Source organism: Platichthys flesus, chromosome 21, assembly GCF_949316205.1.
Source record: "Platichthys flesus chromosome 21, fPlaFle2.1, whole genome shotgun sequence".
Taxonomy (NCBI): domain Eukaryota; kingdom Metazoa; phylum Chordata; class Actinopteri; order Pleuronectiformes; family Pleuronectidae; genus Platichthys; species Platichthys flesus.
This window is the reverse complement of record NC_084965.1, coordinates 5,068,909-5,213,087: the sequence shown is the minus strand read 5'-3', so window position 1 is coordinate 5,213,087 and position 144,179 is coordinate 5,068,909. Positions and strand designations below refer to the sequence as shown.

At 42.7% G+C, this 144,179-nt stretch overlaps 7 protein-coding genes across 8 annotated transcripts in view; 5 read left to right on the top strand and 2 right to left on the bottom strand.

Moving 5' to 3' along the window:
- The first annotated feature begins 12,323 nt into the window (after positions 1–12,323).
- On the top strand, positions 12,324–14,443 carry sox17 (SRY-box transcription factor 17). The gene is made up of 2 exons (XM_062380126.1): positions 12,324–12,844; positions 13,196–14,443. The coding sequence occupies exons 1-2, from the start codon at positions 12,547–12,549 to the stop codon at positions 14,083–14,085; spliced, it is 1,188 nt and encodes a 395-aa protein (XP_062236110.1). The 5' UTR covers positions 12,324–12,546; the 3' UTR covers positions 14,086–14,443.
- A 14,266-nt stretch (positions 14,444–28,709) lies between these two features.
- On the top strand, positions 28,710–37,382 carry LOC133933044 (oxygen-regulated protein 1-like). Its single transcript, XM_062379998.1, has 3 exons — positions 28,710–29,351; positions 29,815–29,971; positions 30,396–37,382. The coding sequence occupies exons 1-3, from the start codon at positions 28,710–28,712 to the stop codon at positions 36,566–36,568; spliced, it is 6,972 nt and encodes a 2,323-aa protein (XP_062235982.1). The 3' UTR covers positions 36,569–37,382.
- Positions 37,383–38,434: 1,052 nt separating this feature from the next.
- On the bottom strand, positions 38,435–50,847 carry LOC133932596 (talin-B-like). 2 transcript variants are annotated; one of them, XM_062379347.1, is made up of 10 exons: positions 50,487–50,847; positions 43,189–50,155; positions 42,989–43,088; positions 42,697–42,754; positions 42,497–42,605; positions 42,200–42,331; positions 40,829–40,918; positions 40,457–40,600; positions 40,055–40,239; positions 38,435–39,958 (listed from the first exon to the last, which is right to left on the bottom strand). In XM_062379347.1, exons 2-10 carry the CDS (start codon positions 50,152–50,154, stop codon positions 39,790–39,792), a joined length of 7,953 nt encoding a protein of 2,650 aa, XP_062235331.1. In that variant the 5' UTR covers position 50,155; positions 50,487–50,847; the 3' UTR covers positions 38,435–39,789. The 2 variants fall into 2 exon arrangements, with proteins under 2 accessions (XP_062235331.1, XP_062235332.1); XM_062379348.1 differs by having other exon boundaries at positions 42,497–42,602.
- Positions 50,848–52,389: 1,542 nt separating this feature from the next.
- On the bottom strand, positions 52,390–66,961 carry vps41 (VPS41 subunit of HOPS complex). The gene is made up of 28 exons (XM_062379815.1): positions 66,766–66,961; positions 66,340–66,378; positions 63,106–63,213; positions 61,600–61,677; positions 60,614–60,688; positions 59,562–59,624; positions 58,972–59,037; positions 57,376–57,495; positions 57,150–57,296; positions 56,989–57,055; positions 56,614–56,711; positions 56,176–56,305; positions 55,926–56,041; positions 55,711–55,829; positions 55,500–55,581; positions 55,241–55,333; positions 55,006–55,133; positions 54,753–54,897; positions 54,608–54,649; positions 54,476–54,526; positions 54,237–54,374; positions 54,086–54,140; positions 53,862–54,002; positions 53,625–53,761; positions 53,147–53,246; positions 53,020–53,064; positions 52,853–52,932; positions 52,390–52,734 (listed from the first exon to the last, which is right to left on the bottom strand). Exons 1-28 carry the CDS (start codon positions 66,781–66,783, stop codon positions 52,654–52,656), a joined length of 2,562 nt encoding a protein of 853 aa, XP_062235799.1. The 5' UTR covers positions 66,784–66,961; the 3' UTR covers positions 52,390–52,653.
- A 6,645-nt stretch (positions 66,962–73,606) lies between these two features.
- LOC133933043 (POU domain, class 6, transcription factor 2-like) lies at positions 73,607–92,556 on the top strand. Its single transcript, XM_062379997.1, has 4 exons — positions 73,607–73,780; positions 87,298–87,395; positions 91,438–91,657; positions 92,552–92,556. Exons 1-4 carry the CDS (start codon positions 73,609–73,611, stop codon positions 92,554–92,556), a joined length of 495 nt encoding a protein of 164 aa, XP_062235981.1. The 5' UTR covers positions 73,607–73,608.
- Positions 92,557–106,387: 13,831 nt separating this feature from the next.
- Positions 106,388–134,830, top strand: LOC133932892 (POU domain, class 6, transcription factor 2-like). Its single transcript, XM_062379770.1, has 6 exons — positions 106,388–106,591; positions 118,378–118,524; positions 123,225–123,434; positions 125,194–125,347; positions 128,690–128,858; positions 133,324–134,830. The coding sequence occupies exons 1-6, from the start codon at positions 106,439–106,441 to the stop codon at positions 133,829–133,831; spliced, it is 1,341 nt and encodes a 446-aa protein (XP_062235754.1). The 5' UTR covers positions 106,388–106,438; the 3' UTR covers positions 133,832–134,830.
- An 8,518-nt stretch (positions 134,831–143,348) lies between these two features.
- otulina (OTU deubiquitinase with linear linkage specificity a) overlaps positions 143,349–144,179 on the top strand; it is a 1,979-nt gene continuing 1,148 nt past the window's right edge. Inside the window, exons 1-2 of the mRNA XM_062379121.1 lie at positions 143,349–143,699; positions 143,787–143,908. Coding sequence (XP_062235105.1) covers positions 143,454–143,699; positions 143,787–143,908 — 368 coding nt within the window. The 5' untranslated portion in view covers positions 143,349–143,453. The remainder of the gene's footprint in view (positions 143,700–143,786; positions 143,909–144,179) is intronic.

The following is a 144,179-nucleotide window of genomic DNA, read 5'->3' as shown; positions in this document are numbered from 1 at the left end:
AAAAAGTTGTTTGTTTTTAGTGTATGTGCAGCTTTTTCAAAGTTGTCAATAATTCCAGTTTTCAGGTAATTCTTGTGTAAAAGTACAAAGTTTCCCAGTGAACTGTGACGGAGAAGAAGTATTAATCATCTGAGTACTAGCGCCTCAAAACTGTGATTGAGTGAACGTACTCAGGTTCTTTGCACCTCAGGAATACGCTGACGGTTTTTCGATGGTGTTGACATCATCACATCAGGTCGTGTCTGAGCGGTGCAGACCAAAAGTGAGAAGTTCTCTCAGATGGTCGTCACCTCTGGCATGAGACACAGTAAAATATTCTAATGTCAGATCCTCTTTTCATTGCTTCCTCTTCCCTCGGCCGCGCACTTTCCCAGGCAGAGGACCCGCAAGAGCAATCTGCAGGGATCAGGAATGACAAGGCAGTCCGGCCTCCCATTGTATGTGAGCGTTTACTCAGCATGGGAGAGCAAGGACAGTGAGGCTACAGGAATACAATAGGCTCATATTTATTTACTGCTTAGTGGCAGCCAGGGACACCCCCCCACTTCTCTTCCAATAGCCGATAGCAGCTTTACAGTAATAGACCTCTAATAAAGACCTCAGAGGGCAAGTGGAGGCTAGACTCCCTGACTCTGTCCCGGGAAGAAGAATTTAGAAAAATGCCATTTCAAACCCTTGGTGAAGATTTATTTCTCTATTGCATCATTAAAGCAAAAGTTTCTCTGCAATATCTCTATATGAGTCACAACTTCATGCTACCGAAGCTTTTTCTTGAATCGCATTCATTAAAGTGAATTGAAGTGTGAGATTTCAAATTAATTCATTAAGCAAAGTTCAGTGTGTCTCTTAGTTTGTGAGGATGTACTTTGTGTGTGCAAACATTGTATAAGAAGCAAAATGCAGCTTTTATTTTGTATTTTAGGAGGAAGCTGGTCTTCTCTGTCCTTACGACTTTGTGGGGGGTAAAAGAAGCATATCATTTATTTATTGTGGTGTTTAAATGAATAACAACAAAACAAACAGGTACAGGGCGACTGGCTTCCTCATGATAGTGTGACATGGTTCTTATTACAACTCTTAACAAGCTTGTTTGTAGTGCAGCGTGATGAAACTCTCAATAAGATATCTCCCTTTTTAAAACCCTTTTAGTTAAATACCACTTTGGAGTTTGGTTATTTTGATAGCTTATCTAAGAAAATAAAAACGTGGAATTTAAAATACTTCTGTTTTTATCTACTTTTACGATGATGTTTGCCTCATAAATGGAGCCTCTTCTGCATAATTGTGCATCCGAAACAAATACACACATTTATAACTGAAACATGAACACACAAACATGATTAATACAAAGATTATAATCAAATTTGTATTCTCTGTTATATTTGTCAGACACATTTGTCCAAACAGCTCTTGAGATGTGGACATGTTGAGCAGAGAAGCCAGTCTGGTTTATGGATAGTACCTCCGAGCTCCAGCAGAGGGCTCTATCTGTTGTGCAGTCAGTCCAAATGGGACAGGGTTCATAAAGCATCTGTAAAACACATAAGAGAAGAAACCCTGCAGGTCTGCGACACAGGAAGACATAAATAAACTTTGATTCAGGTGTTATGTCACATTGATATGAGTGTATTTGCTTTAAAGCTGCACGTGCACATGTGACCCCTGCGGTCAAAGGTCAAACCTCACAGTTTATTTGCAGCTGATCGTTTGTTTTCAAAAGACGTGACATGGGCTTGAGCGTCATTCACACTTGTGTCCTCCCTGTGTTTTCATCCGACTGAAATAAGAGAAAATGACTGGAGTTCGAACGAACCGGCGGCGACTCCATCTGACCTACATGACCGAGCGCCGGAGCCGCGAAAAAAATTAATTTTCCGAGAGGCATTATGAGCGTGTGAGTTATTGGTCGCCTTGATGCCTTGTGGGTGTAATTGTGAGAGCAGGGCTGAGGTTGAGTGGCTTTGATGCCTCGTCCGTCCGCTCCTCCAATCCCTGGAGTTTCAGAGATTAACTCAGACACTGGATTAAAATCTGAAAATAGAGAAATCCTTTTTAGATGAACAGATTGATTAAAAAGGGGGAGTTCTCCAAACGGTTGGAAGTCGACCCCGGGGCTGAGTCGTGAACGGTTGTTTTAAAGCAGACTGTTTCATACTAACAGCTGAGCTCGTGTCGGAACTGACGGCCAATGAGGTGCTTTTATTTTCCCTCTTGTTAACATTGAACGAAAGTCGGATTTCATGAACGGTTGTACTTTAATAAATATAGTTGATAACAAAGAATTGCACACAGAGGAGTATGAAAGTCCGCCAAGGCCCAACAGTCCCCTTAAATTCAATCAAACTGCACTTCTAGTTCTTAAAGTATTCCTTAAAATATTCACTTTTCATGAATTATTCTCAGGGGGATTCTGTAAAATTGTTGAAAAGTGCCTGATTTTGCAACAATGAAGAACTAAAAATAAAACATTCCTTGATCTACCCCCTGAAAATTCAATGGGCTCTTAACTGACTCATGCACGTATCCTTCCAACAAGTTTCGTGGAAATCCATTGACTTGTTTCTGTGTAATTTTGCTCACAAATATACAAACCAACAACCATCCAACAGACAGGGATGAAATCAGCTTGTTATTGGCTGGGGGGGGATAACTTAAAATCTGTGTTTGAATGTAAAAATATGCATAAAAAGTGCTTAGTTGCATTTAGGTGATTTTTTGCACGTGCAAGAAATTATTCATGATCCTCCCCCTTATTGCAACAAATCACAACAGTAAATAAATGGTCACTGAAGACAAGACAACACAATCATGATGCACACTCACAAAAAAAATCTGGTGCATGCACGAGAGTCGTACCGCATGCGACCTTGTGCACTATCCAGTTTCACAAACCCTGAGTGAAACCTCGGTGTCATTTAGTTCAAGTGTTCAACTGGTGCAGCAGAGATCTGATCGGAGCAGCAGTTGCACGTGTTTCTTCTCGGCCGTCTGCAAACAGACAAAAGCCCTGCGCTCGATAGCGTCATGATTGTGTCGCCTGTTTGATTGCGGGAAGCAGGTGTATGCTAGTGTGGCCTTTCAGAGCATATTTAGCCATCTGCTCACTTCCCCTCTGGACCCCAGGTTCCCTCTGCATTTCCCAGCAGCGCTATAACCCCCCTCCCCCTCCACCTGTCTGCATACATAGAGCACAGAGCTGCCTGCACAGAGCAATAACCTCCATATTCTCTAGATTTGGTGGATTTTCTTACTTTTAAATACATGTTTGCTCTGCTCTACATCTCCTGTTGCCCTCCTCCTCTGTCTCCACAGCTCAGCTCTCTCCTTCCAGACCCTGAGCTCTCTTCCTTCCTGCCCCTCTCACAGCTTCCTGCTCCGGCTCTTATCACTCCAGAAAACGTGACACGGTCTCGGCCCAGTCAGACCAACACTATAGCCTATGTGGTCCCTCTTTTTCCTTGGCCTTAAATGGAAGTATCCTGGCCCCGCTGGGATCTAGGTGCCTGCTTGGGGGGGGCCGAGAGGATATCAAAGAGGGCCCCTGTCACCCACCTGGGCCAAATCTGTTAATGGACTTATTTATTATAAACAATATAACAACTACTTCACAGCCTCCAGAGGAACAATCAATCTGAAGTGGCCAGGCGTGTTTTTATTTATGTATTTATTTATCTGGGAGGAAGCGGTGGGCACACTGGGACAATATCTTTCTCCTCTGAGGGGTTTTCCTCCAAGCTCAGGAAATCGTCCGCTTTGATTTACTCTGTAAATCCGAGCTTTGCAAAGCGACAGGAGATCGGGTGAGGTTCAAGCAGAGGCGTCAAACTGAGTTGACCTTTGACTTATATTCATCTTTAGCTTCTCAACACTTTTAGATGGAGGATTATTGTTATTATTTTCATTATTATTTTATTATTTTCAGAATGAAATGGAAACGTCGGGAAAAGAAGTTGAACTAAATCAGAGGATTTTGTTTTTTCGCAAATTTAGTCCAAATGTCGAGAAAAAAGATAAAAAAAATTGGGAATAAAGTTGGAATGCCAAATAATAAGGATAAAAATGAGAATAAAGTATTTGGTATTATAATTCTAAATGTCGAGAAAAAAAAGTTTAAACATCGAGAATAAAGTCAAATTAAGTCAGGGGAGGATTTTTTGGTACGTCAGAAATGAAGTTGAAAAGTTAGGAAAGATTTGTTTTGTACTTAAACATTTAAACTTTATTTTCAAATTGTAAAATGGAAAATCTCCCTCTCCTTATTCTCTTATTCCCGGATCCAGACTCTTCTGCTCTTTAACCTCATGAATCTTCCTTGGTCAGATTTTTGTTTTTGCAGATTTCCATCACAGCGATGCATCTTGAGTAACTTCATGTGCGGGCCGTATTTATTGTTGTTCTATGACACTGCTGCCAGATACAGGTCTGCTGAGGCATGATAGAGCCCATGTTATTGTAAGGCCATAAGGCCATCTGATAAGGCCCCAGCTCAACAGCCTGCAGCGATAACACATGTTTTGGATGGTGCGGAGCCAAAAGAGCCCAACCTGCCGCTGCAGCAGGTTACTGCAGAGTTCAGCGTCTGCACCGCGGCCACTGATCAGAATATGTTGATGCCATTTTTCAGCTGCACATAGCGTCCTCCCGGGTCTCCATTGTTTCCCACACTGCAACATGTCAGCGTAGGTAGCAGGCTTTTGTGTGGATGCAGTTAGTGATGATATCAGGAGGGGGGGACTTTCCCCTGAGTTTCCTGATATGAGCTTTTCCCATGTTATCATATAGGAATAAACACGGGAGGGATGCTGGTCATAGGAATAATCACGGGAGGGATGCTGGTCATGTGACTCTGTTTGCTGAAATGGGATTGGAAGCTGGGAATCTAATCGAGAGAATCAAAACCACTATTGTTCTGATATAATCATATCTCTGCAAAGTTTTTAAAGCAAATGCAATTTCATACTTGGGAAATATATGCTTTCTTTGACTATTTTTGCTTTCTTGCCATTATTAGACAATAAGTTAATACCTCTCTCATGTCTGTGCTCTGCTAACTATGGTGCGAGAGGAGATGATTATCTTAGCTTAGCTTAGCTGAAAGACTGGAAACAAAGGGAAACAGTTAGCCTGGCTTTGTTCAGAGTGAAACATACTTATCGGTAGTTCACCAGTATTGATTTGTACACAAACTGAATATGTAGTAAGGAGAATGGCACATGCAAGTATCAATATTCTTATCTAACTCCCTGAAAGAAAGGGAATACCCACGTTTCCCGAACTATCCCTTTAAAGCGATGCTGCAGTGAATGAAAGCCTCGGTGTCGTTACAATCCTCAGGTAAAGCAAAGATATTGATGGTCCAGACCATTGTGTGTAAATGAACCGGGGAGATAATCTCCATCAGGAGGTTCAGTCAAACACAGGAACTCCTTGAAGTGGAAGATAGGCCGGATCCGTGAGATAATGTATTGATAAAAGAATCTCCTGGAGCACGTTTCACTCCGAGTCACAGGAGCCAGAAGGTTTGCTCTTATTTTTGGAACATGTTAATATCATTGCTCACTTTTAATTGTCACACAGAAAATTTCAAAAAAAAGGTGAAAGCAACGGTTTCACACCTGAGATTGATGTTCCCTCCACCTGACACCACTGTTCACGTGACACTGATGGGTTTAATTCACTGGGACCGTGATGGGGATGAGCCTCAAGCTTGTTCTGCCTTTTTATCCCGAAGAAAAAAAAAAAAGAGAAAATGTGAATACGGGTGAAGCTGGGCCGGTTTTTCCTCTCAGTGCTACTTGTTTCTGAACTGCGTTGGTGTAAAGGGAACAACGTACGGAGGAAGCACTCACACACTCAGTGCATTTCCTCCATAAAACCACAGCCGTGTGAAAACAACACAACGTGCATTCCTCAGTCCTGTCTCTCACTTGAGCACAACAGTGTCTGCCGAGCGTTGTCGTCCGCACATTTCTGCTCGTTGGATATTTGGACCGTGATGTGACAGCGACATCACATAAAGTTGTGTTACGCAGCGTAAAGACCAAAGTAGAAGAGGGAAAACAGAGTTTTTAACCCGCAGGCCGTCAAAGCAGAAGTTGCAGCACCTAGAGGAAGTTCCAGAAAATGAGTTTGGAGTATTTGTTCTGCAAGAGTAAAAATAAAGATCCCCAAAGATCCCAAATGTTATTTGTGTGCACCACAGCTCAGGATGGGTTTCCCTGATCTTTCCCTCTTATCTCTGCGGCTGCCTCGCTCACCTCTATTGATCCAGATTCTTGCTCGGTGCACTGATCACACACGCTGGTATTGATCAGCGCCGCTCGTCCCGGGCCGACATGGCGTCCCGTTGGCACCCTCGGGGGGTATCTGCGTTTTGTTCTGCCGTGACACTTTAGCGCCTCGACAAGGCAAAGGCCACACATGAAAGGACTGGACGTGTTTAAGCAAGCGAAGGATCAATTCACACCCTGACTGTCATTCACAAAGGCCTCACTGTCTCGCCCCTTGTTTCTAAAATTCTAGTCTGGACCGTTTGATTAGTAATTAACTCCGTTTTCGTCCCGAAGGCATCAGATATGGATTTCGAAGTCTAGCTCTTCGGATTTCCATTTACTCGTGAGGGAAAGAGTGTTAATCTCTTCAACCTGCATCATCATCGCGTTGCAAAACAGATTGGATGAACTGAGGGACTTCTTTGAGTGGAGGGTTCATCTGTGGGTCAAGTTTCGAGAGTGGTATTTATGCTGCTGTCAGGAAAACAATAATGCAGCTTGGGCATAATCGTTCAGTTGTGTTTTCAGCACAGTTCCTTATTTTACCAAACAAAGCCGTTAGTAAGTAGGTTAGTATGACGTAGTGTTTAGTATGCAGACTGGTTATTGTTCAGGAGAGTAAATTCATCCCTATAAAATTTAAAAATATGGCTGATTATATTAGTACAGTTCATTTTATGATTTGTTCTCTTAAAAAAAAGAGTAAAAAGATATTTCGGGCTCACACTCATATGTCAAGGACAAGAAAAGAAAAAAAAACAGACCCAAAAATAGACAATTCTTATCAGTTTGAGAATGGTCATTGCACCACTGGAAACAATGCCACGGCGAGATGGGAGCTGAGCTTGACCCTAATAACGCGACTGGTCTGTCAGGGAACCTGGAGAACAGGAAGTGGCCCGTACCTCTGTCTTCATGGATAAAGTCATAAAAATGATAAACACGGGTCTCAGTTAGCCTCCGTCAGGACAATGCGCCGCTCGGATTAGGGTCGGGCGAAGTAGAAGTGAAGAGATGAAAGTCTGCTCCCCGTTGTGTCTGACCTCCCTGTTGGTTTCACTGAGGAAACCCGGGTTTCCCCTCCCCCCCGCTCACTAATGGTGATTCATCAGTTAATCAAGATGTTGTATTTATAGGGATTTTACTTTAATGATTTGTTGAACTAAAACAGGAGGAGTATTCTAACTTACACATTAGTAAACAACGCTAATGACAATTTTTACCTAAATTGGAAATGGTTGACCTTGAATAATCTGTAAATTCTTTTTCATTGTTAAGAAATGTATAGTATAATAATCTTCAATACTTTGAAACCAATATTCCTGACATTTACATTTTTTATTGCAGTATCCAAGTTGACCCATTGAAACTCCAGCACCCTGGATGTTCTCAGGAAAGAGACTTTGATTATTTTACTTGATGCTTCCGTTTTATTGTTGGCTGACCCGTGGCGGCGTGCGAACCCAGAGGTCACCGCAGCTCGTGGTGAAATGTTTCCAAACATCCTCAAGCTAGCTTGACTAAAGGCATATTTAAGATTTGTCTTGGACTTCAGTTTAATAAAACAGACAGCGACTGAGGGCGAGCCGAGGAGATAAGGAGGATGCGCTCTTCTCCAAACTGAGCAGCAGATACAAACAAGAAACGGTTTTATCACCGGGGGGCATCTTCACGAAGCAGGGGGGCAGGATGATGAGGGCGAAGATATCAACTCAAACAGCCAATAAATACCACTGGGTTGAGCAGATTCCCACCTGATTCCCAGCAGATCTCCAACAGATTAATGGCTCCAGAACAATGAGACCAGACAGTTTCCTCTGGTGCTTCACTTGGCGGAGGCAGACGACATCTCGGGGCTGTACCCTCTCCACAGAGCTGGGCTTTCTCACAAATTACACATACATTTAATTTCTGCACTATCATTTTCTATTTTGTGTCACCGGCAAGAATTTCAAGTCCCCAATTTTGCGCGACCAAAAGAGTCTAGCACGTTGACTCGGGGGAAAAAACACGACCGAGCGTAGACTCTCACATCCTTTTTGTGAATGATTTAACCGACTTAACCTGTGGATGATCTCTCATATCTGCAATCCCCCGCATGGGGAGATTTTCAGGATACGGAAGCTCAACGACCAAAACCACATCTTTAAATGTGACACATTATCATTGATATGTCCTGGAGAATGGTCCTCTGGCTTCGGCTGTCGGTGTCTGACTGACAGCCGACGGTGGATCAGAGATTCCATGAGTGACAGCATTAGCGCTGAACCTTCTCATCTTCAGGGAAAGGTGTGATTTCTATTTACAGAAGATGTTTCTTTCTCCTCTCTCCTCTTCTGCACACCTGTAATGTTCTCCCCACTTGAAACTCCTCGTTCTCCTCACGAGCCCCCCCCCCTTCCTCAAACACCTCTCCAGAGCAGGTGTTAGAGGAAGTCATAGTCTAATCAGACAGTCTAAACAATCACTATCTCACCGCTGATAACTACAGATGTCTATAAACTGAGAGGCATCCCATTTATTCTCTAGCTCTAACACAGCTACAATAGCTCACAGTGCAGACGACAAAAGAAATATTGTGTGGATTTGATGTAGGGTGGCATCGGTGGGGGTGGCATTTATTAGGTGGACAAACCTAACAAAATTAGTGTAGATTGTTATTCCTGTAGGGTTGGAGACCCCATGTTATCAAAGCTAATCGATAGTTTTGTATATTATTTCATAATATATCACTTGATGCTGTTTTCCCTTAGACAAGATAGTTTTAGCATCTGGTTTACACACCCACAACTTTACTTTTTTGAGGGATACTTATTTCTCTCTTGATGAATGATGTCACAGACGATTGCTTTCAACCAAAAAAGTGTCTGATAATCAATAAAATACAACGAAGCATCAGTCAGACAAAGGTAGAAGATATCGATGAAGATTCTGCACATTAAAGAACCAGATATTTTCTTCAAGCACATTGTACATTAATCAGCTGACCAGAAATATGGTTTCATATGAAATCTCTAGCACCAAAGTTGCCAAAAAGTCAATTAATGCAGTTTAAAAGTTTGAGTTATACATAAGTACCATCAAAGCTTTACACTCGAGCAGAGTCAAGCAGGAGCAGTCGGTCAAGGTTTGATTAGATCACAACTTTGCCCATAAAGCGTCAGAGAGCCAATCACGATCTCCCAAAGCCCAGAGTGACATCATTAAGTTTCTTGCTTTAGGTGATCAAAAGTCCAAAACCAATAGAGATTCTATTTTCAAAGAGATTTCAAAGAGCAGTGAGTATCTGGTTTTTTTCCTTTCCTCCCAGTTGCTTAATCTGATAGAGAGAGAGAGAGAGAGAGAGAGAGATCTGGAGAAAAGGGCGGAATACCAAAAAAACATGTACTGCTAATTAGCTGGGTATTGTTCAAACTCACAACTCTGCCTTTCTGTGGCTTTGTCCACTTTGGGCCATGTGCGGCTTGAGCAGCTCGGGGGATCAGCGCAGAGTGCTAACATATATATACCTTCCGTCCCTGTGATTTAAACCAACACCGCTGCCTGGCTGCTCGGCACAAAGGAGCCAGCAAACACATTGTGCAATTCCCAAGAAAGCCACCCACAGACAAGACTGGCGACCAGCAGCTCCACTGCGCTTCAGAACTGGCCTGGAAGGCGGACAGTTTGTGCTGCTGCGCCAAGGACAGGAAGTGCTTGCAGAGGGACAGGAAGTGCTCACCGCGGCAGTAGCCGAAGCTGGAACTGAGATAATGCCATTGTGTAAGCAAGCCAAGTGACCTCTCCCTGAGCGTAGAGTCCAGAGGCTGGCGTCGGGAGCCCTGGCCCCCACCCAGCCCCAGACTCCCCAGGCACGGGGTGGGGGACTTGGTGGAGGGACAGGGGGGGAGGAATGGAAGGCGGCGGTGGAGGGGAGGGGGGTGTACGAGGCGTGTCACCTCCCTTCTCCTGTCCTTTTGGCTGACTCTGAACCTCACCTTGTAGAGGAAATGTGGCTACGACTCCAGACTTTATGACTTCTCCCATCAAAAGACAGGATTTTTCACTCCCACGCAGCGAGAGAGAGCGAGGGAGAGAGGCGTCCAGGGCACACTCACACCCACGCCCATGTCAACACACGCAGTCACACAGACACACAACACGCACAGCCTCCCTCTCTCTCTCTCTCTCTCGATGCAGGGTCGAAGGGGGGAAAACCCTATCAGGTCATCAGCGGTAAAATAGACGATGACAGTGTTATGGCCCAGATCCTGTCCCATGCCGAGTTTGGCTGGTCCTCCATCCAAAACACCCTCCCTCCAAGCCCCAGGGGGTCACCTAGTGTGCCCTGGAGTCTGTGCTGGTGTCTGCACAGGGGCACGAAAAGGTTGCGTAAGCATCTCTCATATTTCTGTCAGCCCCTTTTGACGAGTCCGAGGGCCCGCCGACCACAACGAGATGGGAACGGTCCGAGAAAAGATGGAGCTGACAGGTCGAGGCCTGCTGGCTCTGATAAGGACGCCTGCAGGCCGGTAAGGGCCATGTTTGGATTTCTGGCCACAAACAGGGGCTTCACTTCTCTGCTACATAAACACATTGAGTGTGTGTTCGAGGTGCCACAGGTTGCTTTAACCTTTTACCTCGTGTCACCGTGCCGGTCTGAAGCAGCTGCTCCGATAACAAGGAAACACATTCTCACTCACTTCTGTTGGTCACACGTGTGCGACACAAGAGCTGATGCGGTTTACAGTTGACGACTGGCTCATGTCATCTGCACATATTCAACATAGTATTAATCTGAAATCCAAAAGTTTCTCCTAAAGCTCTGTGTGAATCTTCAAATCCTCAAGTCTTGGGGAGGAGTATCTTTGCGGAACACTTCTTCTTTGTGCAGATTTATTCTGTTTTATCTTTTTGAACTCACACAAAATAGGATTCATTGTGTTTTAGCTCTGTTGTGTTTGCATCTGAACTTGTTTACACTGAGGGTCAGAGAGAAACTGCACTTCTATGTTCTTATAGAGATAAGATAAAATTGACTTTGATTTTGACTTTAATCTTGAAAAAGTAGACATTGAACTGAATAGCATCAAATATTTAAATGATTTAATAACTGGGAAGTAAACCCTTAAACACTTAGTTTAAATATTTAGTTTTTGATTATTCCCATTGAATGAAAATGAGAATAGACAAGGATATTTGGGGTTTCTTTGTATCAGTTAATGTGATAAGAAAAATGGTATTAAGAGTATTTAACGCCTTTCATTTAATCAATCAGCTGTTTATTTGATTCATTAACATCCCAGACCGACGTCTACGAGGCTGAACAGTGTATCAGCATCGGGAGAAACCACGATGACATTTGGACGTCACGGCCTGAGACAACAGTATCACAACATCGGTTGACATCCATTAAATAACTATGGGATGGTTGTTTATTTAAGCTTTCTCCTTTCTTGTTGATTTCCCCCTTTAGAAGATTAAAATCTGCCCAATTGACGCCTTTTGTGCAGCTCGTTAAGCTCCAGTCAAAGAACGTCTCAATGCGGCCGTGCGTAAAAGTTGCACGCGTGAACCTGATATTCAAGATCCGAACACAGTCGTCCGCCCCAATACACACGCGCGTGATGGAGTGTATTGATGTCTGAGCATCGTTAACAGTCTAATGCAGGAGTGAGAATTAAAACTGGACGGGAAGCGGCGGTCTAAATAAACGTTATTGTGGATTACAGAGGGAATCGGTTTCACCTATTTACGCACGAGAAGCACAGAACACACGGTGCCATTTAAAAAAAAACTTCCACGTGCATTAAAGCTTCCTCATATCAAGTCTTCATTTACTTGCTGTAAAACTTATTCGTGCACATGTTTTAAAAACTCATCGTGGAGAGTTTTGCCTTATTTCTCGGCGTCCTGTCCTCCAGGGGCTCTTCTGTCTCCAAACAAGGATCGCAGCTCGGAGGCGGGGAACTCTCAACTTTTTTACACCTCTGTAGTAGCGGGCACACCCCCCCACGCGGTGATTGGCTGCCCGTGAGTTTATAGCACACCAACCTCCACGCTCAGCGCTATGTAGTCTCTATCCTTCGGTTCCTAGGCAGCTCTTGGAAGTGGCCCGTGGATGCGACGCGTTGTTTTTCCACCCGCAGCTTGAAAGACAGAAAACACTTGTCTCCATAAGTTTTTTTTCTCCTCTTCCTCCTCCTCTTCATCAGCGTGTGCTCGGTGTACACTGCCGTCGCCTCTGTGCTGCGCGCTGCCCGGTGGCTCCTCGAACCCTCCCAGCTGGACAGAGATGAGCAGTCCCGATGCGGGTTACGCCAGCGACGATCAGACCCAGGCAAGGTGTGCGATGTCAGTCATGATGCCGGGAATGGGACACTGTCAGTGGGCCGACCCCCTCAGTCCTCTCGGGGACGCCAAGGTGAAGAGCGAGCCGTGCGCGTCCGGCTCCGGCAGCCAGAACCGCGGCAAGACCGAGCCGCGGATCCGACGGCCCATGAACGCGTTCATGGTCTGGGCGAAGGATGAGCGCAAGAGGCTGGCGCAGCAGAACCCGGACCTGCACAACGCAGAGCTGAGCAAAATGTTGGGTGAGTCATTTCATATTGTTTTCAGTCCTCCTTGTGTCGCTCTCTGCATCATAGATCTACACAGGTTATTGTTGCGTCACGTGTTTTTCTGTCCAAAGCTGCTTCTGATTTTCAGAGGCTTGTTTTTAAGTTTTTAAATTGCATGGAGCTTTAATCTCGTTCTACGTAAACAACAGTGCGTTTCCAATCACTGGAAGCAGGTGAAAAGTTACAGTGCCTGAGTTGAGCTTAACCTCAAAAAACCTGTCACTGTCCCCTCAAATGGCAACGAGCTATTTTAGTGTGCATCACCAGGCTGTGCACTCTCTCTGCTGACATATCACTGATGTGCACTCTCCTCTTGACCTGCAGGGAAATCATGGAAAGCCCTTCCTGTCACAGAAAAGCAGCCCTTTGTGGAGGAGGCCGAGCGGCTGCGGGTTCAGCACATGCAGGATCACCCCAACTACAAGTACAGGCCCCGGCGGCGGAAGCAGGTGAAGAGGATTAAGAGGCTGGACCCGGGCTTTCTGGTCCACGGCGTGGGCGACCACCAGGCCGGGGGGATGCCCGGCGACGGCAGGGTGTGTGTGGACAGTCTGGGCCTGGGCTACCACGAGCACGGCTTCCAGCTTCCTCCACAGCAGCTCAGTCACTACCGGGAGGCCCTCGGGGGGCCCTCTTATGACAACTACAGCCTCCCCACACCTGACACCTCTCCTCTGGACGCCGTGGAGTCAGACTCCATGTTCTTCCCTCAACACTCACAAGAGGACTGCCACATGATACCTGCCTACGCTTACCACTCCCAGGCGGCAGAGTACCAGCACCAGGAGGCCCACTCCAACCACCACAGCAACTCCGTCCTGCACCGACACTCGGCCTCGGCCCCAGAGCAGCCGGCCTCTCTCCCCCCTTCCTACATGGGATGCCCCAACCCTCTGGCCATGTATTACACCCAGCACTGCAGTCCCAGCCACGCGAAACGGCATCCTGGGGGGGCAGGACAGCTCTCCCCTCCTCCTGACTCTCACCCCCACTCGGCAGACAGCGTGGAGCAGATGCACCACTCGGAGCTGCTGGCCGAGGTGGACCGCAGCGAGTTCGAGCAGTATTTGAGTTCCTCCTCAGCGCGTGCGGACATGACAGGCCTGGCCTATGTGCCGCATGAGGCTGGCATGCAGGGGCCTGAGAGCCTCATATCATCGGTGCTGTCAGACGCCAGCACAGCTGTGTATTACTGTAGCTACAACAACTCCTAACCTCCCGGCCGGCCTGTTCCCTACTGCACGGACACATGATCTGACCTCAAATCTCTGCAGCTAAATTTGAACAAACTTGTTTTTTTATTTTATTTTTAATTTCCTTTTTTTCCACTGCGGACAGAGATGCCCATGAGATTATGAAATGCAGTTTTGTAGAAGACTTTGTACTGTATCTGTGTAAAGACAGTTAATAAAGCCATAAACTATTTTAACACTGGTTTCAATTTCCTCTCCTGAAGGGACATGAACTCACTTTGCGATAACAACTATTGTACAGTCGCTATTTGAAACTTTGTGTATATACTGAAGGTGTTTTTATACTTTTTTGCACTTTTGAGTAAATAAATGTTTTGAAAAGAAACTCTCTCTCTCTTGTATTTATTGTTGGGTTTGAACTTTGATGAAACTTTCTACTTCCTCACGCAGAGACATCTAGGGCAACACAATCACTTTATTTTAAGGTCAATTTAAGTTTTATTCTCTAAATCAAAGGTTCTGTCATCCAGACGACACACAGGGATTTAACAATGAACAAAATGAAAATGCTTCAACACAATTTCACTTTCCAAAGGGTTTTTCCCCGTGGCACGACACTGCCGCTCCTCCCGCGCTGGTTCTGTGTAACACGGCTCTGCCTCTGTTTGTTTTTCCCACTTCCACATGGAGTCGGATGGGCCCCCCCCCCCCGGCAGCACCGGTTGCTCACCTGGAAGCAGGGCAGCGCAGGGCCGCGACCCGAGCTTCCTGGCCCAGACAGAATGGAGGTAATCTCCCTCGTCGGCGTTACACACTCCGCGCCTTGTTTTCGCAGCATGGGAGCGCAGTTTATGCTCTGGACATCCTGTCTGTTAATGGGTTCGTCTCTTCTGATTAATGACAGGGGGCCGTTAGAACTCATTAGGGTTACTACACCTCCATTAAACAATGGTGACACTTGATTTTTGAGTCTTTTCACAGCTGACCGTGCAGCTTATATGCACAACAACACAACAATGACCTCAGGTTTATTCACTTCTGCGGCTCTGGTATATTTAACCAGTGATACTGGACGGCCTCTCGCTCGGACATTAATCAAAGTTATCAGATGAAAGTCTTTAAGAGACCAAACCTTGAGGATAACTCCTGGTATTTATAGCTGGAAGAGAGTTCCATTTTATAAATAGAGAGTTCCCCTGTTTTAGAAGGAAGAGGTTCTTCTCCGAGGGGTCAATCACCGTGACCCCCACAATCCATTTTTAGCTCTTCAGAGGAAACATGTTCCAGAGGTGTATATATTTATGCGCTTTGTTCACGCTGGATGTTTTGGAAATATTCTCTTATGCTCGAGAAGCGGAGGTCGGACCACAAGGCAAATATTTCTGGTTCTTCCCACGGTTTTTATAGCGACGTCAGCTCGTTCTGCAATAAAAAGAAAATTACTGCATTGTCTCATTGAAGCCCCACAGCTGTTGTTTTTTTCACTTCACCTCACATTTCTCTGCGTTTTTTACTCCAAACAAACACGTCTGATTCGTGTTTGTCTTATTTCCTCCTCGCTCCGGCTCATTCCCCTTCGGGCCGTGCAGCAGAATCCACTGTAATTGGTGTGAATGTGTTTAAATTCAGTCTGCACCTGAGAGGAAGGTTTATCCTCCCAGTTGTTGAGGCTAATGGATGCATAACAACAGGCCCAGGCCCCCGAGGCATCAGCCGAGTGGGATCGGGGGTCAACCTGTGCAGACGAGGCAGACCCCCCCATGTCAGCCGTGATATTATCTCCGTGCACTAATTGATCAGGGATAATTGATGAGGAAGAGCTCACTCGAGTGGGTTTGGCATTTTAAAGTTTGTGTCAGAGACAAAGGAAGGTGTTAAAAAAATCTGAATGAATTATGCTGTAGATATTAATATGAGAATCTTCCTGATGAGGGAGGGAAATGATAACGGTCGTGTTCTGTTGCTGCTGAATTAAATTAATTAAAATGATGCCTCAAATAGAAGCAGAATATCTAGAGACAAGATTTACCACCCGGTTTTTAGTATGAACGCAGCTCGGCTTCATGTCTGGCAATTAAGAATTACAATTAATAAATATTAAAAATAAAAAGGACAGTTTCAAAGAACCATGTATAAAATTCTCATGTTTGATGTGTAAGAAACTATATAATTTAGCATTTCTGAACTCACACATTATATGTAAATGTAAACCTAAAGTGTTCTTCTTTCAGTGTTATTGCTAATCTCATATTTCATATACATATATACCCAGTACAGTACAATATGTTCTGTATATGGTAGTTTGGTCATAAGTCGTTTGTGATGTGTTCAAAAAATGTTTTATTTGTATACATTCATGCCAGATTCTAAACCTAGTGTTAACATCTACAAAGTATATATTGTATATTGTAATATTCAACAAAGTAGGTTATAATCGTTTCATACCCAAAAAAATATAATATACAGTACAATGAGCACTTTAAAAAAAATATGACTTACATATTTTCCCTGTGTACTGTTTCAGCTCTAATGTGGAAACGAACATCTCTGTAATTAATTAAACAGGATTTAACTTTTTCAATGTATTCATAACACATTCAGGAAGTTTCAGGCATTAAGCAGCAGCACGAAGATGTTTCCAGGTAAAAGCAAGAAATTTAGTCAGAGCAGAGAGTTCACAGCTCAGAGCTCAGGAAGTCAGGGCTTTCAGGGTGTGTGTGTCTGTGTGTGTGTGTATGTGTGTGTGTGTCCTGGGGCCTCGCTGCCAGCAGTCTGCAGAGAGCCACTCAGAGATTACAGCAGGGCCGCCGGCTACATTAACACAGCAGCACTTAATCGTGGCACTGCCCTAATCTCATCTCAGGTAGCTGCTGCCTTTCACAAACACACGGGCGGAGTCAATTCATCCATCGATGAATAAATACACCAGAGGAGCTGAATGTGACCAAGATGCAAACGCAGCTCAGTTCAAGGATTATCTGTCGTCATGATGTCAAGTTATCTCTGGTTTAAATGTCCTTTCCAGCCTGAACACACAGTGAACATGCAGGTAACACACTTCTTACACATCTTTATTTATTTTTCTTATTTCTTCTTTCTAAAGCAACAGGGAGAGCAAATAAAAATATGTTTATTATGCAGGTAAGTTATGGAAATTGCTGTGAATACATTTTCTCAAAAGGAAAAATAAACCAAACATTCACCAGCTTCAGTTGCTTGCGTTTGTTTTGAAAAACAAGCAAATGGACATTCTTCTGTCGGTCGGACAAACAAGATTAATTGATCAACTGCAGGAAAACAAATCAATAATGATAATAGTGGTTAATTGCAGGTAAAAGCCTGTTATCAGAAACCTTTCAGCTGTTAGAACAGAAAGCACAAACAACGATTATCATGCATCCTTTGAAATAATGTCAACAACAAACAAAACTGACGGGCAAATGACCAGACTTCGTGTCAAGTCAATCAAAACAACACACACATGCACATAGAACAACCTTCGGAATCTGCATCACACAGACACACACACACACACACACACACGAGTAACATGAGTGAGTCGAGGTAAAGATTCCCTCGTCCAGTTTCAGAGGGACAGAGACAGAGAGGCTGCGAGGGCCCAAACTGATTAAGTCATTGATAGTAGATTGCAAATACAGCATGTGGGACAGCTGCAGGAGAGGGTGTGTTCCCTGACTAAAGCAGGCCTGGTTGCTCATAATCCCGGGCATATGCTGTCCCTCTCTGGCCTGATCGCTTTTATGGTCTCTGCCTGTCACACCAAGCGTCCAGTTGTGCTCCCACTATATATAGTTCCACGGTTCCAGTCCATCGCCAGTCGGTGCTGTGACTCAAAAGTCTATTTTTCCTCCGATTCCGGTGTCGCTGCAGTCGCACACGTCACGGTTATAAACAGTGATGGTTGATAAATCGAACAGGTAGAGACCTACGCTCTGTGCCAGGGAATCAGGTGCTGTGTCAAAATTCACAGGATTATTCACAAAAGGCTTTTATCTGCCAACGTGCAGCATCGCCAGAAGGTGCCACACGACTTTACAGCTTTGCCCTGGTACACCTATATTTCCGCTTATAGTCTTTCTTTGAAGGACTCTATCATGTGGTGCAGGAGAACATTTTGTTTTATTTGACATTCTGGTCAGGATGTTCAGTTTTAAAATAAACAACGGCATGTTGCTTTGCTTTATAACGTCACCAGGCAAGAAAACTACTTCTCTCTGATGGTTTCCAAATAAAATCTGCCTCGAGAAGATTTCTTTCCATAACACAAATTAAAGAATGAATCAGGAACAGACACATGAGCAATGACAAGTCAAATCCTCTTTAGTCTCATTTCAAACAATCAACAGAGACAATTTAAACTGTCCTGTATCTAAAGGTAATGGTATTAGAAAGAAAGTAATATAATAAATACATATAATTTAAACTTGAAGCTATTTAAGTGGAAAAGTAAAGTTTACAAATGTGGAATAGTTGAATTCGTGTTCAAAACAGGATTAAAAAGCGACTTTATGTTGAATAAAAGTGTAAAATTAGACGCTTGTGTGATAAAGCAGCTGCAGCAAAAGTGAGCACAATACACCAGGACCAAAATGGTAATTTGGTGCCAGATGACATTTTTCAAGCTGGCCGGCACATTTGTTTCACACTCAGGAATTGACTCAGGGAGCTGAATCAACTCCCGGCCGCTCCTGATCAGCTCAGCTCTCTCCCCGTTCTTTTGTTTGAATCCCCTCGTGGCATTCAGGACAATTTTTAGCTCGTGTCCAGGCGGGCAGTGAGTACGAGATGACTACATCAGCAGTCAGTTTCCTCCCCGCTCTGTTTTTCTTTGTGAGGCGAAAAGGTGTTGGCAGAGAACAGCCCCACTTTGCACTCTTTAGGTCCCGTGTCCTCTTGTTACATGATTCCCCCCCCCCCGTCGGGTCAACTGGACGCTCTTAGGAAACATGTAGAGGAAGGTGAGCAATGCTGTTCAATCAGGACAACGTGTGACTAACCTCACTCCACTGATGAGGAAAGTGGGTTTATGGGCATTAGCAGAGAAAAATGGAAAGTAGCAGCGTTTTGTCCAATTTGAAGGAAAAAGCAACTTGTGTCCCAGATGTGTGACTTTATTTTCAGTTTATTTATTTCTTCTCATGTGGGTAAAGACAGTGGAACAGCTCAACACATTAGAAACCATATAAATAATAATGTGAGGGCTAAACCAAACCTGTAACACCTGGAGGCCACAGAGAAATACAAGAAAACTATTAGTGAGAGCGGAGAAAAGTGTAAGTGTGCAAGGAAAATTACTTGTGTATATTAATTGTTAACTAATCTACTGGATCGTTAGTTATTAACAGAAATCACTTGAGATTGTGAGCTTGCATGACTGACGGCTGAAATAGTTCCGATACAGCAGCTAAAGTGGAAAAACTTTTGAAAAGTGTTGAATAAATACTTGAAATAGATAAACTGCTGAACTCAGCTAAACATTGTAAAATAGGTGTCGACAGAAATATCTCCCCTGAATGAATAAATAGTTTAAAGCCATAACAATGCCAGTGATGAGTTACACGACTTGACATTTTGATGAAAAGGATCAAACTCTGCGATGGTTAATGGAGGGAGTCGCAGCTCAAGAGATAAATGCGGACCATTGTCTGTGCGTGTTTTTTTCCTTGTGTGGATCTTTGAATCTTCCACAGAGCACCTGTCCTCACTTCCTGGTTCCGATGACTCCTGTTTGCTCCATCCATGAAAGATTGGCTGGGAACATCCTCTGTCCGAGAGGAAGCCCATGCTCTGTGAAATTCACACCACGGCCACCGCTTTGGGAATCACCGGTGAGGACTTCCTAAAAAATAGAAATACATAAAAATATGGTCTATATAAAGGGGAGAGGGGTCAGGGTGTCGCGACCCGGGTCAGCCGCCTTTGTTGTCTCATTGTGTTTGTGTGAACGAGGGTCTGTGTTTGTGTGCGAGCAGCCGACACATTCTGATGTAATTTACACTCACAATGTTCTTCATGTTTATGGGTTTTTCCAAAATAGTAGTTTCACCACATTTGTGTAAAGTTAAAATCAAAATAAGTCATAATTTAGTGGATGCACGTGTGTGTGGGAGATTTGTAAGACTGACCTATTGGTGTTTATTCAATAAAGCCAACTGTATGTGTTTCAACACAATAATAAGTTGAATATAAATAACTCAAGTAGCCTAAGTAAATGTTTATATCTGTGGCATCTTCAGCTCTTTGAATATATCTAAAAACTAAAAGAGACATCCTCCAAAAATGATGCCGTGAAAAGTTGAATTTCCGCCCAGTGTCTAGACATTGTTTGTTATTTTTCTTTTTCATTATCACAATCCGTCTGAGGGCTGTCTCTCACACAGGAAGAGTATTTGTGTTCATGTTATTGGATTATGAACTTCAGACAACTATCAAACACGTTGCCACTGAAACAGCAAACAGTTGACTTCCAGTTCCCCAAAAGCTGCCGGCGTGTTCCTCCCTCTGCGGGCTGTGTCTCCTCCGGGCCGGGCCTCGTCTGACCTGTCAGCTCAGTCAGCCACACGTCACCCAGAGAAATGTAAAGTGTATAGTAAAGGGTGAGAAGATGATTTGAATCGTGTTGAGAAAAATCGGTTGTACTGCCAGTTGTTGCCACCAGGGGTCAGCTGTGCACAGGACTACATGGAGCTCCCTGTCAAATTAAGAGATAATCCCACATAATTTAAAAACACAGAGAAAGTTTTAATAGCAGAAAATAAATAACTTTTATTTCATTACTCCCAATAATCAATAATAATAATACTGCACATGTATGTACTTAAAAAATGTGTAAAATAGTAACTAACAAGTTTATTTAGATTTAAGGACTATTTAAGGATGTGTCCTTCATTTTGTAACTATGACAGAATCAGTAATTATATAACATTGTGTAGATTTCCTGTAATTCTATATAAAACCTATAATAGCAATAATTCCTAAACAAGAACCTGCTTACTCTTGGTTAAATTTAGCTTTAATTATAACATTAACAGTTAAGAAAACAGGTTTTAGTGTATTTGAAAAACAACTGTCTCTTAATCGAGGAACATTAATACTTAATTCTGCTCTAAATACACAATTGCAGCAACAAACCTTTGAAATTAAGATAAAGAAACAACCACGGTGCCTTCATGTCGTGGAAGAGGCAGAAGTATCTAATCAGTAGCTGTGGATTAGCAGCGTGAGGTCACTGCAGAGGCCTAAGACAGTGAGAGGAGCAGGGAGCATGTGATCCTCGTCCAGGTGAGGAGCTGTGTTATCCCTCAGAGTCCTGCTGTGGTCACGCACTGCCCAAGTATTTTAAGCCCCAGATCTGCCTGTCATTATGTGTGACATCACTTCAGGTGGATCAGTGGGTACAGTGGGATGTCCACCGCTCGACTAACTGGTGGTTCAACGCTGGGCTCAAGCAAGTTCACAAGTCAGAGTTCCAAGGTGGTACTGATGGAAGGAGGCTTTGAGTCGTGGAGGCTCTGAAAGTGCAGCGGGTTCATCGTTCTGTGGTTTCTCTGGGAACAGCAGCAGCACATTGTTTTCACGGCTGCATCATAAAAATATCAACTGTCCGTTTAAGTGTCGTTGAACAGAAAAGAAGAGAGCAGAAGTGTCATGACAAACAGTAAAAATAAAAAAATAAAATTAATATACTTGCTCACCCTTAAATAGTTAAGTCAAGTGATTGATTAACGTAGTAAATCGTCTATTTATCATTTTTATTATCTTGTTTTGTTTACATACAATATTCTTGAAGGTATTTTCATTTTGTATTAATTTTATTATTATAACAATATAATATTATTATAGGCCTGTATACAGTTAAACTACATGTGATCTCAGACTACATAAGTGCGATAAACAATAATAATTATCCAAAATAAATTGTTATCCTGTGGAAAACATTGACGCTTATCATGTCTTCCTCCAGTGCCTCTGCTATATAAATGTAATATTGAACATATGCAGAGTTATTTTTGTCTTATGACACGTCTCAATCTGACATTGAGTATAACTCCAGGTTTTGTCCTGTTTCCGTAACTGCTGCAGAGGCCGTGGTCATAAAAAGTGACTGTTGAATTGTGTTTTGTTTGATTTTCTATCCACTGATTAAAATGTATGATTTCTCCTGATGACTGAGATCAGCTATTTCTGTGATATGATCACAAGTTGATCGCCCAGACCCAGTGATTTTAAATGTGTTCCTGCAATAAGAATAAGATTTGATTGGAAATTTGCTGCAAGTTACTGTAAACCCAGAGCATCACAGTTATATCATAAGAGTAGTCACTTCAGTACGGAACTCCAGACCCGGTGGTTTAGATGAGACGAAAGAAAAACACCAAACTCAACCACAACAAAGGAAACTAGAGAGAAAGACTCAAGATGAGACAAACTGAAATGAATGTATCTATATGGCTAAGGTTAGGGTTAGTCAATGTGGGCTGAATGAAGAGGTAAAACCTTGTTTACAAACTGCTTTTGAATCTTTTCGGCTTTTTCATCGATTGTTTTACGATGGAACAAAATTGAAAACCTTCAAGAGGTGAATCTGTAGCAGCTTGTTTACTCAAAACATTGAGAGAAGGTAAAGAGTCAGAATCCGTGTGCAGCACATGCACATTGTGCAGGGTCTCAGTCTGAATTGATGGAGGGGGTAACCTGCTCGTGAACCCTGAACATCAGGAACACTGATCTTTAACAGTCCTCAGAGAGAAGTCAAACAGTGGGCCACGCAGATTCACCACATCCTTTTGTTGTCGGGTTCAGAGAAAGTCAAGGCCAACTCAATAAGTCTTTATCTCGACTCTGGTGTGTGCGTGTGTTTGCGTGTGAGTGTGTATGAATACAAGAGAGAGAGGGTAGAAATAATGGCTACGTGCACATTCCCCAGTATATGCCCACTGGTGAACGGGTGTGGGTGTGTGTGTGTGTGTGTGTGTGTGTGTGTGTGTGTCCACAGTACATGTGCTGCGTGCAGCGTCTGGAAAGTCCATTTGTATGGTGGTCAGGATGCCAGTGTCTCACACAGGGAGGCCGCCTGTCTCGCCCCCTCTCCCCTGCACTCAGCTCTGTCGCTCACTGGCTGATCTTTAATCAGAGGAAGGTTGTCTGATGCGAGCACAGACGGATAAATCACTCCTCACCCGGCCTGCTATCTGGGTCGTGCGTAGCCAGGTTGTCCCGTCAGCAGACTGGCCCTCCGCCCGGACCCTCTGAAAGCTAACAGCCATGTGGGATTCCGCCCTTTGGTGAGGAGGACCCAGGCTGCCACGGCCCTCTGGAGGAAAATAGTCCACATTCTGCACATATCAGTATTTATATTGCCGCTGAGAGGCTCGCTTGTTGATGTACTGTATCCTCACAGTCTGCAGATTCATAAGTGAGCGGCTTGCCACATTACTTTTAATCTGCTGTGAGCTGTTTATGTTCGGCTGTAAATACTTTGCTAAAGTAAAACTAATCTAAAAATACTCAAGGAACAGAGTCAAATCAGGACTGAAGTAAAAGTACTTGCAGAAAATTTTACTTAAATCTTACTTACAGAAGATTATGTGAAAATGGAGTGATGTAATACGTATGAGCTACATTACAGCTGTTGGATTTAAACTTAAGTCAATATTACGTTAAAATTATTTATAGACCTTTTCACAGATTATTGTCACTCTGCTATTTATTCTATATTTATAGTGAGACCTAATTTAGCTTTGTTCTATCTTGTATCTCTAGTACCAGTATATGTTGTGTGGTTTTTATTGTTGTTGTTGTTGTTGTTGTTGTTGTATTTTAAGCTGTTCCAAAGGAATCGCCCCCAGTGGGAATAATCAAGTTGTGTGATTTTAAACTACAATACGACGTGTATTTAATATTTTATGGCTCGTTTTTTATATTTTTACTTAGATGCTTTTCTGTTTGGTAAGAAATGTATTATTATTAGTATTACTATTATAAATGATACTACTACTATAATAATATATACTAATACTAAAAAAATAATAATAGTATTAATAGCAATGATAACTTGAGTCTTCAAACAATTGGAGCAAAGATGAGCCAAAAGTATGATATAGACAATTAACATGGAAAATATAAACATAAAGTCCTCACGATCACAATCCAAAAGACATTTAGACAGAGAAATGTTCACAGTTAGTTTGTGTGTTGTTGTTCCACTTCGCTGTTTGACGTCTGTGACGGAGGAGCCACTGCACTTTAATCCAATTTTGTCCTCCCCAGGTTCCGGTAAGACTGTAAAGCTGTAAACAAAGTGAACACGTGAAACGCTTCTCAAAGTTACATAAACCAGGTGCTTTCAAACATAAACACCTCGGACCTGGAGACACACGCTGATGTTGACAAACTAGTTTAATGCATTTTGCTCAGTTTATCGAATGCGGGTGAAGTCAGGTTGTGAAGCCAAAGAGATTAACAGTCATGGAGAAGGAAAAACAAGCCAAGCATGACTAACAGGGAATCAGGGCATGGATAGAATAAAAAATAAAAATCTATGCAGGAGAAAAATGCAGTAAAGACGACAAGATAAACGTAGGAGAGGAGATATGAATAAGACGGAACCAGGCTGAATTAAAGATTAATTACCAGATTAAAGGTAAGTACGTATTTGGGTGCAGCATCTGTAAGTTGTTGTTTTTCATATTCTGGAAGAACTTTACTTTTTTTTAGGCACTATGACGCACAAAGGGTAGACGGTTTCAAAATGAGTTTACATCACACCATTGGTTATAATACCAAACATGTTTTGCATGTTTGTCATTGAAAAAAGAAACACAATAATGTGGAAACAATCCCCGGCCTCTGATAGGATAATCATCACAGAATCGTGCTGGAGGTTCTAACGCAGCCTAATTGAATAACGGTCATATCAGTGAACGAGTGGGAGTGTGGAGTGATTTACCGCACAGGGGAGCGTGCTTATCTCTCCCTCTGTCCCATGCAGGAAACACTGGGATGTCACCAGGCAGATTAAAAGCTTGGCACAGCTGATATGCAGCACTCAAAATGGACGGGGTGGGGACCTCTGACTGCTGCGCGAGGGGTTTTGGAGGAGCAGCGACGGGCGGCGGCGGCGCTGGTCGTGACCTTATGAGTCCTGTTTGGCAGGGATTCATTCAAAACCTGGGAATTCCTCTGGAAGTCAAAGAGAGGGAGGGGAGGGGGGGGGGGGACGTAGCATCACGTAACTCGAATGGAATTCAGAGTAGTAAGCACATTTCTGTCTCAAACTCTGCCAGGCCCACGTTTGCAAGTTGCTCCCGGAGGAAAAATGGAATGAACCCGGGATTCTTTGGTGTTTCTGAGAGAACAAAGACAAAAACTGTGGGTTGAAAGGAAAAGTTTCAAAGGGATCATGTTTGCAGGATCGAAAGCCCGACTTGTAATTGTGGTGAATGTTTAAAGTGGCCGTTGGACACAGTGCAGCTGTATCACTTATAATTGAATTCCTGACAGCTGCAGCGCGAGGAATGTTAACCAGTTAGCACGAGGGCCACAACGCGAGCTGCACATTGTGTTTCCGAGCGGCAACAACCGACACTTCACATGGCTCCACACCGGCGCACACTGCTGTTGTTTTTCCACGTAGCTGCTCGGTGTATTTCAGCTGACTCCTCTCGAAATGAGGCAATATGCTGGAGAGAGGTGTTTGATGGGAACACAGGCAGACGGATCTGGAGGAGCAGCTGCACAGAGGACGCGGGGCCAAATATAGAAGGGGGACAAGGGCCAAAACATATCACACATTTTTTCCCATTAACAGCATTGGTTTGAATCTAACTTGGCGCCAATTAGTTGACGTATAGGCACCGGGACTTAAAAATAGAGCATAGGCCGGGTGGCGATGTACCCGGCACGCAGAGACAGATATCTCTGTCGGGGCGGCGTGTGATTTCACATGTAATCATGTGAAGGGAAAATAACAGTATTCATATCAGCAGCTGGTTTGTTATAACCCGTGACGTGGGGGGTTATGTGACAGATGGAGCCTCCAGCATTTGTTGCTATTACCTGTCATGCTGCTTTGAGCGCCGAGCCGCGGCTTGGGCCTATTTTCAGTCCGATTCGCCGAGGGCTTGCCAGGATCCTCGCCGCTCTATCGCTCCCCGCTCAGTTTCAACATTTGCTCTGTCTCTTATCTCCTGCGGCCCGAGGCCTGGAATGAGGGGCATGCAGGCTTCGGGGGGGGCCTACCTGTTTACACTGAGGGCTTCCTCCATTGTCCAACCACCCCCCATCCTCCCACCTCCCTCAACTTCCTTTGACAGATTTTTCACATTTTTGAGCTCGACCCTGTTTTGGGGAAGAGGTCACCGGGCTCGGGCACAAGGGAGCCGACCACGGGCCCTGTGTGAATCAGTCCGATCCCGGCAGGAATTCTTTCCTACGGGGGAAACATATCGTCTCTTATCGTACACACCTGAGATATTTTTACCGCAGCAAACCAAACACAGTGCGAGTGCCACTGCTTTATCCTTTGATACCGAGCAGAAACCCGATCGCTCCTGTGTGATTCCTTCGGCGCGGGCCCCAGGTTTACTGAGGAACGAAGTCATCGCTTGTCAACTAATCCCCCCCCCCACACACACACACACACACACAAACACACACCACCCCACCCCCTACAGAAATAGACTCGTCCAGTTTTGGTGGCTGTTATGCAACTGTTGATGGTTCATGGTTAAGCATGTATACATGACCAGCTAATACCCTCAGTAATACGGTCCAACCTAATCAACTGTACTACCCATGTAAAGTTAATTGTATTTCTAGAACTCTTCCATTACCAGTGTTTTTCTATATGGGCCCATTAAAACGCTCTACTTGGTATAATAGTAATTGTACAAATGTTTATTTTTAATTTATTACCTCACTCTGTCCTGTGCTGGATGTGCTCGGAACACTCAGGGTGAATCTTGAAATCAAACCTAATTTATAACACAGCTTATGAATTTATAATATATGTGCTTCCTCTTTATTGAGATGCAGGTGAATGGATTTCCCTGAAAACAAGTTCTCTTCTTGAAGGGTCCCAGCGGGTAGAGAGCCCTTTAATCCCTATTATCCAAAGAGGTGCTCAATGAGATTACAACCCGGCACGAATAATACAGCTGGGCACCTAGTTACCATCTGCTGCCACTGCTGGAGAAAACACTGTCCTTATTTCACGTCACATAACCTGACCTGCAGGTACAATATTGTTCTCTTAATCAAAAGTGATATAAAGATACCAACCACAGTAAATTATTTAAAAGTTTTGAATTTTGGGGGTTTATTTTGCCTTCAATTTAGTTTTGATTGAGTGAAATAAAGGCTGCTGCCTTCGTTATATGTTTCCAGAGAACTCTCCTTCTAAATGTTTTTGTGAAGGTTCATCACTGGAGTTCTTCCGCCCACTGTCTCAGCTCCACAGCTACGCACCTTTGTGAGCAGGATTTCAAAGCACCGCACTTGTAGTGGAGATTAACTTTGAGCAAAGATTAAGCAAATTAACCAGGATGGTGTCGCCCGAAATAAACAGTTGCTGCGCAGTAAGCTCCACAGCAGTCATGAAGTAGAGCACGGAATAACGCTTCATGGATTCTTTCAAAACAGTTGGGAATTTCACGATGCCGACATAGGTAGGTTTGTTTTAAAAGACTGTAATTTAAAATCTGAATATCTGTCTTTGTTTAAATAGGTCCAGCCTCCAGGTTTAATGGAAAGTTGTGTTTGCTTCTGATGCAGCTTCAGAAATATAATATAAATGTCTCTTTAAAAGTTTTCTATTCATTACTATTATTTTTATCTGAATATGATAAAAACTATTGTTAGTTTACTGCCTAAAATAGTAATATAATTATATTCATATTATGTGTGATAAATAAATAATAAGGCTTCTTCGATAGCAGTAACTGATCATGATATATATAACTAAAATGGATATTACACCTAATAGAAATATCAAATTTATATATCATATGTTAATAAATATGTTATTCTTAATAAATTAGTTTTAACAAAAACTGTAATTTAGCACTTGTTTTTAAAAAGCAGTTTCAAGTTTTTTCAATGGACTAGGTTATGTGATAGGCCAAATAATACATTTTATTATATACGGCATTGAAGAGCTGCTTAATTTTTGATGAATTTAAAATTTAAAAAATAATAAGATTTGAATGTGTTATGGAATCATTCATCCTTAAAGAAATACCAGGTAGTAGCTGGTAAAAGACAATTCAGCCGATGAACACTGGCTGTACCTCTTGCTATGTGTGTTTCAGTGTTGTTAAAACCCAGGTAATCAAATAATTGAAGATTCTATTCACGTGGCAGCTTTTCCAGAAGTCAGGTCACGATGCCTGATGGCCGGAGCCAAACCAAGTAAACAACGTATGCTAACGAGATGTTTAATCTGTTTGCACATCATAAATTATATAAGTTTCCATGATACTGATGTTGTTTACGTGTGGAGATCTTTGCATAACGTGTAGATTATTTGTCCCTGAGAGCTGTTGGGCTATTTAAACATAGGAAACCTTCATATTCCTACGATTTATCAAATTCTTTACATTTCTTTCTTGCAGCAAAACTCAACGATGAACAAGACGGGACTCCGGAGGATCCCCCCTGACCAGTCGTCAGGGAGTGGCCACACCTCCGGCACCCCCCGCCACCCACGCATCAAAGACCCCATCCTTTCAAAGCGGGTTTGCTTCTACAAAAGTGGAGATCCTCAGTTCAGCGGTCTGCGCATGGTCATCAACAACCGGACCTTCAAAACCTTCGATGCACTCCTGGACAGTCTCTCTAAAAAGGTCCCCCTTCCATTTGGGGTGAGAAACATCACCACCCCTCGGGGGATTCATGCCATCTACACCTTGGACGAACTGGAGGATGGGAAGTCCTACATCTGCTCTGACAGGCGGAAGGTAACGCCCATCAACCTGGCCCTGGCCAGGAAGAAGCTGCCGCCATGGTACCACGCCAGGCCCGTTACTGCCCGCCGCCGGGTCGTGCAGCAGGCCAGGAGTTTCCCCGGCCGCAGCGCCCACAGGCAGGAGCCGGTGGTTGTGAGAACGCCAAAGAAGCTGCTGGTCTTTTGCAACGGAGACCCCACTTTGAAACGCAAGGTGGTGCTTCACAAGAGGACTTCGGCTAATTTTCAGTCCATCCTGGAATACATCTCCGAGCTGATGCAGTTCCACGTGGTGAAACTTCACACACCCGATGGCAGACGTGTGAGTGTTAAAAGCACCAAAGCCTGACATCTTATGAAGGGAGTAACGTAAAGTTGTATCAACTGAAGAAATCAAAGAAACTGGAAAGACTCACAAACAGAAACAAAGTTATCCTAGATCTAATCTGTAGACATTCCCCTGAAGTGTGTACGTTCAAATACAACTCAAATGTTTATGTCTTAGATAACTGGTGGCCTCATTACTGGTCCAGGAAGGCCCGAGTTAAACCTGGCTTGTAAATAACATCACCTGAGTAGAGAAAGTGTTAATCTTCTTTCTTCTTCTTCTTCTTTTAATCTTCATGTAAGGCTTCAGGTCAGGGAGTCTGCACTAATTTAATTTAGACTTTTCATACATACACTGCACAGTTGAAGTTATAATTTAGAGCTGGTACCATTACCTGATATAATAAAGGGGAGAAAAAAAACAATTATTTTCTGATGGTATTCTCTGTGTGTTGCAGGTTGACGGTCTTCCAGGCCTGATATTGTGCTCTGGGACGGTCGTGGCTGCCGGCAGGGAACCTTTCAAATCTGCAAACTACACCTCCCAGAAATCACCAGCCCCCACTCAGTTCTCCAACAATCGGAAGAGACAGAGAAGATCAAAGTCTTTAAACCGTAAGTTAAATAGAAGTATGAACTTTTGAATATAATGTTGTGTTGTTCTTTTAATGTCATACATTGGTTGGAGTTGAGCGTGCGTTAGTCCAGTGGGACTTCATACAGTGTGTGTGCAGTAATCTATCTCCTCTCATGGGATGAGGATTGAGAAAGTGCTGAGGTGTCGATATTATGCATAATACCATTCATGACCCACATACACTGTCTGCTTGGCTGCCGGCCATTGTTCTTTATGAGCTATGGATAGCTCTTCTCTCTTTCTAACTTTTCTTTTTATCTCTTTTTTCCTATTTCACGCTTCCTGTGGATCCTCTCCAAACAAACCTCTTCCACCCTCGCCTCAAAACTTTGGACGTTTCTACTTTGTTTTTCAACATTACCCCATATTTTATATCCTTGGTTCTTTTGAATGACTGAAAAGGTAAAAAGAAGTCCCGCTCATATCATAGTTCAAAGTCCAGGAATTTCTCCCTATCGTCTGAGAGGTACATAGTGAATCGGATCCATAACTCCATGGCAGGGAGTTCCTATGACGGCCGCCTTCCCACTAACCCCTCAAACTCCCTGGAGCTGGAGTCCGTAGCAGGAGCAGATGGAGCGGAGGGGCAGGGCTGCCTGCCGCCCGCCGATGACGACATCGAGAAGTCTTTCCGGGTGAACCAGGACGGCAGCATGACAGTTGAGATGAAGGTACGCCTGACACTCAAGGAGGAGGAAACCATCCACTGGACAACAACTCTTTCACGCTCCAATGTCACCAGTGAGCTTAATGGGAGCTGTTTACCAGAGCCTGAGGCAGACGGGGAGATCTGCTGGCATGCATCAGATCCAGTGGATTTACAAAGTGCAGCTTCCTCCATCGACAGCATCAACAAGTACAAAACCAGAGACAATAACGATGAGGATCCGCCATCTTCGAGTAATGGAGCTTTCAATAGAAGCAGCAAAGAAGAGGATAACACCAAAGTACAGACGCGCATGGTGTCAACTACCAGAGCTCGTACACCAGGATACAAGGAAATTAGACAAAAGCAAGCCTCTGTGGAGAGCGTCAAATCCGTGACGGCTGATGGTATTCAGGAAGGCATGGTCGGCTCCTACTCCTACAAGGAACAGGCGGAGAATGGAGCCATGACAGAGCAGTACTGTGTGGTCAAACAGACCAACACAAGACCGGTACCCAAACCGAGAAGACTCGGCGATGTGGACAACAGCAACATAAACAGCAGGAATATATCCTCATTCAAATCATCGGAGATCCTACAGATTGAATCCAGCAGCGAGGAGGTCAAAGAATCTGTCTTGCACATATATGAACAGCAGATGTGTCAGGATAATTTTCTTGCAAACATCTGTGCACATGATATTCCACCTCAAGGGAGGCCAGCGACTTCAGAAACAGGACAGTTCTCCAATAACGGGTTTGATCCGGAGTTCTGGAGACCTTCGACAGCATCGGAGTCCATTAGCATCTGGAAGACGGAAGACATGTCTCTAACATCGAATTTTACTTTGTCATCACTTAAGACGGCTGCGACTCAAGCAACAAATAATCAACAACAGTTGTCAAAGTCAACAAGAGGCAAAGAGAACCCCGAACAAAGGGAGCTCAACAAGGGGAAGAGGAAACCCAAGGCGGGCAAAAAACGAGCTCGGCGGCTGTTGACACCCGGGAAAAGGCAAAAACCGAATTCTTCAGGATTTACTGAGACGCGTGGGAAAGCGAAAACTTTCTCCAGCGCCGGGTTCCTCAAGAGAGTTTACGGGAATAAATCAAAATCACAGAAAAACAAGACAAAGGCTACAAAGAGAGCAACGCAAAATGGGGAAGGGAGCGTTACAACAAAGAGCTCACAATCGTCAGATGCCACGATAAAATGGAAAATTCCAAATATACCATCGCCCCCGATAGAAAATCAGAGTGAGACAGTTTCTATAGAAGCAAGCCGGCTTGATATTTCTTCTTCTGAAGTGAGCCCACCGAGGGGAACACTAACGCGGCAGACATCGGTGCACCAGGAGAAAAAGAAGGAAAACAAGCCGTGTGATATTAGCAAAAGCAAAACACTGTCCAGCTCCGGGACAAATGAATATGTACAGAAGTGGCTGGAGAAAGCTCACATTAACGCACCTTCCTGCCCAGATGAAGACGGTCTAAAATCAGAAGCACACATCAGGAATCAGGACTCAGAGTCAGGATACAATCAAATCCTCCGATCTGAACCGTTGAGAACATCTGTCAAGCTGAGGGTCAAGTGTTTTGAAAACCAATTATCAAACCCGTCGGGGGAGAAAACAGCTACTCAGCAAGAGGAGATTGCTCTTCGTAATTCCACCACTACAAGTACAAAGAACTGCACCAGTGTAGCTCAAAGGAACACAGGAGATGTAAGCCCCCTCGTGAATGGTACCTGCAGTGAAAGGAAACCAAACCCAATCAAAATCTCTTTGCAGAAAGCAACACCTTACAGTACAATCTCAATGGAGCTACTGCCGCCACCACCCCCGCCCGATGAGTTGGAAGAGCTGAACGCTGAATGTTGCATGATGGATGCGTCGTCAGCCGCCAGCAGCCCCTTGTACCGGCTCTCATCAGTGAGCAGTCAAATGTCAGATCCATTGTCCATAAGTCCCACATCTGAGAAGGCCTCGTCACCCACAGAACGCACAATGGAAACAGTTCAGGGCGACGCTCCTTCCGTGCTGAGACAATTAACAAGAGCTCCATCAGTTAAAAGAGCTCCTCTGGTCAGCAATCTGTCTCTTGAAAGGCAAATGTCTCTCAGGAAAGCATCTATGAGCCAATACACTTTGTGTGCTGAGGACACAACAGCATCAAACACTGCAGGGGGTGGTGACAACACCGTGCTGCCAAATGGCCTCTGTTCAACAGGGAGTCACCTGCCGACGGTTAAGACCCAGATATCAAACAGCAACTTTGATCTGAAAAACAGCCCATCGCCCTGTAGCTCCACATCTTCCAGTAGTTTGTCGTCCGGAGAGAGAATGTCTTCAGACAGCATGTCACTGAGTGAGACGCCGACGCCGAGGGATTCTCAACTCAACGAAACAAAACAGACAAAGACGGCTCATAAAGAAGCAGCATCTCCTAAACCACTGGTGAAAAAAGTGACAATAATAACCAGCCCATCTCAAAACAGAAAACCCCAGAGCAAGAAATTAGACTCTGCTAATAATTCTCCACAGTTATCCTCATCATTACGTGAGCAGCATTCGAACAAAACTATGTCACCAAATATCAAGAAACGTGAATCTTCCCCCGCTCATAGCCCGTCTCCAGAGAGAAGGAAGATGCTTCACAAAGCCAAGCTGCCAAAGAGGCCATCTCCATATTCTCAGTCTCTGGACCTGGTGTCCCCGCCCGTCACAAACAAGTCAAATAAGAAGAAGCTCTCCAGAAACCTTTCCACGGATAATGCATCCGAGCCTGAAAACAACACAAAAAGGAAAACGTCGTCCAGAAGGAAACGCCACCGAACATCGCAGGCAGCTGAAGAGGACGAAACACCGACCTCGCTGGAAACAAACCAGACTGAGAGAAAAAAGACAGATCAAGATAAATCTGTGACACAATCTCAGCTGCCACAGTTGAACATTACAAACCAACCAAACACCAAACATGTGCTGGAGCAGATTTGCCTCTCAATAAAATCAATCAGACAAATCACAGAGAACAAACACTCCTCCGGTGTGGAGAAATCCAACAGCCCGCCCGACTTCTCCTCTCACGTAGCCTCCACGTTTGGCTCCTCATCCAAAGCTCTCCTTGCTTTCCTGTCCATCATGACCCTAACTGAAGGGATAAATAACTCTGACAGGGACCAGATTAATGCAAACGTCTGTGCCGAGGCATTCAAAATGATCGTCTCCCTCCGAGAGATTGCCAATATCGAGGATTCCCAAAATACAAAGGCTAGTTTATGCAATTTGCGGGGGTCGACTTCACAGCAGCTCCTGCAAAGCTGGAGGGGCTTTCAGGAACTCAGCAACAAATGCAAGAGTTGCAGCTTGACTCCAAATGATTCACAAGAGCTCAGAGTAAACGTGGCTAAAAATTACTATAGCCTAGAAGAGAAGGTCATAGATCAGATCATAGACAACCTCGACATACCCAAGAAGCTCAAAGAGGAACTAATGTCTCTCTCCGCGAGTGTTGATGAAGAAAATATGTCGACCAGGTTCATAAAAGAAGCTGAACTGTCACAAAAAGAAAACAGAGATTCTAAAATGTCTCACTGCTCAGGAGAACTTAGGGAAGACGAGAAAATTAATGTCGACGTGAGGTCCATGATTAACAAATTCGCAAAAGTCAACCAGCCAAAACAATCAGAAATGCACGATATCCCTCTGAGAAAAGAATCACTGAAACATAAACCAGCAGCTAAACTTAAAGATAAGCAGCTAACTGAGGAAACGCAGCTTCACAGTCACATAGAAGGCAAAGTAAGTCAGGAGACGGCAAACGTGAACATCAGCAGCACAAAAAGCCCTGAGGCAGCGTGTAGGAAGCTGCAGGTGCAAAGTGAGGGGGGCACGAGTATCCCAGAGAGTGGACACACTACTGATGAAGAGTCAGGTGCAGGTGAGGAAGGGCGGAACGTTTCCAGTGCTAGTAAAGATGTAGAGAGCTGTAAGCAAAGTTTGTGTAGCTCAGACGTAGGTGAAGAAAATAGTTGCTTGGATGAAGAAGAGCAAACACATCCAAGCTCTAATTATTATGTAGAGCAACGTGTTAAGGAGGAGAGAGGCTCCAGTCCAGATAATAGAAACGAAAGGTTGTCAGAGGAAGAACGACCAGAGGAACCAGAGATTCAAACCCCTCGTCAGGGACTGAAAGTCAGTGTTGATGAAAGTGCAGGTAACTCAGATACAGATGATCCAACGACCTCAGAGGAAGAGCAGCTGGAGTTTGAACGCAATGAATTAAAGGCTAGAAGTGAGGAGAGTTTGTCGGGTATCGAGGAAGAGAAGGAGAGCATTGGCAAGGAGGCTCAAATTAATTATCCTCCAGATCCTGAAGTAGTTACATGTAACAAGCTACAGGCTTTGATAGGGGAAGTTGAGGAGATTAGCTCAGAGGATGAGGACCCCAAAAATGACCACAGCAGCTTGTTAAACTCTGACAGTTTAGCCGAGCGTGAGAGATTTAGTGCAGATGAGCACGGCAGCGGCGAAGAGCAAGTAGAGATGGAGCAAGCAATTACTGCACGTCAGCAAATCAGGTGCTCAAGTGAAGAGGAACTAAGCTTCTGTGAGAAAGACTCCAGCTCAGAGAAGGTAGAACATCGGGAAACTCCTGTAGCAAAGGACAGAATGCTTGTGGGAAAAGGCAAACTTGAGTCTGAGGAAATCATTTCCCAGTCTATTGCAGAGAGGATCGTCCTCCTGGAAAAGCAAGTTGCCGATGCCCAGAAGAGGAAAAGTGTGGCAGAGAGTCCTGCTCTCAAACGGGTTCCTCAAAGAAATGTCCACCTGGAGTCGGACGTTGAAGAATCACCATCAGCATCTCCCTGCACCCGATCAGCCCCTCAGTCCTCGTTGTCTTTCAGCTACGATTCCAGCGGCGTCATCACCACGGAGCCCGAGGGCAACCGGGTCAGATACATCAGGGAAATGTTCCTAGCGAAGAGCGCCACGGACAATCGGCAAGGACGCCCAAACGCATCGGATCTGTCCGAGCTAAGAGCGGACACATCGACGAGCGCCGGCTATCAGTCTCAGACTTCACTCGAGCTGTCCAGTGGGGAAGATGACTCTGCACGGAAGTCTATCACGAAAGGCTTTGTGAGGAGAACAATCGAAAGGCTCTATGGCAAGAAAGATCCCGAGGAGAAGGCAAGCGAGAGACCCCCATCTGCCCCGAAACAGAAAAAGAAGGAGCATGCAAGCATCTTCTCCCCCTTCCACTCAGCGCGGACCAAAGCCATGACTGAGTTGTCTTACTTCAATTCCACCAACGTCCTGGACTCATTGACCGAAGCGGCGGGATGCATTGCTTTCAATGCACAAGTCGGGCCTGGAGACAGTGTTCCCGATGATAATGGACCATGGGTCTTCAGAGAGAACACAATGATCCGAAAATCTGTTTCAGAGCCGGTGGCGATGAACAAAACACTCGCCAACACTCCACCGGGTGAGGAGATGTGTGAGGTCAGGGAACAGAACGCCCCGATCCCAATCGACAGCACGACGTCCGAACTGGAGGACAAGATCAAGTCCCTGTCGAGGAAGTGCACCTACTTCTCTCTGCCGCACGCCAGCGACTCAGACGCGGGTCAGGACGACGTGAGGCCGGCGAGTAAGAGCAGCGTGAGCGGTGACACCATCGCAATAGACATCTCAGAGAACGCCAAACCGCGGGGGGAGAGGAACGGCATCCTCCCCGCTGGTGGCATTACAGACTTTAGAATGACGGACAACAAAGTTCACCCGCTGCCAGAGGCTCCATCTGACGGTGAGGTCGTGGTGGTGCAGCCTGGGAGAGGTCAGGAAGCCATGAACAGGAGGCTACAGGAGCCTGATGTGTTGGACTTGCTGTATAATTTCTGTGGTGAGCACTGTCCCATCCTGTGACGACACATCGCTCAACAGGAATCAGTCACACAAGGACAGACAGCTTTTTTTTTCGGGGGTCGAATTGAAGTGTCCAATGTTAGGCTACAGTATATGTATATATATTTTTGGTGCCTACCGTTTGATGTTGCCATAACCTTGGCGTAATACACGATCATATGTCAACTCAGCTAACTACACAATGCGTCATGCATACACGAGCCAATGGATTAAGGTTTATTCATACGTGACCGTTTATGTTGAGGGCTTGTGACATGTCGGTTCATGCTCCGTGATCGGTGTAAAAATAGTCAGATGTTTAGTTATTTTTGCGGTACCGCCATGATTGTGTATTTGCCATGCGCACTCCAGAGCAGCTCTTACCTTCTTATAGGTCGCCTGTCACCAGAACAAACACCAGGAGCATTACCGTAATCTCGTTGTAAAACTATTAAAACAGATCAAGTCCCTGTGAAATGTCAGGCAACGAGGCCAATCCCCCCCCACACACACACACGTGACGCGGGTCACTCAGTGGTCGCAGATCAGGTTCAGGGCAAAATGGCGACGTTTTTCCTTACGGTTTAAAAAAAGGAACTGAAATGGAAACAGCTTGTGTGACAGTTGTAGAAAACTCTCAGTAAGTACTTTAAAAATCCTTTTGTATATCGGTCGGTGTAAAGTGTAAAGAAGATATTTATTGATTTTCACTGAGTAGCCATAGTGTATCAAGAACTCACAATAAAATCACCTTTATAGGATAAAAGGTTTTATTGTTTACAATGTGGCAGCTGTGACAATTTTGTCCTTTTTAAATTAACGTGTAAGAATAAAAGTGTGTATTTACAAATGTTGGGGTTTCTCTTTTTTTTCACTGGACTTAATTCAGTCCAAAGCCTCCGATCTGAGGATCCTGGTCGGAGCAGCAGTGGAAAGGCCAAGGTGAGCGTGGTGTTAAAGATACCTCAGGGAAGCTGGGCTCAGCGGTCGATCAGTATCAGGTCTTGGAGGACGAGTTGGGGGGGACCCTCTGTTTTCTCACTCTCTGCCTGAGGAAGTATCCATGTTGTTCTAAGGTTGTTTTGTTTCTCAGAAGTTGCCATCGAGCCGGCCCGTGTTGTGACAGGAGTGTCGAGGAATGCGCTAAGAGGGGAGTGTTTACATCTGCAACTACAAAGTGAAAACATGACAATAACACAATTCCCAAGATATACACTTGTCTCATCTCATTATCAGCAGTGTTTCTTAAGGATTACGATTTGCTTTTTTTTTAGATTAGAAATCCTTGAAATTATGATTAAATCAGCCAGCATCATATTTGACAACATGGATGCATTGCTTATTGGAATTGATGGAAATAATTCACTTTCTTCAACACTGTAAATAAGTTGTTTTCATTGATTTCTCAGTAAATTGTATGTGAATCTTGATGGAAAATTCTGACATATTTAAGGGGTTGGTATCGATGATTGAGGTCAGTTTTGTACTGATTTAAATATTAATTTAAATGTAAAGGGGATATATGCTTTTTTATTTGCTATGTTAACAAGTAAGAGTAGGAACCTGTATTTAACACCAATGTGTAACTCAAAATTGTGAAGTCTTTAGCTATAAGGTTTGTTGTAATTTAACTATCTATATTCTATAATTGTTTTAAATCATTCTGGTAATATATGTGTCACTGACACAAACATGTTTACTACAACAATGACCACTAGATGGCGCTAGTCAATGATGTTTTTATCCTAAATTAGAACAATAGAGCACATCGGCTAAGGCCTAACCGTGTCCCCATTAAACCACATTTAGAATTCACTATCCACCAAGTTCGCAGCAATTCCTTCAGTAGAACGGTTGTTTTCTTCCAAGACAGAATAAATGAGCAACAACATTTTAAACAGTTTATTATTTAAATAAATATTTACATAACAGCTTCGTATAAATCAAATTTCTGTTTCTTTTACACGACACGTCTGTCTAAAAAGTAACTGCTTAAACAAGAAGAAAAAAAAAAAAGGGATGTATTACAATGATACTGTTAATCTGTGATCTGACCTTCATCTTAACCCATCGCATCGGTCACTGAGCAAAACGTTCTCAATCATGAACCTGGGTGACATGTACCAGCACTAAAATACCATTTAAGCCTGATTCTTGCATCATCTTCCATTATATTTTTTATTAGAGTATGCATAAATCTACATGATAATTTGATATACGTATTTATTTGTTTTTATTAAGGAATAAGAGGATGATATTCTACACTAACTCAATAAAACACCAAATGCTGATTAGAGGAACATATGGCAAAAAAAAAAGAGAAAAAAAAGACAGAAATTGATAAATCATAATTGTTAAGTCACACGTTTTTTCATTCAGGCACAAACAAAGCGATAGACGGCCTCGATGAAATAAAAAAACGTCACTCTTACAGTACAGGCTACAATGCCCTGCTAAATGTGTGTGTACAGTATATGGCTCAGCTCAGAAACAGATCAGGCGAAGTGATCCAAGAAAATTGGAGCACAAGGTTTATTTAATGCCCAAGCTACAGTTCTATCCCACAACTCTTCCATCAGCTTGTTGAAATGAGTCCCGAAGATTAAAATCACCCAGTTTTAGATGATTAGTTTGAAATGTTACAAGAAATCACGAGTGTGCACGTGAAGAGACGCACGTGGAAGTGTTGCATCTGTGACCTTTAAAATGTATGGATGTTTATACTCGAGACAAAGGCAGCATCATTAAGTGTTGAGCGTTAAAAACAAAATCCTCTGTGCACAGATTACTCCAGGTGTAAAAACATATGACATAACAGAATGAAGAAAAATTATCTAAAACAACCATTTAATTTGAATGCAGTCAAACGATGCGATTCTTCTTAAGTCCCTCGGGGATGAAAGAAGAAGGAAGCAAACGGTGAAATGCTTTTTGTTTTCTATTGCTGTCAGATCATGCATGTAAACTCTTTTTAATAAAACCAATTGTTTGCTTAAAAATGTATAAAGAAAATACTCTTCTTTCAAAATACTATGCGGGGGGGGGGGGGAGAATTAAAGGGAGGATTTATAACATTTTTCAACAACACCGTGTTGTTTTCATCCTGAGATTTCAACCAATGTGTAGCTCTCCAAGGAGCAATTTACAGTTTTTATTGTGTTTTTAAATCGTTATGCAAATAAAGATGGCGTCTGACACTGTGCCGCCTCTGTTAAATCCATTGTTACCTTTCCTGGAGACGGTCATACTGTGTCAGTTTTGGGTTTGGCCGAGTTTCGTCCACTCACAAAGTTATAAACCAAAAACTGAGAAGTGCCAAAATAATTTGTGGCAAATAGTTTTCCATCAGGAGTGGGGTCGGAGAAGGCGATCTCATCTTTGCTAAGGTAGGAACCGAATATGAAGTTGTTCCTGCGCAGAAAAACAAAAAAAAGGAAGCATCGTTTTGTTTAACTTGTTTTCAGGTGATTTCAGATTAAAGTATTTGCGGTGTGTGGTCTCACTCACCTCAGGCACTCCAGCAAACGTGAAGCGACCCCCAAGCGTCTCATCATGTTGACCACCCAGATGCGGCTGATGCCACAGATCGCCGGCTCTGGCGTGATGGAGCAACACCAAGCTCTCTGACGTTCAAACATCACCTTCTCTCCCTCGGAACCCTCCGGGACGGGCTCCTCGATCACCCGGAACCCCTGAAATCACAGACACGGACATGGATAATGCTCAGTTTTACATCTAAACTAATGAGAGTGAATTATCAGTTTATCTTTAATACACAGATTATTAATTATATAATTTACAATATATGCTTAACACCATCAGGATCTAGAGCTAATATATAAGTCTGTGCATTGCAGATGATTCTATTAGTAAACATTAAAAGACCTCACAGCTTGGGCCATGCCTCACCTCTTGTATGTGCTCTGCTATGAGGCATCCAGTCACCTTCTTGTCATTGGAAATAAAGAGGAAGGTTTTGATCTGAGAGGGGCACTTGGTCTCCACCTGCTGGAAGCCGAGGTCATTGTCCACCATCTCCCTGATCTCCTCGACCTGAGGAACAAACCGCTGCTGGTTAATGACGAAATCAAAGCAGTTTCTGTCCTATTTGTTTCACACACAAATTAATAAACTTAAGCTGGTTTACCATGAACTTTTATCTAAGGGAAGTTACATCAGTCACATTTTTTTTCTGTATATACCAGACATTTTTCTGCAGAGCCACACACATCCGCCCACAACATTGACAACCAGATAAAAGTCTCCATTTTGTGAACAAACCTTCTTCAAGGCATATTTGGGATCATCTGGCAGGACGAGAATGATCTTGCCATCAGGATACTCTCCCAGAATCCTCTCTTTTTTCCATCCCTGAAAAATAAGATTAGAGAAACCGTTAAATTAAAATATCTTTGTTGATCAGCGGAGGCTTTCACATTCTGTTCTTTCATCACACACTAACTACCTGAGCATTGTAAACATTATTACATACATGCACCGAATACAGCAAATGTTTCATAAGTTTGAATTTGTCTCAGTTTGTACACTTACGTTTCACTGATTTATTGTAAATAGTCACAGGCAGTTTGCTTTGCCTTGAAAACACCAGGAAATAGACCCTGTCAGTTTAGTTTTTGTTTTAATTTCTGGACGACACAGGAGGAAATGCGTTTCTGCCTGTTTTGTTAGAAACAACACTTCATCTGGTCTTTGCAAACAGTAACGATCTACATGATCATATAAAGCAGCAAAGTGAAAGCTGATCACAAGTCGTTACTCGAGATGCATGTGGAGACACGTTTCAACTCCACATGTGAAATGATGTAGGTGAAGGTGTCAAAATGCAGAATGGTCTGTGTGGTCATCAGTGTTGCCATAGTTACTTTGAAAAAGTAACTTAGTTACTTTTCAAGTTACTTGCTTTTAAAAGTAACTAAGTTAGATTAAAGTTACTTGATTTTAAAAGTAACTAAGTTAGATTACAAGTTACTTTATTAGTTACATTCAGCAGCTGTCGAAAACACTCCCGCCGCCTAAACGTAAAAATGACAACCGGTTAAGCCAACACTCACTTTATTAGAAACCGCCGGAGCCCCCCCTAACGCGCGAACCGAGGGTTCCCACAACGGGAACTGTAGCTGAGGTGAATCGCGAGACGGAACCGACACGCGTCCAGAGTCGCTGCCGCCGACCGCCCTACCCGGTCCCCTCCAACGGCCCGCCTTCCGCAGTGCCGACGGACACCGCTCCGCGGCCCACTAGAAGGAAAGCCCCCGCACCGCAGACGAGCACCTCCCCCACCAAAAAAACGTTGAGGCTTGCCGCACACCGAGCCTCCGGCAGCGTGGTGAGGAGGGCGACAGGGCGACTGCTCCCCCAGCCGCAGGACGTGCCCAGCGGTTTAACCACAAATACCGAAATAGTAACGCAAGGTGACTTGGACAAGTAACTTTAATCTGATTACTGGTTTGGAAATAGTAACGCGTTAGATTACTCGTTACTGAAAAAAGTGGTCAGAATAGAGTAACGTGCTACTAAGTAACACGTTACCGGCATCACTGGTGGTCATACTGGTGTTTAGGCCCTGATGAGTCAACACTGAGGCCAGTAGACCAGACAGATAACAGACGTGTGATTTAGGGAAACTCTCACCACGTATTTGACAGCGCTGATGAACTGATTGTGGAAGAGTAAATGCTGAGATTCATCCTCGGGGTTGGAAGCCGAGTAGAGCATCCCACACACATTGCAGGCCACTGCTCCAAAATGCTTCTGTCCGGCATCCTGCCAGACAAGGAAACAACAGATCACTGATTGAATCTTATCACAATATATTCAAGAATACATCAAATTGTGACCAGTGCAAAGGGTGATCACTAGTTGGGTCCTGAAGGGTTTACGATGCACTTGATGACAGAGTAAACCCACCAAATGAATAAACCCACTTACAATCACAGTCTGGGTGCCATCTTTATCTGCCTCTTTCAGTTTCTTGACTTCTCTTTGCAGACAGGCATCAGAGAGTGGAGTCCCACCACCTTGTTGCTTCGCTCCTCTGCTGAGATACAAACACAACTCACATTACTTCAGGTTTCTATTGCTACAAGTAAAGAAAAAACACGTCCAAAGATTTAAGAGAAACTTCTTACTCTTGACAAGGTTCTTCCGAAGTTTTCACCGACGTCCTGGATGTTTCTGCCTTATTCTCTGGTGAATATGCAGGAAGGTAAACAGTTTTCACAGATGGGTAAAATGTAAGTACAAGCTTAACACATCAATCTTAATAATCCAGTGAGAACGGCTCAAATAATAAATACTAGGGAACAAATAAGAACGTTTCACTAGAAGATAATCCCCAAAGAGTCAGTAGTGCCTTTAGCAATGAGACAACAACATGACATAAGTTGAAATAAATCATGTGGCCTGCAAATAAATACATACCCTCAGGCTTCTGCTCACTGCGCTGTGCTCCATCAGACACTTTCCGGCTCTCCTCAGAGGAGGAGGAGGTGGAAGTTGATGAAAATGAAGCAGCTGTATCCTTTGTAAAAAAGAAGAGAGCTGGTACCTGACATCTCTACTGTACAGTATATTAAAATGTGGTTATTGTGAAACACACTACAGCAGAATTGATCACTTACTTTGCATTTGCCATCTTCCGACGATTGTGGATTTGAGGTTTTCTGAGACGTCGAAGCAGCATCAGTCTTAGAAACATCAGGTTTGGTCTCAGATGTTATCGGAAGAGCAGGTTGTGTCGTCGTCGAGGTTGACGGCTTTAACTGGGCTGCACTTCCACCAGCAGTGGACTTTAACTGGGTAGAGGCAGATAATACTGCATTCGACTGTGTTGTCGTCGTGACAGGAGACTTTATCTGAGCTTTGGCGGAGGGAACAGCTTTTGATGAATCTGCTGTAGCTGCAGCTGTGGCCTTTGACAGGGGGGTTCTGGAAGCAGCAGGTTTTGATTGTGGATTGGTGGAAGCGGCAGGTTTTAACTGGGATGTAGCTGCAACACTGGGCTTTGACTGACCTGAGATCTGTGCAGCAGGCGTGGTTTGAGCTTTGAGTTTTACCTGGTTGGCAGGTTGTGATGAAACTGTGGGCCTCGACTGAACTGCATGTCTAGCTTGAGCTGAGGGGTTTGACTGAAGGCCGGGTCGTGTTTGTTGTAAGAGCCTCAGTGCGGGGTTGGTCTTGGTCTGAGCTACTGGTAACGGGTCATCATCTAATTCAAAGTCATCAAAAGAATACTTGGGCCGGGGTCTGTATGGCTTGTACTCAATTTCAAGCTTGGATTTTTGGGCTTTCAGTCCATTGGGCATGGGAGGAGGTAGGGCTGGGAGGCTCCTCTTCCCTGCAGATCTTGTCACTTTAGGGGCCGGCCCCGGAGCAGGGGTCGTATCAGAAGCTTTAGCCGTTCTTTGCCTTGTAACTCTACGGGTTTCAGTTTTGGGAGGTTCAGCTTTAGAGGCCTCAGGTTTAGTGGGTTCAGCTTTAGTGGGTTCAGTTTTAGTGGGAGCAGATTTGGACGTTTCTGCCTTAGCGGGTGCAGATGTGGGGGTTTCTGTCTTTGTGGGTTCTTTTTTGATTGTTTTTTCTGTAGGAGTCTCCACCTTGGGAACTTCTGCCTTGGGTGTAGCAGGTTGGCTTGATGTGGCGGGACTTGTGGGAGCTGTTTTTGATGGAGTTGCTGCAGGTTGGGGGGTCGTGGCCACAGGACATGTTGAGAATGAGGAGGTGGCTGACCGGGGTGATTGCCAATCCATTTCTGAAAACATCTGGTTCGCTTGGTCAGACTTCAGTTTCTTGACTCGTGCCCAAGACATCTTTTCTCTCTGCAGTTCCACCTGTCTCAGTCTTTGATATCGTGTCAGCTTCTTTTTCTCGTGGGCTTTCAGTGGCACAGATATTTGCGTGATGAAGAAACGTCTCTTCTGAGGCTCTGCTGCAGGCTTGGCCCCAGCTGATTCAGGTATGGAGGGCTGAGCTTCAGGTGCCTGTGCAGCCGGGGTCGCTGAAGCTGAGCATCCTTCTGGTACGGCCGGAGTTGCAACGTTAATTGCATTTGGGTCCTGCATCTTAACTGGTGGAGTTTCCTTCTTGACGGCTTCTGCCCTGGCGGCTGCTGCCGTTGCAGCTAGTTTTCCCTCTTCAATCCTCTTCAGTAGCATGCTGTCTGTGGCGATGTCCTCGGCTATCTCGTGACATAGAGCTAAGAGGTTGAGCTGCTGTCTGTTTGCCGCTCTCTTTGATGCTGCAGCCTTTTGCTCTGCCAAAGCAGCGAGGCGAGCTTTGGTCCTGGCTTGTGTATTCATTTGTTGCTTCTTGGGTTTTTCTGCCTCCTGTACTAGTACGATCTCACGACCGATATCTATATCCTCTTGAATCTGCACTTCTTGTCGAACCAAAGTACCATCAGCATTCTCTATTACCACAGCATCACTGCCTTCATTAGTGCGTAGTAGAGCATGAGAGTGCGACATATCCGTCTCTGTGGTATGAACGTCCATCAGGTCACATGATGACTGCTGGGAAGGGTCAGAACTCTTTTCGTCGGTTTGCTGGGAACCATTTAAAAGAATGTCCTCTTTACCAACTAATCCATCGTCTGGATTCACCTCCTCTGAGAACGAGGAGGTCAAACCTGATTCAGCCACCGCCTGGGTGACAATATCAAAGGGAATATGACTCTCTGCGACAGATCCTAAGATCACATACCCCTCAGATGTGCTATCCGGTACCTCTGCTTCAGTGGCGGCTGTTGTCGTTGTCACCGTGACGTCTTCAGCCTCCTCAAACCCGGCGTCCTCCTGCACCTGGTCTGAAAACTGTGAGGCACTGATACACTCTGAAAAGCCGGTGTTTTGTGCTGCATCTTCTGACTGGCCATCTGTCGTGCGGATATCTGCCCTGACGGCTGCTGCCGTTGCCGCTAGTTTTTCCTCCTCAATCCTCTTCGGTAGCATGCCGTCTGTGGCGATGTCCTCGGCTATCTCGTGACATAGAGCTAAGAGGTTGAGCTGCTGTGTGTTTGTCGCGAGCTTTGATGCTGCAGCCTTTTGCTCTGCCAAAGCAGTGAGGCGAGCTTTGGTCCTGGCTTGTATATTCATTTTTTGCTTGGGTTTTTCTGCCTCCTGTATTATTGTGATGTCAGTGTCTTCCTCCGCTACTACGATCTCACGACCGATATCTATATCCTCTAGAATCTGCACTTCTTGTAGAACCAAAGTACCATCAGCATTCTCTATTACCACAGCATCACCGCCTTCATTAGTGCGTAGTAGAGCATGAGAGTTTGACATATCCGTCTCTGTGGTATTCACGTCCATCAGGTCACATGATGACTGCTGGTAAGGGTCAGAACTCTTGTCATCGGTTTGCTGGGAACCATTTAAAAGAATGTCCTCTTTACCAACTAATCCATCGTCTGGATTCATCTCCGCTGCTGCTGCTTGGCTGCCAAATACGCACATATGTTCTGTAACATTTTCCTCAGCTTCCGCTTGTGGGTCACAGATTTTGTTTTCTTCACTAGTCGACGCCTCTTCTATGACCTGCTGGCTCTCTGTTTTTTGTACATCCAGTAAAGCAACACCATGATGCCTCTCTAGCTCTGTCGAGATCTCTCTCTCGTCATTACTCTCTGGACTGCTGATGGGCTCGTACACGATCTGGTTTTCCTGAGTCTGAACCTCCGGCTGATTAAACGTCTTCATCTGCTCTTCTGATGCTTCAATTACAACATCAACGTCATGTGGCTGGTCACAAGCAAAACTGATTACTTCATTGCTTCCAGTTCCCTCGCCCTGTCCTTCAATAGGACAGACTGTTTTGTCAGCCTTATCACAATGAATAACTGCGGCCTCGCCTTTGGCCTCATTAATCATTTGCTTCCCCATTTCCTCTTGTAAGGCAGAATCTGCAGATTCCATTGATCCATTTATTACATCCATCTGTTTTTGAACTACTTTAGAACTAGACTCCTCTTTATTTTCCAAATGAGTCACAGGATGAGGTTCCTGAATTGTGTTTGATTCGTCTGCAGTGTGTTCAGTGGCTTCCTGCAGCCTAGAGTCTTGCCTCTGTGCTGTAGGTGCTGGTACAGAAATATCTTCAGGCGCTGCAGTCGTTTCCATATTCGTATGCATTTCTGGAGCATTAATGGACTTAGAAGATATCTTATCTTCATTTTCTTTATTCAAACAACTTGCAGTCTCTTTCTGAATGACCGTGTCTGTGATTAATTCACTGACCTGCTGGTAGATAGATCCTGGATCAGAAACCTCCTCTGGTGTTGCGGTTGTTTCTGTATTCATTTCCATTTGATTCTCAGCAGCACTAACACACAGGTTGATGGTCTCTTCCTTGTTTTCGTCATGCTCAGCCCAAGCAGCACCTTTTTGAAGCACAGCGTCTATGGCGAGTTCACTGACCTCCTGACCTCTCTGGTTTTGTGTCTGTGCTGCAGTTGTTGGATTAAATATCTCCCCTGGTGCTGCTGTTGGCTGCATTTCAGTTTCTTTCAGACCCTCAGTAGCACTGACATATGCTTCAATAACCTTGTTTTGGTTTTCAGTACAGTTGCTTTTGATTATCTTAAGACCTTGAATTTCAGATGTGTCTCTTGCAGGTCCAGTCACTTCTTGGCTTTTTGTATTTTCAGTTTCCACTTTAGGTGCTGTTATTAAAATCTCAGAGGTTGAGGAAACCTGCGTTTCCATTTGGACTTGATTCTCCGGTTCAGTAGCACGTTCTCCAGATATGACAGTACCATGTTCACTGGCATCCTGAATCTTCTGGTCTTGAATTTCTACTTCAGGTGATGTGTTACAAATCTCTGATCTTGCAGTCGTCTCCATATGCACTTCATTTTGGCTTTTTGGAGTTTCTATTACAACTAAGGAGGCTGGGTTTGAAATCTCGGACGTTGAAGTCGACTGTATTTCCGTTCTGATTCGATTCTCTGATGCAGCTACAGATCTAAAGTTGAAGTCATCCTCTTTTGTGACATTTTTATGATTTTCATGAATCACTGTAGATTCAACTGTAGCATGTCCACTGACTTCCTGGCTTTTAATTTCCACTGCAGGTGAGGTGTTAGATTTCTCCTCCGATGTTGAAATAATTTTTGGTATTTCAAGTGAAGGGGCTGAGTCAGAAGTCTCTGATGTCGTCTGCATTTCAATATCAACTTGACTCTCTGATGCAGCCGCGGGTGGAAAGTTTGCTTGGTTTTCATTTTGAGGAGAAGTTTGTACTTTTTGCTTCTCGTGAAATTCCTGATTCAATACTGTGGTGTGTTCACTGACCTCCTGACTTGGCTGGTTTTGTATTTGCAATGTAGATGCTGGGTTAGAAAGCTCCTCTGTCTGACTGTGCACTTCTGTTTGATTCTCTGTTGCAGCGACACATTCAGCATTAACCCTGTCGTTATCCGCTGAGCACTGACTATTTGAAACTGGATGTGAATGTACATTATCAGACATGTCTGTGGTGCGTTCACTCACCCCTGGGCTCTCCTGCCTTTTCACCTCCAGTGACGACGCTGGGATAGAAATCTCTGATGTTCTTACAGATTGCATTCCCTTTCTGTTTTGACTCTCAGGTGTACTAGCAGAGCACTTGTCGTCTTCACTTGCCAAATTTTCAGTCATTATATCTCCACGAGCCTCTGAAATTAATTTGTTGCTCTTTTGCTTTTCCTGATTTTGTATTTCCACTTGTTGGCTTTGTACTTCCATTGTTTTCACTGGATTACAAATTTCTGGCTCTGATGTCACCGAAGCCGATAAATCCATTTTGATTTGACACTGAAGTGCTGGGGCATGCTCAAAGTTCATCTCCTTTCCTTTTTCCATACTGGTAAGGTCCTTCACTTCAGCAGGTATTTCTGTAGCCTGGTCATTAACGTTGTGGTTCTCCTGGTTTTGTGTAGCCACTCTCAGAGCTGAGTCAGACGCCCCCTCTGATGTTATTTTAGTCTGCATGTCTGTGTCTGTCTGACCTTCTGGGACTGTGACAGCATCAGTGAACACTTCTCTTTGTTTTTGCTCATGCGCCGCCTCACAATCAGGTGTCAATATTTCTGTACAGCTGTCAATCATCCTGTCTGTCACGTCATGGCTCAGCTGTACCTCAACAAAAGACCCAGGACCATCAATAGACTGAGTCGACGGGAGTTCAGTTACTTTCCTTTCACTTTCTTTAAGCTTGTCGTCCGACTTTCTCACAACTTTGTCAACACCATCACAAGAATTGGTCATTTTATCTGGCACTCGGTCCGGCAGGTGAACAGACTTCGATTCCTCATTAAAAGTAACTTGAATTTTGACACTGAGATCTGTTTGACTCTCTGGATTATTATTTCCCACCAGGATCTCTTCTGGTGCAGAGTTTGAGTTTTTTGAATCCACATCTCTTTGCTCTGCGGAGACGCTGGCTGCTTCAATCACTTCCTTCATGTCATGCTCACCTTCCTCCATTTTAGATCTGATATTCAGTCCTTCAGAAACTATCTCGGGGGTCTTCTTTGTTTCAGTTTCACTGCTCACATCTGTAAGACTTTCTGATCTGCAAGCCGAGTCTGTCTTTTCATCGGCCTGGTCTTCACTTTCACAGCTTGGATTCATCTCTCCAGTAACAGAAAAAGGTGTTTCCGCTGACAGTGCTACTAGTTCATCATCTCCATCCTTTTTACTTTCAGTGGACTCAACAACAACCTTTATCTCTTTCTCCTCTGCCACAGACGTAATGCAAGATGCAGCTTGAGTAACAGAGTCCAATGCTTCTCTAGATGATGGTAGTGTTTCCTTATCTGTGAGCTTTTGGATTTCTTCACTTTTTAATTCCTCATGTTTACTTCCTTCAACTGCACAGTCAAATTTGATACTAAGATTAGCATTACCTGATACAGAGACCAAAGTTTCCTTGGACTCTGCTTGTGCCGCATTATCCAACTGCACTTGTCTCTCGGGTTCAACAGCAGCCTCTGCAGGTTCTTTTGTCGCATTCTGATTATCTTCAGCCGTGCTTTGAGTATTTGGCAAATCTGAGTATCTACCGTAACTGTGGTCCATCTGTATAAGCACTTTAGGTACAGATTCTAAGTCCTGGCATGTTTCCTGTGGGTCAGCAGACGTCTCCTCAGCCTTGCGCTTCGCTTTGACTTGGTTTGAGTATTGTTTGACGCAGCGGTCCTTGTCCTCGTCGTCCCTCTCTCTAAAGAGGTCGACCTTACTGCCATCGCTTCTCCGCTCCTCGTCTGAGTCTGTGGACGCTGTTCGTTTCAGGGAGGCTTTGGGGACCTGCGAGGGAGATTCTCCGCAGGAGGCACTTGTGGTGTTCAGGAGCTTGGCTTTTTTGACAGGCGGGTCAGAAATCGTTTTGTTGGGATCCTTCGGAGGGGAGCTCTGTTCCTCCTCTGAAGTAGACAGTTTTTTCCAAGTCCGAGGGGCTGCTGACTTTTCTAGCGTATTTCCCGTTTTAAGAGCTCTATTAATGGTGACTGGTTCAGCTTTGGATTGGAGAGCCTCCCCAGCTTCATCCAACTTCCTCATCTTGGGCTGCGGTTCATGAGGATCTGGTCCTCTCTTTGGGGCCGGCATTCTGTCAGGAAATAATATACATTAGATGAAGTAAATAAAACGCAATGAAAGCCAGAAAACAAAACAACATGCAGGGGTTATCTTAAATTTTCTCAGTTTCTATTTCCTTTCGGGTGGAGAAATAACATGTATTGCCTCAAACCATAGCATTGTGCAATAAGTACCCATGCATTTTAATACTATGAGCTGTGATGATTATCCAGATGCATCGCCAGCCCCCTGGTTTGCCCACAGAGCAACATGGCAGGCTAACGCTGAACGTAAACAGTGATAAATCGTAGTTAAACTCGGAGGCCAGCGGGTCACACAATGTACGATCCACGTTTACTCACTCATCCACCCTGTGTGTGGAGGCTCCCGCTGCTCCTCCGGCTCGGCACACGGGGCTGGCGTCGGTAGCGGCTCCGCACACGGACAGAAACTGGGGGTAGTTAAACTAGCCCGTGAAAAGCTAACGCGCTAGCCGAGCAGTGCACAGTGAAGGGGAAGCTAAAGCTAGCAGCAGCGAGCCAACTCGCAACAAATGAGCGAACCGAGACTCGCGGTTCAACTCCGCGAAAACAGCGGCCAGACCCACCGAGCGGGCGGCTTCACTCGAGCCCGGCTCCCGCACTGACCACGGGGAGGAGATGGAGACGCGAAGCCGTCCATGAAACTCACTTTAGGTGTTTTTTCTCCAACAACAGCTGTTTTGTTTTTTTCTCCCTGTGAATAAAAATTAACTGTACTTCCGGAGGGAAACAGCGGATGTGACGTAGCGGCAGCAGCAGCAGCTTCAGCAACACACACTGGAAATCAACAATGTGTTTTTAGAAATAAGATCCTTCTCTTTCACGCTCTTCATTCCTTTCTTTTTCTCTGTCTTTCAAATTTTGGTAAGAATTTGAGCATGTTAAAGCCTTCAAAAAGCCAATCAATTTGCCTGAATAATAATCCTTACAATTTCACAGTGTTGTGCAAGTTCACACCTCTCATGAACTAGTTCAAAGTTCAGTTCACACAAGTAAACATGAATAGTTCACGTTCATAGTTCAGCATTTACATTCTGAACTAGTTCATAGTTCAGTTCATTTCATAGTTTTAAGGTGGAAAGTGAGAATGAAAGACTTGTTGAAGAAAACCTTATCCATCACTACCCCTTGTCTTTACTGTCGGAATCTTTATCAGACAGTGTGTAAAAATCCCTCTCTGCTTTCTCTTGCCATCTGTATGAGATAGAGAGCTGTTGTGTTGCAGGTATGGCCTGACCCTTTAAGGAAAGGTAGTGTGTGACGTAGTGCATCTGGGTATTGTGAGAAAAGACGCTAAAAGGGTGTGTATAACGAGAATTAAATATAAACAAATTAAATTAAATTAAAAAAAGAAGCCCATTGCGCACATCCTGCCCAGAAGCCCATTGCGCACATCCTGATCAGAAGCCCAATGCGAAGGAATTGTGCGCGCAGAAAAGGTGGGATTTGAACCCAGGGCTTATAGTTAGAGAACAAACACTAGTCTACACCAACTAGGCTACACCATCTGATGCTTGCTGAGTGGAACTAGGCACCATAAGAAGATGGACAAATTATCGTGTGCGTGTGTCCGTGTCATTTTATGCTGCTTTTGATAAACACTTCAGAGAAAATATTTTTTACTTTACTACATATATTTGACAGCCTTACTTAAAAGTTACTTTTATATTTTTGGCTTAAGATACTGGATGATTTAACATACTTTAAAACCTATTGTTAGAGAATAACCCAGTTATTCAACCTTGTCTTCGGACGCCTTACAAGAATCAAAGTGAACGTGCACAACACTGCAATTTCAATAGGGCCTTACTGTCTGTCAGTTCCTGTCAGTGCTCAAGCTCTTAATATATCAACTAAATTATTTATTTTCATAGACTGAACAATAAATGTGTGTTAATTACAAAACATTAATAAAGGATCACAAAAATGTAACATATATTCTATACAAACAGGTCCAGTTGTCTAAACTTCTGATAATATGAAAGGAGCAAACCCATCACATATTTAAAAAAGAAATGCATCTGTACACAGTATTTCCCATAATGACCAGTCTCTCACAGTTTTCCAGACTGCTTAATGAAATAGTTCTTAATGTCATCAACTTATTGATAAAAACACATTTTTTTAGGATAAATATTAGACTTTGGTATAAATTCTTCATGAGTCAGGACCGACTTTAGCTGAGCTATGGGGAAACAAATATAATCATCAGACACAAACCAGACAGTTTTTATATGATTTTATTTTACAGATGTTGCAGACTTTTCAATCACCAAATCACATTAGTGAAGCAGAACAAGTGTGGCACTTTACAGGTGTTAGTTTTAAATATACAGAGACAATCGGATATAACTGTTTAGCATTTTTGCAAGTGTACAGTTCAGAGGCTTAGGGAAAGTGATATTTATTGAACAAGACAGAGAAGGGGAAAGTAACAGGGGGCAAGATTAAAGTGTCAATAATAACACTGGGAGTGCATAAATCCTCATTACTTTTTCATCTCAAGTATGCCACTTCCTGGCCCCCGCTTCTTCGCACTGCAGATGTTACAAAACTGGACGCCATGGATCTGAAACAGCAAGAGGAAGAAGAAAGAGTACAAGTACTTTGTAACATTTTTAATGGAAATATCCAGAGTTCAGTGCTTATGTGAGAGTAGCATCAGATAAAACAGCGAGACCACTTACTGTTCCTGGTGTTGGTAAACATTCTTTGTGAAACATGTGTCTGCAGTGAAACACCACCACGCTGAAGGGTTTGGCCATGTCTGAAATGTAAGTGTGAAGCATGAATAAGCAACAAATAGCTTTACCTCCATTTAAATACTTTAGATACAGCAATGTAAACCACGTACCGGATGGTAATATAGTAGCGTGACATGATTCACAAATGTTCTCCTCTGAAAAAAGAAAAACCAGCAGCATCAGATTTATGAGACAAGTTAAAAATGATTTTAAACTTCTGATGAAACATCCACCCACCATCGACCCTGACTCCTCTCATCTGCGTTCTGTGCATCTTCTGCAGCAGCGAGAGCGAGTCGGCCACAAGGATCTTCTTACATCCTTCTCTCAGCATAATCTGGGAAACACAAACAAAGGCTCGTTAATAAACAAAACAACAGTGTCTACCAGTGGTTTCTTTCTATTTTCAAAAACATATTGTTGATATATTTCATGGCACAGTTACTTTTCTTTAAAACTTTATTTTCTTTTGTATTGTTATTCTTCACCTGAGCAGAAAATAAACCAAAAGGTAATTAATCTTATCTACGAAGATTTATTGCTCCTGTTTATATTTCATTGATAACACGTAATTAATTTATTGTATGAATCAATAAACTTATTCAAGCCTCCACTGCTTCTTCCAGTACCTGTGATTATAACTGGTTTTATTTTCTCCGGATAAGGATTAGAAGTGAAAACAAATGCAAGTCCATCTCTGAGAAACATGTCTCACCTGTAGATTGTAGTCCTGAAGGATTTTCACTAGTGAATCTCTGAGGTTCGGGATCTCCATGCCCTCCTTTATGCGGTGGATGAGTAGGATGGGATCCACATGTGTACCGATGTTATTAAGGAGGCCAGTGATGAAAGCTAAAGAGAAATTATAGAACAACAATGTAGATGAAGAAAGACAGATTAAGCAGAAAACTGTGGGAGGATAAGAATAAGTCAGTAAGAGACTGTATCATACGTGGTTTGTCAATAGAGTAAGAGATTAGATCCTCCCACAGCTCGGCATCGTCCTGCTCTTTAGCGAAATCGATGGCTTTGTCCACGTCCTCCAGCTCCTCCATGATCATCTGCAGAGCGCGTCTGCAGTTCCCCATCCTGCCTGGGAGCGACATGCTCGATTAGATTCCTTTGAAACAAAACCTTTCAATTTAAGAAATGAAAGGAACACTTATTAAAACTTACTGAGCAGGAAGACGGTCTCTTCTACAAAGTTCCTCTCCTGACAAATCTCAAGAGCCTGAGGGAGAAAAACAGAAAAGAGGAGGCAACGTCATCCATGTGTCGCAGCTTGTAGGAACTCGGATGTGAAATAAGACGAGTCAGAGCGTCGTACCTTTTCAAGAGGGCAGTGGGTGCTGTCTCTCAGGAAAGGTAAGAGATTCGGTCGGTCGTACTCTGCGTACAGGCCAATCTGCCTCTCGTGGTACCTTTGGCCTTTGTGGTGGTCGCGCTTGAATGATTTATGGAGATACTGTGGAGAAAATATGAGTCAAAAACACTTTTGAATGAGTTTTGAATTCAAAATAATGTCTTGATGTGAGTATATCTGAAGTTAAACGTATCTCAACTCACCACATGCAGAAGCTCGGGCCTGTCTGCAAGTTCTTCGACCACCCTGTCCGTCTGTTATCAGAAATAAAAACATTCAGTGCACTGTTCCAATTTTATCACAATGCTCCTGAAATGATTGATGGCTGCACTTACTGATATCTTGTCTTCATTGTCTAGGAGCATGTCAACAGCTTTCTGGCAAAAGAAATTCACAAATAATATTTACACGACTGGAAACAGACCAGCACTCCATACGTCAGAGAGAAACCTGAAACTGAACATGTTTTCTGTCTTTTACCTCTTTGTCAAAGTCCATGAGAAGTACGATCTTGTCTTCTATGGATGAGAACAGGTTGTGTTTGTGGATCAGCTGGTAAACGTCTTTGTGCCTCAGTCTCAGGTAGATTTCTAAGGCTCTGTCGTACCGCTGGTCGTACGTGTACCTGCAAATACCAACAAGTCATTATAATCATAACAAAATCATAATCTTGAGTTTCACTCAGTAGATTCTGTTCAGTTGTTTGCAGGATGCACACACTGATGTGACTCACAGTTCAGCGAGTGTGGTGAGCAAGGTGCTGTTGGTGGGATCCCTCTTCAGGTGATCTGTGACGGCCTGAACGACGGCCATGTTGTTGTAAAGCTCTCCAGGCCATTCCCGGATAAGTGTCGCAAAACCCTTCAGAGGAAAGACAAGAGAATGAGTTAGTGGACATTTACAAAACCATTCATTGATTAATTCTGGATTTGTCACAGGATGACATGACCACCAAAAAGACAAAGTACCTCATAATCAGTTCGGAGGAATTCGTGCAGGATCATCTCATAGATGGCTGGTCTGAGACGCAGATCTCCTCTGGGTAGATACTGACTGATGGCCTGAAGTGGAACAGAGGTACAATATTGAAACAAGACTGATGAAGGATAAAAAAATCTTTCTACTTAGATTACATGGTTATATTAACTTTGCTGTATGAATAAAGTTATCAGTATTAAGTGTAATAATCTATACATTTATTGAACTTTGACAAAGTACTTAACCTACCTTCAGTTGACCGATGGTTTTGAACCTATAAACTTCATTTTCCCACAATTCCATGTTTTTCCCAAGAACCTTTTGACACTTCCTGCATTTAAAAAACAAATCTCTATTAGCAGAGGACATGCATCTTGCTGTAATGTCACAAACCTCATCAACATACAACTTATTTAGCATCAAAAACCTACAGTCCACCTGCAGAACATGGAACACAAACCTCGCAGCAGTGTCGTAGTCTCCTTTCTCCACTAAATGGTTTATGTAAGACATCCCGATTTTCTGAACGTCGTGTCTCTTAATGTTCTTGAAGCTGATCTCCGCAGCCATCAGTGCCTCCTGTCACAGTTCAACCAGTGATAGGACACAACATTAAACTCTGACATTACAGACCGTAACCTTTGTGCAACATTAATAAAATTGACCAGGGCAGACCTCATATTTCTTCTTTTCAAGCAGCCAATCGATATGGTCGTCCTGGTCTCGCTCTTTGGCCACAACGATATCTTTGGGACTAATGATGTAGAAGAGCGACTCTCCCTCTGCATGCTCTGTTAATGAAAATACATTTGTGTCTCGGCGTGCTGCACGTTCCAGCTGACATTTGATAGTCGATGCATAATGAAATCAGAGCGCAGTTAAAGGCTGCGTGACATTTCTCTCAGGGCAGTTTTCATAGTCTCACCGAGGCGATAGTCTCTGCACTCGTTGTCTTGGAAGTTGCGCACTGTCAACGCGTCTGAGGAGATCTCCTCACAGTTCTCAGGGAGAGGCTGGATGATGTCGAGACGAGGCCGGGCACGGAACTCCTCATCCTGCGCACACAAACACACTCTTACACACTCTTTACGAGGTTCCTCTGTGTCAAGTAAAACAACTGTATTATACTGAAATAGCATGGACAGAGAGTAAGAAATGCCCTTTAATACAATGTAATCCAGCGCAACACTTTTAATTGTGAATTTATTACTGAATTTACACATTAACAACATTGTCCCAAATATTATGAGCCTAATAAAGATTGATTTTGAGGACAGGAACTTGTATTGGACTGAATTTGAATGTAAAGGTATACCCAATTAAGTTACCCCTGAGTGTATATATAAAGAATAAGTTTCATTACCATCTGATCCGAGTTCTCCTTCACAAAGAACAGGGTGACCAGCTGATCTGCCAGAGGTGCCAGGCCACTGATGAAAAACTCTGTCTCGAATGCAGACACTGAAGGAATGAGAGACGAGAAAGCGAGAGAACGAGAAAGACAGAGAATCCAATTTACTTACATCTTATATGAAGTTGATTAAATCCATTTACAAGACAGAAGAAGAACCAGAATTTAATCCTTCCAATAAGAAGGATTTTCTTACTGGCTATAATATGATGACTTGCTTTTATGCTCCATTTTTTATTCCTATACATTTCTATTATTTGAATATGATGAAGCACTTTTTAACCTCTGGAATAGAGTTTATGATAATAGCTCCAGTGTATTTAATACCTATTTCCACATAGCGGCTGGGCAGATCTCTCATCTCAGTGGGATTTCGCTCTTTCACGACACAAATCTGTAGAAAAATTAGAAAATCACACTGATAAATCTGGTAAAGTTATAGAGCCGGTAATAACGATTGGGTAAATTAAAGCAGAAACAAAGCAAACCTTGATGGACGTCCCCCAGCCAACAATAAGAGTGGCATTGTCCTTCCAACACAGGCTGCACGGGTACATGTCAGGTCTCAGACTCACGTTATCCCGCAGCACGTTGGTGATTCGCTGTTTCGTGCCGATGTCATAGATTTTAACTCCCTGGGAGAAACCGACACATAAAACATTAACATTTCCTGATTCAGCGTTTAAATTACGATCATGAGCATTTCACACTCACCACATTGTTTGCCCAGGCAATGAGGTTGGCTCTCCACTGGATGTTAGTGATGGGGCCTTCGCCTTCATGCAGGAGCGACGTCTTCCAGCGATTCAACCAGTTTCTTTCATAGAGAAGAAGCTTCAGAGGAAGGGATGAGGAAAATATTCAGCTTCACAGTTTTCATTCAAAGGTAACAGCCATTGGGGGTGCTGTTGTTGTGTACCGCCTACAGAGGGCAGTAGATGAACAGGGTTTAACTAAGGAGGAGGGCGGCAGTAGCTGGATCTTCCGTTTAGATTTAACTTCAACTGTGAGAAACTTTCTTGCATATAAAGAAGTAAGACCCTGATCTTAATCCTTATATTCAGATCTTAATTCCACTTCAGAGCATCTAGGCACAGGTAAAATAAAGATAAATTGCTCATGAGTGAGGAGGTTTCACATTAGCTTCATATTCAGCGGTGGAGGAAGTCATTTTACAGATTCACATGGTCGACGTCATGAATGATTTCATACATCCTCCTCATTTGAATCCTAATGGTCACGGCTTCTTTACGATACCCACCATTTATTGTAGTCACAGTGGGTGGTGTAAAATAGAGAAATAAGTATTTAAACACAAATTCATTAGGTTTTCACACCTCAGATCTACTTCATCAGCTGCAGTTTAACACTTAGGCCTTTTGGCGTGCATGATGTAGGAGGACAGAGCCTAGCATTTACAATCCCTGCACTGTCCTCCTGATTCAAAAAAGCCCTCTTTAAAAAAGTGCATAATATACCAAGGAGGCCAAGGGAAGCTTGTAGAATCTCTTTAATTCAGCAGTTGGGCTATGTTAATAAACAGTTTGCTCTACAAAGAGATGATATGACAAAAGAACTGTGGAGACAAAATTGAATTTCCTTTGACAGGATGTGGCTCCCGTCGAGGCTTATTGATTTTCATCACAGGCACCTTGTGGAGGCCTTCACAACTTGGAACTGAGAGGAATCAGCGCCAATTGAAAGAAAATGGCAAAGTAACACTAACAATGGGGTTTCGTGAAAAAAAGTTGTTTTTCCTCACCCCTGTTGTATAAATGTCAGTATACTGTATTTATTGTCGGCGGTGCAAATGGTGCTGTATCAGTGCAGTTTATAGTCCAGTAATATCATGTGGTTGTAAGCAGCTGATTTACTTGCAATGGGGAAAAAATGACAAATCTAATGTCTAAAATTCGTTTCCCCTTTTTGGCTGTGACACACTTACCAGAGACAACTTTCAGGAGAGAGATCACTGTAGGCGCCCAGAAATCCTAAGACTATGTAGCCTCTTGATAATGACATCTATTTGCTGTGCTTGTGGAGCATTGCCTTTCAAACTCTGTTGAGCGAACAGCACTTTATGAAAATAGGCAGCTCTCCCAAGAGCACTCCAGCAAAGAGACAGAAAAGTAAGAGCCTTTCACACAACGGAGAAAGGCCTGCGTATTTCCTGCAGCCGAGCCAAAGTGAGAGAGCTTTGCAGGATTCGGTTTCACCCGGACACAATCACGATGAATTATTGTGGCACGAATTGGCAAAAAAAAAAACGTACGAGAAACTACACAGGTAGAAAATACTACTCAGACATACCTTGTTTCCCCCAGTGACAAACTGTTTATAGTTCGATCTGGTGAACTGAGGGTGTACAGCTACCACCTAGGAAACAAAACACAAGGGACAGATTAGACCGTCAGGAGCATTTAGATTTTTCTTTGTGGTATACTAGTGCAATGCCCATTGTAAACCTGCCTGTTTGGAGTTAGGCTGTTTGTTTGGTCTGTGGTAATGTAGGTTGCGTCTTTCTTTCTGAAATTGTAAAAGTAACCTGCAGTAATTGAGCTGGGGCAAGTAAAGACCGGCTGCAGGAGTCACTCCACAGATTGGTGTGATCGACAACGTCGCTTACGTTGATGAGTCCCAGGGGTTGTTACTACAGTGCACTGGTCGCCAGTCTATTCAAAGTTTTTTCATATAGAACCTATCACTGTGTCCAAATCGCTAAAAATTTGACACTGCACCTCCTTGGGTAATGATACACAGGCCAACTGTGAAGCCGATTAAATCAACGTTTTTTTATATATGTATTCAGCAAAAATACAGAGATTTCTGGAATCATTAGACAGCTAAATGTAACATCAACAGTTACAGGCTAATATGTGTACGCTCTCAATACAACTTACTTTGATTGGACAGTCGAAGTTCTCGTGGAAGCCCTCTCTTGTATAGAGGCCGAACACTTGAACCTGAAAAGCAGAAAACAAAAACGGCAAGCTAAGGTGAATAACTCAAAATCTCTCCTTTAATTGCTGCCTCTGCAACTATCTGAGGCCAGCGGGGGGAAACTGTTGTCAGAACAGACTTTGATTGGCTCCTTACTTCTCCGCTGGGTCACCAATTAGTGGACGAGCTGATACCTTGAACCCTGCAGGGTTTTAGAAACAGGGGTCCTAATCTTGGACTTGACCACAGCAAACTCTAATGTACCATTAGAGTATTTGACACCTCCTTTTTCTTTATCTGAGGCCCCAAAAATGAGATTTTCTTTGAGTATGGGAATAATATAAAACTGAAATCCTATCTGCGATGCACCGATGATTGAGGATTAAGTTAGATTTCAAAGGATTAACAGCCAGGTGAATTGGTTGAGGGCAAACAATTGCTGTAGCATTGATTTTAATTGTCTGCTCCACTTTTTGTGTGACAAGATCTTGTTCTTGCCACCAGCACTGAAGTGTGCGTGTGCATATGTTTGTGTGTGTGTAGGGGGCTGATATCAGAGAGCATATCTTGACTGTGAAATCCATGAAGGATGGTGGTAATGATGAGAAGAGACAAGATAACAGCAAGGTGGAGAACATGGAGAGGGTATCCATAGACGGCTGATGGCTGACTGACAGCTCAACGCATCTGAGTGCAACCCTTTCCTCTACTCTTCAAAATTGGTACAAGCTTTTTATAAGTTCGTGCATCATGAAAAAAATATGGGTTCATGAGTAGATATGGTGGAGATAAAACTGCAGGTTAATGCTGCGACAGCGAAGGAAGTGGCTTCAAGAAATTCACTAGCAAGCTCCTCAAGTTCCCCATCATTAGCATAAAGTTAGACGCTGATAAGGTGAGTTTTTATACGAATCTGGGGGCGAATTATAGAAGATGAAAAACACTGATTGGTGATTCTTTGCTTAGGGGCCCAAGGATCAGTAACCAGCGCTGATGAGCGGAGAGATCTCACCTTCCCGTCCTCGGAGCAGATGCCCACATGCTCTCCACTTTCATCCAGACTGATCTGGTTGATCTTCACTGAACTCTGCAGAGACACAATATCATGGCATCAGTTTTTTTTTCTATTTGCAAAGAGGAAGGCAAATATTCTCTGTGGCAGGCTGACATTTTACCCCACTAAATGAAATGCCAGTAAAAGTGAACGGCAAAAAAAAAGTTGTGCGTGTAATGGATGCACAGTCTCATACTTGTCAATGCACAGGGCATGGTATTAATACTAAGGAGGTTGTGAGTCCCTTTACTGCTGAGGATTTTATATTTTAGACATGCATGAAACTACAGGGCTCTTTAGATAAAAGGATCAAATGGCATAAATTACAGTAGATGTTACTTAATAACCCTGAAACTCGGTGTAGACGAAAAGTGGAAAAGTTTTCTGAAGCATAGACTGTATATAAAGACGGACGACATGACAGCTCCCCGAGAGTGAGGCCTGGTGGCAGTATAGGTCATAAACACTGCCTCCTCCATGTTAGTGGACATGAACAAGTTTAGATGTTTCTGTTGTCTGTAATTACAGGTTGTTCTTATCACAATGTAGTTTTTTATAGTTATTTGATATTATAAAAACTGGATGAAACGTCTTAATTGACTGCTGACAGTGAGTGGCGACTACTGAAGTTCATATTTCCAAAATATCTCGGTTTACTTTCTGCATAGTGGAAGGAAGTGGAGACTCGTACTCCATCTTTATATACAGTGAGTAGCACTTAAAATCAATGTGCTCAGCAGGAAAATTACAGTAAAAAGCACGAATGCAGATAGAGTTATGTATAACCCCTCCCTTGTTTTCAGCAAATGATGATTGAATTTAGATATGTATGTCAAAGTAAAAGAGTGGCACGAAATAAGATATGCAAAGTGATGACTGGTGAAAAATCTACCAAATGTATAACTTTTTATAATTAGAAAGCAAAAGAAAATCACCATACTCACAATTTCAAACTTCTGAGTGACATTTCCTTGGATGTCCAGCAGGAAGACCTTTCCAAAATGTGTACCGAGGGCAAGAAACTGGAAAGGGATAAATATAATGTAAATTAAAGCAGGAGACACTTAAAACCAATTCAAGATGTAGGAGAAATCTTGAGCTGATGAAGGCTGCGGAGGAGGATAAAAAATATTTGCTGGAGCTGGAGCGACATGAGCCGAGTGGGGATTGGGAGGGCTTGGAGGCAAAACTGTGAAATTGCAGGGGTGGAAAAGCCCTATTTATTAAAGCAGACAGTGTGAAATGGCATTTTTTTCTTCAAATTAAAGTGCTTAAACATAATAAATGCACTGTACATCTGACTTCTTCCCATGCAATGCAATCACTCCTCTGCTCTGCACACTGCCATTATTTCTACTGAGCAGCAACTGGTTTCTGTGTTTTGTGCTTCAGCAGACGTGTGTGTGCGTACAAATGTGTGTGTACGTGTGTGTCCACTGGGACAAAAAAATTATAGAAACTGGGGGCTTTTGGCATTAGATTAAGTGTGTGTTCTTCCACCCCAGCCCCTGCCCCAATGCCCTCCTCCTAATCCCCCTCCCTTCTCGACCAGCATGTGGATGTGCAGCGAGCCCACCATGCTTCAGTGCAGTCTATAATGAAATGCTTATATTTACAGGCACAGCTGAGCATGTCAGACAGAGCCCCTGCAATCTCCCCAAATAAAATAACCAAAAATAAATAAATAAAGGGTTCAACCTTGTGAGGCGGAGCGACTTTTAAAGGGATTTATCAGAATGGAATTGTTCAAATGAAATTCTGATTCAGACACTGAAAATATGAGGCAACATAAGGCAATCTGCGCTGTCGGTGGCTTAAAGGATGTGCGGCGTTTGCGGGTGGGGGGGGGGGGGGGGTGGGGGCTGGCGGGGGCTGGTGTGACCACACAGGTAGCGGGACAACAGAGGGTACACAAGCGCAGCATTCCCAGGAAGAAAGACAGTCAGATCACATTTAGACTCTCAGCAGAGTAATGTGGCACGGTTTCTGTTTTGAGGTTATAAAACAGGAAAAAAATAACAGGGGGCGGGGACCAAATCCGCAAAGTAAAAATAAATAAATGAAAATCAATATTGGTTAATAAAACATCAGGTGCGGAGGAGACATAACTGTGTATGACTGTTGCACTGCTCAGACGTGCATGTGTGCTGCCGGTGCCACCACGATTAACTATCTCGCTCAGAGTGGCCCTCTTAAAAAGATCAGCGTTCAACAGTGGGAATAAAAGAAGAAAGACAATGGTGCCAGGTGTGTCTTGATGCCCCTCCCCAAGAGGAAAAACAGGGGAAGGTGAGAAAAGAATGGGCTGCCTTCACAGATCCAACAGAGGGGAAGAAAACCAACTGTGAAGAGTACATCTCTCAATTGTGCACATAAACAACATATTTCCTCTTAAAGTGGATGGACTTGAAACTGAAATGACCTTGCAGGTGTTGAATTATAACCCGTACCTTGTCGTGGACGGTCATACAGCTGGCTGCATCCTTTTGGAGGATTTCGGTCACGCCATTGGAGAGCCTCTCGTACTTCAGCTTGGGCTCCTCCTCGCTGTCCTCCTCCTGTTTGAGAAAGCAGACTCCTCAGAGGGGCTCTCACTGTATCATTTTCGTAAAGGTATTCATTACAACAACAACAGTGTCCTCTCACAAAGGTTACGGCTCACAATGCTTTTTGAAAGCCGCAGACAGAAACCCCCCTGAAAGAGACTGAATGTCCACTTCAACTTATTTAAGTATTGAGCTCTGTGAGGGAGGTGACATGACTTCAGATGTTTCCTATAGAACTTTTACAGTTATCCTGAGCTAGTGGTGTGACAGAGTGATGTGGGTCCATGTGTAATTTTGTTTCAATGAGAACTCACAAAGTATGATAGTATTTTTTCTAATACGTTTTTTTTTTCATATCTGCAAAAACACTAAATCGATCAGGTTCTAAATATAACTTTAGTTTTTCTACAAGAAAACTTCACGAGCAACTTAAACTCCATCATCAAAACAAACATGTTTAAATGCTGAAGCAAAACAGTCAAAACAGAGCACAGGAAAAGTAAGAATACAATTATTATTATTATATGCAAAATCACACCAATTTCTTAAAATTACTTGATGTTCAATGCAATTGATTGTGTTCCTCTGTACACAATAAAAAGACGAGCATCAAATCTTAACAAAAAATATTTCACAATTCTTAAAATAAATGCCAAATAAATTTCAAATGATCACTGCTTTTAGCTCTACATCCCCTTACAGATACATACACACATTTTGCTTATACATCCATAATGTCCACGACCACTGCTGCAGCCACCGTGAAGCAAAGATTCTTCACCCAAAGAGATCAATCGTACATGTATGCTGACCTCTTCAAAGAAATTCATATCGAATGTGGGTTTATGCACAGAGACAAATTTCCATCACCTTGTGTGGAATGCAGCACAAAGTAAATTCATATTTTCCATGAAACAATTCATCTCCAGTGGAATTCAAGAATCTGGTCCTTTCATAAAACAAACTTAAGCTTTTCTCCACTGTTACACTGTTTCCAGCGTGAACCAACATTTGCGGCCAGTCACAGCCCGAATATTACCCATAATTCAGTTTATAACCAATGCTGCACAGTCTGTGGCTGCCCAGAGGGTGCATCAACTCAAAACATTGTCTGCCATTATGTGCTACTGGGTGAGAGGTGGGGGGGGGGACAATAGCGTGGAAAAAATGTTATTTTCAAAAACAATCCTTTCCCACTCAACAACGCCATATCTAGGCTATTTCCTGTGTATTCTGCTTGTGAGATTTCTGATGCGAGGGCATTGTCACGGTTTTCAAAGGCGTATCAAACAACAAAGACAAACTTCATCCCCTCAGAGAAACTACCAATTTTCTAACTTTTGCCATCTCTCTTGTAGCTGTCTTTTGTTTTGTCAACTACTGAGCTGGACTTTGTGTTGTTACCATATTTGCCATATTCTTTGCCTATTGGCATTTATGATGCGAAAGGCTGAACCAAGCCATCCAGCAACATCAAGGATAACATTCTGCTTTCAAATACATAGAGCCCACTAGTCAGAGACTTACATTCAAGATGAGAAAGGGGCTTGTTCACTTCATTATTAAGAAAATAATGTATTATGCTGTCATACACTGGTGACAAGGTGGTTGATAAATTAAAGGACAACCTGAATAAATGAGTGGACGAATAAAACCAATGCAAGTATGAGATTCAAGGGTCACTGGCCGGTTTGATTTGATGTCAATCACATGTTTTTTCGCAGTTGATTTCAACCCTAATAGGAGATTTTAGAGAAAAGTCTTATAGGTCGGTCAAATTTACTGACCAATGTTGTCCATCAGGAATATATCATTATGGCAATTAAGAGGGACTAATAAAAGATTATCATGTATAATGTCTGGAACATAATGTCGAAAAATAATTAATAAATTGTGAAAAGACACATAAAAGAATACATTCATCTGTATGATAACACATTTATTAGGTATTAAAAAGATATTTATTTCCTAACCAAGGATTTCCTTAATGCTATTAGTTCCTTTTGTAAATCAGATTATTTTGTTTCAGGGTTGCATTGAGGAAGAAAATGGGCCATATGTCTGTTTCTAGAGTATTGGTCAAGTATCCTTTTCTGCCATTAATTTGATTCACTTTACTCCAAAATTAAACCCTGTATGGTACAGTGGTCCTAAGATTAGGCCTTGAAATACAACAAAGCAAAAACCCTTCGATTTTATTACTGACAATCTGGATAATAAGCAAAGTTAGGGAAGAGCATCCTTCTGACTCTCAAGAAACCAACAATTTGACAAATCATAATCCTGCTCATTTCTTTTGTGAGGAGCAGTGTGTAGTGAGAGTGGTCGTCATTGTTTCCATCTAGTAAGACAGACCAGGTAACAGCAGCACCAGTAAGAAGAACACTACAGTATACTGCAGTATTTCTGAGTATATATTCCTCTGTTTGCAGCCACTCAGAGGACAAACACAATCCCCAAATCCCTGGTGCTTGTTTCTCTGTGAGTGTTTATGTCCTTCAGAACCTATCACATTGTGCACAGACAGAAAACAGTATACTTATATTTTTTTATTTACAGGCCTGGAATTTTATATATTTTTTACTTTTGGCTCACCCTTAACTGTTTTATGTGGAGAGTTGCAAGTGTCAGCTACATCCTGTCCCTGATATTCCATTCTACTCTCTGCTTCCTATAAAAAGACAAACTCCCCTTCCTGCCAGGCCGATGTGTAAAGCTATATTTTATTTAGCCTACTTGTGGATCTCAGACGCGCCAGCGTACTGAAGCATTTCCAAAGCTCAGTCATAATATTGATGGATCTGGGGGGCTATCTGTAATTTATGAGTGTTTGACACCTCTCAAAAACTGACAAAGATCCTTCCGGGATCCAGCCGGGTTGATAAAAGCTGGTTATGTATTACAGGCCTTTCAGCAGGCAGTGGGCTTTATTTGAGTTCAAACATCATCCATGCTTGACAGAACTATTCACACCCCCTGACATCGAGAATATGTTGCCGTTGATGCATTTATACATCGACATGCTGGTGCAACTGCATGACATTTAAGGGTGCAATATTTCATGACTCCAAAAGAACTTCTTCTTCTTCTTCTTTTTGCAGGACACAGACAGGGAAGCACAAAATGATTGTTTCTTACCTCAGACTCATCTGTGAACTCCTCACTTGGTTTTCTGCCCTGAATTAAGACACATATTAGAATTAACTTTAAACAACTGAACACCTGAAATTATTAAGTTTCAAGTTTTAACAAACATTACAGTTGTGTTACACTCGGAAGTCGGTACATTTTAATTCAATTTAAACCCCAAAAAATGGAGTAAAGGATGAGGCAGTGCTACTCATCTTTATGGAGAATACAGACATCACCTTAAATTAAAGCCCCAATAACAAGCGAGTCTCTGCTTCACATGCAATATAAACGACTGAACTGGTAGAAAAGAGTCTGAATAAAACAACAACGCAGCTGACACATCTCACAACTGGTCATTCTCATTCATCTTTGCAGCAATAGGGCTAGAAATCATCAACATCTAGCAGGCTAACGCTAGCATGCTGCTCTTACCTCCTCCACTTCCGCCATAGTTTTCTATCAAGAAGCGTCGGTTCCGATGGGAAAGCGTTAAATATGTCCGTGCGCGTGTGTAAAGTGCATGTTGCGGGTCCGTTATAACGTGTTTAGCTTCACTTCACGTTAAAAACATCCAATAAACAACACAGCGACGTTTGTTGTCGCAGCCTGCTCCCTGTCACAGGTTCGATCACGTGATTGTATCAACGCCGCGAGGCATTGTGGGTGTTGGAGTCTTTCCCGGTGGAGAGACGACGCAAACCCGACCCGTTGATTGGAGTGATGGCGCTAACTAAGAACAGGTGAGGACATTATACGCGTTTTCTACCGCTATATTTTAATTTAATTTTAACTCTTCTTCCTCGTGAGGAAGTTTTTGTTCGGTTTTAACTTTTCCACCGTTTGTTTTTTTCACAGCTGTTCGTGTTTTAGACAAACGAGTCGAAACTTTGATTTGGAAGGTTAGCTTGTTTGTTTTCTACTCTAACCCACAACCTACTTCTTCACACCAACTTTATACTACTAATAATAATAATAACTTTATTTGTAAAGCACCTTTTATATAACAAATGCAAATTCACTTCAGTACATTTATCAGGTACAGTTAATTGTGTACTTAACTTTTACTGTATTTTACATATACAAGTTGATATCACTAACTAGTAAGCATCTATAATATATTAGAACACTCACAGGGGTATTTGTGCTGCATAATGAGCAGTTTTACCATTTATGCTTTAAATACAGTGCATTTTTGCTGGTAATATTATAATTATATTTATTTAGGAAAGAAAATGACAGTTGCTTTTAAGATGTTATTGTCAAACACTGCCGACAATGAAGTGTCACTAAGGCTTGTGACAGTTTAAACTTTATTATAATATAAACTATAAGAAAACACAAAAACATCTAAATAAACATAAATAATACTTTTTTAAATGTAAAATACAAAACAAAATGCTCATATCTTCTACATTGTTTATTCTGTAAAAAAAATAGCGTTTATTTCTGTGATTATCTGTAAATAGAATCAAAGATAGTGATATGTCTGTAAAATGTTCATACTGGCTAATATTATTGTCGCCCAGAGTATTTATGCATTGTTATTATATCATATGCAGAATTGCCTCTTAAAAGGTGTTAAATGTTATATTTATTTTATATTGCTGGGTTATATGGATGCATGAACAACCGTGCAGCACTTTAATGTGGCAGCAGGTGAAATCATTTCTGACAGGGCGTCATATTAGTTGAAACTGATCATGTTATGTCTGCGAAATCCGCAAAGTTACTTGTGAAGCTGTCAGATAAATATTCACCTTTATTCTGTAAAATGGTAGATGTGTAAAATAGAAGAAACTGCTATCTTTAAATGATACAGCTCAGTATTTTAACAAACGTTTAATTTCTTTCACAGCACCTGAGCAAACAAAACACCTCTGCATTGGCTGATTACAAAATATTACATTGGTTAGAATGTCAGGGGGAAAGATCAAACCCTTAAAATCCTTTTGGTTTATTTTTCTATTTCCAGACATTCCCAAACATGGAGGCCAATGAATCCCTGTGATACTGGTGAACCCTCCCTGTCCGTCCTCGCTCTGCTGACAGCTGCTTGCCAGCGTCCAGATGAATGCCATAGGTAAGATTTGGCTCTTCTTTATTGAGATTGTCTCACACCCCCATCTTGCCTCATCCATCCTCAGGAGAATCCTAATGCACTGATACCAAGGGGGAATAATTTTTTTTTTCTTTACAATCTACTTAGCAATGATTTATTGATTGTGGCTTCCACCCTCACTGAGAATTACGGATCCTTTTTGGGAAATCAGATTTTCACACCTTTCATGAATGTGTATGTGGCGCAGGTCTCCAGAGACGGCGTGAGGGGAAACTGACTTTGAGGAGCAGTGATGTGTGAATCTCTGTGGTGTCACTCTTCTGCCAATGGTATGCCCAATGAATGGCACCGTGATTCTCCATTGCTCTCCCCGTTCCTCTCTATAGTTGTGCATTATTTATCTGTTGATAAATACATTGTGTGAGCTCGATGTTAATACGTTTTCATTCCCTTTCGAACCCTTAAAACGCACAGTTCGCTCACTCTCCTATCATAAGCATGCAGGAGACCTTCTGCGTTATGTGCATTTCATAGGAAAATAATAAAAACAACTTGCCCTCATAGGAGGAGTCAGATTAGTGCACTGAAAGCTTTGATGCTCCAGAATGTCAGCTCTGTGGATCGATCTAGCAGAAAACACACACACACACACACACCTGACCAATCAGAGGCGTCTATCTGTTGTGGACCTGCTGGGCACCGTGGTTTACAAGCTTCAAAGAGCTCCTTTTAATACACTGCTTTGATAGCACCCAGCCTTCACTGACCCACCGACCGTCCATTGGGGAGCATTTTGGCTTCAGTGGAGTAGAGAGGGATAACTGTTGATCATATTAATGAGAACGGTGAAAGAAAATCACTTCAAGTATTTATATCACTGGCCTGCTACTCCTACAGAGGGTATGCAGAAGAGTTATGTTTTCTGATGATTTTTACGTATCAAATTATACAAACTCACTAAAATTCATCTGTAAAATGGAATAAGTTTGTGTTATTGTATTTGCAGAATATATTTAATAGGAGCACACATTTCACACTTAATGTTGCATTAGAGAAATAGTCACTGAAATACATAGAAATCCTAAAATGATTTGATGGAGGAACAGTTTGGTTAATAACCCTAAGGGGGAGACAAATCATCATCTACTGTACTACGTTACCCACAATGGTCTTGGGATATTTTATTTCTTCTCACTCTAGCAATGGAAACAAATTTTCATCTGATATCAGACTGTTCCATTTGTCAGGTGTGCCGTCCTTGCATAACTCAGGTCATTACAATTGCATTACAAGGATTACTAACCCATGAGGTACCAGCAGAAAAACATCTGCTAATGACTTCATTTATATGAGTTTGAGGCTCCAGGTCACTTAGATCACTGATAATGGATTGAAAACAAGTAGGTTTATTGCATAAGACAGATGATTTATGTCTAGAAATACTTTGGAATACTTGGAATATTTGTAAGCTCATGAAGTCATGATAGCAGAAGCAAACATGTTTTGCCAGTAATACATGACATTAATGACATTAAGTCTTAAGAGTGTAGTCTGATGTTTATAAGATAGTCAGGACTATAATAACTCTGAATCTGTCTTATTGTGGTTTAGGGGTACAGGTGTGCTGTGGAGGTCGCAGCATGCAATTGGCACAGGGCAGGGAACATCCAGGACTAATGATCAGTAGCCCATCGGCTATTGTCTTAAGACGTATAAGCCTCGGTGTAGACAGCGGATATCCGGACCAAGACTCTATCTTCCATTCTCAGTACACTGTTTACAGTCTGAGTCGAACCTTTCTCCACACAAACCACAAGCTGCCAGACTTTTAGTAGGTGTATAGGTGCAGATTTTATTTCTAATTTCTACAGATATCTACACATGAATGCAGATTGCATTGCACATTGGTCAATGTTACCCACCTCTCCACATGATTTGTTCACATGCATGCGGCCAACAGATGCCTGCTCAAACGTGTTATTCACATGCAGCCTCTGTTTATAGAGATAGGTTTTAAATTGTATTTTCAAAAGTGTATTTTTTTTACAATTAGCTTTCAAGTGTACTTCAGTAGTACACAGACTTCCAAACATCTTAGTATATTGTCTGGATTTGGGGCAAAGCTACAGCATAGTAAATTCTCTGCTATCCATGTTGAATTCTACTTTAAATATCAGAGATTATTGTGAATAATGTAAAACTATTCCAACAATTATGATGAGTACTGATCATATTTTTCTTTGTAGAAGAGTCTTGAGTGTTGGAGTGGAGCGTGCCGGTTACAGGCTTGAAACCCCTCACCGTCGCAGTGGGACGGCTTTGGTAAGACCACTAGCTATTAGCATGGATATCTGATGACACTCGGGACTCTCTGCTAACCACTGATTCTCCTCCTGCCACCGGTGGTGTTTGGTGAACGGAGGGTGGATGGGGGGTGAGATCAAGTGCTTTTTCTTGTTTCTGCAACCTGTTCTCTGGAGCTATGGCCAGACTGAGTGAACAGAGAATGAACAAGACAAATCTTCTTCCCTCATGTCTGCCCCCCACACACCCGTCATATTCCCCAACTCACATTAGCGCTATAATCAGGGGTCCGAGGCCGACTTTAAAAAGTGAAGATAATCCGTTTAACAGCCACTGCTTGGATCCAGTAATCCAATATCTTATGGTAATTCTTAAAATACCCCCTTTTTATTGCCGATTTTTACAATAACATTACAGTTATCCCATTAGGTGTAATTATATTACTGCATGAGTTTAAATTAATAAACACACCCAATTTGGTGGCGTGATTGCAAATGGGCAGAGCCAGCTGTTTTGAAATGAAGTAATTAACAGCTGCATGAGATGGTGAGAGATCTGTTGCCCCCTTATCCTCGAGCCTCAGAGGCCAGGGGAAGATTAGAGCTCTGATCTCATTCCCAGCACTTGTTTGGAGTCTGTCAGGAAGAGAAATGCCAGCATTAGAGAGGTACCGCCACACTCCTGATATGATGAAATAAGGAGAAAAGGGGAAAGCAAAAAAAGATGGAGGGATGGACAGAAAGGACGATGCCCTCCTCTGAAGTGTCAGGAGCTTGTTTATTCTATTTTTCATTGTAGCTGCTGGAGCAAAGATTCCCATTTTTCCTTTATTTTTCTCCCCCCACCTCCAAACAAAAAACCACCACTCTCATTTTTTATAGGTCTTGCAAACTCTCATGCCCCAGTGAAAATTACATTGTGAAACGGGAGGAATTTCAGGGTTGCCTGTGCTCTCCGCTGTCCCTCTGAGCTTTCAAACAGTCAACAGACTGTGAAGAATAAATAATAAAACACTATTGATTATTTTGATGACTGCAAGATTCAATTAGGTATTAATTTTGCCCTCCAGTGGACCTATCAAGCAACTCAAAGGAGAGGAGGCAGGCGGTGGGGGTGGACCCAAATGCATGCAGAGTGTGGCCAGGCTCAGACAGAGGGGAAAATGTGTTTACCTCGGCGGGCAGAGAGGTGCATTGATGCGCAGTGTCCCACATTTAAGTGCTCCACAAATGAAGCCCTGATGACTAGTGACATTGTTACCGGGGATATGAGTATTGACCAGCCGGCTCCCGTTTTTAACGACAGCTTAAACTATTTCTATTGATTAACATTTTCATAGATTATCATGTGTCATATCAAGAAGGCTGATTCCTGTGATGAGCACATTAAAAAGGCCCCTCTGGGCAGGAACTCATCGACCACCCTGATAGAATCGTGTGTGTGTGGGTTTGTGTAAATGTGGGGTATTGATGGTTGCAGGGGTAAGACACCCCCTTTTTTCCTCTCTGGGCCCATATGTGCTGGTCACCCGTCCTTTGTCGAGACATATTTAGGTTGGACTTGATTCATAAATAAGGAAGAGGGCCATGGTCCCTGCTGCTGCTGTGTGTCTGTGTCTCAGAGCCCGAGGTGGGGTGAACACTGTCTGAGGAGCTCTCCAGTCACAAGACACAAGGGGGAAGAGACAGAGGGAGGGAAAGAGAGATTGAACGTGTGTGAGACGGAGAGAGAGAGCGGGAGGGAGGAGGTGACATTTCCTGTACTTGTCCTAGGAAGCAACCTCAGGCTTGAACCTGTGGTGGCCATTCAGATACATGCAGGGTGAGGAGGCTGCTTCTGGTTCAGTATAAAGCATGATGTACTAGCAGGTCTCTGCACTGTGGTGGTATGTTTTAGCTGCTGTTTGGCTGACTTCAACATTTGGACTTTCTGAAAACTATTTTTTTCTTCTCTTTTCTTCAGGAGCTTTCTTTAGGTAAGAGCAGATTTTCTTGTGGCTTTTGAGAAACTTTCCGTTTAGTGTTTAAAAAAAAAGAGCTTATTTACTGTATTTTATTCATTGTGTTCAAGTTGTAGCTCTTCTTAGAGATACAACAATTCAATTTAAACCAATAGTGTCATTTTTTGTATTTTAAATGTACACATTTTCAGAACTTTTCTGAATTTATTTTCTTCCAAGATGCTCAGACAGACGATTCTCTAATCACGTTATGTAGTTGCTGTTTTATTCTTGTTTCTAAGTGTGGAAAAAATGAAAATAATTGGGAGACAAATTTGGGAACATCAATGACTTCATCTCTTGTTTAAATCAGGCCTTAAGTTCACGTTGCATCACGCGTTGATGCAAGATGTCACCGTTAATCACACTTTGTGTCCCCAGCTATGTGAAAATTGATATAATCGCTGGTGTATATTCTTTGCTCATATCTCCCTCTTTAGATGTAGAATTAGATAGATTTGGTTTGTTTAATCGACACGCAGCCCAGGACCTCTTTGTAGACCGCTGTCAGCTTAGTGTTTGCTGGAGATGAGGCACATGTCAGGTAGTAATGAGCCCTTGGAGATGGATGTATCACCGTTTTAGGACTACAGGGTATAATGGTGAAGCCACGCGATCTGTAACAGTTCTTCACCAGGCAGCAGCCGGCAGTATCAGCGGGGTAGCACCAGCCTCAGATAAAAGAGAGAGCAGGAGAGGGAGGGAGCAGGAGAGAGAGGGAGAGTGATGAGTGAGCGATAGAGAGGAGAAGCTGGGTGTAGAGAGGGAGAGAGAGAGAGAGAGAGTGAGTGGAGACACAGAGAAGGAGCCGGTGAGGGTGAGACGCCGAATCAGATCTAACCAGCGGTGTTTTCTCTTTTTTTTACCTCCTCCCTTGTTTCCCACCTGGGCTCCCAGCTCCCTCCAGGATCCGATGATTACAGGGCAGCTGAGCAAGCCGCTGCTCTCCCTGCGCAGCAACATGAGCGCGGCAGAACTCCGGGCGGATGACAAAGCGGCCACCCCAGACAGCGAGCTGAACGACGAGCCCCTGCTCCTGCCCTCCGAGGCCACGGACAGAGAGGGCACTCCCAACAAGCTTTACGGTAAGTCAGCTTCCACCTTCCGTCCGTCCCCTGCTCCTTTGCAAAAGCTGCTAGATGAGGTCTGGCTCAGGCAATGTGAGGTGAAAGCTGAAGGCTTCCAGTGCTGGGACAGGTGTTAGCAGCATCTGACAACAAACTAAGTTTAAGTTCAGTGAGCAAGTTAGTGTCGGGCTCTTGCAGTTAGTGAAGAAATTGTATTATAAGTCGTTTTTGTATCTTAAGATGTTTTGTGCATCATCTAGAGGACTGTCTCTGTCAGATAAAAGTGTGTTGACTTTACAAGAAATAACCAAACTGCAGAAATCTTCTTTAATGAAATTCTGTACATACATATTACACTGATTTAAATACCACTTTTAATAAGTATCAGTGCATTAAGTTGGTTTGTCTTACTATGACTTTCCTTAAGATAAAACCTAAAAAAAGTTTAACTGACCTGTAAAGATACAATTGTACGTGTCAGGATAATTTATCTCAAACCCACCACCATCACCCTGCAGATTTTTGGGGAAATATGCACTAAAATAGAAATGGATACATTTGTTATATCTGCTATTTAAACATTGATAAAATTGAAAGTACGCTATTAAGATGAATAACAACTTAATTTTCTGTGAAATTAAAACCTCAACTTGACAGCAGGTTAATGTAGCATCGGCACATCACATGTAATGTTATTGTTTCTAGATTAATGTCGAGTTTTCTGTTTTTAAATATTCACTTCATTCAATTATTTTGAATCTTTTGGTTTCTTGCCTCTCAAATGATCTTCAAAATTAGCCAATTTCTACATCAGCATGCCTCATTATTTTTGCACTTTATCTCATTAACTGAGTGTTCACACTCTATTTTGGTTGTGTCTATCAAGGAGTGTGTTTACTCTTCTTATCATGAGCTGCTTCAGTCATGGACTAATTGAATCTCTGTGCCTCCTTATGAATCGATGAGCATAATGATATAAATTACCATTTAGCACATTTTCAAATTATTCACTGTAATGAGAAAGCTAATATAGCCCCAAATCTCCTGTAGTCCCAGCTTGAGACTTTAAAATAATTTAATTAAGAAATAATTACAAACCAAATATATGTGTGGTTGTATTATTAAATTGTAATATCCAGTAACAGCAGATTTTAGGGATCAGTTATTATAGAAAGATGGAAGATTTTAAATGTAATATATGAATTTTATTTTAAGGAAATTACATGCTCCCATCTTTCATTCCCTCAGCAAATTATCTTAATTTTGTTAATTTCAGGTGAAGGATTGTAAGAGGACTGTCCAGGACTGTATAAATAAATTATGCACTTTACATATTTTCATAATTTTAACTTTTTGTCAATTTTATTTATTATTATATTATTTTTATATGGATGCAAATTGCGAAGTGAAATAAATCCTTCTTCCAGGGCTTTAGATGTTGGTTTTGAATAATTTTACAAACTATTGTTACCTCTTGTGTCTGTTTTTCCATTTCAGAAATTTAAACATTGTGCGTGTGTACATGCATGCTTCAGTACATCTGTGTGTGAGAGATTTTGGCATGTAATTGATTTATTGCTGGCTATGGATTTCTACTGCTAACAGTGCATATTTATATTTTTAAAAATTATTTGAATAAGAGATGCTGATGGAATATCAGCATGTATGAATTTCTCTCTGACCCTCTCAGTGTGTTTGTGTGTGTGTGCGTGTATATATGTGTGCATTTCCTGGGAAGTGGCAGGGAGTATAGTATAATAGTGCCAATGAAAGAAAAGAGTGCCAAAGGACTCAGCTTGCCAAGCATTTGCGAACAAAATAAAAAAAAGAATTTGGAGGAGGGACAGCCAAACATTACTCTCAAACCTAATCAGCGAGAGTTCAGCTGTCTGTTAAATCCTTATTTAAAGAATAACCTGAAGCTAGAGGCCTCTAAACAAGGACTAGCTACTGCAGGATCTGTCTCAAAAGCATTGCAATTTGGTTTAATAAGCATCAAAACTCTCCCTCTTTCTTCCTCTCTGATCAGTCTCTGACGACTCCCCTGCTTCTCTATTGATTGCATCTTGCTTCTTTTTCTCCTGTGCACGTTCACTTATATACGCTTTGACTATTTATATTTGAAGACATTTTACACCTTTTGATGATGATTAATAAGCAAGTAATTTATAATTTATAAAACATATTTGTGTCACCATAAGGTAAAGTGTTTTTTCTGCCCATTTTCCACCTGCTGATGGCTCTTGTCATTCTGTATGTGACTGGACAGAGCTGCTCCAGTGAAAGTTGTGAATTCTTAAGGGGATGGTTTCGCTTTGCCTGGTGGCACAGCCCACAGCGGTAGGTTTGGTTTGGGGAACCGTTGCCAAATGACCTGTCAGAAGAGAGAGAGGCAGGGACCCATGAGGAGACATGGCTCGGTCGTGTCTTCTGCTGGGAGAGATAGGGAGGACGAGTGAGTGGGAGAAGGTTGTTTGAAGAAGAGGCTCTTAGCATCTTTTGGTACTTTTACCTGAAATTCTGACAGAATAGCCATAAGTTATGGTGATGGTGACACCTAGTTTAGGGCGATCGTGGCAGGTCTATTTAGTTTTATATTTGATTGAAGTTTGAGTAAAAGTTTAGGCGATTTTTACGCTTCTCTTAGTGGTGTTGATGGATTATATCACCCGTTGAGTCAGGTGTATGAATCCCATCCAAAACCAATTGAGTGTAAAAGATGTGGCCTGAAAGTAAAAGCTACAGTTTCCTGAAAAGATGACATTTTGAAAACAATAAGAACTAATGCATATGAGGGTATTTAACCCCTTCAATAGCTTAATCGTTTAGAAAACAAACAATTAAGCAATGATTAGATATTTAGATTATTTCAGTTAATTTTGCTTATATTTGTGTTTTGCAATCAAACTAGTTGTAGCAAGAAAGATTGTTAGTTTTGCGATTGGTTTTATGAACATGAATGACCCTGAACTGAGCCTTTAAACTAGACCTTTGATTATTCAGTGGCTTTCTTCATGTGGTTCTGTACAAAGCAGAAGCCACAATATTAAGATTGTTCCACTGTGCATGCACTGGAGTGAAAAGCAAGACCTGAAGGTTTGCATTTGATTCCTCAGATTCCGTCCGTGTCACCTTTCGCAAAATCTCTCGGACGGAATGCTCCAATGTCATGATTGACAGACGTGCTTATCACAGAGTCACAGTTAAAAGGAATGCAAATCATGTTCTGACTTAATTTGCTCCTGTAGAATTCGAGTATAACTATGTCATAATAAACGAGTGCATGTGGTTGTGTATTGACACACAAGATGCATGAATACAGTGTGTTCATAACACAGCTGCTGGAAAGCCTTCTACTTACGACAACCTCTAGCTGAGGAGTTATAGACGTTATACAGCTGTATGGTGTCTTTATTCGGGGGGGGGGGGGGATTCTTTGACAACAGGTGTGATAAATCTACCCTAGTGTATTATCTGGCAGTTGAAACCTATGTCTGACAATAAATGGTACCATTAGATGTGTCGTATATATACCGTCTGTGTTTTCATATTGAATGAACCCACAGCAACTTTTTTTGCAGGACTGAAGTATAATTTGAGCTTCAGTGCCTGAACACCGTCTACGAGTTGGTGCACGTACGAGAAGAAAGTCGGGAGACAATGACAGTAGCGGTCATGTTTGTCTACAGTAAACTGTCCACCTTCTACACCCATCACATGCTTACTGCTGTGGTGAAAGGGTCGTTCTCCTCCTAAAAGCTTGCCTGTGCAAATAGTCTTCCACTTCACCTAACAGGGGCTACAAGGCACCACAAACATCCTGCCGCCTTGTATTTATTCCCAGTAGAAGTGGACATTAGGTGGGAAAGCTGTGGTTAGTAGGGCAAGCAATTTTTTTTTCCAAGGGACGAGATGGTGTTGGAAGCGTACAGTTTCTGTCTTCTCTTCTCAAGCAAATCTCCCCCTTTCAGACATCAACAGACAAGATAATAAGACACTCAGAGCACAATTCCGTATTATATTCAGCAACCAAAGGCTCATCTCTTGTCAGTTTGCATTTACTCTTCCAAGGATGTGACGCTTCTATCATCATGCTGTCAAAGAGAGCCCGGCTGGAACGACAGGAGCACTCATTTCTTACACTTACTGTCTACATGAAATGGTCTGCACTTATACGGATCCTGCCAAAATGGTGGAACATTTTCAGAAAGGTCACCTAGAGACCCCCCCCCCTCCCCAAAAGACCAAAATGAATCTTTAATTGATTCCTGGTATCGGTGGTCATTCACAACTAGAAGTCCAACCTGAATGCGCATGTGTTGCTCACTTTCAGATTTTTTACAGGCTTATTAGGCTTCACTTAGAATGAGATCTTCCATTGGATTAGTTAAATGAATTAAAGTCAACATTTCACCGACATAGGACAGTGTTTACCATGACGAGTACTTAGACTTGAATCTTTAGAAAAGTTGCACTACATGTACTTAAATGTTTGAAAATTTTTACAAGACAGTTGTATCATCAACATCCTTATGTTTAGTATTTGTCTTATAAGTGGTCACTCAATGATTTTTCACAATGCAGAGCACTTGAGTAAAAGATATAGCTCAAAAATGAAAACTACTATTCAACAGTGGTTTCAGGAATGACTGGAGAACCCACGAAAACGTATTTTCCCCTCTTTTTTAGGCTTCAAAGTTAAAGGGAAATTCAGGTATTTTTTTAGCTGGTACCGATGTTTTTAAAATGTGGGTGTGTGCATGAATGGTGCTTAATAAACATTTGGAATCGCCGGGAGCCACGAATCGGGTGTCCACTATGTTCACCAGTAAAAGGCTCAACCTGTTAAACAGCAGCTTAGTTTACATTAATATTTACATAATCCAGTTTGACTTTGATTGACCTGGTTGGATGCTATTCATGAAAATTAAATAGTGAGAATTACAACTATTGCTTAGCCTTAATTTATCATATATTAACTACTTAATGTGTACTCAATATTATTAATATATAATGTGGGGAGGGCACAAAGCTGATGCGTTTCGTGCAGAATTCTCTTTGCACTTATTTCCACGACACACTTATGCACAGGACACACAATGAGAAACGCACACATATGGCTGGAGGCACGAGTTCTTATTATTTTTGTGTAATCAGCTTAGTGAGCTGGATACATGGTGGGACCGGCTGCTTGCTGATGCAAAGAGCCTCGTAATGTTGTGCGCTGAGGTTAAGTAATAAAGTTGCGCAAACCCAGGGCTGAATTGGCCTTGCTGAGTAAAAAGGTAGGGGATAAAGGAGAGTGAGGGGAAACAGGTCTGTCCGCAGGAGGTGGATCTCATTATGGGGATTTCTGCTGGCTGAAAAAACTTGAAAACCGGCTTAATGCATGCCTGTAAAGCAGGTGTAATACGCTGGCTAATGTGCCCACTGCGGCCCTGGTTGCGACAGCAACACAAACAGAATCACCACTTGGCATGAAGGACAGGGAGGGAACATGAGGCACACTTCATATTTTCACCAGCAGCTTAAGGTTGTCAGGTTTCACACAAGCTTTGTAATGCAGAAATGACTTTGAGCAACAAGTTCAACTTCTATGCAGCTGACAATGTCATTCCCCTCGGTTGTTTTTATATGTAGAGTTAAAAAGATGTCTTGGCTAGGACGTATTCCAAAGCAAAGCACATTACAAGTTGCGTAGGTAGACAGCTGTGGAGAAAATAAATTGAATTTCGCTATGCATTTACTTAAGTTATACACTTTCTTTAAGTTGGGAAATCATTTTCAGAAAAAAATGCGCATGTTGTGTAGTGTCCTCTCCATAACCAATATCAATAAGCCTTTCATGTAGAGCTAACAAAGAGGCATCACATCTCCTGGCACAGACACGGTTGGTGTTGTTGAGATGTAATTGAAGCTGCTGGGGTCACATTTTCGGAATAGAAATTACATTCTTGTCTTTGACTTGTGTGGCGTGAACCAGAGATGCATCCCACAGCCCTTGTGTCCTTCACAAGCCTTTATTATTTATAACACTCGCTCTTTGAGCAATGACCAGTACTAATGCATAACCTTCTGTCCTTCTGGCTGATTCGCTTCCTTTGAAACCAAAGATTGAGGCAGGAGAAGTGGGTGTATGGTGGATGAGGCAGGGGTGTGGGCGGGCGAAAGGGGGGCTGCTAGTATAGGGCAGTGGAGATCCAGGCTATCGAGAAGTTATTATGTTTTTTTCCCTTTATATCTGAGGATGTGGAATAACACTGTGATGCTTCTTTTCTCCAGAACAGAGTTATGGGCTTCAAAGCAATACTATTTCCTGACGTCCCTCCTTCCACTATTTGTCTGCTCCACCAGAATAATGTGCTGGGAGGGGAGGAGAGGGGGAGGACAGGGTGGTGTGTCTTTTAGCTACATGATTATTTGCTTGTTTCTGCCTGTACCCACTCAGTTCTGTAAATATCAGCGCTACAGTGGCATACAGTAACTACTACAGGAGTTTCTCCAGATAAGCTCATTTCTAGGTAAAGTCCGTTTAGCTCGGGTTCAGTGGGGGTGAGATACACTCTTGCACAGCCCGTATCACCTGATGTTATCCTATAGTGATTGAGCCTGTGCTGCGGCGCTGCTGTGATCCATTGTTATTATACCTCCATGACAGAAGGAGCGGGTGAGGAGGAGGGGGGGACGCAGAGGTTTTCGAGGGGCAAGGGGTAGAAAGTGGGACATAGACAGCATTAGTGCCGGATAGCCTGGGGGGCCCAGGCTGATGTGTCAGGCATGACATGTGGGTGTCTAGCCCCCCACGCATACACACTCACACATATACCGGAACATACACACTGTGTTCTGTGCTGCCCTCACACCCCACTGGCTCCTTCTAAATGTCCTGCAGTTGACCAGATGCAAAGTAAGATGGACAGATATTTAAAAAGGATGCTGTTTTAGTTTGAAGATGCAGAAATAGTGAAACACGCCCGTCACAACTTCCTGGAGCCTAAACTGACATTTTTTTTAATTTACCAAAATTGTTGAACAGTTTTAAACTAGAAATTTAGCTTTAGCTTTAGCTTTATTGCTGAATAAATGGTTTCAAAATGTTGTCTGGTAATTTTCTATTAGAAAAGAAATTGTCCCTCTGTCTTTGCAAGTCATTCAAAAATGTAAATGTTTCTACTCATCTGCAGATGATTCAATTAATACTTTCATTGTTGAACTATATATATATAATTATTTCCCAAAGTACCGGTTTCAAATGTCCTCTTTAACAGTAACAGCCCAAAGTCACAATATTTTTTACTTAATCTTATTTAAAGCTGAAAAAAAGTATTCATATTTATATATTCTTCTATTTTAACAGCTTTATGTTTATATAGAGGCAAAGTAGAGAGGTGTGCTAGAGGGAGGGAAAGGCCCTTCTTCAGCTCAGGGTTGCAGGGTGCAGACAGCAGAATCCTATTTACAGCAAATATCATTTAAGAGCAGGAACAATAGTGAACCAAGCTCCTCCTAAAAGGCTTACAACACTCTAAAAGTAGTCTTCATCCCAGCGTCCCCCTTCTCCGATGGCCATAAAAGGATGAAGAATAATTTGGATTATTATTTACCTCTTTCCACCCTGAGCTAATCAGGTTGACATTGCTTTGGGAATGAGGAGGATGCTCCGTAACAGATGTGCTCGTGTGCCAAGTGACCCAAGTCCCCCGTGAGGATGCAACACAAAGCCCTTTTCTCTCCTCCTTTCCCTCCCTCCTCCTCCTCTTCACTTCTCCACCGTCCTCTCTCCATCACACCATCTCTCCTTCTTGACCTTTGAAATGAGCATTGCCTCTTCTCACCAATTTACCTCCCTCTGGTCCCTCTTGTGCTTCTGCCGCTTCCATCTCCACTCCAGCATCAAGGGAGCGACAGGTAAGAGCTGGAGCGGAGCACTCTCATGTCAGAGAGCCTTTTGGTGAAGACCTGTGGCCACGAGTGAGAGCATAAGTGTTGGAGCACAGGGCCCTTTACTGCTTTAAGCATTTTTTTTGCATGCAGATTATTCATCCACCCATTCACCAGAACCTGTTGGGACTTACTTGTGCGGCGTGCTATTTTATGTTGTTTACATTTAAAGCCTTTCTGTGGAGACATCTATTACTGCGTGGCATCCATCTCCTCTCTGCTTGTCCTTCTTCTGTCCTTCTCTTCCTCTGCCCCTCTTAGCAATCACCTCAGAAACAGTCTGAGAAAGAACTGCTGAGGTGTAAAATCCTTTCTCTTCGCCACACTCCATGGCACCACCTTCTCTGTAATTCCTTAACTCTACAATTCCACTTTGTGCCAGAATAATGAATGACAGAGATCTTTTCCCCATCCCTTCCCTCTGAGGTCTACACCCCCGAGCAATGAGGAATCAGGCTTAATGCCGGAGGCCCGGAGAGATGATGGTGCCCTCTTCTCCCTCTTGCCCCAGTGCTGAGCTCTTAATTAAGGAAATGACAGCTCTCCGAGCAGCAGCAGTGGCCATAATGTAGCTAATAGTGTTACAGGCGGCCACTCAAAATTCGGTCTCTGGTGATTTTCTATCCCCACAAACACTATTGACCTATTCCTAGCAGCTTCTCCACCCCTGCCTCTAAACAGAGTATTACTTCCCTGTGGGTCCAGAGGGAGCCATCTAACTAAGAGCACCTGGAGTTATTGGCAGCAGATTATGCCCTGTGTTATTGTTGAGGGCTTTGGTGGGAGTAATGAAACACTGAGCTAAATCACTGGTGATTTTGACTCCCTTGCATTCTACAAGGAGTTAAGTAAATCACTATAAACCCCACACTGTATATGATAGGCTGCACACTCTGTGGACTTTATTCCAGGCTTCTTTAGATGGAGAAATGAAAGTTAGATCATCTGTCGCACCACGGGTTTGCCTCTCGCAGCTCTTTCTGCAATGCCACATAAACTTTACAAGTGGTATCAACAAAATCAATGGTCAAACAATCTGGGGCAGTTGGTTGTGTATTGATGGAATCAAAGCGTCTGTATGATGTGGAATTTTGTTTATCTGGGTCTATTCTGTTTTGCTCCACAGCGTACACAACCCCGTCCAGCATCAACACTCTTTATCAGCTACACAACACAACGCAGAAACTGTGATGAAAATAATATTGTTTAGCATGGTTTTGCACTGCAATTACCACAACCATGATAAATCCACTCAGAATGAAGAATAAGAATATAATGAACTCATACTCCTCACGTTAGTTAAACATGAAATTATTTTACAATGGATTACATTCCAACGGCAAAATGATTGACAACATCTCAATAGCAAACACATGCACTCAGCCAGACATTTTCAAAAGGACCATTATGAAAAGGGGGGGGGGTTGGCTGTTCATTCTGAAACGGCTGAATCGTTGCCAGGCCTCTCTCGCACATCTGACAACTTACATAATGCATTTCCACTAAAATAGCTTAAGTGTTAAAGCTTCTTTTATGGGCAAAAATTGATTCATATATGCATTGAGGCAAAAGCTAACACGAACACAAAGCTTTCAATAACACCCATTTTGTTCAGACTGTCAATGTAAGAAGCGGTTGCATTAGACAAGGTGGCATGCTGATTGCTTTATGAAATCCAGGCTAATTGTTTTGTGGTGCAGTCCTTGGGGCACCCTGCATTAAGAAAGACCGAATGAAGTCAAATAAATATAGCTCTTTGCCCCCCCCCCCGCCTCGATAAACACACACACACACACCCACACAAATCGCAGAGCGGCCCTCTCAGCCTTGTGTGGCATTGAAAGTCGCTCTCCAGTGGCCACTTTGTTGATCAATGAAAGAGAATTTATATAGTGGTGGATATTGGCAATATTTCCGTGACATAAGTCACTTTGAATTGCACCCTGTGCCCTGTGATACATATGATTACTTCACTTACATTGACAATTATTTCCACTGTCAGTATTCATGTCGCCGTCAGCAGGAGTTGGACTCGAGACGTGATTCATTTAATTAAACTGATCATCTTTCTTTAAGTCAGGGCCGTGGATAACGTACTAAATGTGAGTGCATTTTAAGGCTAAAGAGTGGTTTTGTTATTCCGAGTGGACATGGGATTTCAGGACACTGGTGTTGTTAGAAAAGCAATTCAATTCCTCAGAAATTCAAAAAAATGAGATAAAGCCTGAACGTCCTTGATAAATGTAAAGCTATGTTGAATGTGCGTCGCCTGTTCTTTCATCCATTTGGCCCCTGCTTTCATCTCTCCTCACATCAATGCGTCCATTCATTCCATTTTATTCATCGTGTGACCTGCGTATAATCACGGCATCCAAGGGGTTTCTTCTTACTAAAGGTCCAATCGAGATTTTATTTACCCCCCCCCCCCCCCGTGTACAGTGCTAATATTCATCTTTATATCCACTTAAGAGTCATTCACATTAGATAGGAAGATTTTCAGAGAAAGGGAAAGCAAAACATGTACAAAGACTCAAGTAATAAAAAAAGAATTGAAGATTCACTCCCTGGGCATTTCCCCTGTCAGCCATTTAATTTAGTTAAAGAAATTACACAAATCCTTTGGGTGAAGATGTGCATGTGTATTTATTTATTATTGATTTTTCCCCCTGCGATAAACGTGTTAACGTTACAGATATTTGCAAGGGGGATGAAGCTTTCTAAGTTATTGTGAAATGCTGCAATAAAAAGCATCATGGAATCGTTATTCAGTAAGTCTCCCCACAGTGTTGATCAGATAAAATACATTATTCACGACCAATATCTTAACTATAGTCATGAGCCACACTGTTTGAAGCTGTGGAGTCTTCCACTGAAGTTCAGAATCTTAAATTAGCTAATTGGCTTTGTCATGATGATAATTGGATAATCCACTGTCATAAAAGTCGCCCAGTAGCACTTCTGCCTTTATTAATATTATCTGAGTGCTGCAGCTGCATTCATTTGAGATGGTTGAAAAGTTTTTGGATGCTACAACTGAAAATCTGGAGGAGAGATAATAATTTGATCAAGATTAAAGTGAGAATTATCTGATTAGAGACAATGCCTCTAATGAAATCCGGTAAAATAATATGTGGCCTCATAAATAAATGTGAAATTATTCAGTAGATTATAATGCTTTTGTACTTTATCTGTAGCTTTATATATCGACTCAGCCGCTGTGTCTTCCCTGTATGTTCAGCTTGATCTTAATCCCACAAACTGAGTGCACAGGGTGGGGCTGTGCACTGCGTGATCCATAATGGGTGAAATAATTGGTGAAAAGAGACTGGCTTGTCAAAATATTCATTGCATTGCGCGGCTGATAAGCGAGAGGATGTGGACCTTCATCGAGAAGCAGGGCCAGCCAGCCAGAGGTAGAAACCAGCTAGAAAAGCAGGCTCCCCCTTGGGCTTTCACATCAACCATCAAATGCTTGAGGTTAATTTGTTAGGTCATGCCATTCACCAATTATTTGGATTTTATGTAAAGATGAAATGATTTTACTTGGCGGAGGCGAGTTTAAAATGTAATGCATAAATATAGTTGACAGGCAATGAGATCTTGCTGGCGAGCGCTACTCAATAGTGTGTTTTGTATGAAGCTTTTATAAAAGGGCTAGAAAACCACTGCCTGCCTTGTATGTTTAACACAGAGGAAGGAAAAAAAAAACTATTCATCTGTGAATAACGTTTCTACTCCTAATTTAAAAGCTGTGATATTCCATTTAAGAAAATGTATCTCCTAGTTGAAAAGTGATTACATCTTTTAAATCTATTGCCAACATTGTGCGTTTATTGAGGTTGTGTGGCCTTTAAACACATTTCCATGTGGTTGGCTTTACCGCCTCTTCAAAATCCTCTTTATTCAAGGTAAAAGCTGTTTCATGAAGGATACAGTACTTTGAAAGATGTTTATTTAGCTTTTTGTGAGAGTTTTGTATCACACATAAAAAGCAGCCTTGTGCTCATTCCATTAGAGCTCTGGCACCTCACCTTTTTGTAAAATGATCACAGTGATGTTTTTGAAATAAGTAGATTTTACTGTGTATTGTCTGTAAATTGGCTGAGTGACCAACAATTTACTTTGAGTCATTTCTAGTTGAAACAGGCGTTTAAAGCCTAAAGAAGAAATAGAAGCACTGAAGAAGTGTTTTTGAAGGAAACAGCTTGATTCACCACATTTTCTGCAGTTCCTCAGTTCTATGATAAATCTGTGATTCAGCAACATTTTAATATTAATGAAAATAATTAAACTTCTAAAGCTTCTGAAACTTTGTTTCAAATCTGTTAATATATTTGTGACTAAATAAATAAAAATAAAAACAAACGCACTGATCCAGTTCACCTCAATACGACTGTGTGGATGTTGTTTGTCCAGATATAATTCCAATGGCTTTGAAAAACAAGCTATCCACCCACTGATCTGATTGGTTCATGGAGGTGCATTGCATGTCATTTGCGCTTGTAGCCAGTCCGGCTGCGGGTGCATGTTTGTGCACGTGAGTCATCTTTTCATCACAGTGCAGTTAAACCAGAAACACGTGCTAGCCATGCTAACTAGCAGACAGGCGTCAAGGTTGCAAGAGTGATCAAAGCCACGAAATTTGATTCACAGGAACACAAACTGCAAATGAGTTTGGGTCAGATCCATTAGACATATTTTGAAACATGCAACAGTGATACTCTTTTATGTGAAGTAGAAATAGATGCAATTAGCTTTGTGTCAATTTGTTATTTAGAGAACAGGGTAAATAATTCCAATCAAAATTTAAGCCATGAAAATCAACTTCAGCTTTTTTAGATGGATAGATGTGATAGATTTGGACAAAAGACACCCTCGACTAACTTCCTTATTTGACTATTCTTGTTACAAGATTGACTAGTCTTTGCACTGCACAAGTCTTTGTGTCAACATTGAGACACCATGCGTTCCCGATATCATCAGGGTCAAAGGGTGAGGGTCAAAACAGGCTCTCAGACCTTTTAGAGCAGCCCGGACTCGGTGCACTGCAGAGAGATTTGGTTCGATGATATCCAAGCGTTGGTGTCCTTTATTTTCCCTGCAGCCATCAGCAGGCTTATTATCATGTCCCTGTCTGCTTTGCTCCACTCTGCCCTCATAGCAAACAGGTCTAATTGTGTCTCGTAGCTGCGGGCTCAGAAAAGAGGGGGGGTAGGAGTGGGTTTAGATGAGTGATACTCAGTGATGTAAATGGCTGAATAATATGGCCCCAGCGATTGTGGTGGAGCTCTGTCTCTCAGCAGTAATCTAAGCCATCGGGGACACGCCAGTATGCATCATCTCCCATCAATGAGCCTCTCCACTGGTTGGTAATTTGTTCAGTTCTGCAGCGGTTATTGATAAAACACTTAAATACAAATTCCCCTCCTTTCCCAACTGCCCCTCTCAACCGCGTACAGCACTTTATTGTAATATCACAGCACGGATGGTGTTGTGTGTTTATTTACTTATGCTGGCTGTGTTGATATAAGGTCTAATGTTTTTCTTCTCCTTCTCTTTCTGCTTTTCTTCGTGACTCTCTGTCGCTCTCTCAGGAGCTCGTGAAGGCTCGGTCCACTCCGATGCCAGCAGCAGTCCATCAGAGCAGAGTCAGCTGGGCCAGTCTCATCTAGGATACCCAATGGGTCCACAGGTGAGGGAGTAGATGAGCTGAACCCGAACTTTACACACTATACTTTATGACAAATGCTAATGTTATATTAAGAAGAATACACAGTTGACAATTGCTCAGCTCATCCAGTAATCAACGTTTGCACGAATAGTGATACTTTTACTCAAGTATTTACTCAAGTACTCCCGTAAAAGTTGAGTTACCAACCATTGAAAATGTAGGGAGAATATTGGCTGAAAAGATAATTGGCATAATACGATGATGTATCATTCTAAAGGCTTTTTTAAGAAGAAGCATCAGGAATGTACTGTCAAATAAAAAAGCCCTGCAAACAATTACACTTCAATAACATGAAATGATATTTATTATCACCATTATTCGACTAAACAAATCCCTAATTCAGGTATTAGCTCTAAAAAAGTGAGACTGCACCAATTGATTTTTTATTTTTCTTTACGAAATTACCATTAAGGAAGGAGAGATGGAATATGTGTTAGGCAACTGGTTCTGGGTTTTGTTCTTTAAGGTTAAAATTATAATCTCTCTCTCTTTCTCTCTGGAACCTAACTGACGTAAATCTGTTGTAGAAACAGAGAACTTAAGCCAGTGAAATCGTGTCTCAACCTTTTTTAATTGATTTCTTACCCCTGACGATGGAAATGAATGTCGTCACGAGTCATACAACTCTTTTTCTCACATGACGATCATTGCTGCACTTGATACTCAAAAAAAGCTCATGTGCAGTCAGAGTAATTCAAAAGATTGATGGCCAACTCAGATCTCTTAATCGTGGTACGTTTAGTCTGAAAGAGAGATTTTGGTGTTTTGCATGAATTTAAATAATACACTCCCTGTGTCACTCTGCTTCAAATCAAATTACTTCTGTATATTGAACCACAGTGAGTGACACATAACATGTTTCACCTTCACTAAAGGCTACAGCCACAATCCTTTGCAGCTAAAAAGTGAAATTCATTCAACATCACACATCATCTTCAGATGTAATTGAGTTGTGGCTCTAATGAGACGACAATGCAGGCCTTGTCATAACAAGCAGAGGAGCAAAGAGCCCGAGCCTGCAGCTCTGTTAATAGCTCATTCAGGCATTGTCCTATCTGATTGGATTTATTGGCCTGGTGGCTCGCCGATGGTTAATGAACATCTATCTCATTAGTGCTGCTCAATGTCAGCTCTCAACACACACTCACTCACACACACGCACACACACACATGCACGTACACACACACACAGTGTCAGGTTCCCTCCATCCTCTTTAATAAGGCCATTCTCCCTGCACATAGTGTTACTCAACGACAGTCAATCCTCATCTGGATAAATGAAAGAGGAAACATGAGAGGGAAGCTCTTCACTTCTATTGGGTCGGTTTGCAGCGTGAGAAATCCCCTGTGAAAGAGTCAATCTGCTGCAAGTGGAGATAAAGAATGAGCTTAATTAAAAGCACTTCTCTGATTACATACACCCTGGCTTGTCAAAGCCACTGTTTTGGTAACAGAAAAGAAATAAAAACAGAGGGGAAGGCATCGTGCGCAGGCAACAGTCAGAGTCTGAGCCTCAGCAGGCGGCTCTCAACAGTCACCATCTAATATATTAATGCTGTCAGTACAGTCTCTGTGAAGCTAACACTTTTCAGAAACAAAGGCGCTCCGCATGCCATACCCTATTCTCTTGTTCCCGGATCAATATGTTTTGATAGATTCTCGCTCCAGAGCCGGATATTGTTCGAACAACCATTATCCAATGGTAGTTTACCCAACATGAATCCACCTTCCTTCTGTTTCCCACTTGCAGTTAGGATGACAAAAGTCTGCTATCTGGGTGATTATGGGCAATTTCTCAGTGCCAGAGCTGCCAAGCAGATAGAATATCCTATTCTCCCCTGATGGGCAGAGAGGCTGGGTACCACATCCAGTCCTGAATGGGGCCGTTTCCCATCCAGAGCCCAACACACACCCAGTGTTTTGTGTCTGTGTGGCCCCTAGGAGACCACTTCTCAACACTCAGCTGTCAGGCCTGCCAAGCACTGTACAGCAGCTTTCCAACAGCACCTATGGAGAGGAGGAGTGAGCGCATCAGGCGAAAAGGCAGAAGGGGAACAGCTTGTAAAATCTAGATGAGTGATGTTGGCGATTCTTGGAGTGAACGCTGGTTGTGTGGCTGCAGAGTTGAGTTAATTATGTTCACGCTAAATTTATTCTAATCTCTGATTTTGATATCTGCTTGTACAGTGTTTTCTCCTCAGATAGAGATTATAATCACTCTAAAACTGGCACAACAAAAAGCCTAAAGACCAAGAGCTTGGGCGTGCTTTTAAAAAAAAATGTCCAAAGGGCTTTCTCTTGGCAGCAGCTGCCTGCTTCTCCAAAGCTGCCTGTAATGATAAATAAATCAGGGCTACATCTGATAATTGTGGAATTGTATTCTTAATGTTATTCCCTTCTATGTGAGACAGTCTTTTTGCTGTCAAGCTTGGCAATCTCATTTTGTTTGGCTCAGAGATGAAATGTATAAAGAGTGTCTTTGATTATTCGCTGTTTCGATTCAAGATCAAATTTAGTTTAAAACACAAGATTAAACATATGACACTTGTAGCCAACAAACGCGTCGCTTTTGTTATTGTCCTTTGAGGATTCTTTGAGCCCCAAAATTATTAATTCATTTATTTAAAAATTAATGCCAAATGTCCTTTTGAATGCTCTCAGAAGCTTCAGATATTGTCATTGGCTATGCACTGTTGTCGTGTATCAAAGCAAATGTTGAGAGTGACGAATTCTATACAATGTGTGTGATTGCTCCTGCCACCAACAGTCAACTCTCTGTGCTTCCTTTATTCCTTTAACAGCTGAGAAGCACAAACAGGTATTCAGTCGTCTTTCAGTGCAGATCTTTCTCCCTGAGATCTCTCCGTGCTTCGTGGCTCTAAACCCATGTGACCTCGTACCTCTTAAACTGTGATCGCATGTGTGTCGGAGTGGGTGCAGGCGTTCTGCACCATGCAGGGTTATCACAGTGACACGCCTGTCACCTAGGAGCACCAGGCTTGGGAATATGGTGGGCTCTTCGCACCAGTCAGCCTGCTCTGCACCCTGTGCAGAACTGCAGACACACCATGCAAAACAGAAGCAGATAGCTGACAATTGGAGTTAAAGGCTTGTGAACTTAAGTCACTGTGGAGGAGTCAAAACAGCACTTGCCTTGCACCGTCTAAAGGCTGCTTTACTGTGGACACAACAAACACTGACTATGTACTTTTATTGGTTTTATTCCAAACAATTCAATTCAACATTTAAAGAGTAATTTTGTCAGATTTCGCAGCATCTTCTCTCGTGTAGCACCTGTGTAAATTCCCTTTGACATGCTCCAATGCAGACATAATTTGAGAAAGGTTTCATGTGAATAAATGAAATTTAAGATGTCGCTCCTTGTGTATTCAAGGAGATTTCAGCCGTGGTACAAACACAATCCTGACTCAAAGCTCTCAATGAAATATGTGTTTGTGTACTTTCAAACTCACGTCCTTAGAAATTGCATTTGAAGAGATCTACTGTGAAAAATATCTCAGAGCGATACTTCTGATAACATATCTTTTCCTCCATGGGTGTGACTGCACCGATTCCACTATAACTAATATGAACGAATGGGTACATGAAGAGATGAGAGTGATGTGTTTTATCCCTCATCAAACGAGTAAAGTACTGGCACTTTTTTAATGCTACTGTGTATTTCAGGCACATTTCTGCGAGAAATGTTCAGCGAGATGAAACATGAATCGCTCTGCATGTCTGTGAAAGTAAAGTTCTCCCCTCTTTCACAAAGATTGGATTTGATCTCCGTCAGTGTGTTTTCACTCTCAGACTGTGACACAGCACGGAATTCAGCTGCAAACCACATTCAAACACTTATCAGACATATATTCAAGCTGTTGACTTGTTTGCTCGACTGGTGTAAAATAACATGTCTGCTGATATTTGATGATAGTGTATTCAAAAAAGAAAAACTCCTGGGATACTAAAGATGTGTCTCTGCTGTGTGTTTGTCCCATAGTCTCTCCTGGTGGCACAGCAGCTGGCGAACGCAGTAGGGGGCGTGATGTCTGGGGCAGCGCAGGGCATGAATCAGCCCATCCTCATCCCCTTCAACGCAGGTGGACACCTGGGCGGGCAGCAGGGCCTGGTCCTATCCCTGCCCACCGCCAACATCCAGAGCCTGGTGGCTGCTGCTGCTGCAGGGGGCATCATGACGCTCCCGCTCCAGAACCTGCAAGGTAAGCATGAGGGCACAGAAGACATCCAGCAACAGAAACAAACGCTAAAATAAGTATTGTGGGTCACTTTGCATACACACAGGCACTATATTTGATGTACTCAAAACAGTGGAGGGAGCAAGGGGAGCAACCTCTTCATGTTGACGTCAAGCCGATGCTAACAGTTGCATGACACACACATGAAAGTAAAACATTCATTCTTAAGTCAAGTTAGCACAGCAGCAGATATTTTGAAAATCACAGTCACATGTTGCAACCTTTTCCGGTTATTGCATGACTGACATGTTTGATTTGGTCACAAACGTTCGAATTCACACACACTACACAAGTGAGTTTACTTGGTACGCTACATGTGAGTGCACAGACTCAAGTATCAAATTGATATGTAGCGTTGAAATATCACAGGGAGAAAATGGAAGATAACAGATTCATTAAATTCATGTAAAACTGATGTTTTAACATGATAATACATTGAACCAGCACTATTATCAATAAATATAACAAATATTGAGAGTTCTACCTCCACTGTGTGACATGGAACAGATTTTTGTTTTCTCTGTAGTAAAAATGATTTACAAAGCTTCTCTGCAGGTCAGAATCCTTCAGGGGTTTGTATCCCAAAAAGCTGCTATCCTCAACTTGCCCAGAGGAACAACCATATTAATTACAGGTCAATGTTTTGCAGTGCACCGCAAAAGCACTTTATGCCTCTTTTCTGTGCTTAAGAGTGCACTGTACTTTACTTTTTTATCTCTTTTCCACCTCATCTGTCCATTCACATGGCTGTGCTTATCCCTGCCTTTTAAACTTTAATGCCCAAGTGTTCTCTTTTGATCATAGTTGTAAATGGTTTTCATTTTAATGTTTAAAACATTGTCTCTTTTATACCATTAGATTGAGGGACGGATGGGGAAACAGTCAGTCATAAATCTTGGATGAGAGCTCCACACTAATGTAAAAAGATGCCAGGCTACATGTAAAGCAGTGTGTTTTGAGGATAGAGATTACAATAATGACAGTGCAGCACAAAGTGCAGGGAAGGCTCCCTTCATGTGCGGAAATGGATAGACAGATGCCCTAAGTGATGAAATGTGGAGGTAGAAGCCTAATGGACACAAACATGCATAAATAACAGCAGCCATCGCTGTGGGCAGAGCTTTTAATAAACCGGCATCTATCTAGCGAGCCCTTCAATGTATCCGTCAGTGGTGGATGATAATGGGCCCAGCAGGCCCGTCTCACTCACACTTCAACAGATCTTCCTCCTGGTGCATGAGGGACAACCCAGAGGCTTCAGTGATCTGATGAACTGATTGACAAACACATTGTCAGGGTGTCAGAATGCCAAAACAAACACCTCTCAGTCATTCTTATTGTCCAGTGCCAAACAAAACCAACAGACAGACCGGAATCCAATGTCCTGATAAAAATCCCCATCCATGAGAGATGGTGCAAAAAAAAACTGGAGAAATGCCTCTGTGGCAGATCTTTTTTTAAGAGTGTGGACTGACAGACTGCCTGTTCGCACGTCCTCTTATCTGAAGGGGATGCATTGAAGGGACCTCCATGGAGAGAAAGTGACACAAGTCACGAGTGAAGCTAAATGTCTTGACTGTGTCCGGGCCCCTCTGGCCACACAGCGCTCCTCCACTCCCCTCTGTCTGAGTTCATCACAGCTCCTCTGAATGAGGCCTGCTGGCACAGCACCTCTGTCAGACAACTGCAACTCTGGCCTCCGCCCCCGCGTCCCCCCTCACCACCCCTCCCAGCTCCTGCGGGTCCCCTGGCCTGATTAATCACACATATAATCCAGTGCCGCGCTGTCGCCGGGGAGCAGTCGGCTCATTTCACGACCTCAGGAACAAGTGTGCTTTACAGCACTCACGCTGCTAGCTTATTAGCGTCAGATCAGACACAAGACAATTGTGCGGCTCAGTAATGAGACTCCAGGAGGAGCCCAGGCGATGGCTGTATTTAAATGTAATGAGGCGGCTAACGACCAACTAATAAGGCTGTTTGTCTTGGGGAATGGATGGTGCAGGGAGGAACTGTGTACTTTTCATGCTGGTCGTCACATATTCCTTCGACTTTTAGCCTTTGCTAGATTTTGTATATTAGTTAGTTACGTTAGGAGAATGAAATGATAACAGCATATTTGATCACATGTTCTGAGTTCTGTAAACATGCATTTGAGAGAAGGGAACCGGCTGCACTGTTGTGAGTTTGAAGAAAGCAGCTCTCTCAGACTGTGATGAATAACTATCACTGTAATGGGGCTGTGCTATACAGTTGGGGCGGTTGCTTAAATAAAACTGAGCAGCATCTTGTGGCAGACTCAGTAAACACAGGCACCAGTGTAACTGGCTATTTGTCAGAATGATTTATGCCCGCAAACAAGCAGTAAAAACAAATTCCCAATGAAACTAAACAAGGGAGAAAGTTATCTTTTGTGACAGAGTGCACACAATTCTAGCTGACTTCACAGAGGCAAAACTAGGTTGGGTCATGCCAGAGGTCTATTTGTGTGACAGCTCATATGAATAAAAAAATCACATATGATTTTCACAGTAACACTAGTTTGTGTGACTGATGAGGACAAAACAACTACAGATATATTGTAACTTGCGGCTGCAATTTTAATAGGTTTTCATTTCACATGATTGTTTAAGCAGCGTAGGATGATTACCATACTTGTAAAAGTAGCTGTAACAAAGCACTGTACATGTAATGCTCAATGGGAGGAAGCAGAACAAAGTCTTGTCTGTCTACTCCTGTTCTCTGCGTCTCACTCAAAGGTAATGCAAGAAGCTAGTTTACTGCATCTCTTTCATATTAATAAGCATATCCCATCTTATTTGCTCTCAGCAGAAGCCCTTGTAGCGCATCACATCAGAGAGTTGAGCTCTAATGGTGAGGTGAGAGCATTGTTCCTCTGTACTCGTCCGCGGGAAACACAAAACAGCACTCAGGCTTCCCGATAAAGGTCGGCATCCCACTCACCTGCGGTAATGAGACCCGGTGTCAGTGCCAATCAAAGGCATGGCTGTCGTTCTGATGAAAATACTCAGCGGTGTCGTTTCGCAGGTTTGCGCTTGTTGGTGTGATACAAATTAGGGAAATCACTCTGCTCATTACACCACCAAAGGGAGGGCTCCTGGGGGAAGAGCCAAATGTTTCCACACTAGTTAAACACATCAGGTTGCATCTCCTCTGCCTCGGCTGACTGCTGCTCCTTTAAGAGGTTAGATCACCGGGGCCGAGCCACTGACTTAACCTCTGTCTGCTGTGGGAGAGCTCCTCCGTCCCTTTACCCTTTATATTATTGAGGCTTGTTGGAGCCGCACTATTCGCTCATTGTGTGTATTTGTTGAATCGTTTTGGGATAAGACAAGCGATGGACTATTGTTTGTGAGTGCATTAAAAGAACCCAGTGTAAGAAAATGTCCTCACATCAACATCTGCCGTCTTGACACAATAGAGGCCGGCCCCATCCCTTCTCCCTCACTGCTGTTTAATTTGAAGTGCTGGCGAGCCATACGTATTCCACGTCGCCCTTTAATGATTTAACTTTGCCGTGGTTGTACGATGACTCGCAGGGGAGAGAGCCGCATTAAATAAATAACAGTGATAAAATGTAGACCTCATACATTTCAAAGCTAATGCAACTAGCGGTGCAATAGGAGCAGCTGCACACAGTCCTGGAGCGGTAATTTGATTGATTTGTTGTGACAGCAGCCAAATAATTGAGAGTGAGAGGTGCTGCTGGAGATGAAGCGCAGGCTGAGGCAGGTTCGCCAAGGCAGTCCCAGCAGATATGGCACCCGGGCTATCATCTCTTGCCATTGATATCTGCCAGTGGTTTATTGTTTGTCTTCAATAAGCAGCTTGGAAACGTGGGGTGTGGGGGGAGTGGGGGGCGTTAGTGCCTTTGTGACAGTTTGGCTACGGAAATAAGAGAAAAATCACCAATCAAAATGTACAGAGGAGCGACGAGAGGGTTGCAATCAAACACACGTATTTAAAGTCAGGCTGACGTGCAGGTTTACTGTACATGCAGGTACGAGTGCACAGACACACTCCCATGAGACCCATGATTTACATTCTGATGTCTTTTTGAAGCTGGGATGTGAGTAAATTTTACCCCCTGGTGCTTCTCACTTGTTGCAGACATGCTAATGATTTGTTCTGAATTCAAGTTACATATATTTCATAATTGAACAAAAATAACTACAAGTGATGAACACAGTGCACTGGATTGTATGGTTTTTTTTTTAAATACATGTATCCCAAGATATTTGATGTTGTCTGCCTGCTAGCGCTGTTTGTCGTAACCTGCTGACTTTTGACTCATGTTTTGTTTCTGTGGATGGTGGCGGTGTCTCTCTGGCTCAGCCATACCACAGGACAGCACGCAGCCAGAGCCTGAAATAGAACGACAGAAAAGAAAAGGAAAAAAGAAAGGAGGGGGGGGGGGGGTCTTTATGCTGGTGTGGAGTAGGACAATAATATTGTTAATCATGTGGCTGTGTCTGCTCCTCCACAGCAAACCCTGACATCTGCCCTCTCTGGTAAACACTAAGGGGGGCTTTTGGCAAACCTGCCATAAATAAAAAGCCTACATCAAGATAGTCTATCCACATTACACAATGTGTCTGTCTCCAATGTGTATGAAGAGTGTAATGCATTTACTTAAATAGATAGTGTTGGAGTGTAATATAGGAGAGGCATCGTTTTCTGAATTTGTTTGCATTCCAATATGGCAGTTTCCATAATTAGCTTCCAGTTCTGTGAATAATTAGAAACAGGATAAATTCTTTATTTTAATCCACCTGTTTCTTTATTCCCTCAGGACCTGAGCTACAACAGATTTACATCCACTTGATTTAATTAAGATGTTAAATGTAAAACATGCGTAGTATTGTGTCCATTCAACCAAATTAGAGGTTATCGTTGAAAATATGACAAACTAAAGGGCACTCAGGGGGAAAACACCTCCACCAAGGCCCAATAACCTCCTTGTGAAAACATATTTAAATTCACTACTACTGGATTTGTATATTATTCTTCATCAAATTGCAAATATTAGGGCCTTAAAATGTTTTTATCCTAACACTTCCACCTGGTTTAGTGGGAATCTGTCGAGTAATTTTAACATAATCTTACCAACTTACTGACAAACAGACTAAAACATAACCTCCTTGGTGCAGGTAATTCTGTGGGTGTATTTTTAAGCAAACCTCAAATTACACATGGATATCCTGGGAATCATCTTTGGTATTTAAGATAATTGCATATATTGATTAAGTATCCCCATAAATTATTTACAATCAATAGAGTTCATCTTTTCATTATCACATATCAACCTTTGGTTCCTTTTAAATAGAGCAGTCCACCACGAGTCTGAGGTTTTCAGTAAATGAGGCAGTATTGAGTGTGATATGAATTACAGTACATAGCAGTGTATTGTTTTCATGTTATTTCAACACTTGTAAAATGCTTCCAGTAAATGCCTTGACCACTTGGCCCCCGGAGTTGTTTTGTAGAAATTACATCTCACTTTTTTATTTTTTCCTTCCCCTTTTCGGCCAGACCGCTTCCGAAAAGATTTGCTAAAGGTCTGCTGCCATATTGCTGAGGTGCAATTCAGGAGCTTTCAGCAACAATCTGTAGTCAAGCATTTTAAATGAAAATTGATTTGTGATTTACATGGTCAGTGAGGGGAAAATGAACTTATGAAATGTTGTAAATGAAATATTAGACAAGGTGCAGTGGGAGTGAGCAGACAGAGATGGTAATCTTGTGGAACTGGAATTCCCGCCTGGCAGAACTGGGTGACATTTTACATTTATCTGTGTTCTGCATGAGTTGTAATGTTAATGGTAATTTTATGGGACTGAACTGGAATGAAAATGGTGTTATCACCGATTGCTTCAAATGCGGAATTGTGTAAAGTAGCACAGCTGCATCCTTTATTTCCTATTTCCCAGTAATGTGAGTTATTGCGTGATCTGTCGTCTGAGGTTGAATGTGTGTAAGCAGCGTGTTTTTTATCGGTGCGTTCTAGACAGAAGGTCTTATATCACGTACATTTACCACACGATGAAATACACACACTGCTGTGTTTGGATATTAGTGAAAATGCCACAGTTGTTTGTGAATGGGTCTCAGGTAGATATTTGCTTTTCATATTCTTGTATAAATACGCATTTTACAGGTACTTAAGTTGGATGTTAATGTAAAAAAGTGGCAATATTATGCCCCAATATACATAGTTAACTTGAAGCACATTACATATAGTTTATTTGCACTTTAAAACTTATAACTACCATAGGCTATGTGCAGCATCATTTTTGATTTATCCTCAATTGCAGTAAAACATTTTAATGTAAACTAACACTTTATCAATGTGAATCTATCATAGACTTAATAATACAAGCAAATCAATGTAGCATTACTCTTCGATCAATTCTACTTACACTCAGCCAGATGTTCTAATTTTGATCAATACCTTGTGCAGTGAACGTTTCCTATTCCCACTCTGGCCATGCACGACGTGTATGGATTTTCATAGAGCGAGCATGTGTGAAAGAGAAAAGAACCAAAGAAGTGAGGAGAAACAAACAAAGTGGTCGAGCAGCAGCAGCAGCAGAGAGGCTGTGGGATTCTGGGAGCCAACTTGGATTACACAGAGGTCATTTTTAAACACAGCTCTCCAGTTCCCTGTGTGTGAAACCAAAGAGTTTGTGGTGACACTTGTCAGCAGATGGTGTGGAACAAAACCCCTCACCGGTGAGGATGTCTTAGCCGCTGCTAAAAGCTATCTGTGGTTACTAATTGCTGACCAGGGCCTAATTACCCTAATTAATGGCCGTGGTATCTGGGTGCCAGATTTGTCGAGGCTTTTATCAGTATCAGTGCAGCTTAAAAGGTCCCGCAGGAGGCCTGTGGAGTGTGTAGGCCCCATGGGTGTTCTTTCTGGACTAACTGCAGACACATCACAGATGGATCCTGTGGCATCAGTACAGGATGGCATGTTTGAAGAGAGATATCTGTTACTCACACATCATAGGAAACCTCACAGAGTAAATGCCATGAAAAGGGCTCTTTTCTTTTGCTTTTCTTTTTGCACATATTCTCTACTTCTCTCTCCCAAACACACAAGTCCGTCGCCGGAATTCCACCGCCGTGATTCACGATGACAAAGTCGACTTTGTCACCTTTATTTTACAGTCTGCGGGAGGGTTTTGTTCAGTGAGCTCTCACTGTGAAATTAGCCCTGGTACTTTCATTTTCCAGCTGCAGTGAAATGGTTAAAAGACACAGATCAGCCAGTATGAAAATAGAACTGATTCAACAAAATCTGCTGCCTCCCTTTGCTTGCTCCTCAACCATCCAGCAAAAAAAAATACAAAAACATCCCCCGATACCCAGTCCCCCCCCCCACACACACACACACTTTTTCCTCATCTCTCCACTATCCCATCCTCGCCCCCTCCCCCAGCCCCGTCAGGCACCATGTCCGCATCTGAGGAAGGCTTGTAAGTTTCGAGTGCATACATTTCTTTTGATGATATATTGTCCCAGTGCGGAATTTCATTTACTTCCGCTGCCCTTTGCTGAACCTGTTGCTAGTCAGTGAGCACGATAAGCGTATAAGTAGCATGCCACTTCATTCATCATACATCGTTCTGGGCTCTCAAAAATCTCATATGCGATTCAGGAAGAAAACTACTAAACCGGCACAAAGGATCCCACCAGGATCAGCCGAGGTACCATTACACACTGTGTACAAAACACAACGCAATTGGTATGTGTTATCAAAACGTGTTGCATCTACAAAACATTAGGCTTAATTTCGTGGCGTACACGTTGTTAATGTATGGGGGGGGGGGGGGGTTATATCTCAAGTGCAGGGCTCGTGTTGTACATAATTCCATTCACATTGCATTTGGAATGCATGCATTTTGAAATCTGTTTTTTCCCTCAATCACAGTGGCTGCCCTGTGTTGTATTAAACAGCATTAATAATCACAAGAGGCTCAGTGTCACTCAGAAGTCTCCACATCACTAAGGCAGACAGTGTTGTGCTGCTGGGCATGTTGTGCTGTGTGAAAGTGCTTACACGCTCCCTCAGACAACCAAAGGGAATAATTAAAGACAGAAGATGGAGGCAGAAGAATGGAAAGCAAATCCCATTGTTTGGGGTTATTTCATCCCACTGAATTTCTTTTTCTCACTTTCTTTCGCTCTCTTCTCACATTCCCCCCAAATGCACTGTGGGTATGTGGCACGCTATCAAAAGCGTATGTAAGCGAAGCAGCGTAGAACAAAAGCCCTATGATGTCCTCCTCATACCCACATTGTCTTTTGATTATTCTACAATCATTTTATATCTGTGTAAGTTGGAGAGGAAGGGAGGCTTAATAACCTAATAATATACGATACTGTAGCTGCTCAGAAACCACAAGATGTGTTTTGCATGGTTTGAGAACACGGGTTTGCTTATTCCTCATTTGTTCTCGTTTCCCCTCACGGCGTAATTTCACCGAGCCCTCAATATCCAGCTTGTTACCAAAATAATTCACGATGAAATTCAAATTTAAGGTGAACTAGACTGTTAGGGCATCTCAACTCCACTCCATTTGTAGAGCAGTAAATGCAGCCCCTCAATCTCTCCCAGCTTTTACTGTCATTCAGAGAGCACTCAGTCATCTCCGTGCATCAGGCCCCGCAATATTGATTTTTCCACCCACTGAAACAGCCGCATGAACATAAATTTTGCATGAGGCTTTTACCCGCGGCCTCTGCTTTGGTCTGACGACACATGATGGGGCCATGAACACGCTGTAATAACCCAGTCGGTCCTCCTGAGCAGACAGACGCTTTTTCTGTTTTCGAGGAGGGGGGGCAACACCTTCTGGATTCTGAAGGACAAAAAGTGAGGGACCCCTGACTGAGCATCACAGTGTCACATGGCTTTTGATATAGCAGTGAAATTCCTCCGTGATGGCAGGGGGGGGACGCATAGAAGGGATCTCGATGCCTGAGGTTTTAGACGTGTTGTAAGAAAAGATACAGTTGAATATAGGTCACACAAATAAATAGATTTTCAATGTAGATGTTTGTTATTTCATTGGACGGTTAATTCTTCGAGCAGAGAATGAAATTAACTGGTGTAGTCTTTAGTTAAAGGGGAACTTGTGCACAGGTCACTATTAAAAAGCAGAAAAACACGTATTCAGTGAAAGTAAACTTGAGCTTATACTTTGCTTGGGGCCCCCCAGCAACTTTCTCAAGGGCCCTCAGAAATCCCAGGACCACACTTTGGAAATCAATAACCCAGCATAAGCCACAACGAGAGGGCAACGTTATCGAGTACACGGGGATTCGCTTGTATGTGTAACATCTCCATGGAGAGGATTTGATTCTTTGAAACACCTCTCTCCCTCCCGAGAGTATGAATTCTACAACACTGCTTGATATTGCCTTGCATCACAAAATGAAAGCATTATCTCTTGAATCCTACAAGTGATGTGGTTTAGTCTCTAAAATCCTGCGGCTTCGCGACTCAAGTCAAATCTTAACTCCCGATATATTAATAAATATATATAAATTCGTTCTTTTTTCCCTCCTGCAGCAGGAGAGAAACACTGATATTACTTCCTATTGCTCTGAGTCATGTTTTTATTCAGTAGGCGACTAATTTCTTTAACATTTCATTTCCCCCTTGTTTATTCCAGCTAGTGCAAAGGGAGGAACCTATTCTCTGTTACTTAAAATAAATGATCAATTGCAGGGACTCGCTGGTGAAAGGAAAGTACCAATACACTATGAGTTCAAGGTTTTATTATAAAACAAATTAGTTTTTTTTGCTTCTTCATAAACTTTACTTTAGATGTCTTTAACTATTAAAATAACTAGAGTATGTTAACAACAGATGAAATATTTAATGTTGAATTGATCAGCAGTGGTGGGAATTTATTAAGTAGATTTACTGAAATATATGCAAGATACAATATACGTGTACAAGCATGTTGAAATATATTATTATTAAATTACTTTACGTAAGAATTTACACCCCAAAAATATGATGAGCTTAGTGATATAAATATGATGAACTGTAATAGATTAAACTAACCACATATATTCAAAATATATGTAACTTATGCTACTTACATATGAATATATTAGTATGTACAATCAAACAATAAAGACAAATGTACATAGTTAAAGTAAAGTATAATACAATAAAGAGAATAAACTTTATTTGTATAGCACTTTTTCTTACCAAGGTACAAAGTGTTTCTCAAGTGGCTAAAACAATCTTTAGCATCTTTAGATAAAGGACATTTTCAATGCATGACTATAGCATGTAAATTAGTATTTTGTTATTGAAATATTCCTACTTTTACTTACGTAAAGAATCTGAGTACTTATTCCACTTATTCCGTTAATAACCTAGTTAAGTAAAAAAATTTAAATTTTTTATGAGTGATCAATTGCGTTTGTCATTCATGAAGTATATATTAAAACATATCCCCAATATATATCTTTCCTTTTATTCAATAATTATTTAAAGAAATCAATTTGAATTCTAATAACTAAAGATTGATGTTGACTGAAGTTGATCAGTGCTCGGTTACACTGACAAGCTTTACCATGTGACTCAGAGTGATGGACAGTGATAAGAGTCAAGAGTGAGCTTAAGAAGTGAGTGCAGACGCAGGGATATTATCCAGCTCATCAGTGTGCTCATACATCCTAACCCTATTCCGCAGAGTAACAAATGACCTTCCTTTGACCACCTTCATAATTACCAGATCTCACCGAGTCTAAATCTCCCTACCTCCAGTGGGGTAATTATCAGTGTGACTCACTGAAAAGGCAATTGAGACAGAGGTTTATGGACTCCCACTGTGGAACGTGAGGCAGAGCAGTAATGGGGAGCTTGTTTGTCCCCTCCACCTCTCTTGTTAAAGAATGGCAGCTGTGTTTAGACCTGAGCAGTTCCTAAAAATACAAGGTGGGTCACATTGGACAATTCAATCATCTCCTGCCCGACAGGCTCCTGTGCACTTTCTGATGAGCTCTTGATTTTCAATAGAAGAGGCAATGCACATATTTCAATGTTTACTATGAGAATTACTTCAAAAGCTGGATTCATATCTTTAAGAAAAGCAAATAGTGGATCAACGTGAAGATTTAATTCATACCCAAGCTCGATAGATCCTTTACAGGGTTGGTGATCTTGAAACAAAAAAAAAAAAAAATAATATATATATATAGCTATCTTAGGTTTATCTGAAACTTCCTAGTCCAATGCAATAATTCATGATTTGTGGCATTTTTGTAAATATTCAAGTTCATCATCTTCTTAGGAATTCCCCTTTAGGTTAGTGGTGGACACCTGCCCTGAATACACATGTACACAAACGCAAAGGATGTGTAAGATAACTCATAGGGAAAAGCTGTAAACGTAGGTGTTGTGCGCTGAGAGGAAAACAAGGAGTCAAGCTTCGAATCAGCCCCGGAGTGAAAAGTGCTGTAATAGGAGGGTTGGCAGGGACTATACTGAGATAGCGCTGGTAATGAGAGAGCAGACTGCGCCCCCACCCACCCCCCAGCCCTCTCACTTCTCAACCGCACAGGAAACAAAAATAGCATTTTGTCTGACGAATGTGCTAGCTTTGACCTAGCCTTTCGACCTCTGACAATCATCAGTCTCGCTTCGTCCTCCAGCACTTCAGAAGCCGGCACTGGGACAGTCGAGATAACAGTTGATTTCTACTGTGGCCTGAAAAGCAAAGATGCCTTGAAAGAGAGATGGCAGACCGTTTCTCAAAGCGTCGAGGTTGGAGGCCTCAGACTTCCCCGTGCTGGTGTTTCGTCCTCACGAATGATTGTTGTTAAGTGTTTAAATGCAGCACGAAATGCCACAGTTCAACTTGCATCGTCTAATTTAGCTGCACAACTTCTCGCTGTGGCTCATTCCTCATTATAAACATTAACATAGGCGAGTTGTGACAACAGTGAAAGTGGGACCGTTGCTCTTACACCCCTCAGGCGTGATGACTAAGTGGGAGCTCTGCTTGCATCGCAGGCAGAGGACGAGTGAATATGAGACACAACAAAGAGACAGTGGGAGATATAATGAGCACTATAGGATCCCCGGCACCCTTTTGCCCTCTCTCCATCATAAGTGAAGCTCCCACTCTCATCCTCGGCCCTGTGTCTGCTGGAGGAAGGAGCACAAACAATTAGCTGAGACAAGCCGTTTGGATTATGTGCTCAACCACAGCAATCAGACAGCTGTGGTTAAAAGAATGAGCTTCAAAATGCCAGTTGCCCAGTGAGAGAGTAAGGGAGGGTCAGTGGTCCTGACAGTCTTAACAAGATGACAGAATTTATAAAGCACTGCTGTTAAAGAATATAGTTACCTGCGGTGTAGCCCTTATAATAAGGCCACATGGGGCTTCTTCCATATTCCCTCTGTATTTGTTTTCTTCTGCCTCATATTCTTTTGTTGTGCCTCTTGTTCCTCTGCGTAATGGTCGGCGCTGGAGGAAATTCTCCAATCGTCTTTGATCTTCGCCTGGTTTCGATAATTTTCTGACAGAGATCTCATTTTGCTCCCCCTTTTGTTTTCTCTGTCTTTGTTCCCTGTTTTCTTTTATTCTATCTTTTAAATGGGGCTCAACATTTTGTCTCTGTGAGGTTGCAAAGGAAAAGAGCCAGTCCTGTCAGCGGCACGGCACTTGCTAGACAAGTTGCCCCAACATTTCTAGCGAGGATTGGACTCTCGCCGTTTGCACAGATGATATATAATTCATGGTGGGGGTGTGAGAGAGGTGTCAATGTGTCAGGAGGTATAGAAGAAATGTAAAAGTGTACTGTTTACTGGCCAACAGACGCTGGCTTTCTTTTTGCTGAGCTTCTTCAGCAGAGTGAGGAAAGAGGACGATGATCTGATCTTCATCAAATGTTCATTTGTGCCCGTCCCGGAGTCGCAGTGGCCACACTAATCAAAGACCTGTCTGCCCCGATGTTTTATTCATATTTTATGAGACAACCACACTTAAATTATTTAAGTGGATTGATTCTGTGTATTTACACGCTTGTCTATGCGAGAGTTTAGCTGCGTTATCAATAGATGTTTGCAAATGTTCTTTTGAACCAGTTTTGTGAATCAGTGTTCTAACTTATTTTGATATGATGCCCGGTTTTAAATCTTACATTATACATGTCAATAATAATTCAAAACAAAATGTTAGGTTATTTTTTTGTCATGGATAAAGAGACTTTTTCCATGAACAACTAATGACCAAAGCAAAAGTGTGTCTCCTGTATAATTTATTGAGTTAATATTTGAAACTTGTAATTATTTGAATATCTAGTTGGTCTTTTTCCACAATAATATGGTAAACTTATTTACCAGCTGGATTGAGACATTTTCTGCCCATTCACTGCAGATAGGTCCTACTCATTCCTATCAAAAGCCACATGTATTAACAATATATATAACCATAACCCTTGGAGGTTATCGGTACATAATGTTTATATTGTCTATTATGGGGTACTGTAGAAACATGGTGGTGCAACATGATGGTCTCTGTGAATGAAGACCAGATGTTTGTGTTGAAATAAATGGCTCATTTTAAGTTAATGTAACGAAACACAATATCACAATTATATTCCATTTTTGCCGGTAGATGCCAGTAAATCCTACACACTGGTTCTTTAGAGAGTTTTGGTTATTTGCTTTTGAGAAAACACTTCTTTCCATCATATCTGTATGGAAACTCAGTTTGGACTTTCTTCTTTTTAATCTGTGAAGGTCAGCTTAGATGTTGTTTTTCAGTAGAATTCTCCACACATCATATTACTGTTGATACCCTTGGTTTGGCATTATTGGTTATATATGTTTTTCTTTTCAGACTTTGAAACACAAAACACACTTTTTACGGATATTTCTACAATCATCTTTGATCATATTTTAAATCGACATTCTGGGTCCAGAGAAGTATCTGCATGCTGGTGTGGCTGCAGACTGTTCTGCTTCAGACTGAGTGATCACAGTTCTTTTTTACTCTTTTTGATGAGTATTAAATTTATCAGCCTTTAAATGTAGAAATTAGGTTCTAATGGTGTTCAATTATTGGAGCCAATTAGTTAATGGGTTTATTTCTGAGCTCTTGCAGTGAAGATGCAGTCTATTTCCTATGAGATTTCAAGCCATTAAACCAAAGATTCTGACATTCTCCAAGTGACAATGAAGACTTTTGGCTCCAGAGAGAGCAATTATATCAGTCAGGCTTGATAGCTTTGTCCTCCAACTAGTGAAATTAAATTCAAAGAGTCTTTCATGCAGTCCTAAAAACCCTGGAGGACCTTGTTGTGGCACCATGCAATTTACATCTATCTCTCACTAGTCACCCTATGCATCCCACACCTCCATGTGTGCTTGTGTTTCTTTCTGAGGTGTGAGCATATGCTTCAAATAATGAGAGCACTTGTCATGCTGTCAGTCCAACCTAATTTGTGTTTGTTGAACTCTATGTGAATAGTTCAGGTCTCCTGCTAAAGGAAAACACAAAACAACCTGCTGTCGTTTCATCAACAGCTACCTCATCACTCAACTCCCAACTCCAGCACCTGCAGCAGCTCCAACAGATGCAGCAGCACCACCACCAGCAGCAGCAACAGCAGCATCAGCAGCAGCAGCAGCACCATCACCAACAGACCCACTCCCACGCCCAGAGTCAACTGCCATCCCAGCATCACATGACCAACCAGCAGCAGCAGACCTCTGTCCCGTCTCCGGGCTCTACCTGCTCCTCCACCTCTGGACAGCAGCAGCACTCTCCACCACACCGACCCAACCAGTCGCCGGCACGCAGCCTCCCTTCTCCCGTCACCCCACCCATGCCTTTGTCGGTAAGTCATCATTGATAATGTCACAAACCAATAGTCTCTATCTTTTTCATACATGTCCTGAGACTTTTCATGGAATCGTCCTCACATTAATCACACATAGTGATATTCTTTTGTTTTTGAATATTAGCAAGAAGGCCTGTGGTCCTACAGGGTGTATTTTCAGCCGCTGTTTAAATACTTAAAAACAGTCTAAATGTGGTCTGGTTACTTTTGACTGATTAAATCCAACCAGTCCCCCAGTATTCATGGTGTAAATGATCCAGTACAGTGTATCACATGCATCACTTTCTGCATTTTCAAATGCAAATGGTATCCATGCCAACTATTATACGCATGTGGCTCTCAAAACGAATAAGCTACTTGGGTCCTATTCATATACATTTTTCATGGACACTGAATGAACTGTATTATGAGCAGCATGAAAAGGCCAAAGTATTACTTCCTGATGTTAAACTAATAAGGCACAAAGAAATTAGGTACTTAAAAAGATAATGCGATGCTCCACTTACAGAGTGGAGTGTGCGTCTGAATGGTGTCATTGAGGAGTGTGTGATTTTTGGCGGGTCAACCTTGAGAAAACGCCCAAGCCGAATACCCACTGCTTGATTTTGCGTCAGTTCTTGATCTTTATCAAGCCGTGTTTGAATGGAGGCCGACAGCTCTTCTGTCTATGTGCTGTTATTAGAATATGCATCTTGTTGGGAAGCCTTGATGCACTTTAGTACATCAAACCTCACGACCACGAAAAGAAGCAAGGATCCACATCCTCTGCCTGCAGATTCAGTCGACATTCTTCTCCAGCCGTAATCACTCTCTTAATCTTTGCTGCTCTTCCTCCTCATCCCCCTTTTTAGTCACCTTGTCTGTCCATCCATCTCCGCCCTTCTGTCCGTCTTGCTGTCACTGTGTGCCGATAATAACCTATTTTATATCCCTGTGGTTTCATTTCTGGTCGAGTCTGGCCAGGGTCGCCTTGCTGTCCCTGGCCACATTCATCAGCGTCAGCCCCTTATTGGGTTGTGGTGCAACCTTCTTTATGGCCAGGATGAGTTGGGCTATTTGTTTTCCCCCCATGCTGCTCTCTCCGGCCCTGTCACGGCCTAGTGAGACTCAGCAGGAAAAACAGTCTCTGGATTTAATGGGCTCCAAAGGCTAGCCGCTACATCGCACCAAACACACTGTCCACTCCAAGTGTGGACACTGACCAACATACAAATTCACACATTGAGCTTGCGTTAGGCAGAATCCATAGACTTTAGGTACAAGTCACACTACAATCCGGCTCTCCCACGTATAAGTGTTTGATTTTCCAGGAAATGTGCAAGAATTTGTGAATATCATTCTCTGACACAGGGTCATTGTAAGATTGAGACCCTGAGCTTTATATAGATGGTTGACTTCTAAAAGAGGCAGCGCAGCTGATTATGATGACAGGACAGACCTCCCTTGAGGGGGGCCTGAGGGGCCACATCGGGTATCATTAAGATATTGGCTCATCAAATGGGATTATGGAAAGTGTGTGTGTGTGCATGTGCGTGTGTATGGGTGTGGGAGAAACAGAATGGCCATAAAAGGTTTAGTTTCTCCGGGTCAATGCTGGGGTCGTCAAAAAGTGTGTCACCCAGCGAGGATCCTGCCCAAGGACAGGCCGTGGCCTCAGCAACCACTCAAGGCTGCAATAGGATTTAAACAGCGGCTCCACCTCCTGGGTCAGTGATTGGATTTTCAGTTCCATAGTCACTGAGCCCCTCATTGGTTAATTCACAGCACAAGTTTTTAATTTTGGGAAGAGGTCCAGAGTAAAGAGTTTGTCCCAAACACACGTGAAGTGTCACCATTATCTTCCTTTTGTATGTTTTAATTGAAGACAGAGAAGGGGAGTTCTGCTGGTTTCATGCTTTACCCAAAGGAACTGGTCTCTGCAGTGAAGTCAAGTCATAATTACCATTATACAATCAGCATTACACAGACAACACCCCTATTTCCTTCTGTCATTATTCAGACGTGCAGAATCAGCCAGCCATTGAAGTCTTTGCTGAAAATACAGAGCAGAGCTGCTGAGAGACAAACACTCATTATGTTCAAATTAATGTCCCATTGTAATTCTCTTCTCATGGGGAGCATGTGATATTCCTTTCAAACTAATAGTGAGGAAATCCTGAGCATTCATTACATCCCTCATGTTTTCAGTGTTTGGTGTTTTTAATTACTGAAGCAGAATTCATTAATTAATATCCCTATTAGAATACAAATCACACCACAACAGGCCGTGTCCCCTTGAGTCAACGGTCTAAACTCAGATTAGCGCGGCTAATTTCTTTTAATGGACTAACAGTGCAATACTTTTCTACCCTGCAGTCCGCACCCACTCCACTCCCCGGTATGAAGAGTACAGTGAGACACAGCCTGTAGCTGCCTGGAATAGCCACCACAGTGATGACAAATAGACGGGGGGAGATTATGAAATTTGCTTAAGTGTGTTAATGGGCTGATTGTGGGCGCCCGCTGGATTTTGCTGGAAGTTGATTGATTAGAGCTGCAGGTTTTCTCCACGCCCGGAGAGCTCAGGGATTTGACGGGGTAAAGGCGCTCGCCAAGTCTGTTACACCGGAATTGATCTTAATTAGATCTGAAAGACCTGCCACAGCAGAATGGTCGCGGCGATTAAAATGAAAAACAGGAGAAATTACTGATCAAATTAATCATAATGTCGGGCTACAGCTGTAGGTCTGGTGTAATTTGCCACTCCAGTGAGTTACATCAGCCCAGGCAGGGAGAGGAGCGGCAGTACATACTGATCTGTGGCAGCGGGAAGCTTAGGCCAGCCTATCAACCCTCTTATTCCAGTTCGTACGCCAGGACCCTCCTGACCCTGCTGCGCCATCCAGTGGAGCCCCGACATCCCCCCCCCCCCCCCCCCCCCTCTCTCTCTCCCTCTCTCTCTCTGTGGTTCTGGTCTAATTAGTCTTTTTATTGCTTTTTTTTGTTTCCTATGTTATGTCTCACTCCATCCAGCAACTCCATCTCCTACCACACGACACTGTCTCCCCGCCGTTGTAGTCATGGCTGTCTTTGTCACTAGCGTGTTGTGTGTTCACTAATAGCCTCTGACCTTGGGCCACTGTCTGTCTGGCTGGTTTTTGGCCGGCCTGGCGGAGATGCGTCCTGTCTTCCTCCTCCGTCAGACTCCTGCCGTCTGTCTGTATGTCTGTCTCTTGCTCCCCTTTGCAGCCGTCTCCTTGATCGCTGTCAGAGCCTCACACTGGGCCTGTCCACTCTCCAGCCGCACACTCATAGGGGTAATTACAGCCTAGGGGCCTGCCTCCAATCCCTGTGCTCCACAATTTACCACCAAAGCGTCCACAGACATCTCTCTTCTTCCCCACTGCACCCCGACATCACAGGACCGCAGGGCCTCAGACCCACAAGTGCTGCAATTACCTGAACCTCTCCTCTATCCTTTTCTCTCTCTCCCTCTCTCTCTCCCTTCTCTCTTTTCAATCTCTCCCTGCTGCACCCCTCTCTACCCCTTGGCTCCCTCACTATTCCTTGGCAATCAGCCTTCATTAGAAGCCTCTGGTGAAAGTCCATCGTCACCAAGGTCAGCAGCTGCCAACCACAGCGGCCTTTCAGAGGCCTGGCTGTCTGCACTCTGCATCTCTTCTCACCTCCTTGCCATCCTCCCCTCTCCTCCCTCACCTCCCTCCTCTCCCCCCTCTTGTTCCCTGCACCATCCTCTTCGAGTCTTGGGCCCCATCACTGCTGCTTTTGTCTCCAGCTGAGGCCACTTCAGACGCTCGTGTTACTGTTTTCCGCTGCAGTGCACTTTTACTTATGTCAACCGCCGTTAAAATCAGCACTGTCCAATTTGCTCCTAATGTCTCTCTCTTTATGGACGTTGGATGTCTCCCCCATTATATTAACATGTGTATTAAATGAGCCTTGCACATCGATTAATTGATTTTCCAGATCAGCTCCACGTCCATTCGATTTAGCGAAACGAGCCGCTGTCACTCTGCAGGGTATTAAATCAAAATTAAAATGACATGCTTAAATGTGGACCTGATGGCTTCTACTGTGCTTGTCAATGAAACTGTCAACGCTTACGTGGAGGGAAGAGTCCATTATCCATCCTATGTTTCATTAACCTTCTGTGGTACCTCTTTCAACTGAGAGTAACATTTTAAAATTAAGCATATTTTGAGCAACAAAGTCAAGATTATGTTAATTATTATTTGAAAATGTCACAGTCTGTTGTTCTGTAGGAATTAATTGATTTTAGTGCAGCGTCATAGCTTTTCTTCAACTGAAAATCATTGTATCATGAGGGGAGATAAGATTAACAGGAAAAATAAATCATTGTATCATGATGGGAGATAAGATTTATAGGAAAAAATATGAACTTATCAGAGGGGAGTAAACCTCTGCCAAGGCCCAACAGTCCCCTTCAATTCATCAAGCCGCACAAGTTTGCACACACCCATAAATATCAGTCCCCTAAATATGCAAGATTTATTTCATCTAGAACTATTTTTGATTCCCTGGGAACTAAGGCCATATCTTCGAATATCTAAGAAAGTCAAAAACGACCCTGATCCACCCCCTGACCTGGATCTGCATCAAAATGTATTCCCTGATCCATACTGCATCCACCAGGTTTAACGGAAAACTTGGAGATAATTAAGTCAAGATCATTCTTTATTAGTCCCATGAATGCGAAATCAAGTAGTTGAACAGGGGCGTGGGGGTGGTAGGGCTAAAATTGGGTTTCATCACCTGATCATCTCTAAAAAAAATCTCAACTGTGGCTTTGGTAAAGTGCTGTTCCTCTATCTCCAAATAAAGCAGGATATAATGAGAGCAAGACTAATCCTAAATCATTCTCACATCTGACCATTATCCAAGCTAACACCTGTTTCTAAATCACATTTTTTATAAAACCTTTAAATATGTATAAATGGTGCCAGACTGTTTAAATGGCTTCTGCTGCTGGTGATGATGATGGGGATGATGATGATGGTGGTTGTGTGGTTCAGAGCATGAACAGGCCCCTCTGCTCTCCAGCAGCTCAGCCCTGCCTCTTATTAATGCACAGGAGATCCGGCTCTTAAGAAGGCAGAAAATTGCCTTACATAACAAGCGCTCCACAATTTAGAAATACAAATGTGCACTGTTGACTGAAGCAGAAAATAAGACTGTTGCCCATCAACAGCACCACATTTCATATGAATAATTATAAAGCATGGGAGCTAGATGAGGAAAACAACCTGACCATGACAGCTCTACTACTTTTATTTACTTCAAATGAGGGATTAGGCAAAAAGAAAATCTACAGACTTAAAGACCAACGATGAGCCCTGAATTTCTAAATAAGGAGAAAGTTAAATTTATCATATTTCTGGTGAATCGTTTGGAAAACGGTGCCGGTACTTTCACTTTTAAAATTACACCTACATGCTGCTCTGCACTTACGATTTGGCTGTTCTGGTTTTCAGACATCACCAAGTTAGTATTTCCTTTGCTTTCTGAGGTCTGTGATTCTTAAAACCTTGGCCCCGTGCGCCCTTGTGGTCGGCGGAGGGCTTCCAGCTCAGGCACCCAGCAGCAAGGCACAGCTTCCTGATCAGCCCACATGCACACTTGGGGCAACACGCATTAGACGCCCACAGGGGAGCCTTCAGATGGAGAACCAAGCTAGGGCTCACCTAACAGTGGATAAGGAATAGGGTTTCTTTAATTATGAGGCAGGGCTGTGACATTGAGTTCCCCCCTTCCTCCTCCAGCAGCCTCCCAGACACTGTCTAAGTGCTCCGCTCCGCTGAGGAGGCCAGTCCCCCCGCGGGGCGCGATTCCACTGCCTGTAATTTCTGATGCCCATTAGTGACCGCAAACAGAGCACCGGGCTCACACAAGGAATACAGCTGCACAGCGCGGCCACGCTGTAAAAAGACCCTTTGGATGCAATGTTATTGCATTATGCCCTCCTCATAGACCAAGTCAAAAGTCCCATTTGTGGTCCCTGCAGAATATTATCAGAAATTCTTCCCCACAGTGTGTGTAGTTGTGGTTAGCTGAGGGTAGATTTGGTTGCTATATATTCTTCAATGAATTGAAATACTTCTTAACTCTGTTGCCCTCTGCTCTTAGGAAGAGGATTTTGCATCTTTTGTATTTTTCCCCGTTGGATGATTTTCTGAACCTTTTTCATTAGGAGTGGGAATGTATAATTGATGGTTTTGTAAGTCGACTCAACTAGAATGTAAGAACAGTGCATTTTCCTAAGTGAGCTGCCCGAGACGAGCGCCTCGGAAGTCAAATCTCGAGTAATCAATACAAATACTGACTGCAAATGTCATCAATTCATCTCTTCACTTATGCTGATTCCGCTTGTGCCCACGACGGTGTATATTTTTGAGGAAAGAGAGAGACTGTGAAGGCGAGAGACGTTGAGGGAGGTAGGGAGACAGATTTATTGATCATGGGTGACCACATGTTAGCCACAGAGCCCCTCTCTTGTGATTAATCTTGGGCTTTAGACTTGGCCAATGACACATGACAGGCCTCCCCCTCAAACTCCTCCATTTCTCTTCATTACCGGCCGTATTTTTGGACACCACAGTGCAGAGTAATCATTTACCTTTATTGTGTTTATAAAGCTGGGGCTTGGATGACCCTTCCTATATTGAATTGAGGACATCAAAAGATCACCGCACATTGATTAGAAGGATATTAAAGTCATTCAGATGCTGTATTTATATGTCAAACAACAGCAGAGTGAAAAGAGATGCCATTTCAACCCAAACGCAAACAAATGGTTTGTAGTTGGTGCAGCTGAGATAAAACTATTAAAATCAAGATATATGTTGTATTGCGTATTGAATATTTCAAGTAATTGTCCTCAAAAGGCAGAGGAGAGTCTTTGCTAATACACTAAAGTAATAATTTCTCCATTGTCTGATCTCCTGACCAGACTCTAATGATATTATTTTTCTCACAACATAGCCAGGTATACGCTTTGAAAGTCACGGCCACAGCAGCAGTAGATTTACTGTAACACCAGTTTAACACTGCTATGATTTTCAACCCAACACCAGCACGGTACAGAAATAACTGCACCAAATATGTCACATCATGAGCTGAAATGGTCAGCACTTTCCTCCCGATACTTAATCACTGAGTAGTTTCAAATTTAATACATCTGGAAACTGCTAAAAATTATAGATCATTCCTCGGGAAAAAGAAAGATTGTAAGAGGAATGTAGTAAAACTTATATTTTTACTCGCAGTGTCCCCTAAGCAGAGGAAATATCCTGCTGCTGTGATTGATGACCGAGTACCCGCTCTGAACCTCTGTGCCTCACAATTATCAACAAATGGGCTGGAGCAGATTTTATGTAATGATTAAAGCCGCTGTTAATTTCACATGAAGGTAATGAGTGGGGAGATTGACGGCCACCGTCTGACACTCCATCATCCCTTTATAGATGGTTTAAACGTTTTCACGACTCTTTTCCTCCTTCATTTGCATTTTGCCTCATTAGATATGGCCATTTCTGGGGCCGCCTGCAATATCCATTTCCTGGAGTTAATGCATTTTATTTGATCAGCCGAACCTCCCCCTGTTAACTAGCTGTCATTTCTGGCGTTTCGTGTGACATCACTCCATTAGCACCGGCACAATGCCACCTCAGCCACCTCCACGTCCACACTGGCTCCCGCCGGCCGGCCCTCCACCGGCCTTGAGCAATTGCAATGTCCAACTGTCGGCGGATGCAGCGTTATTGCGTTATTTGGCTGGGTGTTATCTGTCCCGGTTGCTCTATCCGTCTTTCACTTCCCAATATTTTCTCCTCAAGAATGGCTTTTTTGGGGGCTTTATTTTTCACAAGAGCCGGAGCAGAGGCCCAGTAGTGAGCAATAGTCAGCGCTCGGAGGTCTCAGAGTGCACGACCGCAGTGCAAGGCCCCGCTAACCGAGGGAACAGAGGTGTTTTTGAGGGCCTAATGGCATTTTGATGTTCATAAACACAGCCGATGTGAGGGAGGGGAGTCGGGGGAGAGAGCCCGTTTTGGGGTGGGAGGAGGAAAAGAGTCAACAGAGGAGTGTCAGCGGAAGGCTAGCGGAGGCCTGACAGACAGTAAACGTGTTTTTTCATGTCACAGCTGATTACATTCACTCCGGAGTGGGAAAAGAGCAGGGAGGAGATGTGGAGACGGAACGAACGGGTGAAACTTCTGTGTTGCTCCAGAAACAAGGACATTCTTCCCTGTCCAGAAACAACAGTGCTGTCTTCTGTTAATTTACACTGTCTGTTCCACTTGGACGTACTTTTTCAACCTGAAATCAGCTCCTACATCATTTCAGTCACTTTCCCTCATACGTTCAGACACGACAGCTTTCTTTGTGGATTCACATTACCAAACCAATAAATTGCTAAATCATTTTAAATGGTTGTAAATTCTCTTTCAATTATTTCTTAACTTGATATACGATAAATGTTTGATTCTGTTGTTGCATCATAGATGAAGACCCCGCTGAAGACAAATCTTCCCACCTCATGGTGTCTGTACCACTTCATCCATTTATCTTTTCTCTTTTATGTCATGTGCGCACCCAGAAGAAGAAAAAAAAAAGCAATTAAGTTTAAAACGGCCGCATGAAAAGAGCAAAACGAGAATTAACTCCAGCTAGTTTGTGTCAGACAGTTTTTAGTTTCCAGGGCTCTCTCCACGGTTTGCAGGGAAGCTATTTTTCCCTCTATTTCTGAGATTACACGGGTTGCTGCACCAGGTGACCCTCATGGTCAAACAGGCGACGGAGAGCCCGCTGGAGTTTAGATTCACACCGACCGCACTAAGAAAACCTGCACTTTTAACAATTTGCAGGCTTTTTATTTTCTGTGTTTGTTGATCCCTGTATATTTTGATATATTAAACCGTGATGGTGCGGAGCGTGAAAGCAATCGTGGTGACTTAAAGGTGACAAGATGATTTCAAACGATACGATGGAGGCTTCGGGATACTTCTGTTTAGTTTAGAATTTGTGTTTTCTCTTCGATGCTTGTGTGGACGACCAAAGTGCTTCATGCCACTGAAAATACTCGTAATGCCCTTTTCATAGCAGATGAAAAGGCTGAAACACAATGGTTAACATGCAGGGTCCACAAACTGGAAGATCACTGTTTATCTCCCCCAACACATGCAATCAGTTCAAATGCTAGGCCAGGTCTGTCATTTTGCCTCCCGCCGAGGTGGTGAGAGGAGTCACCGTGGCGGAAAATCACCTGTTTAGGTGTTGAACACAGCCTCACCTCTCCTTATTCCCGGCTCTCGATCCAACTGCTATCCATATTACCCAGTGCCAGCAGATGCAGCAATAAAGCCTGCTCTCCTTTTCACCTAGATCTACCAGAATAACATGGCATGTGAAAGGGCTATCATTAAATGAAACACAATGATAATATTTCAAATCAATCTGAGAGTTTTTTCCAGCAACCTATCACTCGCACAATGACACCGAGCGCAGCAGGTTTTCAGGGAGACTCTGGGTGAGATCCCATTATCTATGTGTTGATCTGTAGCCTCTGTTTAACTGGCCTTGTTGGCTTTTCGTTTAGTCCCCTTTCACTATCACCGCAAAAATATTATACTGTGTTTTCACCAACAGGGTTCGGACCTCAGCTGGTCCATTACTCCAGTCACAAATGAGGGGGGGAATTAACTGCTCACCATAACAATCTCTTCAGCTCTGCAATGTGTTTCATATATCTAATCATAACAGTTTAAAGCATATTTTGAGAAAATGTTTTTGTATTGTCAGAAACGTTGCAGCTTTTATGTTTTGTTGCCTTTCAGAAATCAGAAATGATTGTTTCTCGTATTTATTTGTGGATTGTTGAAGATAATAAGTGGAATAAAAACTTAAATGCTCTCAAAAACAAAAACATTTTGCATTCACTAGATCCCAAAATGGAAAACATCCGTCCGCCAAGTTTCGGTTTTTTTTGTAATCTTGCTAAAGAACAGAACAAACTCACTTGGCAAAAATACTTAGGCTTGTTAATAGGGTAGAAAATATGTTCCTTTAGTGTAAATTATATTTTATGGAATCACAACATATCACAATATGGCAAAGGTTTGCAGAATCATATTTAGAATATTGGTGTCACATGATTTTCAGAGAATTAACCAGTGTCAAATGGTTCATGTAAAGCTGGAAATGTGATTGGACAACAGAAATGCTCAGAACCATAACATGATCTTTAAAAAGGACATTTTTGTATTGTAAACAATCAGGTAACAAATATAAAGTTAGAAAAATATATTTAGAGTAATGTGGCTTAATTTTCAGAGCATGAAAACCCAAATCGTGATTGCATCTTCCCAAAGTGCAAAGAGGCTGATGAATATCAAAGTCATGATTCAAGCCTGGATGAGATTCTCCCGTCCTGTTAACCTTTGCATGTAAAGTCAGAATCAGGCTCCGGCTCTTTTTAACATGGGAAGATTTTCAAAGGACGAGCGCCGGACACATAAAAGAAGATCCCGCGATTATCGAGGAAAAACTGGATGACTTTCAGACGAGGGGGAGGCAATATCAATCACGGCCAATTTGAGGCCACCAACATGAAATATGATTTCATAAGACAAATGCAGTGTCATTCTTAATGTGCTTAACCTTTACTGTCAATGAAAAAGTATTGATTGCTCGGTGGCATTTTTTCATCATTTGATTTCAGAAAGTGTAATAATATATGGTGGTGGGCTGGGATAGAAGATGAATGGCAACAATGCTGAATTCCCTGCAGAGCACAGGAAGTGCTGAAAAGTTTATGTTTTCCGGAGAAGAATTTCTCTCTCAGCTCATCGTATAGAACATAAACTGTCTATGAAATCTTTTTTATATAAACTCTTGCTTTTAATTTCAGAAGCCTTGTTTAAAGCCGACCAGTATTAACAGCAGGGAGCAGGCAGCCTGCTTCTAAGCAGCGTTTCTATTATTCCTCTATTCTGTTGAGTAATTGGGAGGTCTCCTATCTCTTCTCTGTCTTTGATCTACTTACTCAACCTAATAAGACTTTGCTCTGCTGCACTACAACCAAATCAGCAGTGCATTTTCAGGCCCCTAATAAGTGGTTAGCTTGATTTATATGGGTAATCTTGGTGATGTGGCAGGGCTCTACAGCCTCTCCCCGATGCAAGGAGCCTCTCTTCGTAACCACAGGCCAGACCAGATGAGTCCATTACATCGGGGGGTAAAGATGGTCATTTAACCCTCCGCTCCTTCAAGAGTAACAGTGTGCTAGTGCATCATGACGCAGGAGGAATTCTTAGTCGAAGCGTATTGAAGCAGTTGACGATACAGTGATGCATCGGCCGCATTGCCGAGCTCTATTGTGAGAGCGGGATGTTGTTGGGCCGTTGCTGCGGGTGGAGAGGCTCAGCTCGGCCCGTGGGGAGCCCCGTGGGCCAGAGGAAGCACTTAGAGTGGTAAAATGGCCACTTATTCACAGCCACCCACCCGTTCTCACTGCTCCTCCCTACCCTAGATCCTCCCACTGGGTTCAGCAGCACAGACCTCCGGGAACTCTATGATGGACTGCGTAGCGCTCACTACTGGTATATACAGACCTCACAGCGTTTAGCCTATTGTGACCTTGGTAACAAAGAATACGTTAGTGTGAACCCCCCCTCCATTCAGTGTAACCAGGTTCTTTTTTTAGGAATAAGCATTACACAGTTAAGCAGATGCAGTTTTGATGAATGATTTTATTTCTCCATCTGCAGCTGAATCCTCTGGCCAGCCAGGCGGCGGTAGCAGCAGCAGCAGCAGCAGCAGCCATGGGTTCAATCGCTGGTTCTCAGGTGTTTGGCAACGCCCTGTCAAACCTGCAGGGAGCCACCGGGCAGCTGGTCACCAACGCACAAGGACAGGTGAGCCGTGTAATCTTGATAATAGATGTAAATAAAATGGAACACTATAGAAAAATAAAGAGTTACTCTGGTAAATGCTCTGTAAAATACGCTTCTGGGCCATCGATCTTGTACGAATGTGCAGCTCTACATTACAAGTGTGTATAGTATTACTGATCTTTCCTCATAGATTTCCAGTGTTGGCTCTCTGTGTTGTCTTGAAGCTGTTTGTCTATAGTCTTAGTGGCCACCCTACCATATATTAAGCTTTTTGGGAATAAACAAAGCTCCTCGTTCCCTTATCCGCATGCGCCCGACGCAGTAAAACGCTGACCTTGTCATATTCACAGGGTGGCTGCAGAATTGTTCCATCAGTAGCCAGAGGCTTGAACGATGATGCTTGTCATTGTGAGGCTCTATCTAATGAATCATCTTATCGCAGGTGCACACCGCACATATTAAAGGAAAATTGTATGAACAGTGTGCCCTTTTATGCCACTCGTGTTATTTACTTTAACCCTCGTTCTTCTTCACTTGCTCAGTCCCCAAGGCGTGAGGTTAACAAAGATACAGAGAAACTGAAGCAGGGGGGTTTCTTTTTAAATACACATGCAAAAACAGTTGATTCGGAATTTCCCACGTGACACGTAACCCACCGGAGTTAGATTACAATACCACCAGTGTAACCATGCTTCGGTGTTTAAAGCAAAGTGTTGACCGCGTTTGAGCGCTTGATGCTAAACGTCGCTAATGAGACAGTATGGACTTCCCTGGCTCACAAGGTGCCTGGAGCACTGGGGACAGATCACTGTGGATATGGAGTTGACGGGCTGCTCTGTGCTTTTGTAGTGTCTTGGCGGCTGACACTCCCTGACATAATCAGGTCACAGACACGGTCAAAGCCCTGGGCTACAGCCTTTGCTCCCCACCTCATTATTCCACAGCATTATTCAGATGGAGGACTCTGAAACATGCACTACCCTATCAGAGGGTCCTGCACCCCCCTCCCCCAAACACACAGGAGATTATACAGGCTAATACGTACCTCAAACAAGGCTGGAGGTCCAGCAAATGTGCTCTGAGAACTTTCGTCAGCACGGAGAAGCTGAGTCTTTTTCAATAGTTAACTTCCTATTTGTCAAGAAACGCTTTTATTCATTCAGGCCAGTCTTCAGTTGGAATTTACGGAACAATCTTAAGCCTTCCTGAGCTTCTCTGAGCAGAAAGTTACATTTCCTTGAATTCAACACAGGTTGTAGTGTCTTTTGACCTCCTCTACAATTGTGTCTGAAGACCTTTTCATAAGCAAGAGCTCTGGGAACCTTGAAAAGTGCCAGATTTGATGGACGTTTGGAGTTCAATGTGTTTTTAAACCTTAATTATGTTGGCCCTTTTATTCTCCAAGGAGAATCAATGAGGCTCTTTTATCCTCGCTGCCTCTACAGCAGTGATTAAGGCTGTGGATAAAAGCCAGAATATTTTCAAGTCAGTCTCACTCTTTATATTTTTGGGCATTTTTGTGAAAGTCTTCTATTCAGTACAAATTCTGCGTGTATTTATGTGTGAACCCCCTCCCCCTTCCTCCTCCTCCCAGTGTGCCATCCATCCTCTTTTTACTCCCAGCATTCCCAGCCTTTAGTAAAGGCCTTGAGCCCCTCTGGGTAAACAGTGCTGGAACTAATACAGAGAACAACAGGTAAGGGACATATGCACCGTTAACCCGCACAGCAAGTTAGCCTGTAAAGGAGGTGAAGCTGAGCCACAACACAAGCGTGCCCTGTGTATTGATGGGAGCTTCCAGCCCTTAGATCAAGTGCAACCACAGTGTAAACGGCTATTGACCTTGTAGTTGTAAATCTACTGTTAGGCTGCAGCAATTGATTATTTTATTATCAATTAAACTGTCAATGCCTTACAAGTTCCCCGGTTGCTTGTTTAGTCTGACTAGCACTAAAAAAAACAGAGATTTTATATTTAAATTAGTTTTAAAGAACAGGAAAGCAGCAAATGTTCCTATTTGTGGCAACCTATTAATGGTTATTAAGATATTAGGTGATTAATCCATATCTAGGGAAGCTGTAGATGAACTTGTCATTATTGCGCCAATCTACTGTATTTCTTTCTTCTGTATTTCAGAATTTAAATTCTCGGAAGTAAATATTTGTCATGATCTGTGTAAGCACCAATATTATGAGTCTGCTCTCAGCTGAATTCTTTGGACTTGTGTGTTGTTGAAACAACTCCAAACTATTCCAAACGTTTTCCCCTCTTGGGTCTCAATTCACTGCATGAACAGCGGAGGGAGGGAAACCGGGCAGAGATATTGCCTGGCCACCATGGCTAAAGACACAGATTGCCCTGGCTGGAGAGATGAGATGACATTTCTGCGGAAACAAGAGCAGCGTAATCTTAATGAGTTCTGCTGGGTGGAGAGAAGCACGTTACTCACTTGCCATATGAACTGGATCGGGAAGCAGACACAGGAAGTCAAATAAAGGAGAGGGAGCTGAAAAGTTGGCTGGGAAGAGGAACCTAGCCGTGACAAGATCCCGTAGGCCCACTATTTATGAGAGGGCTGCATGATAAAAGTGTACAATACTGAGAATGTGAGACTTTTGTCCGTCATTCAATTTTTCAGAAGCAGTTTTATAACAATTAGAATTAAAAAAATGCTTCTGTGTGTGACTTTAATTTGGTGTGATTTTAATTTGGAGATGGATTAAAAAGCACATAAAAAAATTTTGTTTTTTAAGGTTAAACCCTATTTCCTGAATAAACAAGATAATATCTGATCACAAACTAAATAAGCCGAGCTAAGAGTGTGTACTTTGTCCTGTTCGACACTCAACGCTGCAGACACATTCGGGGCATTACTAAAAAGTGATGCTCCATCGCACCCAACAACCAATTATGTTGAAATAAAAACTCCAGAACATTTTTTTAATGAACGAGGCCTCTGCTCCCCACACCTCAGCATCGGTGAATTCAAAACTTCCCATACGGTGATTGCAAAACAAAGTCTTCCCATCCGTCTATAAGTTAACACTCAGACAGTTGACTACACTGTCTCTCTAAACTCTTCCCTCCCAGCAGAAGAGCTCTGTGACACTGCCATGAAACATCTGCCTGAGATGGAGAAGCATTGCTTAGTGGGCCCGGGACGAGAGCTAAGCTGTCAGTTGCCTGCTCTTTTATTATGCTTATAGAACAACCACTTAGTCCAATGATGATGAATAATTGAGCGGAACAAGTTCCCTGCCACTGTGGCATGCAAAGCGGGATCAGTGGGACTCCGGAGACACGAGCGTCAGGCAGGGCAATAAAATATGTTAAGTGGCAGGAGAGCATTACAGGGAATTTGTAAAGCGAGCGCAGAGAGAGAGATAAATTATCTCTCCCCTAATGCGAAGCAACGTAAGCAAATGAGCCGTGGCAGGGATGAATTACAGATTGTCGGCCCACCTTTCTCTCACTGATCCCTCCCTATTATGTCAAAGAGACGGGGGGAGAGGGGGGGATGTGGACCACGCACTGAGACACTTAAGTGGTGGAGATGGAGACTGCAGAGCCAGAAGAGGCTCAGCTAACGCCGCGTGAAAGCTGCTTGTGGTGTGGTGCTGCTTTGGCCTCGGGATGAAATGTAAACTTTAAAAAAAAAATCACTTCTAACAGACGCATCTTTCTGCCCGTGTTGCCAAATAACAGAATTTAGAATGATGGGCGTCTCATCTGTGTTGAGCCGCTCTCTGGAGTAATGAGGCTCGGTGGAGGAGCTCTGTCAGCGGGGGGGCAGAAGTAACGGCTGCTCAGGAGCTGCCCAGAACCAGTCCCCAGATGACATTAACCTTCATCATGGTGAAGAGGCGCAAAGTCCCCCCCCAAAGCGCCACTCTTGGCCACACTCTGGCAGCCCTGAGAGCTAAAACGCTGCAGTGACACTCTGCCGCCCCCTTTGATCTGCTCTTCCTGATTACAGCGACAGAGGGGAGAGGACCGGGGGCGGAGGAGGGGTGAAGTACCCCCGGGACCCTGAGAGTTGAATTCGAAACACGGGGTCCTGTCTTACCCTCTGATGCACCTCTTTTCTCCCTCTTATTGTCTTTTTGTTCTCTCCGGCCTGTGTATGTGTTAGAGGGTGAAATGGGGGACTCTGTGTCTCAGTAGCCGCAGTCCTTCTTACCAGAGACAGACAAAGACACTCAAGCACAAACACACACACACACACACACACACACACACACACACACACACACACACACACACACACACACACACACACACACACACACACATGCTCATCCCTGGCTTGGCCCGGTGATGGATCATAGAGTCAGTGGTGTGCACCATCACACACACAGGTATTCAGCGCTGACCTTTGCAGTGTGCTCCCAGCAGTCTGCTTTGGCTTCTCTTGCTCTCTTGCCTGTAGAACCACCTCGGTGACAGATGATCAGTGAACACTTGTGCATGTTTTCTCTCCAAACCGTAATCCAGACCAATTCAAAAGCAGAGTGCTCTGATTAGCCTCATTACTCGGCAAGTGACCAGTTCACGCTTTGTTTCCGGTCACATCCAGAAGCAAGAAGGAAAAAAAAAGAACCTCTCAGCGGCAGAGATCATTAAGACTGATACCTCCAGTAGCGTTTACCCTCTCTGCTTCTTCCTCTTTTTTAAAAAAAAAACACCCAGCTGATTTCATCTCTTCTCTACCCCCTTTGTAGATAATTGGAACAATCCCACTGATGCCCAACTCTGCAGGGCCCTCCAGCCAATCAGGGGGTGGCAACCCGGCACTGCAGGTACAGCCAATTACACCTCAGCTTCTGACCAACGCTCAAGGCCAGATCATCGCCACAGTGATCGGCAATCAGATTCTGCCTGTCATCAACACCCAGGGAATCACACTGTCACCAATCAAGCCTGGACAGCAGGTAACGTCTACGCCGATGCTCACACACACACACTGACACTCACACACACACACACACACACACACACACACACACAAACACGGTGTGAAGGAAGACGTACACTTCATTATGCACTAAAACTGCTGCTGCAACAACGATGAAGAGCCGGTTTCTAAACTGTTGAATGAGAAACACACAGTGAAGTCAGACTAGTTCAGTTTATTCATAAAATATCCCAGCTCTGTCAGTCAGGTGTGTTTACGCTAAACACCCCATCTATTTCTCTCGCTTCGACACCCATAATGCTCATTTGCATCATTCCACTTGGAAAGTTTTAGCATATGTGTGTGGGTGTGTGATAGAAGGCACTTGTCAGCCAACATCTCACACTCAGTCTCAGGGTGACTGCTGTGCCCCCCCGCCCCACCCCCCAAAAAGGAAAAACAAAACCACACTTTTCATCGCACCCCTTTAAGCCCAAACACTCCTGCCTCTGTTCTTCACCTCCTTCCTCAATCAAACTCTCCAGCCTCGTGATTCGTCCTCCCTGACCTGAACCACAAGTATTTTGTTGTGATTTAAAAGGTTGTTTCATTCTCAACACTCACAGTGCCAGCTCGTACTGTAAGTGTAGAAACTCAAAACATCTTCTCCTCCCACTTTGAAGATCTATACGGCGCTCGAGTGTGGATTCACACCATGAAAATGTTATTGACTTGATAATGACGATGTCAGCGCAGAATTACAGGGTAAAAGTTCACATTGAAGGCGCGTACAGTGGCGAGTGGATGAACTCTCGGCAGATGGACACCTAATTGTGGCTCCCGAGAATCTCCAGATCATACTCTTGAATGAATTAATGCATTTGTAATAATGTTTATGCTTTTGTCTCCACTTCAAAGCCCGCGTGTACACATCGTTCCACCGGCATAATTTGCAGTTGTCAGAGCCGGCAGTCGAGAATATTTCCAGTGAAGCTAGATGATTCTCCGAGGCCTGTCAACAGTCCTGACAGTGTGTGCATCGTTGTTGACACCCCCCACCATCCAAACAAACACATGCCACTGGAGAAAATAATTAATAGCAGAAAAAGGAGAGGAGGAATCCGGCCCAGTTTATGGCAGAGACAGCTTTAAATGTGAAGACGCACCATCTTGATCTTGTAAAAGCAATTCAAATGTGCATAAAACATGAAAATACATTGTTTCCTAGCCATCAGAGCACGTAACTTGCAGTTCATGAATTATGTTTGATGCGGAGACTTGCTGTGTCCACATGTTTTCTATTTCACACCCGGGCTGCCATTATCAGCATCCTCGCGGGTCTGATGACGAGACAGATGACTCTAATTGTCCCGAGCTGCTCCTCTTTTGTAGGAGCCACAGAGAAGCGATTAGGAGGCTCATAGAGGCAGTAGAGTACTTGAGCTGAGCCAGCATCTACTTTCTCCAATCGTAAACCCACTGTGTTAGTCTATTGAGCACACTATTGACACTATATTCTGCTCTGTCAGTCTAAATACCAAGCGGCAGTAATTGACATTTATTCATCATCAGGTGCAAGGTAAATCTCATTATATTCAGCTCGTAAGTGGCTAATTTAATAGCTGGTGATTGGTTTATTAGATTTAATATTGTGGCCTAATCACCATAATGACATGATGACCATAAATTATGGTTGTTATGATGATGTGCAGAGGGAATAATGGATATTGTTCCGTACTACACGATGTCGATATGTTTCTTCAGCTCTTTGTGTTTGTGTGTTTGTGTGTGTCCAGCTGCCTCAGGCTCAGCAGAGTCAGACCGGCCCTGTATCGTCTCAGCCCAACCTGCTCCACATGCCCCACAGACAGAGTCCTCTCCACCAGGCCTCTTCCTCCTCCTCCACCTCCTCCTCTTCCTCGGCTCTCAGCGTGGGACAGCTAGTCAGCAGTAAGTGTCCAACAGAGCTCACAAAACACAGGTCTTCAAATACATGAAATAAAGAACCATGTCCCCACTGTTGATGCTATAGGACCATTATATTTATTAAGGGCTCAGGACACCTGATTTACAAAAACTTTATTTCCCTTTATGATATTTGGATGGCTGCAAAAATCTCAGAGCAAATAAAACCAAAGCGTTGGTGCCTAGAAACCACCAGTGTTTCTATACAGTAAAAAATATTTTCGGGTGAATTCTTCCTTCACTGACACTGACCAGAGATCCAACAGGGTGCAGCCACATTACTCTCGGTGCGGACAGCTTGTGACTGATCCCCACCTGCTGTGATGGTTTTACTGGTCATTTCTTTGGTTTATTAGACGATCAAAAGTGGCGTGTGTTATGTATAATGAACATAAGTTTCATTGTCACAAAGCGTGGGCCTTTGGCAGAGACATATAAATCACTGGGCCACAGCCTGTCAGCATGCAGCTACTGCCTTTAAAAACTCTGTTTTATTCAGATAAATTTCATTTGTCTGAGTCGATTCCGCTAAACTCCATGTAAACTCATTTCAAAGGCAGCTACAGTCCCACTGAATTTAATAAAAAAAACAAGTTGCCATTGATCAACGTGTTGTAGACATTGTGTTTAGTTTGTGTTTACTTGCAGCTCGGACAATATCCCATAACCCGTTTTTGAGTCTGCAAAAAATCACAGCGGCTCAGTTCAGTGGTAAATAGGATTAATGCTTTATGCTGAGTATGAGCCACATCACTTTCTCTCAATGTCACTTAGGGCAAATAAATGCAAAGAAAAATCCCATGACAGAATCAGTCGCCTGCAGAGTGGAGACGCTAAAATGTTATTAGATTCACTGGCCACAAACTAAGTGCCAGAAACGGATTTTAAATCTGTACAACTACTCTTACTGATTCTGTTTATTGATCCTGTACTGTAGCCGTTTGTTTTTATTTCCAAGAGATGAAAAAGGAACAAATTGAGGACAGAATTAAGTTTCGCTTTATTTTCTAATATGTACGTTATATAAATAACCATTCTGAAAGTACAAAACTGCAAATTAATTTATAGTCTTAATCTGCTGCTCTGATTGATTAGAAACTTTGAATAACTGAACATTTCAGGTGATGCTCTGACCCGTTCGGATTGAATTTATATAAACCTGTAACAATCAGCTGACCAATGGTTATTTTGAATCACTAACCCATGTTCATATAATTAAGTCCACCCTGTGTGTGGCCTCCAGGCTGCTGGTGTAGTAACATACCTTGTGAAATGAGATATGAAGTACTAACTGGAGTCTTTATTGACATATTGTTTGTATTTCGGCCTCACAAGCAAAAAATTTGTTGTACTAGTTGTACCGTTCACTGTCAGTTTAGTGTATTTGTTCAGATTGCGTGTGTGTGCGTGTGTGTGTGTGTGTGAGATATGAGCTTCCTCTCCGCTCCCACACAGGCTCGGAAAGACAAAAAAAATCATACTGTAGATGAACGTCTTAATCAGAGACTGGGTTGGTGAAATAAACAAGATAACTTTCATGCATCAACAATAAATCAGAAATGTCTTTTATTTCACCAGGACCGAGCTTATCGATACTTCAGACTTTAAGAATTGAGCCCGGGGGCCAGTTTAATACTTGGTCCCAGTACACATCTCTAATATAGAGAAATATATCAATATATTGTACCGAGGTTAATTATGTTTACTTTCATCTTGTTCTCCAGAATCTGTTCTGAGAATCAACTTGACGGGAATTAAACAGAGCTTGAAGTATTTTGCTCAACAGCATCTTTAGCCATTTTCACCTGGTGGGATTTGATCGGGATATGTGATCTGGATGTGGAGCACATCGTAAATGCAATCACATCACATCCGTGGTCTGAGTCGCATTTTTTATCAGTTCTTAACCTTTTCTCTCTCGTCCACATTTGTGCTGCAGAAAACGAGTTCTAAACACAACACTGATACATCATCACCTTTTACATTGAATTTGGAATCACGTATCTGGCAAACTGATGAACATAAACCCATAATAAAGTCTCTTCTAGCTCCGTGTTTGGTCTCCACCAGCTCCTCTGGGAAATAACTGACTCCGTAGCTGCCAGTGAAATGATTCTGTCCAGTTTCAGTGTTTTTAAATTCGGCCTTTAAAACCATTTAGGCACTGCTCTGTTTGTTCTGCGGGGGGGGCTTCACTCCACCATTCATTACTGCAAAATAAATTAGAGGAGGTTTAAACCTTAAATCATATTTGGGTTGGGACTTAATGTCTGAGAGAAAATATGGATCCAGAGGCTACACCAGTAGAGATCTGCTGCACCAGACAACCATTAGTCTTTCAAACCACTAAGTAAATAGCCTCCACTGGGAATGATGAAGAGATGCTCATCAATGTGGAGATGATGGGACCCGAAGCTGTGAGTGCTCATCCCTCCCATCTCAGGCGGCTTGGAGCCTCTCGTCCCTCGTCTTCCGAGTGTTCACACGTCTGGAGCACGCCGCACACGCTACACGTCACTTATGAGGCACAACGAGATGGCAGCTCCATAGATTTTTGCTTAAATACGCTTGGAAGATTCCTTTAATAATTCATTGATAATGACCAAGATGAATTATTCAGAGGCACAAACTTTGCTTTGGTAAGCAGGATGCCAGGGCACCTGACATTGATGTACAATGTGAAATCACTTTTTATTAGCAGGGAAATTCTTCAAAATGCCTCCGTGAAGTTTTTTCAGATCTGCTCAAATGCGGAGATTCACAAACAGCATGTCTTTGTATAGAAAGTGTTTGAGGGAGACTGTAGCCGGGTTTCGCTTTTTTATATGAGGCTCGCGTCTCGTTTGAAAACCTGAACCGTCTTCACCGAGGGTCAGACGGATGAAATAATGTCTTTATACTTTCTGTAATGTTTGTATCTGAGAGCTGGCTGCAGAATATATGGGCATTCATACAGAAAACTAAGACACTACGGTATCCATGTGCTCAAGATCTATCTCTCTATTGAATCAACGAGACGGGTGTCATGTGGTTTTGTCCATATGCTTTTGTGTGCCAGTAAAGATCCACATTGGCAATTCAGAGCCATGAAACACTTGCATTCATACCGCAGATATGTTCAGTCTTCAAAAACATCTCTCAGATACATAAAGTTTACAGCACAAATACAAATAATAAGTTCTGACCCAGGACCAGGACTATATTTTGTAAGCTTGTTTACAGGCGATCGTGATATGTAAGAATGTTTGCTCCATTCACTCTGAAGAATGAGGAGAGTGACGAAGGGGCAGAGGTCTAATAAAATGAGTTGTGTCTGTTGTGTCGTAGACCCACAGACCGCCCCCAGCGAGGTGGACGGGGTCAACCTGGAGGAGATCCGTGAATTCGCCAAAGCATTCAAGATCCGCCGGCTGTCGCTGGGCCTGACGCAGACCCAGGTGGGCCAAGCGCTCAGCGCCGCCGAGGGGCCGGCTTACAGTCAGTCCGCCATCTGCAGGTAAAGTCCAAACAGAGAGTGCAGCTCATTATCTCTAAACATCCCGGTTGTGTCAAGTGGAGGCGGATGCAGTTGTGTAGCCTCAGTGAGTCGTCTGGTGCTCACAGCTGCCATCTATTTTTCATCCCATGTTTTAACAGACATTATTAAGATATTAAAATACATAATTGACTATCACCGCCCTGACAAACGAAAGCTCTTACATCTTTACTTACCGTGCGTCCTCTCACCCGCCGACATGACAGCCTTGTGTTACTTATGCAAAATACATACACAAGTATTACACGAAGCACTTAAAGCATTTAATAATTACTAAGGCCCCTCGCCTCTCACTGCGCCTGAACATGAGGGAGCTTGACGGTGATGATCTGTTAATAAGATTGCCATGTTTTACTGCTGCCACGAGGACAGTTTAGTCATAAATGGTGCGTTATATATTCATGAGACAATCACACAATCAGTGTTTCATCCCCCCCGTCGTTCCACTCCACTAACATTTTGCACAGAGACACCAAATGAGCTACATTTCCCTTTCAAGGCAGAATAATTGGGCCACATCATGTCCGAATATCAATTTTTCAAGAGAACTAAAAAACAAACACTCATATTCAATGTACAAAATGGTTTTATGTGTAAAATTCACTCTAGAATTAATAAATGCTGGTTAATGTTATATTTATTTTCTAAATTTCCAATTAAATTACACATTTTAACAGCAGTTCTTTGTCGTCAACAACACAATCGGAGCCTGTTTTGCATCAAGCCTTCACCTCCATTTTCCAAAATGAAATTTAATTTTAATGTTTAATGCTCCTCACTGATGACCTGTGCTGTTTATCCGACACGGTGCTGCCACGCACTTTTAAAAATTTCATCACATCAACATCAGACGGCCGATAAAATGTGACCAGGGTTGTTTCGAGGCCCGGCCGCCTCCCACTAATGTTTAAACTCTTAAAATCACACATGAAATATTTACGGCCGGGCATAATTCAAATATTTATAATATACATTAAAAGCCATTAGCTTCAAAAAAAATAAACACTCCGTTCACTGTTATTCATGCAGTTAAGACAATTTTTTTTTGTTTGTGTAACATTGGACATGACATCCTGATGTTTTAAGTAGAGGGGCAAACTTCACATGCTTTAGTTTAGTTAACATCAAAACACAGACATGACGTTTGAAGAGAAGCGGGACGTCACAGTAGCTCAGGGGCTGCGGCTCTGAACCCAGACAGAGAACAGACACTGACAGATGCTTCCATCTTGTCTCCTTTCATTGCTCAGTATGTTTCCAGGCACTTTATTAGTTTATCAAAACAGGCACAGGCATTACACGAGGGCTTCATCAAACCAATGACGTGCCGCTCCGTCCTCCGCTCACTCGAGTTCGGCTTGTTTCCCTGATTTGAATTCAGAAACATTCCGAAGTTACTAGATTAGAATTAAAGAAGTTCGTCCAATTTATCATTTTAATTAAATGATTTAAGATAAAAAACATTATTTACTCACCTTAATGAGTCTCACTGCTTAGAATTCAGTGCAAACTCTCAGATTACTGTCCTCATTAGTTTAATCTTCAAAATGACACGTTTGACTCAGCATAAATAAACATTACCGGGATTTGAACTTAATAAAGGACCAGGAATATACAGTTGATTAAAAAGGTCTCTAAGTAAATTAAAGTATTATATTTACTTATATCACAAGTTTTGGTTGAAATTCTCAATTTTTAGATATTGCTTTACAGGAACTGAAATCAATACTTTTTCTGAAAACTCATATCGAGGAACAGAAAAATAAAAATAATTCTAAATAAAGTCAAAAATTAGCAGCTAATAATAATATTCAAGAGGAATAGGTAAATGGGACAAAGTTACCTCAGCACTTAACGCGTATTTCAACATATAAAGGTATTAAATATATGTTTGAAAAATTAATTTACTCTCTTTCAATGGATGAAATAAACAGACCTGATATTCAAAATCAGGTTACGTTATCTCATTTGCGATACATTCCATACAGTATCGCAAATCCCTACAGTATCACATTGTCAACACACAAGACACATGACTTCTCTGATGTTTGTAAAATATACTCATCATGATCTTCCTGTTAAAAGACAACCTATTGCAAACTGGTGAACAGATGTTTAGACTGATTCAAAGACGATGGGACATGTGCAGTTCATAATTTGGAGGTAAATCGGATATTGTAATTTAAAATATCACGAGTTAAAGTGAATCTGATCGTAGCTTTTAGGTCACTAATGCACCTCTCAGGTAGTTCTCTGTTTAAAACTCTGCTTCATGGCTCTGAAGCCTCGGGCAAACTGTAACTCAGCTCTGAACATGCATCTCGTCTCAGCACAGCTCCGAAGGTACTTTTAAGAAAAGACTGGAGGTGCATTCAGGGCCATTTCTCCCTTGTGCTGATGCACTAGAGGAGGGAGTGCATACCCCAGCTGAGCAGCTCTCAACTCATTTTAGTATCTGCAGTTCCTGTTGATCCATGAAATGTCCTGTCTCTGGTGACTCCTCATATTTACTAATGTATTCCCCGCAGTATGAATCTCTCCTCTTTCCACTGTTTAGAGGGGGGGGGGGGGGGGGGGTTATAAATAATCCCTGCCTGTCGACAAGCAGGGATGCACCAACGAGGTGTAGAAACAGAGGAAGTTCATGCATGCATGGGCATCTGGCAGCAGCTCACCTCGCCATTAAGAAGGTCTTGTGTGCATTGTTTGTTCCTCGGAGAGCTCTCTGCTGTCTCTCCATCAGCGCTGTCCTCTCAGGACTCACTTCACTAAAAGCATTCACACACGTCACGCTGCTGTCCGTCCCACGAACACCGTCCGTCCACTGAGGGATTCAATCTGGTCTGGAAAACAGATCTTAAACATCAACTGATTATATATCTGTTGATATACATCTTTTTTGGGGGGGTGATGCTGATACCAATATTAGGTAGTAAAACATTTCTGATAAAAAAATCTATCAGCCGATATATGTTTTAAACAATTCAGTGGTTCCTTATATGTCGTTATCAAACCCTTATGATAAAGAAATGCTTGATATTTTACAGTTGCACTGACTTTATTACAAAAAACTATGAATTAAAAGGAAACACAAATACAATCAAATATATAAAACTTCAACTAAGAACTTCTATCGTAAAATGTAAACATGTAGACTGACATCTTGTCTTTGTTTACCCGGTGAAGTAAAGGTTTTCATATCAGCCAGGGTCCAATTGATATACAAATCGTGTTTTTAAAATATATTTTCCTAGTGATTTCTCCATGATAAACTAATTAAGCATCTCTAAACATGCTGAGCAGTTAATAATTCACTTTGTGCTTTACATGGCTGCAACAGGCCCCATCATACACTGTAGGTCCTGGTGCTCATTTGGTAAATCATTAAAAAACCAACCGATCCAGTTTAATTGGATCTGGGCAAGAAGACAAACACAACCAGCGAGTAAAAACATAAACACAACTATAAGTCAATGCAGCCTCACATCTTAAATAATGCTCAAAGTACCCAAATATCATAAGTATTATTTTAATCAACTTTAAATTAAACCTAAGCTTCATTAGTTTTACATGACATAAAACGATCCTGTTCCTTTTTAAATAACAGGTTTGAGAATTGTCTTATTTTCAAATCCTAACAACAACGTCCACGTGTCTCATCCACATAAACAGCCTGAGTTCATATCGGAGGCAGAAGCTCCTGACAGAGTCGTGTTATTTCAGAAGAAGCTTCATTCTCCATTCGTACCTCAAGTCGCTAAAACGCTTTCGTGAAGTCAGAATTATGTGATGCAGCCGTGGAGTCTCAGGAACTTTCAGGATTAGAGTGTGTAAATGTATTCTTATTAAATATAAAATGAGACGTTGTTAGGGGATGAAGGAAAGTTTGAAAAATGTATTAAATGTACATTTTGATCAATAATTCATGGCTCTTTTTTGTAAATAAAAGATGGTGCCATATTTAACTGCATGCATTAGTGCATTTTTTTTATTTTTTTATCACCTGAGGGACAGAAATTGAATGTTTGACAGTAAATCCTGTGATTCTTGTTTTGTTCTTCTGTTTGTTTCATTTGGAATTACACTATTTAGTTAGATGTTGGGTATGTTTTTTTTCTTTGGTTTGACTGGACCGGACTTTTAGCCATTGGCACTATCTCCTTACTCCACTACTGCCAATTTGGGACAGAGAACCACTGGCTGGTCCAGAAAAATTAACTGACCACTGGCAGCCGTCACCTCCAGCTGCTGCAGCGGAGGTGTCTCCAGGTAGAGAACAGAGAAGGGGTTTGGCTCGGATGTGAACCTGGATGCTAGTCTCAGTCCCAGTGGCATTCTGGTTGAGGAGAAGAAAAAAAGGCAGGCAGCTTATCCCTTGTTCTGGCAGGGCACCTAAGTAAGATTCTTTTTTCTCAATTCTCCCCAGACACACCATCCTGAGAAGCCACTTTTTCCTACCACAGGAAGCCCAAGAGAACACTATAGGTAGCAGTCTGACAGGCAAACTGAACCCTGGCCTTTTATATCCTGCCAGGTTTGAGAAGTTGGACATCACCCCTAAAAGCGCCCAGAAGATTAAGCCCGTTCTGGAGCGCTGGATGGCCGAGGCTGAAGCCCGCCACAGATCCGGCATGCAGAACCTGACTGAGTTTATCGGCAGCGAGCCTTCAAAAAAACGCAAGCGGAGGACCTCTTTCACCCCGCAGGCGCTGGAGATCCTCAACAGCCACTTTGAGAAGAACACGCACCCCTCCGGACAGGAAATGACGGAAATAGCCGAGAAGCTGAACTATGATCGGGAGGTTGTGCGCGTCTGGTTCTGCAACAAGAGACAAGCGTTGAAAAACACAATAAAGCGTTTGAAATCGCCCGAACTCGGCGCGGCCGCACCAATGGACCCGCTCACCGATTCTCTAGAGGAGCTCCCGAAGTGAACCAGGCCCTCTGACACCGGGGTAAAATAAAAAAAAAATTGGAGCGGAGATGTGGCTGCCATTTAGAAACAAGAAGAGTGGGATGAACTCTCGAGAACTGAAATCTGTTCCCACTTACCTGGAGTGGACAGTGATGAGTTTGCAAACAAAAGCTATGTGTTGTCAGTGTGATTACCACAGTTGTGTAAATGACCTTGGCGAAACCAAAAAGAAGAAAAAAGAGATTAATATGTGAGAATTATGTAAAAAAAAAAAAAAAAAAACTACAGTGTGCTGTTTTCAAAGAGTTTTAGATTCTGGCCTTTACGGACCAGACTGTCGCCCAAATTTTTTGGTTCCTACCAGGAGGGATTTAATAAAGAGATCATACCAAATCAAAACACTATTTACCAAAGTCTGTTGCATCTGAGTACTAAGAATAATTTTGTAATGTAAATGTGCTCTAAATTTTTACATTTGTACTGGCAAATCTAAGCTATATGTGTGAGGTTGAGTAATACATTCTATCTTTGTCTCGCTTACTTTTTCCTTCATTGTTTGTATGTAAATATCTAAAACTACAAAAAAACAAGAAAAAAGAAAAACGCTGTCTTCAAATTGAAATCATGCCGATAAAAGTTTCTTTTTTTGGGATGAAAAAAAAAATTACCTTGGCTGTTAAACAAATTGCATAATAATGTCGTTTTTGCCTCCGATTTGTGTTTCACCTGCAGATATTTTCAGTGGAACTTTGTACGACTTTTACAGGTATTTATTAAGGATCAACACGCGATTGTTTTCCAAGGACGAAATTTAATGGACTGTCACATGACGATGAAGAGGAGGGGGGAGGGGGGAGGAGGATGAGGAAGAGGAGAAGGGTTTCGGTGTCTGTGCGGTCGACTGCAGCTTTATTGTTTTGAGCTAACGTGTCATTCTGTTGCCAAAGCCTGAAAGCCAAAGAACACATTCAGCTCAAGGACTGGGGAACGATTTTAAACGTTTTATTCATTTGTTCACATGTTCACTCCCCCCCCCCCCCCCCCCCCTTTTTTTATTTTTCTGAATTGTTATATTGTGTAAGTAAAAAGAAAAACCACACTGTCATAACAAAGAGCTGAACTGTCTGCTGTAATTCTTTTGTTATCTTGGTAAAAACAGAAAAGGAGTCGGACAAATTTTCTTTTAAGCAAATTTTCGTCTGCACGTTTCGACTCAAAACACAAGAAGATTCACAGAGAGTACCAAAATAAAAGAATTTCACTAATATCACTGCAAATATTTTCCCACAACAAACCCTTTAAATACACCAAAAAATTAAATACTAATGCTATTTTTTTCTAAATCTATTTCAACTTGCTTTTCACAAAGATTAATATTGTTTTTCTTTCTTTACGTTCTGGGTTCCTCTCCGTCGAGTGAAGATTTACAATCAGTGTTTTTAAGTGGAAAATGTGTTTGAATTAATTTCCACGAGAAGCAAATTAGTGTTTAAAACTTAACGTTATCTCTCGCAGACTATCTGGAAGATCTCATGTATTTTCTGTGGCTCATTTTCAAGGGTAGAAATTGTGTTTTTCCGTTTTAATCGACTCTCCATCGCTGCAGTGCGACACTTTTAATTTCACTCACTTTCTACTTTGTCAGAAATGTCAATAATCCAGGCGAAGGACCCCCCCCCCCCCCCCACACACACACACACACACACACACACACACACACACACACACACACAAACACACACTGACTGTCACTATAAATATTTGGCTCTTACAAAAACTCCCACGGGAGGAAAAGAAGAAACGAGGTGAATGTGGAGAATAAGTGTCACTTTTCAGAACAAGTGAACTTAATTTGAAGTGAGGTGAAATTTGATGCAATTTATTCAGAATCATGTGTCTGCTTGATATCTGTCCCTCCATGTCACATTGGTTATTTCAGTCCCTCAGTCCCCAGTGCACGGCTGTGGTCCTCGTCCCTGCCTGGAAACACACACACAAACACACACACACACACACACTTATCCAAAAACAGTAAAGACTCACTTTCTACTTTCACATCCTCAGATTTGATTTTTTTTTATCTTGATACAAGAATTAACTTCTTCAGGCGAATCCTGGGCCCAGAATTATGATGACCACCCGTCAGATGATATAAGAGGAAGCGGCAGCGGATCAGTTGTGAGGCAAAACAATAAAAAGCTGTAACCAAAACCAAAAATACAAAATAAAAGATGTATAACAAACAGACACAGAAAAGGAGTTGCGCCTTCGCTCGACTTTTCAATGCTGGACCAAAGCTCTATAGTTATGCACATTGTACAGAGAAATAAATTCACAGTGTTGACAATCTTTAAAAATCCGAGATAAAGACGAAAGAAGAAAAAAAAAGAATTGAAGAGTAGAAATGTACAGTAGCTCATCATCCAAGGTTTACCTCAGTACAGTTCATATGGGAATCAAACCGACGCCTCACGAGCAGCAGGTCCGAGGAGGAGACGGTGATTCTGCTCCGTGTCGTCAGTGTTCACCTCTTATTTATTACCACGGGACACATGATTGTTTTATTTGTGTGAAGTGCTTTCCTGAGCCACATGTGACTCTCTGCTTGTTTCTTTTATTGTTGTCTTTTTTTCTGATTGGCTGTGACACCCACCTCAGTTTTCACACATCTGTAGACCCCGTGTAGAGAAGGATGAGGAGACGTTGCTCTCGACCCAATTCAACAATTTGTTCAAATCACCTTGAGATACTTTTGTGAAATTTTACTAAACACCGACAACCTGGTTTTGACGTTTTTGTTAATAGTTGGAGAACTTGAAAACCAAAGCTGAGGAGCCTGCAGAGGTTGGTTTTTGTTGAGTTTTTTTTTTTTATAGACTGAAAACTGTACTTAATCTATAGAGCAATATCTGTTTGGTCAGTTAAGCAGCACTTTGTGTATTTCTTAAAAAAAAGCTTCAAGTCTGTCACATTGATTTGTACCATAATTAGTAATAAACAATTGTTTGACGAGTTTTGTGTCGTCTTTTCTGATGAAACCCAACACAACACAACTTCATATTTATTCAACGCTGAGTTAAAGAAGGAATTTACCTTTTTAACTTTTGTTTTTTTCATATAAAAGTTTATTATATATGTAGGACAACATGTTGGCTGTTGCAGAAGAGACACATCAAATGAAAGGAGGATGAATGTCAGCTGGGTAAAAAGACCTAAAGCTGTCCCATTTGCTGATATGGAGGAGGTGGGGCTATACCGCAGACAGCCACCAGGGTGCGATCATGGTGTTTTGGCCACTACCATAGACTATGTAAAGTTAGATGACAAGACAGCTCCACAAAAGTGAAACAAAACCATCCTGATCCCCACCTGGATGCTGGCTGCAGTTCATAAACCCTGCTTCCTCCATGTTAGTGGATGTCCCATTGTATGTCCCATCTGCTTACATGGAGGGGGCCAGGTTTATAACCTATACCTCAGCCAGCCACCAGGGGGCAATTTATTACACACAGCCTTCGAGGGAAAAAAAAACTATCTGTGTGATAGATCAATAAATGCGATTTAATCTAAACTCATGAAAAGTTGAGTTTATTTCAAAGTAGTGTGATGTCAGGTAAATGCTGATGTTGAGGTCAAAAGATCCTTTAACTCACAATAATGTCTAAAACATGGCCGACTCCTCTTTTCATCTTTTCAAGCCTCCCACGTAAATACGAGAGCGTCAGACAAAAGCCGACATGTCCTGACTTTCTCTCCTCGAGGTCATGTCGGCGGAGAGCTTCATATTTACGGTGGCATGCAGTGATTTGACCTTTGACCTCTGGCTGGTCTACAGATGAATGAAGCCGATTGGCTGTTTGATCAAAAGGCATAAAAAGAGTCTCGCGCCCGATATGCAGCAATTTATTTAGATGTCCTCGGGGTCAGTGGAGAAGAAAACGTGTCAGGTTTGCTCCTCATCAAAGCTTCATGTGTTTGTCTTCGTCCAAATAACAACAAGACAAGTGTAAAGAAGGAGAAATATATAAATAAAAGACGCGGAGAAAGCCTTTTGAAACTAAACTCAAAAGTTTGATAGAGCTTCCCTCTCCGTGATGCCTTTGAAAAAAAAAAACGGGCAGGCAGCTGAAAAGAAAGTAGTAAATAAATAAATAATAATAATAAAAAGCACAGACAACATAAATTATTAACATTAGACTGAAAACTGATGTTCCAGATGCTTTTTCGTCTTCCTTTCAGCCCCCCCCCCCCCCTTCATTTCAAAACACTGGCTGCAGTTTTTGAGTGATGATGGGTGAGGTGTGTGTGTGTGTTTGTGTTTGAGTGTGTGTGTGTACGCGCCGCTCCGCCACGTTATTTGATATTCTTTTGTTTTCCACCCCCGCGCCGTCTTCATTGTCCCTGCCATTAGTGGTGTAATTGTGCAGATGCAGCCCCTGACCCATATCTGTTTTCTAAAACTGTTTGTATTCTGCCGCTGATAAAAAAGTTTGCTTTCCATTCTCTCTCACTCTCTCTCTCTCTCTCTCTCTCTCTCTCTCTCTCTCTCTCTCTCTCTCTCTCTCTCTCCGATGGAGAGTAACAGCTCAGTTAAAAGAAATCCAAACACAGATATAAGGGCGTGAGTGTCAGAGCTTCTTTTTTTTTATCAATCATTCTTTGAAGTGAATCTCACTGAAAAGTTTTGTTCCTGTTTTTGCACAATTTAAGTTTCATGGTCTCTTTGATTGAACAGCTTAAATACTAGATGGTTGTATCACTTCAAAGTTCCCATGGGTTTTTCATTTTGTAAGTCTATGACCTAAAACGACAAGTGTACTTGGATTAGATTGGTCCCATCCACTAACAAGGAGGAGCCCGGGTTTATGACCTACACTGCCTCCAGCCAGCAGGGGGCGATCCAGATGTTTCGGCTTCACTTGGGGAGCTTCCATCTTCATATATTTAAGTTCAGTCTCTGGTCAGCACTTGTGTAACTGACAGTGAACACTTCTCAATATATTTGTCTGGAATGTTCTCACATTATTGGTTCTCCTGAGGACATGTGACCTATTTCACCAACATCGGTCACAGCGTCAGCGGCTCAACGTCAAACCGTCTTTAACCAAACCAGATTTTCCAGCAGCAGCTCAAACTGCTCCGATATGAAATCATCCAAATCTGCAGTGACAGAGATTTATTCACTCAAAGAAAACCATCAGTCTTTCATTTGCTCAGACCCACAGTTTGTCTGTGAATCATAAACTCAACCTTTGTCTTTAGATATTCAAATAAGAGGCAAAAATCCACCTCTGAACACTTATCAGCGCTATGACATCATCAGGGTCGTTTTTCCAGAGATGGCAAAGCTCCTGAAAAAACCTCAGAAGACGTTAAACTTCCTGTTTTCAGTGATTTCAAGTTTACAGTAGATTAACAGAGTGTACAAGTGTCAGAATAAGAAACTCTGTGTTAAACTGCACAATCAATTACATCTTCTTCTTTGTTCTTCACAGCACTGAGCAGAGAGGAAAGACTTTAGTTCACATCCAGTCCTTAGTGTTATCGGATGTTTCTGGTGAAAGACAATCACACGGTAGAGACATGTTTTGATCTCTGCATCTTGTTTGTACAGGAGCAGCTGAAGTCTTCTTCTTCTTCTTCTTCTTCTTCTTCTTCTTCTTCTTCTTCTTCTTCTTCTTCTTCTTCTTCTTCCTCTTCCTCTTCCTCTTTGGGTTCCTCCATCTCTCTCTGTGTTTTTCCGTCCGACAGACTCAAAGCAGAGACCGAGGCCTCCCCTAACCGTCTGACTTGTTGAAATCAAAATGCTCCCGTTCATCCTGCAGCCTCCTGAAATTGTCCCGTGCGGTGGAGAGAGAGGGAGGCCGGGTAGAAAACATTATGACATGTCGGCGCTCCAAATGGATTATGTTTCAATATCAGCCCGGACACAGAAACGCAGAGGTGGAGGGAGAGAGTGCACGTGTTGGATGCAGATGGTTTTAAATTGCTGCCTTTGTTTTCAATCAGGCATGAAGCATTCACTTTCCTTATCTTTCAGACAATGCGGCGGCGCACGGTGGGGCTGATGTTCTGGGTAAATGAACTGTCTGTACATCCCTCACCCCCCCCCCCCCGCTCCTCCGTCTCCTTGTTTTCACTTCCTGCTCAAGGTTGAGATGTTGCTACACCGACTGTGAAGCCGCTCAGCCGTCTCCCCACTTTGCTGCTCCGCACACCCAAATGCCTCTCGGGGTGCAATTACCAATCCTCACATGCAATCGGGCTCGGCCGTGCATATGATCCCTTTTGCTTTTCCACCGTTGTTTCAGGGGGTTTTCAGCGTTATTAGCAGGAACACTGTGCAAGGTGTTTGCAGGTGGAGGAGTTAATAGCCCAGTTCTTTACAGAGACACCTGTCTGACTTGAGCAGCTGATTGCATCAGCTCGTAGTCCATTTACCTTTGTAGCTTTTATTTGGGCTGTGATGTCTCTGTTCGGTTTCCCTCTCACTGTTTCTCTGCAGGATTCTGTCCTGAAAGGATCAAACAGGTGAGACGGGGAAATCTTCTCCTTCTGTTTTCCAAATAACTCAAATTGTGATTTAGATTTCTGAGATGTTTAAGATAGAAGTCAATAATTAATAATACTGAATGAATTTAATTTGAATTTGTCAAAATCCGACTTTGGCCTTTTAGTTTCCTGTAAATTTGATTATTAATATTTGTCTCGGCCTCATGCTTCTTTCAATTTTAATAATTCGTTGGATAATGACATTTACATCATTAGGACCTTAGTGAACGCGGAAAGTATGAATTTGTTTTTAATAAAGTTAAACTCTCACTTTTCATTTGCAGCATAATAGCAGCTGTCTTTTTATATTACTAATAAAACAAATGTTAAAATTCATCACCTAAATCTACTGAAATCTAAAAACTAAAAGAGCCAAAACAGATTTACAATAAACGATGCACTAATTGGTGATGGGGTGGTTTGGGGTGTCCAGGTCCCCATTGTGCCATATTCCATGTAGATACGGCCCTGCACATAAACAGCAGTACATATTGTAGCTTTAAAATCTGCAGCAATGTCCAACTTTATCTAAAACACAACATCACAACACATTTCTGCTCCAAGCACATGATTAAAGCAGAAAAAGTGGAATCACTTCTCCTCGTCCGTTAGTTTGCACGCAGAGTTTAGAAAAACCCTTCCGGCGAAGTGCAACTCTCCTGCGTCGGGGTCACCGCAGCTCTGAGAGCCGCCGGGGAAAATAACCGGCCCTGCCCTCCATCATCCTCTCATCCCGCTGACCTCTGTGTTCGCCGTGGTATATTTACAGCACATGCAGAGAGAGGGAGGTGCAGGAAGGGATGGGGTGTGGAGGGTGAAAAGAGAATGATTGCATATCTAAAGGCATCAGGAGAGCAGGTATGGATGTTAGAGCACTGACATGGTCGGACACATCTTGGCTTTCTTATTAGTGAGGACCCGTACGGACACTTTGGCCCTTTCCTTCGTGGCCGTGATGAAACCCCCTCTCGGTGCATCGGTGGAAAATGGCCAAGGGGAAATCATCGATGAGCATCACTCAAAGACAGGGAGATGTCAACAGGCCCATAATGATAGCTGATGGCCCCAGAACACTCTCCTTCTCCCTCTCAGCCTCACCTGCCCAAGTTGCACTATCCTGCAAAACATAATTAGAGGTAAAACAGAGAGCCGGAAGCTTTATCTCTGTGTATTCTATAAGCAGCTCCCTTTGTTTTTATCCATCCAGGAGTCCTCTCTCTCTCTCTTTTTCTCCTCCCCAATCTGTCTTTCTCTTCATGGATGAAAAGGAGGAGGAGGAGGAGGAGGAGGAGGAGGAGGAGGAGGAGGAGGAGGAGGAGAGCTCCCTCTGTGAGATGCCAAGGTGCTCCCAGTCCATTGTGCTGCTGGCTGTCAGGTTAAATTAGGGAGTACAGGCTCCGTGAGTGTAAAAAAATCAATACTTGATGGAAGATTGCTCCCCGGAAAATCTGTTTTGATTCCAGGATTAATTCTTGACCAAAGGCTCCAGCAAAATGACATGCCATTAGCCTGAAAATGAACACATTCTGCAGTGGAAATTGGATGGAAATGTGTCAGGTGATTGCCCCGGCTGGTTGTTTTTGACTCTTTGAGCGAGCAGGGGAACTGAAGGTGTGGCTGCTGCGAATGAGGCCTCAGGGCCGACTCCGTTTTCCGGGCACAGAGACGACTCCTCCGTGGCCTCAGAGTATTCTCAAGGCCATTGTTGTCCAGCGGCTGCAAATGCATTCCACCAAGGTGAAATGCATTTGCCCGCCACCCGGCCTCTCTTGTGTTTTCCATAAAGCGTGGCACGAGGTCTGAAAGGATCTGAAAATAAAACCAGGAGGACCCCCCCCCCCCCCCCCCCCCCTGTTTGTTTACCCAACAGAGAGAAGAGAAGAGTGAGATGCCTTATTGATGAGTGAATAATGTGTTTGTCATGACGGTTGACGTCTCGTTGTTTGAAATCTTAAACAGGAAGCTGTAAAGATGCACCGGACATTGATTTGAGCAGCCGGAGCGTTCAGGCTGCACTAAACATCTCTGTTCTTAAGAGTGGGAGGAGAAAACACAACAGGAGACATGATTTCTTCGGCTCTGAAGTGTTTTCTGACCAGAACACGATGGATTCAATCAGAGGATTTCACCCCTTTCGCATGTTTTTCATCTAAAACACGGATGTTGTCATGAAGCACTTGATAAAATGTCACGTGGGTGTAGGTCGCCTATCGAAATGCAAATCTGATCAATGTAAATTAAGGATACTGGGTGATTGATTTGTATTGTGTTAGATCAAAATCATGAAATCAAAACAGAAAATAATTTAAATATTTTTAATTGTTGCGTTTTCTGAGAATATGAATCATGATCTTCTCTCTGATATGATTCTGATCCATCTGAATGCAAACCAATGACCAAGAATCCCAATATTACAACTTGCATTTATTAAAAAACACCAATCTGACATTTATCTCTCACTATTTTGAAATTCTATGAGAACATCCTTTATTTAACCTAGAGGACAAGGTGAGATTACATGATAATTTCATTACTATATTATACATATTATAACATAAAATATTATCATTAATATTATTATATTAACAGAGTTGACCATGTAATGAGTTTTGAGTCCTGCAGTGAACCTCTGTGGACAGGTTTTACAGTGATGCTTTAGCGCCACCCCCTGGATAAAAAATGCTATTACTCTTATAATGATTATTATTATCTGGTGCGCCTTGCCGCTAGGTGGCAGTGTTTAGCAGCTTTCAGCTTCTCGTGTCAACACCACAGAAGAAGTGTGGAAAAGTACGCCACAAAACCAAAATGCACAAATGCTAAATACCGAATATACAAATTCATAATGAATTTAGAAATATTGTAATTTAAATAATAAAAAAATGTTACAATAAAATAAAATAATTAAATTATTAATCATAGTAATATCGTCTCTTTTAGTTGCACTACAGGTCGTCATATAAATGTTTGTCCCAGGAGTTTCATGTTGGTCATCATCAGGACTCTTAATGTCCCTTAAGTTAATAACAAACACGAGTTAATGACAAACACGATGTTTTCTCTTGTGATTTAGTTTTCAGGCGGTTCTTATGTTGACGTCGCGGGGTGATGACGTCTCCCGGTCAGCCGTCACGCTGCTGCGGCACCTCGCGTGTTCTCGTCCCGCAGAAACAACACGAACCGTCGCTGAGACGCGTTCCTTGTTCCCCGAGGATCTGAAGATGTCTTGGCTGAAAGCTGCGTCCCTCAGCGCCGAGGACGTGTTCGATGAAGCTGGAGACGAGATGAAGCTCCAGAGTAAAGAGTGGAGCTCGAACATGAACAAACGAGTGAAGGTGAGTTTCCTCCTGCTCCTCATCCATGATCCACCTGGAAGTTGAGTGTCCACTGGGCTTATGGTTATCTGCTCTGGTCCCGGTCAGGACGGGTACGTGGACGGGGTCAATGCCGGAGAGGACGAGGCGCTTCAGCTCGGATTCAACCAGGGGTTCCGGGAAGGAGCCGCTCGGACTGTGGCTGTGGGTCGACTCAAGGGAATCATCAGGTAATAATCGATCAAGTCGATCAGTTCTTATTCGATCAGAGCTGCAAGTTGCCAGACTCAAAACCTCTGCACACCGATTAACACCTGAATGAAAGTTTTATATCATTACACAAAAGAGAAGCTACTTGAGAAACTGGAGGTAGAAATGTGTTTATTTACAAAGTATGAATCAACAAGATGGTTAAACTTGAGAGAATTTAGCTACAAATACAATAAATAATGCGAATAAAGGCTGAATATGGTACAAAATACAATAAAAGTGGGGAAATAT

Coding starts and splice junctions, on each gene's coding strand:
- sox17 (XM_062380126.1), top strand. CDS start 12,547: ATGAGCAGTCCCGATGCGGGTTACGCCAGCGACGATCAGACCCAGGCA. Junction 12,845..13,195: donor AGAGCTGAGCAAAATGTTGG/GTGAGTCATTTC, acceptor CTTGACCTGCAG/GGAAATCATGGAAAGCCCTT.
- LOC133933043 (XM_062379997.1), top strand. CDS start 73,609: ATGATTACAGGGCAGCTGAGCAAGCCGCTGCTCTCCCTGCGCAGCAAC. Junction 73,781..87,297: donor CACTCCCAACAAGCTTTACG/GTAAGTCAGCTT, acceptor TCGCTCTCTCAG/GAGCTCGTGAAGGCTCGGTC. Junction 87,396..91,437: donor GATACCCAATGGGTCCACAG/GTGAGGGAGTAG, acceptor TTTGTCCCATAG/TCTCTCCTGGTGGCACAGCA.
- LOC133932596 (XM_062379347.1), bottom strand. CDS start 50,154: ATGCCGGCCCCAAAGAGAGGACCAGATCCTCATGAACCGCAGCCCAAG. Junction 43,089..43,188: donor CGGAAGATGGCAAATGCAAA/GTAAGTGATCAA, acceptor TTTTTTACAAAG/GATACAGCTGCTTCATTTTC. Junction 39,959..40,054: donor CGTTTGCTGGAGTGCCTGAG/GTGAGTGAGACC, acceptor TTTTCTGCGCAG/GAACAACTTCATATTCGGTT.
- vps41 (XM_062379815.1), bottom strand. Junction 56,306..56,613: donor AGGAGAACTCGGATCAGATG/GTAATGAAACTT, acceptor TTGTGTGCGCAG/GATGAGGAGTTCCGTGCCCG. Junction 54,527..54,607: donor ACAATGAAGACAAGATATCA/GTAAGTGCAGCC, acceptor TTCTGATAACAG/ACGGACAGGGTGGTCGAAGA.
- LOC133933044 (XM_062379998.1), top strand. CDS start 28,710: ATGAACAAGACGGGACTCCGGAGGATCCCCCCTGACCAGTCGTCAGGG. Junction 29,352..29,814: donor ACACACCCGATGGCAGACGT/GTGAGTGTTAAA, acceptor TGTGTGTTGCAG/GTTGACGGTCTTCCAGGCCT. Junction 29,972..30,395: donor AAGATCAAAGTCTTTAAACC/GTAAGTTAAATA, acceptor ATGACTGAAAAG/GTAAAAAGAAGTCCCGCTCA.
- LOC133932892 (XM_062379770.1), top strand. CDS start 106,439: ATGACCAACCAGCAGCAGCAGACCTCTGTCCCGTCTCCGGGCTCTACC. Junction 118,525..123,224: donor TCACCAACGCACAAGGACAG/GTGAGCCGTGTA, acceptor CCCCCTTTGTAG/ATAATTGGAACAATCCCACT. Junction 125,348..128,689: donor CGTGGGACAGCTAGTCAGCA/GTAAGTGTCCAA, acceptor GTTGTGTCGTAG/ACCCACAGACCGCCCCCAGC.